Source organism: Ornithorhynchus anatinus, chromosome 6, assembly GCF_004115215.2.
Source record: "Ornithorhynchus anatinus isolate Pmale09 chromosome 6, mOrnAna1.pri.v4, whole genome shotgun sequence".
Lineage (NCBI taxonomy): Eukaryota > Metazoa > Chordata > Mammalia > Monotremata > Ornithorhynchidae > Ornithorhynchus > Ornithorhynchus anatinus.
The window spans coordinates 499,819-630,601 of NC_041733.1; the positions used below are offsets into that span (position 1 = coordinate 499,819).

General features: G+C 52.0%; 1 protein-coding gene across 1 annotated transcript; it reads right to left on the bottom strand.

Annotated features, from left to right (window-relative positions):
- Positions 1-12,319: 12,319 nt before the first annotated feature.
- Positions 12,320-89,687, bottom strand: HTR2C (5-hydroxytryptamine receptor 2C). The gene is made up of 7 exons (XM_039912436.1): positions 89,439-89,687; positions 38,262-38,379; positions 31,940-32,190; positions 29,193-29,801; positions 24,626-24,826; positions 13,234-14,051; positions 12,320-12,628 (listed from the first exon to the last, which is right to left on the bottom strand). Exons 4-7 carry the CDS (start codon positions 29,566-29,568, stop codon positions 12,320-12,322), a joined length of 1,704 nt encoding a protein of 567 aa, XP_039768370.1. The 5' UTR covers positions 29,569-29,801; positions 31,940-32,190; positions 38,262-38,379; positions 89,439-89,687.
- Positions 89,688-130,783: the final 41,096 nt, after the last annotated feature.

The window sequence follows — 130,783 nt, forward strand, 5'->3', positions numbered from 1 at the left end:
GGGGCCGGGGGCGGGGGTCCTGATGGAGGGGAGGTCCCAGCTGGAAGAGGTGATGGGGTGTCCAGGCTCGGGGCCGGTGGTAGGCTGCCTCCTCACCCGCAATCCATCGATACTAGCGATCGAGCGCCCACCCTCAACAACGGTAATCACAACGACGACCATGATGCCATCTGTTAAGCGCTTACTACGTGCCAGGCGCCGTACCGATCGCCGGGGTGGATACAAGCAAGTGGGGTTGGACACAGTCCCTGTCCCCATCTGGGGTCCCAGCCTCCATCCCAATTTTACAGATGAGGGAACTGAGGCCCAGAGAAGGGAGGTGAGTGAGGTAACTGAGGCCCAGAGAAGTGAAGTAACTTGCCCAAGGTCACAGCTGTACTTGTTTTGTTGTGCTCTGTTTTGCTTCGCTGTCTGCCTCCCCCGTTTAGACTGTGAGCCCGTTACTGGGCAGAGGTGGTCTCTATCTGTTGTCGAATTGTACATTCCAAGCTCTTAGTACGGTGCTCTGCAAATAGTAAGCGCTCAGTAAATACTTTTGAATCAATGAATGACAAGTGCAGGGCTGGGATTAGAACCCATGACCTTCATTCAATAGTATTTCATTCAATAGTATTTATTGAAATACTGACTCCCAGGACCGTGCTCTATCCACTACACCACGCTGCTTCTAAACGAGGGGCAAGAGCGTTAGAAGACCCCGGATCCCTACCCCTGAAAAGCCTACAGCCTAAGCAGGAGCCTGGCATGGGACAATGTCATTTTTCTTCCAGCCAGCTCCCACAGGACTGACCTCAGGGGACCATGCATCCCGATTTCGGCAGGACAGTCCGCCCCGTATCCCACTTGGTCCCAAGGGCACAGTTCTCCCTCTAAAGATGGACCAGATCCCCAAAGACCAGCACGACCTGTACCGACTCCCAGCCATAGCAGGGGAGAGGCCTTGGGGGACCTGGCCTCTATTTCAACCTAATCCCCCTCCACCTCTTCGCAGTCTTAGAACACCATAGACCACCACCTTCTCCTGTAAACGTTATCCATCCTCAGCTTCGCACACACTGTCCTCCCCTGGTTCTCCTCCTACTTTAGTGGGCTCCTCCTTTGCCTCCCACCCACTAACTGTTAGGGGTGCCCCAAGGCTCAGTTCTGGGTCACCTTCTATTCTCCATCTACAGTCACTCTCTTGGAGAACTTATTCACTCCCACGGCTTCAACTACCACCTATAAAAGTGGATGACTCCCAAATCTACATCTCCAGCCTGGTTCACTCTCCTTTTCTGCAGTCTTAGTTTCCCCTTGCGTACAGGACATTTCTATTTGGATGTCTCACAAACACCTCAAACTTAAAATGTCCAAAACAGAACTCTTTATCTTTCCACCCAAACCATGTCCTCCCAGTGACTTTTGAGTCACTATAGACAACACCACCACGAGCCCACAACCTTGACATTTTCCTCGACTCATTTCTCTCATTGAACGCACATATTCAATCTATCGTGAAATCCCATTGGTTCTACCTTCACATCTCTAGAATTGGCCCTTTCCACTCCATCCAAACTCCTACCATACTGATGCAAGCACTTATTTTCCACATAGACTTCTGCATCAGCCTTCTTCCCTGATTTCCCTGCCTCCCGTCTCTCCCCACTCTAATCTAATCCTTACTTCCCTTCCAGATCATTTTCCTAAAAAAAAATAAAAATCAGCTCATGACTCCCCACTTCTCAGAAACCTCCAGTGGTTGCCCATCCACCTCTGCATCAGACAGAAACTCCTTACCATCAGCTCTAAGGCACTCTATAAGCTGTCTCCCTCCAATCCTTGTGGTAGACTTTGTTGATCTACCACAATTCAATCTGACCACTCCACTCCTCTAACACGAACACACTTGCTGTACTTCTGCCTTAACTATCCCGTCAAGCTCTTGTCTACATCCTTCCCAGAGTCTGGAAGTCCCTCCCTCTTTTTACCCAACAGTTCACCATGCTCCCCATCTTCAAAACCATCCTAAAATCACATTCCCTTCAGGAGGCCTTCCCTGACTGTCATTATTTCCCCTATGTAACCTCCCCTTTGCATCAACTATGCATTTGGCTCTGTACCCCTTCAGCACTTTGATACCCAACTCAGCCGCCTAGCGTTTATGTACATATCTTCACATTCTACTATTTCTCCTGTTATTTTAGTGCCTGTCTGCTCCTGTAGGTTGCAAAGGTCCCTGTGGACAGGTACCAACAGGTACCACATCTATCAATTGTTCTCTACCGTGTTTTCCCAAGTGCTTAGTACAGTGTTCGGCACACAATAAGCACTCAGTAAATGCCACTGATTGGGGAGGTCAGGATTTGGCCAGCTGGGCAGAAGTGGCAGAGGAGCCAATCAATTAATTGATCAATCATATTTGAGTGCTTACCATGTGCAACGCATTGTACTAGGCACTTGAGAGAATACAATATTGCAGAGCTGGTAGACACATTCTCTATTACTGTATTGTACTTTCCCAGCGCTTAGTACAGTGCTCTGTGCACAGTAAGCGCTCAATAAATATGAGTGAATGAATGAATGTTCCCTGCCCACAGGTGCCTCCAGTCTTCGGGGTGATGATCCTGGCTCTGCTGTCCTACTCCTTTCATCCTATTTGCTCCTTAGACTGAGCGCTCTCTGAGGGCAGGGATCAGGTCTGTCCCTCCATTGCACGATGTCACAGCAGGCCAAGAGCCCTCCCATGCTGGATGTAGTAGAGAAGACATTCAATAAATAGTACTGATTGATTTTCCCTCTTCCTTTCTTTGCTGAGAAGCACTGTGGTCTAGTGGATAGAGCACAGGCCTGGGGTCAGAAGGACCTGGGTTCTAATCCCAACTCCACCACTTCTGTGTGACCTTGGGCAAGTCACTTTACTTATCTGTCCCTCAGTTACCTCATTGGTAAAATGGAGATTAAGACCATAAACCCCATGTGGGATAGGAACTGTGTCCATCTCAACTTGCTTGTATCCATCCCAGCACTTAGTACAGTGCCTGGCACATAGTAAGCACTTAAATACCTATTATTATTATCATTATTTTCTCTCTCCCTTAGTTTCTCCCTCTTGCTTCCTCTAGACTGTAAGCTCCTTATGGGCTGGAAAAGTGTCTACCACTCTATTATACTGAACTCTCCCAAGAACTTCACACAGTGCTCTGCACACACAGTCAGTGGTCAAAAAGTACCACTGACTGATTCTTTCTCTGACTCCACACCCTTTTGACCTTGAGCCTGTCCTATTTTCCAGAGGCAACAGTCATCATGGGTCCTGCACTGGGTATCTGATGGGAGGCAGCTGGCCTGAACTGGACTGGAGATCAGGAGACCTGGGATCTAGTCTCAGCTTGGCCTCTGGCCTGCTATAACCTTGGGCAAGTTATTGAACTTATCGAGGATTCAGTTTCCTCCTCTGTAAAATGGGAATAAGAGCCTTCCTCGCCCTCCCTTATGGACTGTGAGCTTCTTGTGGGACAGGGACTGTATCTGCTTGAATTTTTTATATCCACTCCAGTTTTTAGCCCAGGGTCTCATGATTATCATTCACTTCATGATTTATCTCTCCCTTACTATCTGCTCAGGGTGCCGGTGGAAGTCTTGTCATTCCAATGTCACCAGCTCCAGTGAAAATCCAGAGATAAAGACCTCATAAACCTCCCGCTAGGCTGTAAACTCGTGTGCAGGGAATGCGTGTTTTATGGCTATATTGTACTCTCCCGAGCGCTTAGTACAGTGCTCTGCACACAGTAAGTGCTCAATAAATACGATTGATTGACTGATCACTGACAGCGGCTGAAGACATTTCTATAGATTAGAGAAAAGCTGCCCCAGCCCGGGATTAATGTGATTGCGATAGGAGAAGGAGGCCTCAAGGGGGCGCTGTTGAATCAATCAATTGTATTACTTGAGAGCTCTGTGCAGAGCACTGTACTAAGCGCTTGGGAGAGTACAAAATAACAATAAACAGACACATTCCCTTCCCACAACGAGCTTTCTGCCCACAACAAGCTCACGGACCTGACGGGGAGACAGATATTAATATAAATGTCATTTATGGATGTGTACATAGGTTAAATTTGTGCAAACCCGGCACACTGTCTCTCTCAAACTTTCCTGCGTCTTTAACCAAACCACAGCCCTGCAGCTGTCCCGTCCCGTCCACTGCCGGTGGTGGGGTCAATGCCCCCATTACTCCAGCTGCAAGCACAATTCATTCCCCCCCCTCCCCCCGGGGGTTGGGGTCAATGCCCCCTTACTGCGGCTGCAGGCACAATTCATTCATTCTGCAGATCGTGTAGCACCTCATCTCTTGCCCTGTCCGGCACGACCAGTCCCTGAGGACAGTGGGATGCATGAAAGGTCAGCCTAAGGTCCAGGATGGCAACCTCTTCAACTCCCCCAGACAGGCTTGAGTTTTGAAGGCTCAAGAGACTTCCAACCCAGGAAGAACTCAAGCACGCACATCCACTGCCTGGTCTTCAAACAAGCTACACCTGAGAGACATCACAGATTAATGCTTTGTGAGGAGAGGGAGGCTTCCAGTCCTTTCTCTGCCCCAGGCTTCCTGTGTGACCTCGAACAAGTCACTTACTCTCTCTGAACTGCAGTTTCCCCATCTGCTAACAAGTGATATTAAATCCCTGCCTATCACTATTTTACATAGATATAAAGGGGATAAAATGAGACCACTGATGTGAAAATCCTTTGCAGATTCACAGTTTTAGGATGATTTTTGTCGTTATATTCCAGATTAATACCACTATCAAGAAGAATAAGTAACCAGCCTACACCACCAGTGGATATCCTAATGACTGTGATGGAAAGCAGTTGGAGGCGAAGGCACTGCCAGAAATATTCACTGCAGGCAAGATTGTAAATTTTTGAGGCCAACTGCTGACTCTGTAGCAATCATTCAATTGATCAATCATATTTATTGGTGCTTGCTGTGTGCAGAGTACTGTCCTAAGCAGTAACAGGGTTGGTAGATACCTTCCCTGCCCACAATGTGGCCTAGTGGATAGAGCACAAGCCTGGAGTCAGAAGGACCTGGATTCTAATCCTGACCCCTACCACTTGTCTGCTGTGTAACCTTAGGCAAGTCACTTAACTTCTCCGTGCCTCAGTTACCTCATCTGTACAATGGAAATTGAGACTGTGAGCCCCATGTGGGACAGGGCCTGTGTCCAACCCAATTTGCTTGTATCCAGCCCAGTGCTTAGTACAGTGCCTGGCACACAGTAAGCGCTTAACAAATACCACAATTATTAAGCGCTTAAATACCATAACCCTCCCCCCACCCCCAAAAAAGTACATTTCCAAGTTCTCAGCACAGTACTGCACCCAGTAGAGGATTAGGTATATACAACTGATTGGTCAGCCGATGGACTGATGGGAGGGAGGGAGGGATGGAGGCAGGTAGGCAATCGGGCAGACTCATTCCTAAGGTCAACACCAGCAGATCTGGGAAGCCCTGGGCAGCAGCTGGACGTTCTTCGCCAAGGTTGAGGTCAGGCCTGGTGAGAACAAGCTGGCAAAGCCTAGATGACCCCATCAAAAGCCAGTGCATGTGGGAATGGGCACTAACTTTGACTGTTCCTCAATCTCTCTCTCACCCACCAGCAACCCTTGCTCACTCCTTTCCTCCTGGTTGGAATTCCCTCACCATTCACAGCTGACAGACCACCACTCTCTGTACCTTCAAAGCCCTGCTAAAATCACATTTCCTCCAAGAGGTCTTCCCTGACTACCTCATCTTCCAACACTATTCTTCCTTCCTTCTGTGTCACTTATGTATTTGAGTCTATACCCTCTAAGCACCTTGGTATTCACCCCTCTCCTACCCCTATAGCACTTGTGTATATTTAAAAATTATGGTATTTGTTAAGCGCTTACTATGTGCAAAGCACTGTTCTAAGCGCTGGGGTTGTTACAAGGTAATCAGCTTGTCCTTTGTGGGGCTCACAGTCTTAAGCCCCCTTTTACAGATGAGGTAACTGAAGCACAGAGAAATAAAGTGACTTGCCCAAAGTCACACAGCTGCCAAGTGGCAGAGCTGGGATTACTCAGTTACTTCTCGAGATGTAATTTAGTGTACTATTGGTCATAATAATAAAACTGTGGTGTTTGGTTAACACTTATCAAGGGCCAGTCACCATACTAAGCGCTGTGGTAGATTCAAGATAATCAGGTCAGACACAGTCCCTGTCACAGTCTAAAAGGTTTGCAGTCTAAGGGGCAGGTAGAATAGGTATTTAATCTCCATTTTGCAGATGAGGAAAGAGGCACAGAGAGGTTAAGGAACTTGCCCAAAGTCACATAGCAGGCAAGTACCAGAGTCGAGATTGGGCATGGCATGGGCATGGGTTCTTTCCACAAGGCCATGTTGCTTCTCAATGTCTGTCTCCACTGCTAGATTGTAAAATCCTTGAAGGCACAGATCAATGGCATTTATTGAGTGCTTACTGTGTGCAGAGCACTGTACTAAGTGCTTGGACCCTAACTACTTACTCTATTGTACTGTTCTTCTAGACTGAAAGCCCTTCTAAACCATAAACTCCTTATGGGCAGGTAATGTGTCTATCAATTCTGTTGTATTGAACTCTCCCAAGTGCTTAGTACAATGTTCTGCATACAGTAAGCACTCCATAAGTACCAGTGATTGATTGATTAGTACAGTGTTCCTCAATTCATCAATGGACACGTTTGTGACCTTGTTTCCCAGACTTTGTGATCAGTCAATGTTGTTAGAGAGAAAACATCCAAATCCCAAGGCTGGCTACCAGGTGGAATGGAGAGGAGGGGTCAAGTGACTGTTCAGATATCTCCGCTGTAATCCTTGCTCCTGCCTGTATTGTACTCTCCCAAGCTCCTAGTACAGTGCTCTGCACACAGTAAGTGCTCAATATATTTGACTGATTGAGAGATGGAGAGAGGAGGCAAAGGCCCACCTGAACAATTCAGATGGAAGAGAGAAGAAGCGTGGCTGAGAAGCAGCAAGGCTTAGTGGCTAGAGTATGGGGCTAGAAGTCAGAAGGATCTGGGTTAATAATAATAATAATGTTGGTATTTGTTAAGCGCTTACTATGTGCCGAGCACTGTTCTAAGCGCTGGGGTAGACATAGGGGAATCAGGTTGTCCCATGTGGGGCTCACAGTCTTAATCCCCATTTTACAGATGAGGGAACTGAGGCACAGAGAAGTTAAGTGACTTGCCCACAGTCACACAGCTGACAAGCGGCAGAGCTGGGATTCGAACTCATGAGCCCTGACTCCAAAGCCCGTGCTCTTTCCACTGAGCCACGCTGCTTCTCCGCATGGCTCTGACTCTTGCCTGCTGTGTGACCTTGGACAGATCACTTAACTCAGGATGGCAATTTCCTCGACTTTAAAATGAAGATTCAGTGAGGATTCCTATTTAGACTGTGAGCCCCATGTGGGACAGGACTGCTCTGCACACAGTAAGTACTCAATAAATATGATTGAATGAATGAATCCAAAATGATTAACTTTTATCTAGCCCAGCACTTAGAAAAGTGCTTGACACATTGTAATTGCTTAACAAATACCATCATTACTCAACAGCAGGAAACACTTACCCACCTAGTAGCATGTAAGCAGAGGGAATCTGGTCCCACAGAGAGCCATGAAGCCAGAAACACTGGCAGGTCCGGAGGGGTTTCTACAGACCATGAATGTTTGTGCTGGGACACTGGGGGAAAGTCTGGGCTATTGGCTGTTTCACTGTGGGTGAATGGAGAGTGGAGAGTCAGGAGTGTTGGATGGTCCATGCTGGGTCACTGGGGGAGAGTCAGAGATCGAAGGGGGGGAGTCAGAGGTATTGCATAGTCTGTGCTGGGTCGCTGCTGGGTCACTGGAGAAAGAAAGGGATGGAGAGAGGACGGTCGGGGTGTGGAATGGTCTGTGCTGGGTCACTGGGGGAAGAGTCAGGGACAGCAGCGTGGCTCAGTGGAAAAGAGCCTGGGCTTCGGAGTCAGAGGTCATGAGTTTGACTCCCAGCTCTGCCACTTGTCAGCTGTGTGACTGTGGGCAAGTCACTTCACTGCTCTGGGCCTCAGTTACCTCATCTGTAAAATGGGGATTAACTGTGAGTCTCATGTGGGACAACCTGATTCCCCTGTATCTCCCCCAGCGCTTAGAACAGTGCCCGGCACGTAGTAAGTGCTTAACAAATACCAACATTATTAACATTATTATTATTAACACCAGGCTCAAGATTAAACCAAGCAGTAGATCTGAAAGCCATTTGCCAGCGGACCCCTGACCTGGGAGCCAGAATGAAGGAAATATTCTCCTGCCACTACCCAGCGTTTCCCCAAAGCGCTATCACATTGACATCCTCACTGTTTCTTCACTGCACACCCATTTTCCAGAGGAGGAAACAGAGGTCCAAAGAGAGCAAGTGACTCACCAGAGACCTCTCGGCGGGTCAGGGACAGAGCAGGGACTAGAACCTGGGTCCCCTGACTCCCCACCTGTGTTCCCTCCTCATGACCATGCTCAGTTTTAAGTCAGTGGTAGTCAGTTACCAAGACTTCAGGGCCAGGCCGGGGCTGATTCCAGGTGTTCTGGGTTACCTGGGCCATCTGGATAACAGGGTTTTCAGGCTTTATTCATTCAATCATATTTATTGAGTGCTTACTGCATGCAGAGCACTGCACTAAGCATGTGGAAGAGTACAATATAACAATAAATGGACACATTCCCTGCCCACAATGACCTTACAGTCTAGAGGGGGAGAGAGACATTAATATAAATAAATTGCAGGTATGTACATGAGTGCTGAGGGGATGGGGGCGGGGGACCAATAAAGGGAACAACTCAGGGTGATGTGCAAGGGAGGCGGGCCTCAGTCAGGGAAAGCCTCTTCGATAAGGCTTTGAAGGCAGGGAAAGTAATTGTTTGTTGGAATTGAGGAGGGAAAGCATTCCATGCCAGAGGTAGAACGTGGGCAAAGGGTCACCAGCCTGACTTGAGCAGGCAGTGGACACGTTATCTCGAGTAAAGGTCTCTGTCTCCCCCACTAGGCCAAGAGCTTATAGAGGGCAGGACACGTGTATCTTGCATCTGATGTAATGTCTCTAATGTTTAGTACAGTGCTCTGTGCTCCATAGGCGCTCAGGATATACCACCAATCGATTGATGCTTAATTGTCCAGTTCCCTGTGCTCACCCCCGCGCTGTCGGCTCTGATCCTGCCGCCGGCTTTGCTCAGAGGGGACCCTGGCTCATGGGGGACCCCAGCCCCGGGACTCGGGGGTGGGGGGTGGGGGTCCAGCGGTCTCCCGGGGGAATTTAGTTAGCGTGGCTCAGTGGAAAGAGCACGGGCTTGGGAGTCAGAGGTCGTAGGTTCAAATCCCAGCTCAGCTGCTTGTCATCTGTGTGACTTTGGGCAAGTCACTTAACTTCTCTGGGCCTCAGTTACCTCATCTGTAAAATGGGGATGAAGACTGTGAGCCCCACGTGGGACAACCTGATCACCTTGTACCCTCTCCAGCGGTTAGAACAGTGCTTTGCACATAGTAAGCGCTTAACAAATGCCATCATCATTATCATCATCACCATTTAGTTAACAGGAGCAAGGGCGATCCCCCGCTCCCAGCAGGGGGCAGCAGAGCTCCAGCTCACTGTCCAGTCATTCATTAAATCGTATTTATTGAGCGCTGTACTAAGCGCTTGGGAAAGTACAATACAATAAAAAGAGACGATCCCTGCCCACAACGAGCTCCCAGTTCAGAGGAGGGGAAGTCAGCAGCTTGAACTTCGTTCTGGCCGTGGAGGAGTTGGATGGATCCTCCTCCCCACAGCCCCTAAACCCCGACATCCTGGCACCAGGGCACCGCTGGACGACTGCCATCGCCTTTCGTCCCAACAGTCTCACCACTCCTCCTCCCAAAACTTCCTCTTCCTCCCCCTGGTCGGGTCCCAAACGACCCCCACACCCTCTGCCGACAGTCAGGGGCTGCAGCCCCTCCCTTCCACCTCCACCCCCTCGGGTCAGCGGTCACCCGCCCCGGCCCCGTCTGGCCACTCTGAGAGCACTGTCCCCTAGGCTGCAAGACCCGGCCCCCACCCGGCTCCTCCACCAGTTCACCAGCATCACCAACGGTCAGGATCAACTGGCGACAGAAGATCTCCAACGGGGACGTTCTGGATCCTCGCCGGCCTCCCAGCATCTTAGTGCTACTCACCTTCACACCTCCACGCTGCGTGGGACATGAGGAGAAAGATCTGCAGCAGGAGACCCAAACAGCTGCTGTATGGAGAGCTGGAATTGGGAAATCGAGAGCCAAGAGGGCAGAGGAAACATTTTAAGGAAAAGGTAAAACCAAGCCTCAGACAATGCTGAATCTCAGCTGAAAACTGGAAGTTGCTGATAGACCATCTCGAAGCACTATCAAGAAAGGAGCGTCTCTTTTCGAATAAAAGCTTTATAAAGAATGCTTGTCTGTTGTGTGACCTTGGGCAAGCCACTTCACTTCTCCGGGCCTCAGTTACCTCATCTGTAAAATGGGGCTTGAGACTGCGAGCCTCAAATTAACTTGTACGTACCCCAGCGCTCAGTACAGTATGTAGCACATAGTAAGCACTTAACAAATACCGTTAAATAAATAAATAAATAAATGAGGGACAAGGAGGCAAAAGAGAAAACAGCACGAGTACCACAAACTTTGTTTGTGTCCAATGTGGCCACAACAATGGGTCCTACATTGGCCTTGTCTGCCACATACACACCTACAGGTGACCATCACCATCCGGGCATAATAGCAATAAAATGGAAATTGTCAAGTGCTTACTAGATTGTCAAGCACCGTACTAAGCGCTGGGTTAGATACAAGATGATCAGGTCCCACGCAGGGCTCACAATTTAGAACAGGTTTTGAATCACCATTTTGTAGACGAGCGAACAGAGGCACAGAGAAGTGACTTGCCCAGGGTCATAAAGAAGGTCAGTGGCAGAATTGGTCTTAGAAGCGGGGTCCTCTGACTCCCAGGCCCTTGCTCTTTCCACTAAGCCACACCGGCATCGACTAATACAAAGGACAACTATATGTATGCATATATTGATGATCACAATGATGATGAAGAAGAAACTCAAATTCTTCCGAGTTTTTTTTTTTGGTAAGGGTTTAATTGGTAGAAAAAAAATGAGGTGAATGTTTTTGCTTTTTCTTTTCTTTTTTTGGTTTAAAGACAGTGAAAAAGGCATTAGAAACATTAAACCAACATTTTCCTTTAATAAATTAATAATAGTATCACAAAACCTGTAGGGGTGCGGGCCAGGGGGTGGCTCCCTCTTGTACCATTTCCAGACTGCTGCGCGCCCACGGCCGGCCAGGCGCGCCCACGGTCCTCCAGGCGCGCCCACGGCCGGTCGGGCGCGCCCACGGGGCCCGCGGAGCTGCGCGGCCCTGCTGCAAGGAAAGGAGCGCGCTCAGCCTGTCGGGGGCGCGGTGCGGGCCGGCTTGGGGTCACCCTTTCGGGGTCACCCTGGGTGGGCCCCGCGCGGGCTGCTGTAAGCTGGGGCCATAGGCGTTATTGCTAGTGATTCTGTAAAAAAAAACCCAAAAACCCAAAAAACAAACCTCGGGGTCCGGGGACGGTTTGTGAAACGTGTGCTGTGAGCCCACCCGGCCCTGAGCCGGACCCCCACCACCATCCCCGGTGCCCCCTGGCCCGAACCCTCCTGGTGCGCCCGGGGCGGTGGTCCGGTGTCCGGTGGGGTTGGGGGGCATGCGGGGCCGGAGCACTGGGCATGCTGGGGTCCTGCGGACGCCTCCTGGCCAGGCAGCCCCGTGCCCCTGGGCCAACAGGCCGTCCATCACACGGCCGCTCCTTGGTACAGGGGGAGGCAGGGAGAGGGGCGTGCTGAGAGGCGGGGAGGTGGGAGAGGCGCCTCGGGGGCACAGGGACCCTCGCTGGGCGTCAGAGTTCCGGGCCCTACCCGCGGCCTGGAGGCCAGGTTGGCACCCGCGGCACCACCGATGTCAGCTCCCGGTGGTTGCCCCTTGCCCCTTCCTCGCGAGGCCCGGGCAATTTCTGAGTGGCAAGAGCACGGGCTTGGGAGGCAGAGGACGTGGGTTCTAATCCCGGCTCTGCCCCTTGTCTGCCGGGTGACCTTGGGCAAACCGCTTCACTTCTCTGGCCCTCAGTCACCTCATCTGGAAAATGGGGATTGAGACTGAGCCCCACGAGGGACAACCTGATGACCTTGTATCTATCGCAGCGCTTAGAACAGTGCTTGGCACATAGTAAGGGCTTAACAAATACCGTCATTATTGTTTAAACGGAGCCGTTCCGCAGGAAATCGGCCAACAGCCACTGAGCCCTCGGGCGGAACCCCGTGTTCCCGGGGCCAGGAGTCCCGCAGACGCCCCCGAGGGCGAGTGCCCTGACTCCAGCGGGGGGATTTCGGTGGGCGGCAGCGGCGGCCAGGGCTCGGGGCGTGTCCACCGGTGGCTGCGGGTCCTTCAGGCGCCGACCCCTTTGGGCCTGGGCCCGGGGCCGGCAGGGCCTCTCTGGGGTCGTGGCTCCCGCTCCGTCCAGCTCTCTGAGGGGCAGAGCGAACCCCCGAGGCCCGGCGAGCAGGTCCTGGGGCCAGAGCAATGGAGGATAGGCCGGACTTCTCCGGGTCCGGCGCGGGAGGCCCAGACACGACCCCCGGCCGGCTGTGTGACCTCGGGCCAGTCACTTACCTTATTGGGGCCTCGGTTTCCTCGGCCGCCCCGCGGGGAGAACACTCCCCTCCCGACCCCCTTGCGGCTCCCCGACCCACCCTGTGCCCTGGGGCGGGGGCAAAAGGCGTCCACGGCGAAGCAACGTCCGGAGAGCTTCAAGGGCCGTGGCGCAGTCCAGGCGCTGGGGGACGGGGCCTCCCTTGGGGCCGGCTTGGGTCGGCGAGCCCTTTTCAGGGCGAGGGTCCCTTCCGTCCGGCACTGACCACGGGCCTCTGAGACGGGCTGTGCGGGCCAGCCCAGCGTCCGGTCCTGGCGTGGACCTCCAGCCCCAAAGGGCTCCCGCGGGGGATGCGTCGACGCGTGGCGGCAGGAGGGGGACTTGTCCACCTCCCAGTGCCGGGGCCGGTGCCGGATCAGGGTCCAGGGCCGAGTCCGGTGCCGATGGGGCCTGGGGCCTCCCTCCCTCCGTCCCTCCCACCCTCCGAGCCGAGGCCGCGGCGTCGGTCACACGCAGCTGACCCTCTCGCTGACCTCCCCGCGGCCGCGGTCAGCGGGCCTCTCCGGGCCTCCCGCCGGACCGACGCCGCTCAGCTCGTGGCCGTTGCGGCAGCCGTGCGGGACGAGGTCCTCCTTGGCCGGGGCGGGGCCGGGGCTGGGGACGGGGCCCGTCCCGGCCGGGCCGGGGCCCGGGGGTGGCCGCGGTCCGGCCTTGCGGGCGCCGTGGTAGCGGCAGCGGATGTAGCTGGCGAAGGCGCGGCGGTAGGTCTTGTTGAAGAGCGTGTAGACGAGGGGGTTGACGCCGGAGCACACGTAACCCACCCAGACGAAGACGTTGAGCAGCTCCTCGAGCAGCCGCTGGTCGCAGGCCCGGCGGCAGAGCACGGACATGACGTTGGTGATGAAGAAGGGGCACCACATGAGCAGAAACAAGAAGAAGACGACGCCCAGCACCTTGGAGGCACGGCGCTCGTTGGTGATGGACTGCATCGTGCCCTTGCGGAACAGGGCCTCCCGGTGCCCGGGTGAGCTGCCCCGCGACGACGCCCCGTCGTGGTTGGGGATCATGGCCACGGCCTCCGGGTGGGGGTCAGGCCGCAAGCAGCCGGCGCTGGCCCGCCTCGGCGCCCGGGACGCCTCCCCGTAGAGGAACACGGTGGCCTGGCGCTGCAGGACCTGCACCGTCAGGCAGTAGGTGAACACCATGATGACCAGCGGGATGAAGAAGGCCACGAAGGAGCCCACCAGGACGAAGTTGGGGTCGTTGAGCACGCAGCTGCCGTTGACGAACACGCGGCCGCGGTCCTGGAGCCCGATGGCGGGGATGGGCACCGACACGCCTGCCGTGGCGACAAACGGGGGGTGTCACCAATTGGGGGAGGGGGACCCATGCGGTAACGGGGGCGTGATGCCTGGGGTAGGGGGGTCAAGTGGGGGAACAAACGTGGGATTGGGACATGGGGGGGTCGGTGGGTCAGGGGCAGGTTCTGAGGAGGCAGAGGAAGTGGGCCTACTAAAAATGACCGGCCTTTCCACGCCCCTAGAATTCTACTGGCAATCGTTGTCCTTGAAGGATCAGTTACTGTAATAACAGCTTCTCTTAGTGGAAAGAGCATGGGCTTGGGAGTCAGAGGAAGTGGCTCTCTAATCCCGGCTCCGCCACTTATCTGCTGTGTGCCCTGGGACAAGGCACTTCACTTCTCCGGGCCTCAATTACCTCATCTGGTAAACGGGGATGAAGACTGTGAGCCCAACGTGGGACAACCTGTTGACCTTGTATCTACCCCAGTGCTTAGAACAGTACTTAGCACATAGTAAGCACTTAACACATTATTATTATTATTGTTATTAACAATAACTGTAAGGGTGCACGTGTATGCCTGTTTGCGTGTATGGGTGAGTGTGTGCATTGTGGGGGGTTAGCGTCGTGGGTGGGGAGGGCCACGTCTCCACCAAATCTCCCACCCAGGCTCCCACGCCTTCCTCACCTCTTTCATTCATTCGATCGTATTGATTGAGCGCTTACTGCATGCAGAGCACTGTACTAGCGCTTGGAAAGTACAATACAGCAATAAGGACTCTAGGCCTCTAGGCTGTTGTGGACAGAGTGTGTTTGTTTATAGTTATATTATACTCTTCCCAAGTGCTTAGTACAGTGCTCCACACACAGTAAGTGTTTAATAAATATTATTGACTGACTGGCTGAGCGCGGCCAGAGACCCTCGTTCCACTCCCCCCCTCCCCGACCCCCAGAGTCACGGGACATTGTGCTCCCCAGCACCCCCACCCCCCGGGCCGTGGGACATTACATCCCCAACACCCTTCCCCCCCTCCATCCAGAAACAGCCATCCTCTGGGGAGCACTCCCTCCTCCCCTGTGCTCTGACTAGAGGTGAATGATTCCCCCCAACCCCCACCCCGGGCATTGCCCTTGTTCTCACTGTGTCACTTTAGCTGCTACCTGCCCCCCTACCTACTCACCCCGCTCCTCTCCCATGAGTTTCCTCTCCTTTAACCCCCACAACAGCTCCACCCTTCTTCAAATCGGCCATCCACAGGGCTCCCTCCGCCGTCTCAGAGATATTTGGGCCATGAGCCGCAGGACTCTCCTTGCCTCTTGCCTTTTGATTTTGATCTGATAGACCCATAGACAAATCAACATTCGACCCTGGACATCACCCGCTTATTAATAGTATTTTATTATATCATATTACTATATCATCGCTCTCGCATGTTACTGTTAATTGTTCTCAGTGTTGCCACTTACCTCACTAACTTCATCATGACCTTCCACGCACCCTCCTCCCATCTGCCCCTCCCAATCCTCACCTTCCCCTTCCCCTCTCCCGCCCAGCTCTTTCCCGCACTTTCCTCAGCCTCCTCCCCTCCTCCCCACTCCCTCCCTAGAATCCCACTTTACCAGCGCCATCCCTCATCCCTCTCCCCTTGCACTCTTCCCCACCGAACCCTCTCCTCCCACACCCTTCCCTTCCCTCTTCCCCGCCCACGTCCCTTCCCAGTTCTCCTGTCCCATCGCCACCCCTCATCCTCCTCTCCCCACCCAGGTCCCCGCCACCTCATCCCCATCCAAACCCTCCCCTCCCCCTGCTCCCTTCCCCCTCCTTCCTCCTCTCCCACAGCTTCTGCCAAGTGTGGCCTATGGAATCCCTGCTCCTTGAGAGGTAAACTCCCTTTCATCCTTGACCTTTTCCTTTCCCGATCTCTCCTCTTCCTTGCCCTTACGAAGAGCTGGCTCACCCCTGAGGACACGGTCTCTTCTGCTGCTCTCTCCAGCGGAGGCTTCTCCTCCCACTCCACCAGACTCACGGGGAAAGGAGGAGGCGTCGGCTTCCTTCTCGCACCCCATTGCCGCTTCCGCACTATCCCTCCTCCCCCTTCCCTCTCCTTCCCCTCCTTTGAAGCCCATATAATTCACCTCTACCACCCCCTTCAGATTATTTTAGCTGTCATCTACCACCCCCCTGGTCCCACCTCTAACTTCTTTAACCACCTTGACCCCTTTCTCACCTTCCTTCTCTCCTTCTCGCTGCCTACTCTGATCCTCGGAGACTTCAACATTACCATGGATGTACCCGGTGACCCCTCTGCCGCCTGCCTACTATTGCTCCTTGACTCTGCCAACCTCCTGCTCCACCACACCTCGCCCACTCACCAACTTGGTCACACCCTCGATCTCATCATCTCTCACTGATGCACTATCTCCTCCTTCACCAACTCTGAAATCCCTCTCTCCAGACCATAACCTTCTCACCTGCATCTTCTCTCACACTTCCTCCCCCTGCAAATCTGTATTACTCCTCCACAGAGATCTCCGCTGTCTTGACCCCTTCCGTCTCACCCAAAGCATCACACCCCACCTTGCCTCCCTATCCTCTCTTCCCACTCTCTACGATCAGATTACTGCTCTCTACTCAACCCTCACTACTCAACTCAACTCGCCCGCTCCCCTTTCCCTCCACCGCTTTCGCTCCACTACCCCGCAACCCTGGATCTCCGCCTCTGTCCGCCTTCTTTGCTCCCGTGCTCGTGCTGCTGAGCGCTGCTGGAGAAAGTCTAAGCACCAAGCCAACCTTAATCACTTCAAATTTATCTTTTCCTGCCTTAACTCTACCCTCTCCTCTGCCAGGCAAAACGACTTTTCTTCCCTCATAGACGCCATGCCCATCACCCCCGCCCACTGTTCCGGACTTTTAACTCTCTCCTCAGGCCCCCTGTTCCTCCCCTTCCCCCATCCCTCACTCCCAACGATCTGGCCACCTACCTCATTACAAAAATTAACACTATCAGGTCTGAGCTCCCAAAAGTCACCCCTCTCCCTTCTCCATCCCTTCCGCTCCCAACCCTCTCCCCTACTTTCCCCCATCCTTCCCTGCAGTATCCTCAGAGGAGATCTACTCCCTCCTCGCAAGTGCCACCCCCTCCACCTGTCCTTCGGACCCCATTCCCGCTCACCTTGTAAAAACTATCGCCCCTGCCTTCCTCCCCTCCTTAACTTCTATCTTTAACCGCTCACTCGCCAATGGCTTCTTCCCCTCTGCCTTCAAACATGCCCACGTCTCCTCCATCCTAAAAAAAACCCTCTCTCGACCTCATTTCCCCTTCCAGTTATCGTTCTATCTCCCTCCTACCCTTCCTTTCCAAACTCCTAGAACGAGTAGTCTACACTCGCTGCCTTGAATTCCTAAACTCCTACTCTCTTGTGGACCCCCTCCAATCTGGCTTCCATCCCCTCCACTCCATAGAAACTGCCCTCTCGAGGGTCACCCATGACCTTCTTGCCAAATCCAATGACTCCTACTCTATCCTAATCCTCCTCAATCTTTCAGCTGCCTTTGACACTGTCGACCATCCCCTTCTCCTCCACACTTTATCTCACCTTGGCTTCACGGACTCCTTCCTCTCCTGGTTCTCCTCTTAGCTTTCTGGCCGTTCATTCTCGGTCTCCTTCGTGGGCTCCTCCTCCCTCTCCCATCCACTAACTGTAGGGGTTCCTCAAGGGTCAGTTCTTGGCCCTCTTCTGTTCTCCATCTATACTCACTCCCTTGGTGAAGTCATTTGCTCCCACGGCTTCAACTATCATCTCTACGCAGATGACACCCAAATCTCCATCTCCGCCCTTTCCTCTCCATCCAAACTGCTATCGCGCTGGTACAAGCTCTCATAATATCCCGACTGGATTATTGTGTCAGCCTACTCTCTGATCTCCCTTCCTCCTGTCTCTCCCGACTCCAGTCTATTCTTCATTCCGCTGCCCGGATCATCTTCTGCAGAAATGCTCTGGGCATGTCGCCCCCCTCCTCAAAACCCTCCAGTGGTTGCCTATCAACCTCCTCATGAAACAAAAACTCCTCACTCTTGGCTTCAAGGCTCTCCATTCCCTTGCCCCCTCCTACCTCACCTCCCTTCTCTCTTTCTACTGCCCACCCCATATACTCCGCTCCTCTGCCGCTCACCTCCTCACTGTGCCCCGTTCAAGCCTGTCCCGCCATCGACCCGTGGCCCACGACCTACTACTGTCCTGGATTGCCCTCCTGCCTCACATCGCCATCTAACTTTCTTCCCCTCTTCAAAGCCCTACTGAGAGCTCACCTCCTCCAGGAAGCCTTCCCAGACTGAGCTTGCTCCCCCTCCTCTCCCCATTCTGCTCTTCCCCCTTTCCCTCCCCTCAGCACTGTGCTCATTTGTATATATTATTTATTACCCTCTTTATTTTGTTAATGAGGTGTTTATCTCCTTGATCCTATTTATCTTGATGATGCTGTCTTGTTTTGTTTTGTTCTGTTTTGCTTTGCTGTCTGTCTCCCCCATTTAGACTGTGAGCCCATCACTGGGTAGAGATTGTCTCTATCTGTTGCCGAATTGTACAGTCTAAGCGCTTGGTACAGTGCTCTGCACATAGTAAGCACTCAATAAATACTATTGAATGATTATCATCTGGAATTTGTTGAGCACTTACTATGTGCTAAAATATGGGGACACACAATGCACCCGAATCAGACACAGTCTCTGTCCAACAGAGGGGTCTAAGTGGGAGGGGATCGTCGGCCACCTCCATCTCCTCCTCTGGTCACCCGTGTCCCACCCTGCTCTTGCTCCCACCTCCCTCCCTGCCCCATCATCACGTGACCCAAGCACGAGGTTCTCAGGCCCCCCTGGCACTTATGTTCGAAGCCTTACACTAAGGTTGCTTCTAACCCTGAGCTTTATTGTAGTTTCTGTTTCCTCTGCTAGACTGTAAGCTCCTTAAGGACAGGGTCGTGTCTCCTTACTCTAGAGTATGCTCCCAGCCTTGATTAGGTGTTCTGCACACAGAAAACGCTCTGTCAATACCATCATCATCATCATCATAGGTATTTGAGCACTTGCTGTAGTAAGTGCTTGAGAGAATACTAGTGGAGCGACTGATTGTCCAGACTGTGTCCTCCACCTGTAGGGAGTCAGAGGTCAAGGGTTCAAATCCCGGATCTGCCACTTGTCAGCTGTGTGACTGTGGGCAAGTCACAACTTCTCTGTGCCTCAGGTACCTCATCTGTAAAACGGGAATTAAGACTGTGAGCCTCATGTGGGACAACCTGATTACCCTGTATCTACCTTAGCGCTTAGAACAGTGCTCTGCACATAGTAAGCAATTAACAAATACCAACATTATTATTCACTGCAGACTTGCTCTGCCCTCCTGAGAATGCTCAGCATATACTCCTTCCATCTTCCAAGCACGCTGGAAGATGCTGAGACATAGATCCCCTCCACCTTTGAGAATGTTGGACCTAGATTCACTTCTCCCTCCGAGCAGGTTCAGCATAGACTCACTCCGCCCTGCGAGCTCAGTCAACATTGACCCTCTCCATCCTCCGAATGGACCCACTCCATCCTCTGAGCACACGCAGCATAGACCGGCTCCACCCTCTGAGCATGCTGGGCATAGTTTATGCTGGGCATAGTTTAGCCCTCCAACCATGCTCAGCATAGACCCACTCCGCCCTCCAAACACACTAGGCATAGACTTGTTCTGCCTTCTGAGCACGCTCTGGGCATAGACTCGCTCTGTTCTCTGAAAATACTCATTGTAGCCTCGCTAACCGCCGACCTTCTATCTCAGGAGGTAAATCCTCACACCGGCAGTTAGACTTTTCACAGTTTCCTGGATCTTGAGTCGACAGTTTGCAATCTCATCCTGATTTGGCAGCATCCAATTTTCCCAGGAGAGTCGCGGAAAAAGAGCCAGAAGTTTGTGACCCAGTTATTTCAGAGACCTCCCTCTTCCATGGAACCAGGGACCACTCCTCCAATTTCAAGTGATCTCCCCTAAGCCTGGTGACCGTACTAGGGAAGACGAAACCACTGCGGCAGACTCCAAGCCAACTCTCCTTTTAGCAGGCAGGGAGGGAGGGAGGAAGGGAGGGAGGGAGGGAGGGAGCACTTGCAGGACTGGTGAAACAAGTGTTACTAATGAAGTGAGCTGTTTTTCTATTTACCCTGCAAGGTCGGGATAATGAAGAGACACTTCCAGCAGGCGGAACACGGATATATATGATCGGAATTTGAGTCCAAATTCCATGATTTTTACCTGCTAGGAGGCAGGTTCTGGGGTGGCAGTGGAGGTGGGCCTAGTAAAAATGCTTTAGGATGTCTAGCCTTTCCACACACCTAGAATTGCATTGGCAGTTGTCCTTGAAGGATCACTTAGTGTAATGACTGTAAGTGTGCACGTATATACCTTTCATTCATTCATTCATTCAATAGTATTTATTGAGCGCTTACTATGTGCAGAGCACTGTACTAAGCGCTTGGGATGAACAGGTCGGCAACAGATAGAGACAGTCCCTGCCGTTTGACGGGCTTACAGTCTAATCGGGGGAGACGGACAGACAAGAACAATGGCACTAAACAGCGTCAAGGAGAAGAACATCTCGTAAAAACAATGGCAACTAAATAGAATCAAGGCGATGTACAATTCATTAACAAAATAAATAGGGTAACGAAAATATATACAGTTGAGCGGACGAGTACAGTGCTGTGGGGATGGGAAGGGAGAGGTGGAGGAGCAGAGGGAAAAGGGGAAAATGAGGCTTTAGCTGCAGAGAGGTAAAGGGGGGATGGCAGAGGGAGTAGAGGGGGAAGAGGAGCTCAGTCTGGGAACGCCTCTTGGAGGAGGTGATTTTTAAGTAAGGTTTTGAAGAGGGAAAGAGAATCAGTTTGTGTATGTGGGTGAGTGTGCATTGTGGGGGGTGAGCGTGTTGCATGCGTGTTGGTGCCTATGTGTGTGCATATCTGTGTATGTGTGCATGTGGGTGAATGTGCCTGTACATGCACATATGTATATGTGGATGAGTGCATGCACGAATATGTGTGTGTTTGTGAGTGTGTGCAGGCTTGCTCATGAGTGGGTGAATGCATACATGTGTACACAGACACTGAGTTTTTTCCTAGAGGGAGGCCCTGAAGATATCTCAGCTTCCATATGAGGGGGTAGGGGCTCAGCACAACACGGCACTTCTATGAATGGTTACCCGTGGAGGGGGAGGAGCGGAGAGCACCCCGCAACCTATGGAAATATATGGGAGCAGGGGGCCGGGATTTAAAAAGTCATCCTGCCCCATCCCCTTCCACCCAGCTGTTTAGAGTCCTCTGGCTTCCTGGTCCATGACCAACACTACTTCCTTTTACCCCTTCCCCTCCCCCCATCTCATCCTTGGGGTCTAATAGTGAAGAGACTGTGGTAGGGCTGGTGATGGTGGTGAAGATTGGCGGTCATGCTGGTGGTGAAGACTGGTGGTAGTGATGATGCTGGTGGTGGTGAAGACGGATGGTGGTGATGATGGTACCTTGATGAGATTATGAAATGGTCACCGCCTGTGGGCCATCTTCCATCCTCCAGGCGACACCCCCGCATTCCTGCCATCAGCCCCCACCCCCCCAGCCCCAACCTGTCCCAGCCCCACTCCACAGCTGTTTTCAGTTGCCAAAGCCAAGCGCATTTGCTTTTATCCTTTCGCTCATTAAAATGGGCGGGTGTACTAAAACGCAGGAGAAAACGACTCCACAGAAATAAACCAGTCCATGACGATGACTAACAGCTTCCCTACATCTTCATTAGCTCCCGCGTGTGCCAAAACTCCTCCCCGAGGGTCCGTGCTGTTCTGTGTGCTTGCTCACGGCTGCCCCGAGTGCCCATGCTATTCCACCCATGAACCAAACTCCTCCCCGTGTGCTTGTGCTGGGTTTTTTATGGTATTTCTTCAGCATTTACTATGTGCCAGGCACTGTACTAAAAGCTGGGGTAGATACAAGATAATCGGGTCGGACACAGTCCATGTCCCACATCGGGCTCACAGTCTTAATCCCCATTTTACAGATGAGGAGATTGAGAGACAGAGAAGTGAAACGACTTGCCCAAGGTCACAAAGACTAGTGGCAGAGCCGGGATTAGAACCCAGAATCTCTGAGGACGGGGATCAGGTCCATTAACTCCATTATCCCTCCCCAAGCGCTTAGCACAGTGCAGAACACTGTATGGGAGACTGTGGTGTAGAGAATTCTGTGCTGGGCACCGACTGCAGACAGGGAGAGCTCCGTGCTGGGCATCAGCTGTGGGCAAAGCCCTGTCCTGGGTGCTGACTGGGGACTCCCCTGGCAATTATTATGGTGCTTGTTCAACTCTTACTATGGCCAAGCACTGTTCTAAGCACTAGAGTAGATACAAGTTAATCAGATTGGACACAGTCCCTGCCCACATGGGGCTCACACTCTTAATCCCCATTTTACAGATGAGGTAACCGAGGCCCAGAGAAGTTAAGTGATTTGTCCAAGGTCACACAGTCGTAACCCTTGAATGCTCCTCCAGAATTTGGGGTACCTAGTGTCCTGGCTCTCCTGCTGCTGCCCGCTGCTCTTTGCCCCTTTCACCCTGGGCCTGGGCCCCTCTATCCACTAATGGTGTTTATTGAGCACTTACCATATTTTTCCTTTGATTGTACTTTACCAAGCACCCAGCATCAATAAATGGTATTTATTGAGTGTTTACTATGTGTACAGCACTGTACTAAGTGCTTGGGAGAGTACAACAGAATTAGTGGACAGGTTCCCTGCCCTTAATGAGTTCACAGTCTAGAGAGGGAGGCAGACAATAATATAAATAAATAGGTATAACCTTCTACAAGCAGCAGGTGCCGAGACCAGCACTTCACACTCAATAGACACCCAGCACGGCAAACAGTCCACCCACAGCAGGAGCCCCAAACAGCCCTCTGAACCCAACTGGTGCCTCAAACAGCCCTCTGCACATAGTAATAATAATTATGGCACTTGCTAAGCATTTACTGTGTACCAAACACTGTTCTAAGCACTGGGGTAAATACAAGTTAACCAGGTTGGACACAGTCCCTGCTCGACAGGGGTGTGGCACTCTAAATCCCCATTTTACAGATGAGGGAACTGAGACATAAAGAAGTGAAGTGACTTGCCCAAGGTCACACAGCAGATATGTGGCAGAATGAGGATTAGAACCCAAGTCCTTCTTAACCCCAGGCCCATGCTCTGGCCATTATACCACACTGCTTCTCGCAGGCAGACAAGAGACTACAATATAGTGTAGCATACTGCATACATCAGGTGCCCACTACAGCCTTCTGGATCCAGCAGGCACTCACTACAGTGTTCAGCACTCAGTAGATATTTCTTAAACTTACTGCGTGCACGGAACTGTACTAAGCATTGAGAGAATAAATAGCTGAGAATCAAACAGGGTCCCTGTTTCTCCTGGGGCTCACAATCAAAAAGTAGGCGTACAGTGCATCACTCTCCACATGGCAAGCGCCCAGTACAGCCCCCTGAACCTAGCCAGCACTCAGCATAGTGCTCGGCACTAAGTCAGTGTACAGTGGATCAATCTGCACTCAGCTGGTGCCCAGTACGACAGGCTGGGCCCAGCAGGCACTCAGTATAGTGTTCCGCACTCAGCCGATGCACAATGCAGGCTTCCCGAACTGCCCTCTGAGCCCAGCAGGTGCCCAGTACAGTGCTCTGCATCCTGTAGGTGCTGGATACAGCACTCTGAACACAGCGTTCTGCCTGCATTTGGCACTTAGTCCTCAGTCTAGCTCTCTGCTCATCCTGGGCTCCCACTATAATGCTCTACACCCAGCAGGGACCTGTACGGATGGATGAATGGTCATATGAATAAACTCAGTGCTTAGAGCAGCATTCTGCACACAGTAAGTGCCCAGGAAATACTATTGATTGATAGTATTGTGGGGCTCACAGTCTTCATCCCCATTTTCCAGACGAGGTAACTGAGGCCCAGATAAGTGAACTGGATTGCCCAAGGTCACACAGCAGACAAGTGGCGGAGCCAGGATGAAGAACCCCCGCCCTCTGACTCCTAAACCCGTGCTCTTGCCACTAAGCCATGCAGCTTCTCTAGACTGTCAACTCGTTATGGGCAGGGAATGTGTCTATTTTTATATTGCACTCTCCCAAGTGCTTAGTACAGGGCTCTGCACACACCAAGGGCTGAATAAATACAACTGAATTGAATTGAATGATCGCTATGGGCAGGGAATGTATCTGTTTATTGTTACACTGTACTCTACTAAGTGCTTAGTACAGGGCTCTGCACACAGCAAGCGCTGAATAAATGTAAGTGAACTGAATTGAACGCACACACGCCCCCGAAGGCCGCACCTAAAGGACGCAGCCGGAAGGTGGGCGGAGGCTGCATCCCTGCGGGATAATTCTAGGTGGCCATGGGCCCGGCGGCTGACCAGCTGTCCCCCTCCCCTCCCCCGGATTCCTAGCAGCCAAGACACCCCCCTCCCCATCATTCCCATCTCGGGTCACCCCTCCCCCTGCCCCCTGCAGCCTCTCCCCGCCCCCAGGGGTGGGGCACCCTCACCGATGGAGATGGTCCAGACGGCGGCGATCTTGATGACGGCCTTGGTGCGGGAGTTGAAGCGGCTGTGCTCGATGGGGTTGCGGATGGCCACGTAGCGGTCCAGGGAGATGGCGCACAGGTGCATGATGGACGCCGTGGAGAACAGCACGTCCAGCGCGATCCATACCGGGCACAGCCCCTGGGGCAGGGGCCACGTGTAGTCTGCCCCGTGGGGCAGGGGCGGGTCAGTGTGATGGCGGGGACGGGGTCCCCCCTGCCCTCGCTCCTCCCCCGCCCCGGGGGCCGCAGGGACTCCCACCCCCTCTCTTTCCCTCCCCCCGACTCAAACACCTGGCAGGGACCTGCTCCCCCTGGACATTGCTCCCCTGTTCAGGTGTTTGCCCCCCTACTCCCCCTGGACACTCTCCCCTGCTCCCTCAGGATACTGCCCACACGCTCCTCCTGGACATTGCTCCCTTGCTCCCCCTGACCACTGCACTCCTGCTCCCCCTGAACATTGCCCGTCTGATCCCAGCCTAAACCATAAAATGCTCCTCCTGGACACTGCTCCCTTGCTCCCCCTGACCACTCCGCCCCTGCTCCCCCTGAACATTGCCTGCCTGATCCCAGCCTAAACCATAAAATGCTCCCCCTGGACACTGCCCGCCTAATCTCCCCTCCCCCCAACCTCCCGTCGACCATAAAATCCTTATGAGCAGGGATCGCGTCCACCAATTATTTGGTATCTTACTTTCCCAAGCGCTTAGTACGGTCCTCTGCACGAAGAAAGGGCCCAATAAATACGATTGATTGATTGATTGCACCGGCCTCAGAGAGACCACTACGATCCGGATGAGAGAGCGGGACCACCGGCCTAGAATCATCTCCTCGGCGCGGCTTTCCTGTCACCGAGTCTCAGGACCACAGTCGACAGTTACTCTCCACAGGAAGACTCCATTTGCATTTCCATCACTATGTGCTAAGTGCTGGGGCCGATCCCGGGCCATCAGAGCGGACACAGTCCCTGTCCTTACGGGGCTCACAGTACAAAACCAATCAATCGATCAGTGGTATTTATTGAGCAGAGGGAGGGAAGGGGAGCTGACATTCTTAGCCTCATTTTACAGTACAGGAAACTGAAGCTGGGAGGGGTGAAGTGACTTCTCTGATGACATACAGGAGGGAAAGAGGTGGGGATTAGAACCCAGGTCTCTGGATGCCCAGCCCTGCCCTCTGTCCGCCAATCTACGAGATGAAGAGGCCTCTTGGGCCCGCTGGGAGAGGAGAGGGCTGGCTTCGGGGTGACGGGGGAACTGCGACAGGCCCTGGCAGGGGCGGAGTCACCTTTCCCGATGCCCCTTGTGGGGGTCAGGGGACCGGTCACATCAGACTGTCCAGCCCCTTGTCCGCACGGATGGGGGCCCGCTCTGGAGCAGCAGCCCCTCGGAGCCCGCAGTCAACAGGCTCATTCGTCTGCCCGCCTGCCTCCAGGGAACATCCAGACCCCGCGCTCGGCCCCGCAACCGGCCCCGCACCCAGACCCCGCGTCCTCAGCTGGTACAGGCCCCCAAGCCCAGGCCCCGCATTAGCCCTCCTGCATCCCTCCCCCGCAAACGGGCCCTGCGCCATCACACTTCCAATCTTTGGGCATTTCCTGCAGGAACAGCCCCAACTGTCAGGGCCTGATGGATTTTTGGCTGAAAGGACGCCGAGCCCCTTGGAAGCTGATGGCATTTCGTTTGTCGGCCAAGGGGAAAACTCAACAGATTCAATCATCGTCGTTAGGGGCTTCTCCTGGGGCGGGAGCTTCCCTGACAGGGAGGAGATAGGGAAGGGGAAGAAATGGGAGGAGAAAAGAGGAGAAGGAAGAGGAGAAGGAGGAGGAGAAGGAGGAAGAGGAGAGTGAGAAGGGGGAAGGAAAGGGGAGGAGGAGAGTGAGGAGGGAGAAGGAAGCAGGGAAGAGGGAGAGGAAAGAGATGGGGAAGAGGAAAGGGGTGAGAATAGAGAAAAGAAGGGAAGGAGGGGGAGGACAGGAGGGGAAGAGGGGAGGGGAAGGAGCAGGTGAGGGGGAGGAAAGGATGGATGGATGGATGGGGGAGGAGGGGAGTTTCCAGCTGTCCCTCACTCTCTGCTCTCCTGACACCCGCTTGCTGACTCACCTGGAATTCCCTCCACCCTCAAATCCTCCTCACCCAGTACAGTGCTCTAAACACTGCAGGTGCCCAGCACAGCACCCTGCACCCTGGCAGTACCCAATAAAAGCACCCTGCACACTGTAAATGTCCAGTATAGCACTCTGAACACTATAGGAGTCCAGTACAAAGTAGGCATTCAGCGAGTACTAATGATGATGATGATGGCGATGATGATTGCACAGGAAACAGACCCCCAACTGTAGTGGGCACCGGAGGAATGGAGGCCCAGTCTCTGCCCTCAAGGGGCTGCCAGTCTGATGGGGAGCTAGGACACAGGGGTTCCTTTATGGCGGTCCCATTCAACACTTAGCATGGGCCAAGCACTGTGCTCAGCACAGGGGTTGATATACATCTCTCTCACACTCAGGGCTCCCATGAGGGAGAGCAAGGATCTTATCTCTATTTTACAGAGGAGGAAATTGAGGCCTCCAGATGGCAAGAGACTTACCCCAGGCCACACAGCAGGCTGTTGTCTGAGTTTCCTGCTTCTGTTTATATATACATATACATATATACATATATGTATAGTATTTGTTATGTGCTTATGGTGTGCCAGGCACTGTACTAAGCCCTGGGGTAGATACAGGCTAATCAGTTTGGGCACAGTCCATGTCCCACATGGGGCTCACAGTATTAGTCTCCATTTTGCAGATGGGGGAACTGAGACACAGAGAAGTGAAGCGACTTTCCCCAGGTCACACAGCAGACAAGTGGTGGAGCTGGGATTAGAAGCCAGGTCCTCTGACTCTCAGGCTCATGCTCAATCCACTAGGCCATGCTACTTCCACTGACTGTAAGGTTGAGTCCTGCCTGAGTCGGGGAGCGGGGCTCCCAGCTCCTTGGCTCCCCCTGCATCTCAGAGAGCATCAGTTCTGCCAGGTTGGGTCCTCAGCTACACACCCCCAGGGCCACTGGGTGCTCTCTCCATCAAACGCCGCTGACTGGGGCAGGGGACCCCGCTCTGTCTGGCCTAGCAGGCGTGGCTCCTGAGGAGGCAAGCCAGGGTACCCGGTCCACCAAGGGATCACATCTCGACACCCGGACTCCCAACGGCCTCCAGGGAAGCAGCCTTCCCTTTGGCTTCCCAGTCTCTGGTACCACCTGCCCCATCCTCTCCACTGAGTGGTCATCGAGGCAGTGGTCAGAGCAGAGATGGCACTGCCCCGGGGCTGGATGAGTCGGTGCCCTGCCTGGGCTCCCTGCCCCACCTCATGCCCCTCTCTGGCCTGTGGGTGGGCCCAGGGAGGTGGGCAAACCTTGACCCCCTTGGTAACATCTGCAAAGGGCTTTCTGGACCTCTGGGCACTGGAATGGCCCTTGAGGTTCTTAAACATGGGCAAATTTCACTCCCTGCAGCTGGGCATTTTCCTTAGAGAGCTGTGGAACTTGAGCAGCATGGCCTAATGGATAGAGGCCAGAAAGACCTGGGTTCTAACCCTGGCTCCACCACTTGGCTGCTGTGTGACCTTACCTTATCTGTGCTTCAGTTAACTCATCTGTATAATGGGTAATGAGACTGTGACCCCTAGTGGAACAGGGACTGTGTCCAACCTGATTAACTTGTACCTACCCCAGTGTTTAGTATAAGTGTCTGGCATATTCATTCATTCATTGATTCATTCAATCGTATTTATTGAGCGCTTACTCTGTGCATAGCACTGTACTAAACACTTGGAAAGCACAATTCACAACAGACAGAGCCAATCCCTATAATGGGCTCACAGACTAGAAGGGGCACATAGCATGTAAGAAATACCATTTAAAAAGCAGGCCAATATTCCTGTGATTGTATGAAAGTGCAGAGAACTGTGCTGAGCACCTACTGGGTGCAGAGCACCTACTGAGTGCAGAGTGCAGTACTGAGCATCTACTGTGGGCAGAGCACTGTCCTGAATGCCTGCTCTGGGGACAGTGCACTGTTCTGGAACAGTGCACTGTCTTTTTTCTGGATGCCTGTTGAGTGCAGAACACTGTACTGGATGCTTGCTGTGTGCAGAGCACTCAGCTAGGTATCTGCTGTGTGCAGAACATGGTAATGAGCCCTTGCGAGCACACTTGGACATAAGAAGTACCCCTTCCCTTGAGGAGCTTTCTCCAAGCCATCCATCAGCTTCAGATCCACCCTGTGGAAGACCCAGCTCATCTGGTCATCTGGTCACCGAAGGATCCCGGGGGGTGCAAACAGGGTGATGGGTGGGGACACTGGTCCAGGACACCACGCCTTCTCTCTCTCCCTCCCAGAAGCTGTTCACCATGGTGCAGGCCAGGGCCAAAGATAGCTCTCGGACCCTCAGACCCTCTCAGTGGCCCCTCTGGCACTGACCCCCCAGCTCCTGGGGCTGTGGCTCCTAGGGCAGGCGAGGTGGAATGAGGACGAGGAATGATCCACCTACCATAGAACACGGTGACCAGGGACACGGGCATGACCAGGACTCCCACCAGCATGTCGGCCACGGCCAGGGACATAAGGAAGTAGTTGGTGGCGTTCTGCAGCTTCTTCTCCAGTGACACAGCCATGATGACCAGGATGTTGCCGCCGACAGTCAGGGCTATGACGACGAGGATTAGCAGGGCCGGCCAGTTTTTGTCGGCCAGGGCCGGCCGCGGCGGCCCCCCGCCCTCCGAGGCATTCAGGGGCTGGGCCGAGGGCGTGCTCTGGTTCAGGGTCAGGTTATGGGGGCCAGGCCGGGCCATGGGGCCGGCACCGGCTGAGGCCCACACAGGAGTCGGCAGACTGGGACGTGGCTCCGGGCCTCCGCGGCCGCTCATTGCCAGCCACCACCTGCCGCTCCAAGGGCCCCAGCTAGACGCAGGGCCTCGAGGCGCCGCCGACGCTTCTCCGTCCACAGCCAGGACACGGCCGGGCTTCCCATAGGGGCCAGAGCCAATGGCGGGGGGCACAGGGTAGCTGCTCTTCTTCCTCTGAGACTGCCAGCAGCTGGCTCGCACACCCGACGGGAGAGACGTTGTGGGGCACCCACCTCATGGTAAGGGCCGGGATCCTGAGGGTGACACCAGAGAGAGAAGGTGAGCCCCACGGTCCGGCCGGCCGACTCGGGACGGCCTAAGGCATGGGAACCCGGAAGATGGGAAAGATCACGTGCTGGCTGCCCTCCTGGACACCAAACATAACGTCCCTGACTCTGCTCCTCCAGGGACCCAGCACAGATCATTCGATGCAGCTCCCCACTTCATCTCCAACTCGGATTTTCCCCCAGTGACCTAGCACAGACCATTCGACACCCCTAACTCTCCTCTCTCCATCCCTGACTCTGCCCCGTGACTCAGCATGGACCATCTGACACCCCTAACTCTGCTCCTCCAGGGATGCAGCACAGACCATCTAACACCCCTGATTCTCCCCTCACCACTCCTGACACCCCCAGTGAGCCAGCACAAAACATCCAAAACCCTGTTGCTCCTTGAGCCTTGTTGTATTCCTCAGGCAACTCACCAGCCACCCATGAGCCTGTTGCCCTGGACATGCTCCTTGCCCTCTTGAAACAGGACCGGCTGCAGAGGGGCACTTCCTGTGGCTGGCATTACTTCTCCTAAATCATACAGAATCCAGACTCCCTACACAGAGCACGATGACTGAGAGGCCCCAGCCCAAACCTCCCCTCTCTTGGGACCTGGAAATGTAATTATGAATTCTCTCACTTTATTATCTTCATTCAGCTGGGCTCCTGCAGTGTCACCTGGATTCCTCAGGGGCCGCGTGACATTTCTCTTCTTCTCTTCTCTGCTCACTCTCCCTCTCGCTCCTCCACCCCCACAGAACTCAAGTGCATGCCCTTATACTTCGTTCCTTCCTCTACCTGAAATTTATTTTGATGTCTGTCTCCTTCACTAGAGTTTAAGTTCCTTGAGGGCAAGGATTGGATCTACCAATCCATTGTATTGTACTCTCCGAAGCATTTAGTACATAATAATAATAATTGTGATGTTTAAGCGCAGTTACAAGATAATCAGGTCCCACACAAGGGTCACAGTCTAAGTAGGAGGGAGAACAAGTATTGAATCCCCATTTTGCAGATGAGGGAACTGAGCCACAGAAAAGTTAAAAGACTTGCCCAAAAACACACAGCTGACAGGTGGTGGAGCTAGGATTAGAACCCAGGCCCTCTGACTCCCAGTTCTGTGTTCTTTCCATTAGGGCATACTGCTTTTCAGATAATCAGGTTGGAAACAGTTCCTGTCCCACACAGGGCTCACAGTCTTAATTCCCATTTTACAGATGAGGGAATCAAGGCACAGAGGTAAAATAACTTGACCAAGGTCACACAGGGGATAAATGGTGAAGCTGGCATTAGAAACCAGGTCCTCTGACTCCCAGGCCTGGGCTCTCTCCACTCTAGGCCACGCTGCTTCTGCAGCCCAAGGACACTCTTCGAATATGCTGCTGATAGGTGGAGCCACCATTCTCAACTCAATAATAACAACAATAATAATAATAATAATGTTGAATACATGTTATTTAATCAATAAATCAGTCAATCCATGACATTTATTGAGCACTTACTATGTGCAGAGCACTATTCTAAGCACTTGGGAGAGCACAGTGCTCTGTACATAGTAAGTGCTCAATAAATACTATTGAATGAATACAACAGAATTAGCATTATTATCATTTATGTGCCTAACACTGTGCTAAGCCCTGGGGTAGACAAAGAACAGTCAGATTGGGCACAGCGCTTGAACCCAAGGGACCCACCTTCAGATACCTTGGAGAGGTGGTGATGGCAGATGGACCGAGGCAGACCTCATCCAGGGCAAGGGCACAGGGTGGGGAGGGGGGAGCTGCAGGTTCTGTCCCCAGCTTGCCCCTGCCACGCTATATGATCCAGGGTGAGGGAATTCACTGAAGTGGTGTGGCCTAATGGACAGAGAATGGGTCTGCGACTCAGAGGACCTGGGTTCTAATCCCACCGCCACCACTTGTCTGCTGTGTGACTTTGAGCAACTCACTTCACTGCTTTGTGCTTCATCCGTAAAATGGGGATTAAGACTGTGAGCCCCATGTGGAACATGGACTGTGTCCAATCTGATGATCTTGTATCTACTCCAGAGTTTACTAGGGTGGCTGGCACATAATAAGCACTTAATAAATAGTATTACAAAAACAAAGAAAAATCATCACCTCTCGGGGCCTCCGTTTCCTCCTCTGTAAAATGGTGAGAAGACCCCTGCTCCCCCTTCCTCACAGGGAGTTGAGAGAACAGAATTAGATGTGGCGGTGCTTTGGTAAAATTAAAGTATTCTACAAGTGCACAGTGGTGTCATCGTGGTGGTAGTGGTGGCGGTGATAAGCCGGGTTAAACGCTGGAGCCACAAAGTCCACAGTCACTTGCCTGCCAGGGTCAGCGACCTGGGCACTGGGCACAAAGAAGCCTGGGGAGAAACAGAAACATTTCATTGCAAAGAGACCACTTTCTGGAGGTGGGGGACTATTTTGTCTGTGTAGGAGCAAAGACCTGGGGCAGGTGGGGGGGTGCGCCTGTCTTCAGCCAAGGGAGGCAGGGGGCAGGACAGATCAAAGACCAAGGCAGGGGACAAAGGGGGGGAGGGGCATCGGGAAAGGGGTGCGAGGGAAAAGGAAGGGAGCAAGAGAAGGGGGGAGGGAGGGGGAGGGAAGGAAGGAAGAAAAGGGGGGAGGGAATTTTGACTTTGATGGAGAAAACGACTGTTGGGGGGGGTTAGGGCTTCCCTCCAGCCCCCCATCTCCCCCCACTCCCGGCATTGCTGGTCGTCAGCGTAGCCACTGATCGGCTGATTGATTAGTGACAAATTCTGTCTAAGCGCTGAGAGCTAGAGATGGCCAGAGTGACAGGAGTAAAGAGACAGAGATAGAAGGGGGGAGAAAGAGGCACAGGGAGAGGATGAGAAGTAGAGACATACAGAAGGAGAGAAAAGGAGAGAGAGGGAAACAGACACACATGGAAATACATGGAAAAAGAGACAGTTACAGAGGAAAAGACTCAGAGGGAGGAAAAGAGGGAAAGGGAGAGGTACAGAGAAAAAGACAGAGGGAGAAAAAGAGGGAAAGACAGAGAAACAGGGAAAGAAGAGACAGAGAGACAGAAACAAAGGGACAGAGATACAGAAACAAAATTCAGAGGAAGAAAGAGAGGGAAAGACAGAGAGACAGAATACAGGGAAGAGAAGAGCGACAGAGAGGCAGAGGCAGAGAGACAGAGACAAGGAAACAGACGTACAAAGCAAAAGATAGAGAAAGAGAGGGAAAGGCAGAGAGACAGACAGAGACAGGGAAAGAAGAGAAGCAGAGAGACAGAGATACAGAGCTAAAGGGACGGAGGCACAGAGAAAAAGATCCAGATGGAGAAAGTGAGGGAAAGGCAGAAAGAAAGATAGATGGAAAAGAAGGGAGCAAGAGAGATAGAGCCAAAGAGAGAGAGGTACAGAGAAAAAGATACAGAGGGAGAAAGAGAAAGGGAGAGATACAGAGAGAAAGAGAGAAGGAAAGACAGAAATATAGGGAGAGGGAGAAAGAAAGAGAGGCAGGAGGCAGCGTATTCTACTTCCCTCAGGGTGTGGAGGAGCCTCCTGGATTTTGGGGTCTGGACTCCCCCCAACACTGCACCCAGCGGGATTTGAGGCCGAGAGACACCTACCTCTCTGCCCCCACCGCCAATGTAGCCCTTCTCGAGAGTAATAACTTTCCAGACTAATTCCTGATTGATTTCTTAATTGAGCACTTCAGCAAAACGAATCACCCCAGCGATATTAAGTCACCCCCGCCAACCTGAACCCATTTAGAAAGCTGGAGCAAATTCTATAAATATTTAAAGCATTTTTAATCGGCATCTCCTGCGAGATCTCAACGGAGAATTAAAGTCCCGTTTTCAAGAAGGTGTCAGGAAGTGGAGCCGGTGTGGAACAGCGAGGCTGGGGATTGGGGGTTAGGGGGATGGGGTGCCCCCCATGGGGATGGGAAGAACCCGGGGCTGAGATGTGGTATTTGAAGTGGAATTCAACATCACCAGGAGCATCATCATTATTTATTGGGCACCTACTAGGTACAGAAAGCACTATACTGGGTGCCTACTGTGAGGACAGCATAAGTGCTTAATAAACACCACTGTACTGCGTGCCAATGGTGGGCAGAGTGCTGTACTGGATGCTTAATAATAAAGAATAATTACAATAATAATTATGGTATTTGTTAAGCACTTACTATATGCGAGGCACTGTGCTGGGGGTGGATACAAGCAAATTGGGTTGGATACAGTCCCTGTCCCACGTGGGGCTCACAGTCTCAATCCTCATTTTACAGATGTGGTAACTGAGGCACAGAGAAATGGAGTGACTTACCCACGGTCACAAAAAAGACAAGTGTGGAATTAGAACTCATCACCTTCTGACTCCCAGGCCCGTGCTCTAACCACTACACCATGCTGCTTCCCCAAGGAGGCTTACTGTGAGCAGAGACCTGTACTGAATGTATATTATGAGGAGGCCTCTGTACTGTTTATGGTTATGGTGTACTCCACAAGATGCTTAGTACAGTGCTCTGCACATAGTAAGCGCTCAATAAATATGAGTGAATGAATGAATGCTGTGGGCAGGTGACTGTACTGGCCACTTCTCTGTGGAGAGTGCTGTAGTAGGCACTTTTGCTGTGCAGAGAGCTCTACTGGACGCCCACTGGGAGCTGGTTTTCCTTCCTTTGCTCCAAGAACGCTGTTCAGAACTCCCTGTTTCCACCCAGGTTTCTTCGATTCGCCATGTACCCGGAGAAGCGGAAATAGCCCCTGCTCCAGCCAAGCTTTCACACTTGTTCTTGGCGAGTTCTTAAACAGCCGCTGAAAGTCTGGATGATCTGTCGGCTGCCTTGCCGGGGAAGCAAAACCCTTTCTTTCGTTCCCTCGAAATAGCCCACCCCGGGGGAAGGCGACGGAACAGACGGGGAAATAGAAATAACCGTTTTCCCTCATCTTTCCCAAGAGGGGTGGGTTGCGAAGACCTCAGCCCTCTCATTCCAGCTCCAGAGGAGGCGGGGCGTGTCACACGCTGAACGGCTTCTTTCGGACAAAGGAGCAGCCGGAAAACGTGACCTCCTGTCATCTCTCCCCCGCCTGCCTTGGATCAGGAGGGCACGAAGGGCCTGAAGCCGGGAGGAGGACCTGCCTGGGGTCAGGAGGGCACGAGGGGCTTGAAGCCGGGAGGAGGAACTAAATAACGAATGCCATTATTATTGAGAATATTATTCTTAATAATAAAGATAATAAAATCTTTGTGCAAGGAGGAGGTGGTTAAGAATGAATACCACTATTACTATATAATAGTATCTAATATAATTAAAATAATAATAATGAAATCTTTACTCTGTGCCAAGCACTTGCATTAAGTGCCAGGGGAAGAGACAAGATCATCATCAGCAAGGCCTGGTGGAAAGAGCGTGGGCTTGGGAGTCAAAGGCCCTGGGTTCTAACCCCTACTCTGCCATTTACCTGTTATGTGATCTTGGACAAGTCGCTTAACTTCTCGGTGGCTCAGTTTCCTCATCTGCAAACTGGGGATTCAGCACCTGTTTTCCCTTCTACTTACTCTCTGAGCCTGTGTGGGTTCTTGGTTATCATGTATCTACCCCAGAGTTTAATACAATGCCTGGCACATAGTAAGTGCTTAACAAACATGAAAAATAGGTGCCTACTGTGTGCGGAGGACTGTCCTGGGCACCTTCTGTATGCAGTTGCTATGCTGGGTGCCAACAGTAGACAGAACACAATCCTGGCACCAGTGAGGTCTGGCTTGGGATGGGACTGGAGGTGAGGTGGGACCAAGCACAGGTGGTGGGGCTTTTGTCAGAGTCTTGTAGCTTCTGTGGAAGCCTTGCTACTAAGCAGGAGGAAAAAGAGAGCACTACTAATCAGAGGTCTCTGGACTAGGGCTGACCGGGAGCCTTCACTGGGGCAGGGCTGACCAGAGATCACTGGATGTGGGCTGACTGGAGGTCTCTGAACCAAGACTGACCATGGATCGCTGGACCAGGGTTAACCAGGGGCCACTGGACATGGGCTGACCAGAGGTTGCTGGGCCACGGGTGACCAGAGGTTGCTAGGCCAGGGGTGATCAGAGTGACTTAGTAAAAAGAACATGGGCTTGGGAGTCAGAGGATGTAGGTTCTAATCCCAGCTCCGCCACTTGTCTGCTGTGTGACCTTGGGCAAGCCACTTAACTTCTCTGTGCCTCAGTTACCTCACCTGTAAAACTGGGATTAAAAGTGTGAGCCCCACATGGGACAGCCCGATTACCGAGTATCCACCCCAGTGCTTAGAACAGTGCTTGGCACATAGTAAATCCTTAACAAATGCCATCATTACTAGCCACTGGGTCAAGGGTGATCAGAAGCAGTTAAGCCAGGGCTGATGGGGGCGCCCTCTGACCCAGGACTGTTTGGGGCAGCAGCCCCAGCCCCAAGGAATGGTTTGGGAGCCTCGTATACCCCTCTATTCTTTGGGCCCTTCACCCTACCCTAAATCAATGGGAGACTCTAAAGCAGACGACAGAATGCACCAGTTCAGAGGCCAGGAGGTGGGAGGGGTGAGACAGAGCCACAGAAATAGTCGGACAGTGAGACACACTGAAACAGTTAGGAAAAGAGAGCGAGACAAGATGTCAATTCCTCTCGTTAAAAACACACGGGGGCTCCACCTCAAGGAGCACAAACACGGATTGCTAAGGACACAGGAGACCCCTCCCCCAACGTTCATTCATTTATTCAATCAGATTTATTGAGCCCTTACTCTTGCAGGGCACTTAACTAAGCGCTTGGGAGAGTACAATACAACAATGAACAGACACTTTACCAGCCCACAATGAGCTTACAGTGTAGAGGAAGGGATAAGGAGCTCTTCTTTCTTCACCTGACCATCTTTCCCAGGAGCATGGGTTCTGGGGGAGGCCATGGTTATCAGGGCACCCAGCCTTGGCGGCCTGGGCAGTGTGAGCAGGGTAAACCAAGGCAGAACACCTCCCAAGAATGGGGTGGACAGAAGACAGCCTCCTCGGCCGCCAGGACCCCATCCCCACATGGAGGTGGAGGAAGGCTGCCATGAAACTGCCCGGGCACCAGGGGCCAGACCCCCCCTAAATCTTTCCTGCCCCACCGGGTGGGTTCCCCCGACCATCGCGTCCCTGGTTCTCTCCCCCCGAACACCCCAGCTTGTGTCGTCCCCCCCACCGCCCCACTCCCCCAGGGAGGGCCTACCAGGCAGGGGATGATCCAGGGCACAGCTGGTCCCAGGGTCTGGCAACCGGTGGCCCCCTAGGAATCAGCCTCCTCGAGCACAGGTTGTCCGTGGAGCCCCCCACTGGGCAGATCATCTTGTATCCTGGGGACGAGGTGAGCGGGAAGCAACGAACGAGTACTTCTGGACCCTGACACGTGCTCCTGCCGCCCACCCCGACACCCACCCCACTCCCACCCCCCCATCACAGACCACGTTCCTGCAGCGCGGGGCTCTCTTTGTGGCCAGAGGGCTAATCACCCCCCGGCTCCCACCTCCGAGCTCACCGGGCTCCCCAGGAAGAGGTCGCTCTGCTCCATCTCAGCTTTGCCCCTCAGCAGCTCCTCCCAACCTTCCTGCTCTCACATGGTTTCACCAGCCCAGAACTCCTCCCCAGGCCGAGCAACTTGGCCACAACTTGCCCTCCACAGAGGGCCTTCCCTGATCAACCTCCACCTTCCTCATCTTGTCATCCCCTGCCACCTCTTCCAGAGGCCATTCTTGGTGGACTCCCACATTCCTCATTTTGTCATCAGCACTTAGAAGAGTTCTTGGTACATAGCAAGTGCTTAACCAATACCATCATCATTATTATTATTATGCCCAGGCACCTCCTCCAGGAGGCCTCACCTGATTGATCCCACCTTCCTCATCTTGTGATCCCCAGCTACTTTGTCCAAAAATTCCATGATTAACCCCTCACCTTCCTGGTCATTAACCACCCTTAACACGTGTGCATTAATGTTGAGAAATTCAACAAATACTAAGTATTATTGGCTCCTCTGCTCTTACAGTTGTAATTGTTGCAACTAAGTCCTTTTAGATTGTAAAACTCCTTGAGGGTGTTGCATTCTGCCATTTCTTCTCTGTGTTTCCAAGACACTTAGTAGAAGACAGTCCATAGAGTAGGCACCCAGTTTAGCGCTCTGCTCACAGTAAGCACCAATACAGTGTTCTGCACACAGTAGGCACCCAGTACAGCCCTCTGCTCACAGTAGGAGTTCAGTACAGTGCTCTGCTCATATGAAGTGCCCAGTACAGAGCTCTGCTAACAGTGAGCTCCCAGGAGAGCGGTTGACAGAGTCCTCAGTGTTGGAGGTGTAAAAATCTTAATACCTCAGGAAATACCTCTCTTCCTCAAGGCTTCGTGCCCACACGGCCCCTCCCTCACGGCCTCAGTCGTAACCTGAGCCGACGGAAGCATCAGCTCACCAGAAGCAGCAGCAGTAGGGTAGATTCCCAGCCCAGTCACTCCTCTGCCATCCTGGAGGCTCAAGCAGGCCTGCCTCCGGGCCCGGGGCGTCTCCAGACAAAGGCGGTGGCTTCCAATCTGGAAAAGGACACAGAGTTTTTGGTCTTCGTTCAAAAACATGAGTCACTCCGTGCCCAGGGGAATCTTCTCTTTGCCTGGCCTTTTCCCAAGGAGGTCAGTCTGGAGGTCCCGAGTCTGGGGAACAGAGGACTAGGGGGCCTGAGGGCCCTCTGATCAGAGGCAACGATGTTACCACCCTGCACTACTGGGTCACAGTGCCCCTCTTCTACCCATTCATTCATTCAATCTTATTTATTGAGCACTTACTGACTACAGAGCACCGTACTAAGTGCTTGGGTACTATAATACGGTAATAAAGACAGACAATCCCTACCCACAACAGGCTCACAATCTAGAGGGTCTGGAGATAGAGATCAATACAAGAAAACAGGCATCAATAGAAATAGAATTATAGATATATACATATACACATAAGTGCTGTGGGGCAGGGAGGGGGGGAAGAACAAAAGGAGAGAGTGGTGGTGATGTGGAAGGGAGGGGAAGCTGAGGAAAAGTGGGGCTTAGTCTGGGAAGGACTCTTGGAGGAGGTGCGCCTTCAATAGGGCTTTGAAATGGGGGAGAGTGATTGGTGGATTTGAGGAGGAAGGGCATTCCAGGCCAGAGGTAGGACGTGGGCCAGTGGTCAGCTGTGCGACAGGTGAGATCTAGGCACAGTGAGAAGTTTAGCACCCTCTGTCTTCCCACCTCCAGATACCCCAAGGCTCGGGAAACCCGTGCTGTTGGGTCGAAATGCCCCTCTCCCTCCCCTCTCTCCATCCCCGACACTGCACACACGCAGAGAACATGAGACCCAGCCTTGCAGACCTGGAGGACTGAGCTATGGTCCCAGCAAATACCCTGATCCCTGAGTCCCCCAGATCGGATCTCTCCCATTGGCACCGCTCCCGAAGCTACAGACGACTGGTGCTTGTTTCCAGGCCTAATGCAAGGCCAGAGTCCTGAGAGCCCTGGGCCGCACTCACTTCCCCACTGCAAATGAGCACGAGTGTCCACAGAGTCCCAGGAGAATGAGGTCAGAGTGGTTTGGAGGTTGTGATTCGCCTTGGCGGTGTACAGGGGGGCAAAATCCTTTGTTCTTGGGCATCCAGAAATTGACTGTGTCAGAAGGTCATGGGTTCTAATCCTGAATCTGCCACTTGTCTGCTGTGGGGCAAATCACTTCACTTCTCTGTGCCTCAGTTACCTCATCTGTAAAATGGGGATTGAGACTGTGAGGGATTGAGACTGTGAGCCCCACATGGAACAGGAACTGTATCCAACCTGATTTGCTTGTATCCATCCCAGTGCTTAGTACTACACTTGGTACATAATAAGCACTTAACAAATATCAATTTTTTTAAATTTCTGTTTTCTCTGGCTGAGAGCTGACTCCCCTCCTTCCCCATCCCCCCCATCACCACACTCACACACAAAACCAGGGATCAGAAGTGCAGGGCTGACGGGTGAGAAACACTCCCCAACACACACACACACACACACACACAGACACACACACTCCATGAGGGGACCATTCATTCATTTCCACTCCCACAGAGGTCTGTGCAATAAGTCAATCAGTTATATTTACTGAGCACTTACTATGTGCAGGGCACTGTACTAAGGGCCTTGGGAGAGTACAATATAACAGAATTAGCAGCACGCAACAGCCACCTAGTACAGCGCTCTGTACAAAACACCAACCCAGTACAATGCTCTGTACAAAGCAATCACCCAGGACAGGGCATTCGCACATCGTAGTCACCCATTACAGTGCTCTCCACACAATAGACACATGGAGCAGCACTCTGCACTTAGGTGCCCCATTTCCCCCTTACCACTCCTGTCTAAAGTCCATGTAGGATTTGTCCACACCCACTGCTTCCATCATAATCCTCCTCTCTCAGATGCTTTCAACATTGTCGACCACCCCCTTTTCTCGTGGACATGTTTTCCAACCTTGACTTCTCTGACACTATCCTTTCCAGGTTCTCCTCCTATGTCTCTAGCTGCTCCTTCTCAGTCCCCTTTAGCAGGCTCCTCAAGGCTCCATTCTTGGACTCCTTCTATTCTCCAACTACACCCACTCCTTAGAGAACTCATTCACTCCCACGGCTTCCATCTTTATGCAAATGATTTCCAAACCTATCTTTCCAGCCTTGACCTCTCTCCTCTGCAGTCTTGCATTTTCTCCTGCCTTTAGAACATCTCTATGTGAATGCCCTGGTGACACTTCAAACATGGTGACAACATTCCTCTTCTTCCCACCCAAGTCCTCTCTTCCCCACAACATTCCCATCACTGAGCCTGTTTTTAGACTGTGAGCCTGTTGTTGGGCAGGGATTGTCTCTATCTGTTGCCAAATTGTACATTCCAAGCACTCAGTACAGTGCTCCTTATAAGTAAGCACTCAATAAATGCAATTGAATGAATGAATGAATCCCTGTAGACAGCACCACCATTCTCTCTCGCTCATAAGCCCACCAACCTTGACATTATCCTTGATTCATCTCTCCTGCAACCTGCATAGTCAGTCACCAAATATTGCTAATTCTAGCTTCACAGAATCTCTACAATCCACTACTTCCTTCCATCCCTTCCTCTCCATCCAAATTGCTACCACATTGGTCCAAGTACTTGGTCCAATATCACTTCTTGGAACTTCCACTCCCTTTATTCTGACAGATCACCACTCTCTCCATCTTCAAAGCACTACTAATCCTATTTCCTCCAGGAAGTCTTCTCTGACTTGAGCTCTCAACTCCTCACTCTATTTCTATTCCCTTTATTCAACTCTCTTCCAGCCCCATACACCTATGTACATATATGTAATTTATATTAATGTCTTTCCCCCCTTCTAGACTGTAAGCTCACTGTGGGCAGGGAATGTATATTATATTGTTATATCATATTCTCCCAAACATTTAGTACAGTGCTCTGCACACAGAAAGTACTCAGTAAATACCATTGATTGAGTGGTGAGCTATCTTGTTTATTCCACCACAAATCTCTCACCCACAAGTTCTTCTGGGCTGGAACACTTTCCCTTTTCATAGCCTTCACCCCTTATAGTCTCTAGACTGTAAGCTCATCCCTAGACTATAAACTCAACTCTAGACTGTAAACTCATTATGGGCAGGGAACGTATCTGTTAATTCTGTTGTCTTGTACTCTCCCAAGCACTTAGTATAGTGCTCAGTAAATACCACCAGTTGATTGAATCTGACGGACAGTCATTCTCCCCTCCTTCAAAGCCTAATTGAAGGCACATCTCCTCCAAGAGGCCTTCCCTGACTAAGCCCTCATTTCCTCTTCTTCCACTTCCTTCTGCTTCATCCTTGCAGGTGGATTTGCAACCTGTATTTACCCCTCCCTCAGGGGGTGCTGAGGGGGGAAGGGGAAATGGAGAGGTGAAAGAGGAGAAAGGAAATGGGGGATGGGGAAAGAAAGGGGCAGGAGGGGAGGGAAAGAAGAAAGTGGAGAGGGTGAGGAAAGAGGAAAAAGGAGAGGAGAGGGAAAGAGATGGTGGGGGGGGGAGGGAAGGGGAGGAGGGAAGAGCCCTATGCTAGGAAGGGGGTCAGTTTATTTCTATTAATGTCTGACTCCCCCTCTAAGACTGCAAGATCGCTGTGGGTAGGTAACAAGTCGATCCACTCTGTAATACTGTACTCTCTCAAGCGCTTAGTACAGTGCTCGGCACTCAGAAAGGGCTCAGTTAAATAGGATTAACTGACTGAGCAGTTGGCTACAGTGGCATCAGGTGGACTCCCCGGGCCACTTGACCCTCCCCCTTCCCCATCTCCCCTCCCCAATTCCCCTCTCCATCTCTCCCCATCAGCCAGGTTGAGATGGGACCCGCCCACGACTCCCACTCTCCGTGGGGTCGGTTGTGTAGAGAAGCAGCGTGGCTCAGTGGAAAGAGCCCGGGATTAGGAGTCAGAGGTCATGGGTTCTAATCCCGGTTCTGCCGCCTGTCAGCTGTGTGACTTTGGGCAAGTCAACTTCTTGGTGCCTCAGTTCCCTCATCTGTAAAACGGGGATTCAGACTGTGAGCCTCACGTGGGACAACATGATGACCCTGTATCTACCCCAGCGCTTAGAACAGTACATAGTAAGTGCTTAACAAATACCAACATTATTTTTATTATTGTGCCGGGGAGGGAGAGGGGGGTCAAACCCAAATTCGGCCTTGAGAGGGAGGGAAGCTTTGCACTCCGACTTGGCAATCGATTCTCCACTTCCCGCAGGCAGTCTGAGTGATTTATCTGCCGGCAACGTAATCATGCCGGGGAAAACCCGGAGACAGACGAGGCGAGGCGGGAAGAGAGAGAGAGAACTAGAGAGTGGGAACTGCTGGGAAGGGGGGAAGTGGAGGAGGAGGAGGAGGAGAGGGAGGAGGAGGAGGAGTAGAGGGAGAAGGAAGAGGAGGAGAAACCGCCAAGGAAGGAGGTGGGAGAGGGAGAACTAGCAGGTGGGCAGGAGAGAGAGCTGCCGGGGGAGGACGAGGGGAGAGGGACAACAAGCGAGCTGAGGGAAGATAAAGGGGAGAACTGAGGTGGGGAGGGGGGAAGTTGGAGGGGGGAGGAGGAGGAAGAAAACGGAGAGGTGAAGGAGGAGAAAGAAAATGGGGATGGGGAAAGAGAGGGGCGGGAGGGGGAGAAAGAAAAAAGTGGAAAGGGAGAGGAGAGGGAAAAAGGAGAAGAGAGGGAGATGGGGGTGGAGAGCGAAGAGCCCTCTGATAGAAAGGGGGTCAATGTGCACCGAGGGGGAGGCTCTAGTTGGAGGTGGGGGACACAGGGAGAAGGGGAGGGGGCTCAGAGGGAGGAAGGGCAGCGCTCTGCTCCCCGTCCAGCTCAGGGCTCGGGCTCCCACAAGTGCGACGGAAAGACCCATGTGACCCGTGGTTCCCATGGGGACATAATGTTCCCTGGAGGTGACATTCCAGGAACGGGAAAGTTCTAGGAACCTCCCAAGACATTATCCGAATCCGCATACGATTCTTCAAGGACACTGTTCTCGCTTCGATGAGCCCCGGCCCCTCACAAGTTACAACACTGGGAGCCTGCTGGCCTCCCCATAGTCCAGGGCCGGGTAGGACGGGGGAAGGGGAGCAGGAGAGATAGGAAGGGTAAGAGGAGTTGGGGCAGACGGCAAGGAGAGCAGGGGTGAGGGTAGGGGGGTGGAGCAAAGGGGGAGGGGGGCAGGAAGCAGAGAGGGCAGAGGGATGGGGGTTGGGAGAGGAGGAGCAGGAGAGAGAGAACGGGGATGTGGGGGCAAGAGGAGGGGGGAGAGGGGAGTGGACACAGAGGAGGGAAAACAGGAAAGAGGAAGGACAGAGGGAGCAGAGAGAGGGGAAGCAGAGGAATGGGGGTCGGGGGAGAGTGGGGACGGGAACATGTGGGGCGGAAACATCGCCAAGCGATAACTGGAATCTTCCCCAGATCTCAGAAAGGAAGATGATTTGACACAGAAATACTGCTCAAGACCTGACCCCAAATACGCTTAAGAAACTGACCCCAAATCAGTTGACAGATGTGGGCGGCGGAGACCGCAGAGGCCACCGGAGCCATGGCCTGCCCAGTCACAGCTCGACCCCTGGCTGCCGGCCACAGGACCGGCTCAGAAAACACTCCCATGTAAAGTTGGCAATGTGCTGTGCCCCTGCCTCCTTACTCACTGCACCCCTGCCTTCTCTCTCGCTGTGCCCCCGCCTATTCACCCACTGTGCTGTGGACCCTAGTGGGAATACGGTGGGCACATGGAAGGTGGGGATGTGAGCGCCAGAGGCACCATGCCAACCACCGGCACCAGAATCAACTCCTCCTCCCAGGGATCTTTGTCTCTGACTGGGCCGAGGCTTGGTCCATCGCCGGCAGCCACCCAAGGGAGATCATGGACTGAAAAATGGTGAAGGCCCATTCTGCCTGGAGACAGAGGAATGGAGTAGATGACTTCTTTCTCGGACCCTTCCAGACCCACTTCCTCCTCCCAACTCTCCCTCATGATTCTCTTGACCCTCCCAAAGACCCAGCCCACCATTCAGGGGGAGCCAATCACTTAATCGAAACATGGTATTTGTTGAGCACTTTCTGTGTGCAGAGCACTGTATTGAATACTTGGGGGAGTACAGAAGAGGAGGAAGACACCATCCCTTCCTAGCTAATTGTTTTAGAAATGCTAGTGGAAAGGATCTAAGCAACCTTCGCCTGGGTCCAGCAGAGGGCCTGGGCTTGGACACTGTGTCCCCATAGGGTCCCCACACTTTCAATAAACAGAGGATGGGCAAGTCAGCATGGCTTAATGGAAATAGCAAGGGCCGGGGAGTCAGAAGGGCCTGGGTTCTAATTCCAGCTTTGCCACTCATCTGCTGCGTGACCTTGGGCAAATCATTTCACTTCTCTGGGCCTGTCACCTCATCTGTAAAATGGGCATGAAGACTATGAAAGTTGAAAGTTCCCAAGTGACCAGGACAGTGTCCTGCTCACAGTGGGTACTCAGAACATGGATCATCCAACTGTAGCCTACCCCAACTCTTCCTCTTTCCCTGTTGCAGGGGGTGAGCACAGGGAATCCATCCCCCAGAGGGTTATGCAGCCAGAAACACTAGTAGGTTCTAGGGGGGCAATTGGAAAGATCCTTGGATGAATGTCCACAGCGTGGCTCAGTGGAAAGAGTCCGGGCTTGGGAGTCAGAGTTCATGGGTTCGAATCCCGGCTCTGCCACTTGTCAGCTGTGTGACTGTGGGCAAGTCACTTAACTTCTCTGTGCCTCAGTTCCCTCATCTGTAAAATGGGGATTAACTCTGAGCCTCACGTGGGACAACCTGATTATCCTGTATCTACCCTAGTGCTTAGAACAGTGCTCTGCACATAGTAAGCGCTTAACAAATACCATCATTGGGAGACAGTTGGGAATGGACAGGGCTGAGTCAGGACCATTGGATGGTCTGTGCTGGTAGAAACAGGAAGGGAAGTGTTGAGGGGCGCTGTGTGGTCCGTGCTGGGGCGCAGGGAGAGTTGGGGACAGAGGGGAAAGTCAGAGGTGTTGGAAAGTCCATTCTGACTTTAATAACAATAATAATAATAATGTTGGTATTTGTTAAGCGCTTACTGTGTGCAGAGCAGTGTTCTAAGCACTGGGGGGATACAGGGTCATCAGATTGTCCCACGTGAGGCTCACAGTCTTCGTTCCCATTTTCCAGATGAGGGAACTGAGGCCCAGAGAAGTGAAGTGACTTGCCCACAGTCACATAGCTGACAAGTGGCTTGACTTTCAAGTCAAGGATTGAGAGGGGAGAATCAGCAGTGTTGGATGGTCCAGATTGGGTTACTGGGGGAGAGTCAGGGATGGAGAGGGGAAGTTCAGTGGTGGTGGATGATCCATCTCCTCTTGCCTTCAGGGCATCTCCACCTGAATGTCCGCCTGCCACCTAAAACTCAACATGTCTAAGATTGAGGTCCTTATCTTCCCTCCCAAGCCCTGTCCTCTCCCTGACTTCCCTGTCACTGTGGACAGCACTACCACCATTCGTGTTTTACAAGCCCACAACCTTGGAGTCATCCTTGACTCCACTCTTGCATTCACCCCACACATCCAATCTGTCATGAAAACCTGCTGGTGTCACCTTCACAACATCTCCAAGATCTGCCCTTCCCTCTCCATCCAAACCACTACCTTGTTAGTACAATCACTCATCATATCCTGACTGGATTACTGCATCAGCATCATTTCTGATTTTCCAAGCTCCAGTCTCTCCCCAATTCAGCCTTTATACTTCTCTCTGCTGCCCGGACTATCTTTCTACAGAAACGCTCTGGGCATGTCACTCCCCTCCTCAAAAATCTTCACTGGTTGCCTATCAACCTTCATGTGAAGCAAAACCTTCTCACTAGTGGCTTCAAAGTTCTCCATCACCTTGTCCCCTCCTTCCTCATCTCCCTTCTCTCCTCTACAGCCCAACTCGCACACTCCGCTCCTCTGTTGCTAATGTCCTTTCTGTGTCTCCTTCTCACTTGTCCCGCCAGTGACTCCTGGCCCAAGTCCTACCTCTGGCCTGGAATGCCCTCCCTCCCCACATCCGCCAAACTAGCTCACTTGCTAGCTCTACTAAAGCACTAGCTAGCACTAGCTCACTTCAAAGCTCTACTAAAAGTTCACCTTCTTCATGAAGCCTTCCCAGACTGAGCCCCCTTTTCCTCTGCTCATCTCCCCTCCCCATCGCCCCACTCCTCTGCTCTACTCCCTTCCCCACCCCGCCCCAAAGCACTTGTATATATATACATATTTATTTTATTAATGATGTTTATATATCTATAATTCTATTTATTTATATTGATGTATTGATGCCTGTCTACTTGTTTTGTTTTGTTGTCTGTCTCGCCCCTTCTAGACTGTGAGCCCATTGTTGGGTAGGGATTGTCTCTATCTGTTGCCAAATTGTACTTTCCAAGCACTTAGTACAGTGGTCTGCACACAGTAAGCGCTCAATAAATATGATTGAATGAATGAATGAGGGGTGTTGAATGGTCTATCATTCAACAATGAGTGGGTCACTGGGGGAGAGTCAGGGATGGAAAGGGGAGAGTCGGCTGTTAGATTGTCCAAGAAAGTGAACACAGTCAGTTCCTCCTGGGGTCCTGGTGCCACTGTCAGAGGCAGTGTCCGAGACGGGCAGACTATGGGGCTGAGCTGGTGGGGTGGGGAGGGGAGGCAGGAGTGGGGATTTTTTGCAGCCCCTGGTCCCTTGCTGGCTCCTCACAGTCAGAATCCTTCCATCTCTCCGACTGTCTGATTTCCCTAGGATTGGGCCCAGGATGCCCCCTCTGCCTCTCCACCATTCATTCATTCATTCATTCAATAGTATTTATTTAGCGCTTACTAAGTGCAGAGCACTGTACTAAGCGCTTGGAATGTACAAATCGGCAACAGATAGAGACAGTACCTGCCCTTTGATGGGCTTACAGTCTAATCAGGGGAGACAGGCAGACAAGAACGATGGCAATAAATAGAGTCAAGGGGAAGAACACCTCAAAGAAACAATGGCAAATAAATAGAATCAGGGTGATGTACATCTCATTAAACAAAATAAATAGGGTGATGAAGATATATACAGTTGAGCGGACGAGCACAGTGCTGAGGGGGTGGGACGGGAGGGGGGAGGAGGAGAGGGAAAGGGGGGAGAAGAGGGTTTAGCTGAGGAGAGGTGAAGGGGGGGTAGAGGGAGCAGAGGGAAAAAGGGGCACCCGCCTTGCCCACTCCTGCCCACTCCTGCCTACAACTGATCCTTCCAGCCACGCTTCCACAGGACTGTCCTCACCACCTCCCTGAGCCTCCCCCCTGGCCAGAGTGGGTCACGTAATAGCAGGCGTCTCCATGGAAACCACACATGCTCCTGGGTCTTTCAGGGCACGCTCGTCGCAGGCTCAAACTGTCCAAAACGTGAGCACGGGTCCTCCAATTCCAGCATATTTCCCATTGGTAACCTCTCTGCAGGCCAGCTCCCTCTGGGGACTGTCAGCTCCTTGCAGGCAGGGGGACCCTACTAACTTTGTTGAATTGTACTGTCCCAAGCGCTCTGCATACAGTGCCTTGCACATTCATTTATTCAATTGTATTTATTGAGCACTTACTGTGTGCAAAGCACTGCACTAAGCACTTGGGAGAATATAACATAATAACAGACACATTCCCTGCCCCAAACAAGCTCACAGTATAGAGGGGGAGATAGCGCTCTGAGAGCACATAGATAGTGCTCCACAAATACCAATAATGAGATGTGATGGGAACAACATCGATACACATCCCTCTGCCCCCCACCCAGTCCTAACTCTGTGTGATAATAATAATAATGCTGGACCTGATGTGTGATAATAATAATGATGATGATGGAATTTGTTAAGTGTTCACTATGTGTGGAACATTGATATAAGCACTGAGGTAGGTACAAGCTTATCAGGTTGGACACAGTCCTTGTCCTACATGGGGCTCACAGTCTTATTCCCCATTTTCCAGATGAGATAAATGAGGCCCAGAGAAGTGAGGTGACTTACCCAAGGTCACACAACAGACGGTGGTGGGGTCAGGATTAGAACTCAAGTCCTTCTGTACTCTATCCACAAGGTGGACCCTGTCTCCTGTTCCCCAAGTCCTCCCTCCCCACAAGGGGCCCAGCAGTCATGCTCCACAGCTCGGCTGCCCAAGGCCCGTTACCCAGCCAGGATTTTCCTGCACAGAGGTAGATAATGACAGCACGGAGCTGCATGCTGGGAAGGCTGGGAAATGGAACTGGAATGTGACAGAACTGTCACGGCAGATTCCCGCGCCACGGTGAAGTGTGAACATGGAATCCAAGGAGGCCTACAGAGTGGCTTGAGAAGTGGGTGGGGGGAGGGGGAGCGGCGGAGGCTGCTGGGGGGAGGGCGGGCACAGCCATCCCACCCCAAAGCCACAGACTGACTGCACCCCGGTAGGACGTGTGCATCGCTAGTCACGGAGGCTGAGGAAGAATGGGAATGGTCAGCACACACCTTCGCTGTTACTGCAGACACAACTCAGAAACACATATTTCTGCTTCTATTAAACTCTCCTTAAGCATTTGGCATTGTAGCCAGTAGGAGTTCAATAAATACCATTGACTAATTAATTGATGTCCACTCAGCAAGTGGCTCTTCTGAACACCTGTCACATACGCAGGAGAGTCTTACTTGAACCAACCATAGAAATATCTTTGAGAAGCAGCATGGCCTGCTGCTGGAAAGAGCACAGGCCTGGGAGTCAAAGGACCTGTGTTCTACTCCTGGCTCTACCAAATGCTTGCTGTGTGACCTTGGGCAAGTCATTTACCTTCTCTGTGCCTCCATTTCCTCAACTGTAAAATGGGGATTAAATCCCTGTTCTCTCTCCTACAATAGGACTGTGAGCCCTAGGCGGGACAGGGTCTGTGTCCAACCTAATTAACTTGTACCTTCCCCAGCACTTAAAACAATATTTGACACATAGTAAGCTCTTAACAAATATCATAAACATAACCCAAAAAATTAAGGCTTGCTTTGGGAAATTTCACTCGCAGTTTCTTCAGAAAGATTAAGCAAAGAAAAAAAATCAACCAATTATTTTGATTGCTTACTGTGTGCAGAGCACTGTACACAACAGACAAGTAGTGCAGCTGGGATTAGAACCCAGGAACTCTGCCTCCCAGGAAAAGTAGGGGAACAATTTACAAATATAATTTAGATCAAAGCTCCAAGGAACACCATTAGGTGCTAGTAGGACCAGGATCCAACTGAACCAGAAGTCCAAGTGGGGAAGATCGGGACAGTTAAGGCTGAGGTTTTGCCAGGCCTTGGGGCCCTGGGCATTGTCCCCCAAGATTGCCTGGCACAGGATGACGGTGGGGAACTAGATCGGCCCCAGGGGGAGGGTGAGATAAATCACAGTCACTCCCATTTACACTCCATCTATACCTACTCCCTTGGAGAACTCATTCGCTACCATGGCTTCAACTACCACCGCTATACGAATGATTCCCAAATCCCCATCTCCAGCCCTGATTTCACTCTCTCTGCAGTCTCGCATTTCATCCTGCCTCCAAGACATCTCTACTTGGATGTTCCCCTGTCACCTCAAGCTTAACGTGGCTAAAACAGAACTTCTCACCTTCCCACCCAAACCCTGCCCTTCCCTTGATTTTCCCAACACTGTAGACAGCACCACCACCCTTCCTGACTCACAAGCCTGTAACCTTGGCATTATCCTTGACTCCTCTCTTTCAACCCACATATTCAATCACTAAATCCTGTCAGGAAAGCCTTCACAACATTGCTAAAATCCATCCTTTCCTCTCCAACCAATCTGCTACCATGTTAATCCAAGCATTTATCCTATCCCACCTTGATTATTGTATCAGCCACCTTGCTAACCACCCCCGCCTACTGTCTTGTTCCACTCCAGTCTATATTTGACTCTGCTGCCCGGATCACTTAAACTTTTTCTACTTAAACGTTCAGGCCATATTTCCCCACTCTTCAAGAACCTCCAGTGGTGGCCCATCCAGACATGGCAATGCTGTGGGGTCTGGGCGTCCCGGCCATAAAGGGAGGGTTGGGCTGCATCCTAGCTCTGTAGATCTTCAATTTGGTAGAAGCTTGTTATTAAGTTAACTTGGTATGGGGTGGTAATGGACCATGATTAAGAGACAGGAGAATACACAAATTTTTAAAAATTGGGAAAAAGTATGAATACTAATAAAATAAATTGTGGTATTTGTTAAGAGTTTACTATGTGCGAAGCACTGTTAATAATAATGTTGGTATTTGTTAAGTGTTTACTATGTGCAGAGCACTGTTCTAAGCACTGGGGTAGACACAAGGGAATCAGGTTGTCCCACGTGGGGCTCACAGTCTTAATCCCCATTTTACAGATGGGGTAACTGGGGCACAGAGAAGTTAAGTGACTTGCCCACAGTCACACAGCTGACAAGTGGCAGAGCAGGGATTTGAACTCATGATCTCTGACTCCAAAGCCCATGCTCTTTCCACTGAGCCACGCTGCTTCACTGTTCTAAGTGCTGGAATAATATAACATGGCTGGAAGGACCAGGGGTGGTGGAGATCAATCAGAGGAGGCCTCCTGGAGGAGAGGGTTGGGGTTGGGAGTGGCATGACAATGAAGGTGGAGGTCAATCAGGGGAGGCCTCCTGGAGGAGAGAGCTTGGGGGGGTGCTAACGAGGAAAGTGGGGTTAATCAGAAAAGTTTTCCTCTAAGAAGGAGCTGGTTAGGGGGCCCCTGTTGGGATGGAGGCAGTCTGTGTTGCATGGGTCGGTGGCCACAGGGCCACGGTAGAGAGCGAAGGAGCCTCCTAGCCATGGTCCCGGGAGGAATGAACATGCTTCCCTGTGGGAAGAGTCCTTGCTAGCTGCAGCAGCATCACCCTGGTGGCCAGGCCTCAGTGACTCCAGGACCTTCTGCCCATCTTCCCCGACACATCAAGCACAGGTGCGGGGAAGAGAAGCTCCACGCTGGACTGGTCAGGAGCCAAACCGAGTGGATGGAACCCGGGAGGTTGGACCCTGGGAACTGCCCAGAGGTGACCCACAAGCCACTCATATGGCCTTTCCTAAGCCAGACAATGAGCCCCCTCCATCACCCAGCTTTCCTCCTGGGAGGCCCAGGACCCAAGCTTCCCCACGGCCTGCCTTTAGCTGGGAAGAGAGTCCTGTGACTGGACAGGAGCTGCTCTCTGCGGGAGAGAGAGAGTCCCACACCAGCCGTGCTGCCTTCACCAAAGCAGTAGGACACATGTGGATCTGTCCTTGGAGTTACCCATGCATCCACTGTTACATTTTTTTAAGGTATTAGTTAAGCGCTTACTATTTGCCAGACTCTGGAGTAGATACAAGCTAATCAGGTTGGACGCAGTTCATGTCCCACATGGGATTCAAAGTCTTCATCCCCATTTTGCAGGGGAAATAAGTGAGGCCCAGAGAAGTGAAGTGACTTGCCCCAAGGTCACTCAGCAGACAAGTGGCGGAGTTGGGATTAGAAACCAGGTACTTCTGACTTCCAGTCTTGGGCTCTATCCACTTGGCCACGCTGCTTTCCGTTAGACTGTTGGACCATTCGTCTTGTTTTCTGGCTCACCTTACTGGACAGGCTTTCTCATCACCTCAGGGGCCAGTGCAGCTCAGGGCCGGGGGGGGGGGAGAGGGGGAGGGCAGGCCAGTGGCTAGACCCAAGGCCAAGCAGCCCCTCGGACTCCAGGATGGACCTGGGGGCCGCAGAGCCTTACCCGGCCCTGGAGGGCAGGATGGCTACCTCCCCTCTAGTCATCCCTGCGTCGTCGGCTCCAGGGCGGGGGTTCGGGGTGCTGGGTGCTCTGAGGCCCTGTTGGATTTCAGGCTCTTTCGCAGGAGAAATGACGCTTGCTTTTGGAACGAGAATGCAAACAGGCTGACAAAGCCCATTAAGGACCTCAGGCACACTCAATTGGAAATTTCTTTCCAGTTGCTGTTTCGTCGATCCAATTGTCTGATGGCTGACACCGAGAGCTGGCCCTCCCCTTGGAGATAACTAAAAAATATTCAGCTGTGAAATGAAACCATCATCCAGATCCCAGGTTATTATTTTATTTGCCTGGATATGGTCTTTGCTGATTAAAAATAACCACAGATGAACTTTTATTGCTATTCTAACACCTGATGAGAAATTGGGAAGATTTTTGTTTTGCACTTGTGCCCTCCTCGTCATCATCATCATCATCATCATCCTCATCATCCTCATCACCATCATCATTAGCAGCAGCAGCTACTATGCCGGGAGCCCCCTTGTGTGCAGAGCACTGTGCTGGTGCCTGTTATGAGTAAAGAACTGTGCTGGTATCTACTGTGTGCAGGGCACTGTGCTGTCACCTGCTGTATGCAGCACACTATTCTGGATGTCGCCTGTGTGCAGCAGGAACTCCATACAGTACTGTACACAGTGGGCATCCAGTTTAGCTCTTTGCGCGCAGTGGACACTTCGTACAGCCCTCTGCACACAGCCGGTACACAAGGCAGCATCCTGCCCACAGTAAAAATCCAGGATGAAGTTCTGCAGATTAAGTGCCCAATACAGTACTGGGTTCTAATCCCAGTTCTGCCACTTGTCTGCTACGTGACCTTGGGAAAGTCACTTCACTTTCATTCATTCATTCAATAGTATTTATTGAGCGCTTACTATGTGCAGAGCACTGTACTAAGCGCTTGGGATGAACAGGTCGGCAACAGATAGAGACAGTCCCTGCCGTTTGACGGGCTTACAGTCTAATCGGGGGAGATGGACAGACAAGAACAATGGCAATAAATAGAGTCAAGGGGAAGAACATCTCGTAAAAACAATGGCACTTCTCTGGACCTCAGTTCCTTCATCTGGAAAATGGGGATTGAGACTGTGAGCTCACTTCTCTGGGCCTCATTTCCCTCATCTGGAAAATGGGGATTGAGACTGTGAGCTCCACATGGGACAGGAATTGGGTCCAACCTGATTTGCTTGCATCCATCCCAGTGCTTAGTACAGGGCCTGGCACAGAGTAAGCACTTAACAAATACCATAATAATAACTATTATTATTACATTATGCTGCTCCCAGTAGGTGCCAAGTACAGTGCTCTGCACACAGTAGACAGTCAGTGCAGCACTCTGCTTTCTCCTTGCACCCGGCCAGTGCCCCCTGGTACAGTAAGTACCAATCCAATACTCTGTACTCAGAAGCCACCCAGTCCAGCACCCTGCACACAGTAGGCACCTGGTACAGTGTCCAGCTCACCACGCACAGTCAATACTGGCAAAGACAGTGATCACTATGATTGAAGGGGGAAGAGACTGACCTGGTGAGCAGGACCCTGATGGGGATTTCTCCTCAGGAAGTAGGTAAGAAGAGGGGTAAGATGGTTCTGTCTGTTCCCTTCCCAGTGGGCCCGGGCAATGCCCTATTCTCCACCAGCCCCCAGTCCTGTGCTGCCTGAGCCTACCCATGGGTTTGAATCCCAGCTCTGCCACTTGTCAGCTGTGTGACTGTGGGCAAGTCACTTAACTTCTCTGGGCCTCAATTACATCATCTGTAAAATGGGGATTAACTTGAGCCTCACATGGGATAACCTGATTATCCTGTATCTCCCCCAGCGCTTAGAACAGTGCTCTGCACATAGTAAGCGCTTAACAAATACCAACATTATTATTATTATTACCCAAAAGAGGGGTCCATAGACCGAGTCCAAAGAGATACCCCCACCCCCTGACAGTGACAGAGTGTCCAGTGCACACCCTGCCCTGGGTTCCAGTCGTACTGGGGCCAGGCCACTGTGTCTCCCCTTACATTTCTCCACCTCTGCTGGGCACCACTGCTGTCCATCTGGGGGAGGGGACACAATTCCATGGCCTTCTGGCGCCCTCTAACCAAGCACATTTTGGCTGAAAGTTGAGGAGCGCAAATTGCATCAGAAAATAACCGGAATGGTGGGTGGGACCCATGCCAGAGACCCGTACCAGGTGTGCTAGTAAATGTGCCAAGGGTGTGCCAGTGTGTATGCCAGTGTGCGTGCTGATTGTGTCAGTGTGCATGCTGGATGTGTGCCGGGCATGTGCCAGTGTGCATGCTGGGTGAATGCCAGGCATGTGCCAGTATGCATGCTGGGTGTGTGCCAGGGGTCTGTGCCAGCCTGCACCAGTCATGTGCCAGGTGTCAAAGGCTCCTCTATTCCTCCATCCTTACTTGCTGCACACAGCGTCTCTAGCAGGTCCTGTCATATGGACGGTCGGTGTTTTTGCAGGGGGAGGGGACTGCCCGGGCCGCTATGTCCCTCTCCTTACACTCCTTGTGATTCCTCCACATCCAGCCAGTGGGTGGGTGTAGTTTCGACAGAGTGTGACCATCACATCATCACCTCGAGAACCTGGAGCTTTCTCACTGCTGCTATGGGCATCATGGGGGAGCCCCGGGGGAGCTCCGAAGGAGCCCTCAGGGGAGTTCTGGGCCAACCAGGGGAAGCCCTGAAGGAGCCCTGAAGGAGCACTGAAGGACCCCTGGATGAACCTAGGGGAAGTCCTTGGGGGAGCTCTTTGGGGCAACAGAAGGAGCTCTGTGGGGGGCAGGCCTGGGAAGGTCTGCGGGAAACTGGGGGAAGTCTTAGGGGAGCCTGGGACGATTGTTCTTCTGGAAACTTTTCACGTTCAGACCCTTGGACCTGCCTATCTGCCTGGGTTCTCTTTAGAACCCTGTCCTACCCCTCTCAATGGATCAGTTAATCCATCTATGGTATTTGTTGAGTTGCTCACTGTGGTCAGAACACTGTACTAGCTGCTTGGGAAAATACAACACAGTAATAATAATAATAATAACAATAGTGCTAAGGGTATTTGTTAAGTGCTTATTGTGTGTCAGGAACTGTTCTAAGTGCTGAGGTAGATACAAGATAATTGGGTTGGACACAGCCCTGTTCCACACAGGGCTCATAGTCTTAATCCTCATTTTACAGATGAGGTAACTGAAGCCCAGAAAAGTGAAGTGACTTGCCCAGTGTCACACAGCAGACAAGTGGCAGAGCCCTAGGATTAGAATCCATGATTTTCTGACTCCCAGGCCCATGCTCTATCCACTAGGCTGCACAGCTTCTTACAGCCATTCATATCCAGGACCTCAGGGCCAGAAACAACTGTGCTCCTTGCCCAATTCCCACACACTCCCTGCTCCGTGTGCCCTCAACTCCCTAGTGCACACTCCAGGGTGGGTCTGGGAGTTTTGGGAGCAGGAAGTTTCACCCTCATTCCTGCAGCATTGAGTGGTGAGGTCTGGGATGAGGCTGCCAACCTAGGACCCCAATGCTGAAGTGCAGAGTGGGAGCCGCCTGGGAGTGTCTGCTCCCATCCCTGCTCGGCCTGACTGCAGAAACACGAAAGGCCGTGTTTCATGCCCACACCTGAACCCTGCCAAATCTTCAATTACTTCCCGACCAAAGTAACGGAAACAGATACACGAGGTTCGTAAGGTGAGGGAGTTGGCAAGACCACCCTGATCCTGACAGATTCCTGGGGAAGAGTCAGGGATGGAGAGGGATGAGTCAGGAAAGTTGGATGATCCGTGCTGGGTTGCTGGGGAAAGAGTCAGGGTTGGAGAAGGGAGAGTCAGGGTTGTTGGATGGTCGTTGTGGGGGTCACTGGGGAAAAGCCAAGGACAGAGATGGGAGAGTGAGGGGTGTTGGATGATCCATGCTGGGTCACTTGGGGGGGGGGTCAGGAATGGAGAGTGGAGAGTCAGAGATGTTACAGTCCATGTTGGGTAGCTGAGGGAGAGTCAGGGATGAAGATGGGATGATGATGATGATGATGATGATGGTATTTTTAAGTGCTTACTATGTGCAAAGCAGTGTTCTAAGCGCTGGGGGGATACAAGGTGATCAGGTTGTCCCACGTGGGGCTCCCAGTCTTAATCCCCATTTTTACAGATGAGGGAACTGAGGTCCAGAGAAGTGAAGTGACTTGCCCAAAGTCACACAGCTGACAAGCAGCAGAGTCGGGATTAGAACCCATGACCTATGACTCCCAAGCCCAGGCTCCTTCCACTGAGCCACGCTGCTTCTCATGGGAGAGTCAGGGGTGCTGGATGGTCCGTGCAGGGTTGCTAGAAGAGAGTCAGGGATAGAGAGAAATAGTTTAGGGGTATAGAACTGGACAGATATCTGTCCTATGGACAGGGGACAGATTGGCTGGACACTGGATTGTCCCTCTATTCTAAAGCTGACCAAATGTCCACACTAGGAGAAACTCAAACACACACAGATGTGGCTGTGGGCACTGTGGACTAGAAACTTCTAGTGGACCAGAATCTTGTCTCTGTTGTACTCCCTCCAGTGCTCAGCACAGTGTTCAGTTCACAGTAGGCCCTCAGTAGGCACTGAGCTGATAGATGGACTGGCACAGCACCATCCAGGCCCCAAGGAAAGAGCGGGCAGGGACCTACATCTTGGTGCACCCTCGCCTACCCCCAGAGGGAAGAGATCGGGCATCGTGTTCTGTTCTGGGCTCTCATTTGCCATGGGGGGATTCAGGCTGGGGATAGCGCCATGGTAACATGCCCCTGCCTCCCCTCCCCATGACAAGGAGAGTGAACTATGGCATCAGGGAGGAGAAGCCAGTGGTTGCAGGAGCAAGGACATCTTCTCCCCAAGTGATGCCCTTCCCTAATGGACGGGGGGCAGGCAGTGTGGGCTAGTGGACAGAGCATGGGGCAGAGACCCGGGAGATGCGGGTTCCAGTCCCGCTAGGGTCCTGGCTTGCTCTGTGGCCTCAAGCAAGTCTCTTAGCCTTTCTGGACCTCCGTCTCCCCATCTGTAAAATGGGGATACAATTTTTTGTTTTAACGGTATTTAAGCACTTACTATGTGCCAGGCACTGGATTAAGCGCTGGAGTGGATAAAAGCTAATTAGGTTGGACACAGTCCCTGTCTCACATGGGGCTCACAATTAATCTCCATTTCACAGATGAGGTAACTGAGGCCCAGAGGAGTGAAGCGACTTGCCCAAGGTCACAGAGTAGACAAGTGGCAGAGCTGGGATTAGAACCTAGGTCCTTCTGATTCCCAGACCTGTACTCTGTCCATAGGTCACGCCGCATCTCTTCCTGCTTACCCTCCTGTTTAGACTGCGAGGCGGGCAGGGGCTAAATTTGATCTGATGATCTCATATTCAGCACCCAGCACAGCGCTTGACATACAGTGTGACGATGATGGTGATGATGATGTTGAGATTCTCCTGTCGAAAACGATACATGAGGCTTGTCACTGAGTTAAGGCTTAATTAATTGTGGTGTTGGTAAATTATGGTGTTAATAAATCGTGTTCTTAATAAATACCATAGCTAACAAACTCCATAATTCACCAACACCACAATTAATTAACAGGGTGAGCTCCCAGCCCTGGCCCCCTGCCCGCCTGGGCCTGCAGAGCAGAAAACGAGAGAGGGTTGGAGGGGGGGAGGAAGGAGGGAAGAGAAGAAAGAGGGAGGGGTTAGGGAAGAAGGAGGGAGAGAGGCTCTGTGGCCCTCGGGCTCACAGATAATCAGGCCATTAGGAGTCCATTTAAGTTGACAGGAGAAGAGTAGGCGAGGAATGAGGCAGCTGGATTCGCTGCGGGAGAGGGAGAGCTGGGAACGTCCCTAGGAGCAGCGTCTGCCCGGAGCGGTGCCAGGAGCGGTGCCAGGAACGGGCTCTGCGGCAGGCTGCAACCTGCAAGACCCTGTCCGGGCCCGTGCCCGCCCTTCCAAACCCCGCAGGGCTAGGCGAGCAGCGCATCCATCCTCATCTGGAAAATGGGGATTAAATCCTCTTCCCTCCACTTTGGGCTGTAAATCCCATGTGGGACGGGGACTGCGTCTAATCTGATTATTTTGTATAATAATAATGTTGGTATTTGTTAAGCGCTTACTATGTGCAGAGCACTGTTCTAAGCGCTGGGGTAGACACAGGGAAATCAGGTTGTCCCACATGGGGCTCACAGTCTTCATCCCCATTTTACAGATGAGGGAACTGAGGCACAGAGAAGTTAAGTGACTTGCCCACAGTCACACAGCTGACAAGTGGCAGAGCTGGGATTCGAACTCATGACCTCTGACTCCAAAGCCCATGCTCTTTCCACTGAGCCACACTGCTTAGTACAGTGCTTGGCACACAGTAAGAGCTTAACAAGTACCATGAAAAAAAGTCAGAGCTTTGATTTCATTCCTCTCCGTTCACCTCCAGACTTCCATCATCAGTCATTGTGCACTGGTTTATGCACAGCCATCATGACATATGAGGGTTGCTGCAAGAACGGTGAAACAGTGACCGTACTAACACACCTTGAGCCGTGCTCCTTGTCAACCTATCTGGTCCAAGCTTGTCTCAGAGAATGGCACTAGGACACTTTGTGGGTCATGGGTAGGTCATGGGTTCTAATCCCGCCTCCGCCACTTGTCAGCTGTGTGACCTTGGGAAAGTCACTTCACTTCTCGGTGCCTCAGTTACCTCATCTGTAAAATGGGAATGAAGACTGTGAGCCCTACGTGGGGCAACCTGATTACCTTGTATCTACCCCACTGCTTAGAACAATGCTTGGCACACAGTAGGTGCTTAAATACCAACATTATTATTATTATTATTCTTGGCCCTGAGTCCTGGTCACCTTCCAAGTCACCCACTATCATGGTTAGAGATGGACCGTCCAACACCCCTGATTCTCCTCTCTCCGTCCCTGACTCTCCTCCAGTGACCCAGCACAGACCATCCAACACCTCTGACTTTCCTTTCACCATCCCTAACTCTCCCCAGTGACCCAACACAGACCATCCAACACTCCAGACTCTCCCTTTTCCATCCTTACTGTATCAGAGTGCTGTGGTGGGTGCTTTGGTGCTTACAGTAAAAGCAGAAGACACTGTCTGCGCAGTGAAGAACCTCTCTCAATACACTGGGGCAATCCAGTGCCACCCACCCCAGGACTAATGCCATGGCAACAATACCCCCACCCCTGCCTGGGAGAAACGTCACAGTGACGGCACCCAGCACCCTGTAGGGAGAGACATCAAGTTGGTGCTTTCTCACCCACCCACATGGACTTCCAAGACAAGGGCAGAGAATCCGTTTATTTTAAGGGTCTGATTGCTTAAAGAAGAGTCTCTTTAAAGGTCATCCTTGGGGAGAAGCAGCGTGGCTCAGTGGAAAGAGCCCGGGCTTGGGAGTCAGAGGTCATGGATTTGAATCCCAGCTCTGCCACTTGTCAGCTGTGTGACTGTGGGCAAGTCACTTAACTTCTCTGTGCCTCAGTTACCTCATCTGTAAAATGGGGATTAAGACTGTGAGCCCCATGTGGGACAACCTAATTACCCCGTATCTACCCCAGCGCTTTGAACAGTGCTCTGCACATAGTAAGCGCTTAACAAATACCAACACTGTTATTATTACTAAGACTTGCAGTGAGATTTCTCAGTGTTGGGTTTAGGGGAGTGTGTGTGTGGTGTGTGTGTGTGCACATGCGTGTGTGTGTATGTTTGTGTGTGTCTTTGTGGATAAAGTCACTAAACCAAGGGATCACCAGTAGTCATCATCTTCATCCTCATCATCAACGACATTTAGTACTGTACCAAGCCCTTACTGTGTGCAGTGCACTTTACTGAACACTTACTCTGTGGGGAGCACTTTACTGAACACCAAATGTGGGCTGAGAGCTGTACTGGATGCCTATTGTATGTAGAGTGCTGGTGAGAATTCTTATTGTATGCAGAGCACTATACTGGGCACTACTATGTGCAGAGCTCTGTATTTGGCACCTATTGTGTGCAGAGCACTGACTAGGTTCTTGCAAACTCACAGGCGACACAGTCCCTGCCTTCAAGTAGCTTACAAGCTAAGGCAGAGACAGGGAGGATATATATAGTGGAAATAGAAGGAAAACAGATCTAACTAGTTAGTGTAAAGTAAGCTAAAATGAATAAATTAATAGAATAAGACAATCACCAGAAACCAGCTATGTGAGTAGTTTAATGTATATGTAAGTGATGAATGTCTAGGTTGTTTTGAACTCAGTAGGGAGGAGGGGATTAATAAGGGAAGACCTACTGGAGGAGGTGGGATTTCAGGAGGGCTTTGAAAGTGGGGAAAGCAGTAGTTTGGTACATTTGGTGGGGAAGAAAATTCCAGGCAAGAGGGAGGACATGCACAAGAGGTCAGTGGCAGAAGAGAGGAGGATGAAAACTCCCGGGCTAGGTTTGCCCGAGACGAACTAAGAATGCGAGCTGGGGTGTGGTAGGAGAAGATGGGAGATAGATGGGAGATTTTTCTGCTGCTGAGGAGCAGGAGGGAGTGGTGAAAGGGTTCTGAGGCACAGAGTATGGGTACACAACCAGAGTATGGGTGCACATCCATGTTTCTGCTCCAAATAGTCTTCTCTCTCTCCACTCACCACACTGTACACCTGCCCACATCCTGGGCCCAGCCTGAGCACCCAGTGAGAAATTCTGCCCACTCTCCAAACTCTCTCCATCTTGCCCATGTCCCGGGGTTTTCCTAAGTGCAGGGAGAGTGATTCTGCCCTCTCTCCTTCTCTATCTGCCCACCACCTGGGGCTGGTCTGAGTCCCTGGAGAGTGATTTTGCCCTTTTCCCTGCTCTCCTTGCATGCTTCACCTGCCCACAACCCGTGGCTTGTCTGAGCATCCAGTGAGCAATTCTGACCTCTCTCCCTTCTCTCCCTGCACTCTCCATTGGCCCATGTCCCGGGACTGATCTGACCACCCAGCGAATGAGTCTGCCCTCTCTCCCACTCTTTCTGCGCTCTCCATCTGTCCACAATCCAGAGCCAGTCTGAGTGCCCAGCAAGTAAGCCTGCCCTCTCTCCCCACTCTCTCCATCTGCCCACATCCCAGGACTGGTCTGAGGGCCCAGAGGGCGATTGTGCCCTCACTCCCTGCCCTCTCCATCTGCTCACATCCTGGGGAAGGTCTGAGTGCGCGTTGAGTGATTCTGCCTTCTCTCCCCACTCTCTCCATCTGCCCACGTCCTGGGGCCGGTCTGAACACCTGGTGAGTGATTCTGCCCATTCTCCCTGCATGCTCCATCTACCCACATCCTGGGGCCAGTCTGAGCACCCAGCGCTCTCCCACTCTCTCTGCACTCTCCAACTGCCCACATCCTGGAGCCAGTCTGAGTGCCCAGTGAGCAATTCTGCCCTCTCTCCCCACTCTCTCCATCTGCCACGTCCCAGAGCTGGCCTCAGGGCCCATTGAGAGATTCTTCCTGCTCTCCCCATACGATTCATCTACCTAGATCCTGGGGCTGGTGTAAGCACCCAGCGAGCTGTCCACTAAGAGCTGGTCTTGGCTGGGCCGGGCCCTGGAGCAAACAGGGAGTCTGTACTGCCACAGAAAGCGAGCAGCCACTGAAAGAATCTCACAGCCTTCTGCCTTGTGTTTCCCTCCCAAGCAGGGCCCGAGGAGCTTCGATTTAATAAAACATCACCAAGAGATGTTGTGAAGAGAAAAAAGCCACGTTTCATCATTATAATTAGTCATTAGTGGTTTGTCTTGTTGCACTCAGTTCTATTGCTGGCTTGTGCCAGGATCCTCGTGATTCTCCCACCCTGCTAGGAGCTGCAATGTTCACTCATTTGCTTGTTCTCTCTCTATTTCTCTCTGCCTCTCTGTCTCTCAGCACAGCCCAAGAAGCTTCCTGCTCTGTTCATACACACTTGTCATCGCTCTTTTTTATGGTATTTGTTAAGCACTTACTATGTTCCAGGCATTGTACTTAGCGCTGGGGTAGATACAAGCTAATCAGTTTGGACACAGTCCGTGTTCCAGAGGGGATTCACAGACTCAATCTCCAGATGAGATCCATGAGGCACAGAGACGGTAAGTGGCTTGCACAAAGTCACACAGCAGACAAGTGGTGGAGCCAGAACTAGAACGCAGGTCCTTCTAACTTTCAGGCATTTCCATGGGCACAAGGTGCCAGCATATGAGGGATTCTCTCTCAGCATCACTCACACTCACAGATTTGGGTTCATCAGTATTGTCTACAACATGAAAACACACTCCTCAGAAGACTTGAGCCTTTAGAGATAACCACACAAGTGTACTCAGAACGGGGCTATCTAGTAGTGGTAGATGGCGAGCTCCTTCACAAGACTGTCAGCAGGGAACACGTCTACCTCCTCTAATGGATTCTCCCACACAGTCCAGTGCTTGGCACATAGTAGACTGTCTGCTCTTTGAGGGCAGGGATTGAGTCTACCAACTCTATTGTAGTAAATAATAATTATAGTTGTGATATTTATTAGGTGCCTAATGTGTGTCTAGCACAGGAGTAGATTCAGGACAAGCAATCAATCATATTTATAATAATAATAATAATAATAATGGCATTTGTTAAGCACTTACTATGTGCCAGACACTGTACTAAGAGCTGGGATGAATGCAGCAAATCAGATTGTACAAAATCCCTGTCCCATATGGGGCTCACATTCTCAATTCCCATTTTACAGATGAGGTAACTGAAGCACAGAGAAGTTAAGTGACTGTGCTTACTACTGTGAGCAAAGCACAGTACTAAGCACTTGGGAGAGCACAATATAACAGAGATCCCTGTTATGAAGCAGCAGCATGTCCTGGTGAAAAGAGCATGGTCCTGGAAGTGAGAGGACCTGGATTCTAATCCTGGTTTTTCCAATTGCTTGCTGCATGTCCTTAAGCAAATCTTTTAACTTCTCTGTGCCTCAGCAACCTCATCTGTAAAACGGGGATTAAATCCTCCTCCCTCCAACTTAGACTGTGAATCCCAATTGAGACAGGGACTGTGTCCAACCTGATGAACTTGTATTTATACCAGTTGTTTAGAACAGTGTTTGGTCCTCCACATAGCAAGCCTGTGGGCAGGGAATGGGTCTGTTTATTATTATATTTTACTTTCCCAAGTGCTTAGTAGAGTGCTCTGCACAAAGTAAGCCCTCAACAAATAGGATTCACTGACTGACCCATAGTAAGTGCTTAACAAATGCCATTAAAAAAAAATCAGGTCAGACACAGTCCCTACCTCACCAGGGGCTCAGCCAAATGCTTAGCACAGTGCTTTGGACACACAGTAAATGCTTAAATACAATCATTACTATCCATCAGTGATATGCATTGATGGCTTACTTAATCAGTGGTATTTGTTAAGTGCCTACTGTGTGCAGAACAATGTACTAAGTGCTTGGGAGGGTCCAGAACAACAATAAAACAGACACACTCCCTGTCCACAAGGACCTTAAAGCTAGAGGGGGAGAAAGCCATTAAAAGAAATAAATAAATTACTGATTTGTACATAAGTGCTGTGGGGCTGGGAGGGGGAATGTGCAAAGCTATGCACCAAGCTTTGGGAAAGTTTACAGAGGTGACCCCTTATTTCCAGTAATAGCTCCTCCAAGCAAACACCAGCCCTGGTCCTCAGGAGGAGACCCCCGGGGTCGGCTTGGCTCCCCAACGCCGGCCCGAGGATCTCGCCACCAGCCTCGATCCCAACCTGCAAAAGCCAGAGGATCATTCCTGGGCCCTGGCAGCGGAGCTGCCCGGAACAGGGGTGGGAAGAAGATAAATGTCTTGATGCCATTTCATCAGCTTCATTAAATTGTCAAGTGTAGCGCGCGGAGCTCCTCCGACGGCTCAGCCCGTTTATAAAGGACTCCTGATATACGAGGAACTTGGAAAAGTAATAATTTGCTAAATTACAGCAAAGGGAGGCTCCATCTCCCCACGGCGAGGTTTGTACTTGACAGGTTCTTAGCGGAAAGGGGCTGGTGGAAGCACAGAGTCAAGAGGAGGCTGGAGGCATGGATGAGGCTACTAGGTCTGACCTCCTTTTGAACCCGCAACCTCTGATCTCCCCATGAACCCATAATCTCCGACTGACTTCCCCCATGAACCTGTAACCTCCAACTTCCTCCAGGAAACTATAACGTCCAACCTCCCTGTGCACCTATAACTTCTGACCTCTCCCGTGAACCTGCAAGCTCCTCTACTTACCTTAAATTGCTTTTGGCTTTCCTATTCCTCACTATCTGTAATTGACAACCCCCTAACTGGTTAGGTTAGTGAGCAAATCATCCAATTTCTCTGTGCCTCAGTTTCATCTGTACAGTGGGGATTAAGTAATTGTTCTCCTTCCCATTTAGACTGTTAGGCCCAAAGGGAAATGGACTGTGTCTGACCTGATTATCTTGTGTCCGCCCCAGTGCTTAATTCAGTGCTTGGTGTATGGGAGGCATTTAATAAATGGCTACTCCATCCAGACACATGGACCCTTACCACCTCTTTGACCTTAGTCCCATAATTTGTCAAAAATCCGCCCAGCTCCTTGTCCCCCCATGCCAGGGGAGGGACTTGGAACAACAGGAATGGGATGTACCGAGCACCCCGGGACACTGAGCGCTGTCCTGAGCACTTGGGAGATACAACAGAAGCAACACACATGTTCACTGTCTGCAATGAGCTTCTCTTGAACAGGTTGGAAGGGCATGAAAGCATTTAATAAATAGATATTTATTTACCTGCTTTCTCAGCACTTATGTTTCTATGTATTACCAATAGCTCCTGCAATTATAATAATAGTACTAATTATGGTATTTGTTAAGCACTTACTAAGTGCCAAGAACTGTTCTAAGTGCTGGAGTAGATACGAGGTAATCCGATTATCCCATGTGGGGCTCACAGTCTTAATCCCCATTTTACATATGAGATAACTGAGGCACAGAGAGGTTAAGTGACTTATCCAAAACTGACAAGTGGCTGAGTCGGCATTAGAGCTCATGACCTCTGACTCCAAAGCCCGTGCTCTTTCCAGTAAGCCACAGTGCTTCTCAGTACGATTCGGACGCAGGGATTAAGCTCTGTTGGGAACCCTAAACCCCACTAGAGGAGATTCCAGTTCCTGTGTTCACCCCAGAATGGTGTCTGCCTCCTGGATAGAGGCCCTTCAGTCTGGGGCTGACCTGAGGCTGCCCCGGAGGTGAATTATTTGTTCTGATTACCAGAGGTGACTGTTGAATTTATGTGACTCGGAGTGTTGGGAGTTAATCAGGGAAGGCTTGTTGGAGAAGGCAGGCTTTTAGGAGGTTTTGAAGACCCACAGGCAGAGTTTCTCATTCGACCCACATATTCAGTCTGTCATCAATTTCTGTCTGTTCAACCTTCGCAGCATCTCTAGTATCCATCCTTCCCACTCCATCCAAACTGCTACTCTGTTGATTCAGGCACTTTTCCTATCCCACCTTGATTATTACATCGGCCTTCTCACTGACCTCCCTGCCGCCAGCCTTCCAGTCAATACTTCACTCTGCTGCCCTGATCTTTTCTATAAAATAATTCTGTCAATTTCTCCCCACACCTCAAGAACCTCCAGTGCCTGCCCATCCATCTCCATCCACATCAAACAGAAACTCCTTACCATCTGCTTTAAAGAACTCAATCAGCTTGCCCCTCCTACCTTATCTCACTGATTTCTGCCTTCAACAGCCAAAAGTTTGCTTTCTTACACCAATCTATTCACTGTACTTTGATCTTGTCTATCTCGCCACTGATGCTTTGCCCAAGTCCTCCCTCAGGCCTGGAACTCCCTCCCCATTTATATCTCAGAGACCTCCACTCTCCTCACCTTCAAAGACCTCCTAAAATCCCATCTCCTCCAAAGTGCTTTCCCTAACTTAACCCTCCTTTCCCCAACAAATTACGATCCCTTCTGCATCACCTATGCACTTAGGTTTGTATCCCTTTAGTCCCTTGACTCCCTCCCTACCCCCAGCCCCGCAGCACTTACATCCACAGCCGTGTACCCTGCCTTTCCCCCACTGTACTGTGCAGTCAGGAGCACTGGGGAAGGAGTGGAGCCAGGGATGAATTGAGCCAACCTACCTCAATCTCTTTTGTCTCGCTGCTGACCCCTCACCCGCTTGTTCCCACTGGCCTGAAAGTCCCTCCCCCTTTGCATCCAATAGACCACCACTTTCCCCACCTGAAATACCCTCCTAAAATTACATCTCCTCCAAGCGGCCGTCTCCGACTAAGACCTCATTTTCCTCTACTAGCTCTCCCTAAGTACTTGGATCTATACTCTTTCAGCACTTAATATTCACCCCATCCACAACTTCACAGCACTTGTGTATATAGCCTTATATTCTGCCATTTCCCCTATCTGTAATATATACCAGTGTCTGTCTCTCCCTGTAGACTGTAATCTCTCTGTGGGCCGGGGGCATGTCTACCAATTTTGTTGTATTGTACTCTTTCAAGTGTTTAGTATAGTGATCTGCACAAGATTGATCAATCAATTGTATTTATTGAGCGTTTACTATGTGATGATGGTATTTGTTATGCGCTATGTGCCAAGCACTGTTCTAAGCACCGGGGTAGATACATGGTAATTAGGTTGTCCCACGTAGAGCTCACAGAACACTGTACTGTGCACTTGGAAGAGTACAATGTAACAATATAACAGAGTTGGTGGACATATTCCCTATCCACAACAAGCTTCCAGTCCAGAGGGGGAGACAGCAATATAAATAAATTACCAATAAATGCATTAGTGTAGTGGGGATAAGGGAGGGTTGATTAAAGGGAGGAAATCATGGCAACACAGAAGGGAATGGGAGAAGAGGAAAGGAGTGCTTAGTAGGGAAGGGCTTTTGGAGGAGATGTCTCTTCAATAAGGCTTTAAAGGTGGGGAAAGTAATTGTCTGTCAGATATGAAGAGGGAGGGTTTTCCAGACAAGAGGCAGGACGTGGGTGAGAGGTCGGTGAAGAGATAGATGTGATCGAGGTACAATTAGTACTTTGGCATTAGAGGAATGAAGTGTGAAGGCTGGGTTGCAGAAGGAGAGCAGTGAGGTGAGGTAGAAGGGGGCAAGGTGATTGAGTGCTTTAAAAGCGATGGTAAGGAGTCTCTGATGCGGGGGTGGATGGATAACCACTGGAGGTTCTTCAAGAGTGAGGAAGCATGAACTGAACATTTTTGTAGAAAAATGATCTGGGCAACAGAGTGCAATATGGAATGGAGTGGGGAGAGTCAGAAGGACTGGAAGTCAGGAAGGAGGCAGATGCAGTATTCAAGGTAGGCCAGGATAAGTGCTTGGATCAGCATGGTAGCAGTTTGGATCGAAAGGAAAGAGCAGATTTTACTGAAGTTGTGAAGGATGAACCGACAGGAATTTAGTGATGGATTGAGTATGTGGGTTGAATAAGAGAGATGAGTCAAGGATAATGCCAAGATTATGGGCTTCATTTATACATTCATTCATACTTATTGAGGGCTAACTGTGTGCAAAGCAATGTACTAAGCACTTGGGAGAGTACAATATAACAATGAACAGATACCTCCCACAGGGAGCTTCTGGGCTAGTGAAACAGGAAGGATGGTGATGCTCTCTACAGTGAAGGAAAATAAGGGTGAGGACAAGTTTGGGATAAGGAGTTCTGGTTTGAACATGTTAAGTTTGAGGGGTCAGAGGGACATCCAAGTAGAGATGTCTTCAGGGCAGAAGAAAATGTGAGACTGCGGAGAGGGGGAGAGATAGGGGCTGGTGATGTAAATTTGGGAATCATCTGCATAGAGGCGATAGTTGAAGGCATTGGAGCAAATGAGTTCTCCGAAGGAGTGGGTGTAGTTGGAGAATAGAAAGGGACCTAGAACTGAACCTTGAAGGAGTCCCACAGTTAGGGGATGGGAGACAGAGGAGGAGCCTGAGAAAGAGAGATAAACACTCAGTAAATACCATCAATAAATTGTACATATTGAGTGCTTACTGTGTGCAGAGCACTGAAATAAGTATTTGAGGGAGTACAATATAACATGGTAGACATGTTTCTGCCCACATTGAGTTTTCAGTCAAGGGGGGAGACAGATATTAACATAAATTAACTATAGATATGTATATAAATGCTGTGGGACTGAGGGATGGGTAAATAAAGTATGCAAATCCAAGTGCGAAGGTGATGCAGAAGGGAGTGGGAGAAGAGGAAAGAGTGAGAGAAGAGGAAATTGATTGATTAGGTCCAGGGCAGTTCAGGCCTGGAACTAATCCCATTAGAGGGTGGTTCCAGGCCATTGGAGAATTGGAGCTGTGGGCGGATGGGGCCCAGGAGCAGATGGAAGTCAGGGGTGGATCAGGTCCAGGGCAGGATTGGGGCCAGGGGCAGCTGAAGCTATAGAATGGCTGACCTACCTACCTGGGTGGGAATATCCTGTTGATGTCAGCACCAGACTGTTTTGTTTTGTTCTGTTTTGCTTTGCTGTCTGTCTCCCCCATTTAGACTGTGAGCCCATTACTGGGCAGGAATTGTCTCTATCTGTTGCTGAATTGCACATTCCAAACGCTTAGTACAGTACTCTGCACATAGTAAGCGCTCAATAAATACAATTGAACGAATGAATGAATGAATGAATGAATGAATATGGAAATCCAATGCCAGAAGGCGCTGCCACCTCCTTCTAACTCCTCAAATCGAAGGGGGCAGGTGGGAGGGTTGTTGGGAAAGAAGGGTTGAGTGCCCTGGAGTGTTCGAGGGGCCCGAGGGGCCTGGGCTGAACCTCCCCCGACCCCACCGGATACCAAACAAGAAGAAAAGTGTCCAGTCCCTCTAGGCTAACCACCTCAAGGCACTAATGGCAGAAGCACTTGCCAGGGCGCTGCTTGAGGAGCCTGTTGACTGGTTCCTCTTGCCACTCTGTAAAAAACCGTGAGGAGCAACGTAGTCTAGTGGATACAGCCTGGGGCCTGGGAGTCAGAGGACCTGGGCTTTAATCCCGGCTCTGTCACTTGTCTGCTATGTGATCTTGGGCAAGTCAATTCATTTTTCTGGGCCTCAGTTCCCTCATCTGTAAAATGTGGATTAAGACTCTAAGCCCCATATGGGACATGGACTGCATCCAACCTAATTAGGTAGTATCTATCCAAGTGCTTAGTATGGTGCCTGGCACATAGTAAGAGTGGAACAAATAACATAAAAAATATTTAGATTGTTTAAACATATTAAGCAGGTAACTGCTCTCACCTTTCATGGAAGCTGAATTTGAATGGCAGACAGCAGGAGGGATGGTGGATAGACCCTAACCACTGCCCTCACTAAAGCCAATTCTACATGCTCCGTGCTGGGGGGAGATAGAGGTTAATCGGGTATGACATAGTCCCTGTCCATGCATACGACTCCTAGCCCATGAGACAGAGAGAGCAGGGCAAAGGAGTACACCCCCACTTTAAAATGGGGGAAACTGAAGGGCCCAGAGAAATACTATTGTTTTTATTTATGATTATTCTTGTGAAGCACTTACTATGTACCAAGCACTGTTCTAAGCAATGGAGTAGATTCAAGTTAATCCGGATGGACACAGTCCCTGTCTCCCATGGAGCTCACATTCTTAATCCCCATTTTACCGATGAGCTGAGGCAGAGAGAAGTTAAGTGACTTGCCCTAGGCCACACAGCAGACAAATGGCGGAGCTGGGATTAGAACCCAGGTCCTTCTGACTCCCGGGCCCATGCTCAGCCAGCTAAGCCATGTTCCTTTCTACCTAGCAAGCCAACGGAGGAGCTGAGACTAGAACTTGGGTCTCTTGACTTCCAACTTTCTACCAGGCCACCCTGTCTCCAAGTCAAGCTTCCAGTGCTGAAGACAGGGGCAGGGCAGAAGAGGGGGTGAAGGGTGTGGTGGGGGAGGGAGAGGAAGCGCCATCTATGCTGGTGATTGGAGAGAGCCACTTGACTGTGGTGGGCTGGTCAGGCAATGCCCTGTTTGGAGCCCAGAGTGAGGCTGCTTGGTTAACTAACCCCTGCCAGCCCTGAGAACCCCAGCTCAGGTGTCCCCCACTGTGGGAAACACTGAGCTACAGTTGGCCAGTCCTGCCTGTCCAGCGATTGTCTGGCTCCTGCCGGGAGAGGGGCCGAGGGAGGGAAGGATGGAGAGAAGGTGGGAGGAAGGGAACAGGAGAAGGAGGGAAGGATGTGGGGGAGGGAGAGAAGGAGGGCAGGAGGTGAGAATTCGTTTCTCTTTGCTCACTGAAACGCCCACCCACGGACCGCAGACCGTGATCAGTGCTACAGCCACTCTTCACTCTGGGCCAAGTCAAAATGCCAACCCTTCGCTAAGACAGTCTGGCAAACTCCCAGGCTCTTCTGCTCTCTATCTGTACTTGCCAAGAGCACGGCGGAGTGGCCGATGGGAAATGCACCACCTCTTCCCTCCGAGGTGACAGGAGAAAACGTTTGCCTATGGATGGTTACCTTAATTACAGCCACTGGGTCTGCCCCATCTGTCACCAACTGTGACATCCTCAACAGAAACTATAAGGGCTGTTGGTAACATTTAAGTCAACAATCTGTCAAATTCCAGACATAAATCTTTATAGCAACATCAGACCTGAGCTCCACCAGGCCTAGTCAGCCCCACGGGTCATCCAGTCCAGAATTCTTCTCTGACAGGGGCAGTGGGAGGAACTCAGTGCTGGTCACCCTCTTGGACACCTCCCTCATGGACAGGGATGGATCCAACACCCCTGACTTTCCCCTCTCCCTCCATGACTCTCCCCCACACTGTGACCCAGCCCAGGCCATCCTACACCACTGATTCTCCCCTCTCCTTTCATGAATATCCTCCAGTGACCCAGCACCAACCATCTGTAACCCCTGACTCTCGTGACCCTGGGGAACTTGGGGGGATGAGGAGGATGGATTTGGGGACAGTAACGCCTTCCCTGGTCTGTAAACTTTAGTCCCGCCTCCTCTCAACCCATATCTGGCCAGATACCAGAGTCCTGACTTCCCCAGTGAGTCCTTGTCTGCAAGCTGCTCCAACCCTGCACCTCTCCATCCATCCTGATGCCCTGCTGTGTTCCTGCTCCTGCCCAAACTTTCTGGAGCCTCACCCTGCCCCGACCCTCTCTGTTCTGAAGTCCTGCTCTACCCCCACTGTCCAACCATCCTGATGCCCTGCTCTGCCCCTGCCCCCATCCACCCTGGGGGGGGGGGGGGTCTATTCTTTCCCTGCTCTATCTGTCCATCCTGGTGCCCTGCTCTGTCTCTCCTCCTGTGCATTCGTCTGTCCCCGGCAGCAGCGGGTAGAGATCTGCCATGGGGTCTTTGATGTTGATCTGGGTTCCCTGACTGTTTAGGCCATTCTATTTAACCTTGGCCTGTACTGTCCTACCCTCTACCAACGCCTTTGGGCAGAGCACTGTATGGACTCCTACCTGAATACAGAATACTGGACTGGCCATGTATTATTGGCAGAGCATTGTGAGCAGAACACTGAACTGAGTACCAAGTGGGTGCTTTATTATGTGCTGAAGAAGAGAAAAAGGTGCAACCTTGCCTTTGGGGAATTTATAGTCTAAGGGAAGGACAAACAGACACAAATGACCAAATATCTTGTAGATATAAAGTTGAGCGAATCCATTTAGATATAAATGAGTAAATAAATTAACAATAATACTGTGGCCAGATGGACACTGGATTTCTGGGGTCATTCCAATAACTAGTCTATTATAGTATTTACCGAGTACCTATTTTGTGCAAAGCACTATATTCATACCTTGGGAGACTACAATGGCTGCAGTTACCCCATCTGTAAAATGGGGATTAAGACTATGAACCCCATGTGGGACATGGATTGTTTCCAACCCAATTATCTTGTCTCCACCCTAGTGCTTAGTAGAGTGCCTGGCACATAGTAATTGCATAACAAATACCATTAAAAAAACAAAAAACGAAAAAGCTTAAAAATCTAACTGGGACTTATAGACAGACTCAGAAAGACAGAGAAAAACAATAATAGCAGAAGTAGGGCAAGACGAATAAGTGAATAATAGACTTCATTAATAATAATCATCATCATAATTGTGGCAATTATTAAATGCTTACTATGTACCAAACACTGCATTAGGCACTTGGTAGATATGCAATAATTACCCAGGGCTGTCCCACATGGGGGTGTCAGTTTATTAATAGGGAGAACGGATATTTAATTCCCATTTATCAGATGAGGAAACTGAGGCATAGAGAAGTTAAGTGAGTTGTCCGAGGTCCCACAGCAGAGAAGTGGTGGAGCTGAGATTAGAACTCTGGTCCTCGACTACCAGTCCTGCGCTCTTTCCACTAGGCCTTGGTGCTTCTCCAGATTCATAGAGAAGCAGCATGGCTCAGTGGAAAGAGCACGGGCTTTGGAGTCAGAGGTCATGAGTTCAAATCCCGGCTCTGCCACTTGTCAGCTGTGTGACTGTGGGCAAGTCACTTAACTTCTCTGGGCCTCAGTTACCTCATCTGTAAAATGGGGATTAAGACTGTGAGCCCCATGTGGGACAACCTGATTCTCCTATGTCTACCCCAGCGCTTAGAACAGTGCTCGGCACATAGTAAGCGCTTAACAAATACCAACATTATTATTATTATTATCATAGAGAAGTGCTTAGTGGTGGCTGATGAGGTGGCATGAGAGATCAGTCAGCAAGGCCTTCTGGAGGAGGTGGCCATGGGATGACATGATTAGGAAAGTGCAGGAAGGCCTCCTGGAGGAGGTGGCCAAGGAACGACATGACTAGGAAGGTGGGGACAAAACAGGGAAGGTCTCCTGGGAGAACAGGTATTTATCCCCATATTACAGGTGAGAAAACTGAGGCAACAGAGAAGGTAAGTGACATGTGCAAGGTCACATGGTAGGTGTGGGACAGAGCCGGGATTTGAGAGCAGGTTCTGTGACTCCCAGAAAGTGCTCTTTTGACTCATCTGCTCTGCTCCTCTGCCCAGAATTGGGAGGACTCCACACACCTGGCTGGGGTTCCCCCATGCTGTGTTCTGTCTGGGGACCCGTCCTTGGGGAGCAGCAATCCTACGGGGCAGGGAAGGAAGGATATGACCAGTGGGTTCTCCCCAGGACCGTCTGCCACTCTCCCACCTCTCTGTCTCTGTGCTGCCAGAGAGAGAGAGAGAAAGAGACAACGCACAGTCACCAAGTGTCCATCTTCCCCACATCCATTGATGCCCGCCCCCTGCCTGCTGCTGATCGCCCCCTGCCCACCAATGCCTTCCCCCCTGCCCGTTGGTGCACGTCTGCCTGGCGCAGAGGTGGTTAGCATTTTTATTGGATCTATTTTTGGCCGGTTCTAATTTAGGGGGGCTTGAAGCGCGGCCTACGTCCTCTGTCGCCAGCCTGGTTCCGGAAGCATCGGCAACAACTTGCCGGACTTTGGTGGGAGGGAACAGAGGGATCCTCCCAGAAGGGCGGGTTCTTCCCACGGGGCTCATTTTGGGGTCTCCTCCACCTGGGCCGCCTGGGGACCCTCATGATCAGGACCCAGCACCCCTGGGGCGGAGCAGGCAGGAGCTAGTTTCAGACCCTGGGCCATGGTTCCACAGAGTCAGGGCAACAGCTCAGCTCCTAGGACCATAAACCCTTCCCCTTCTGCTGCTCACAACCTGCCACTGGCAGGGAGAAACCCAATCCCGAAGGAGCAGGGGGCCGAGATCCTCGGGAATGATTGCTGGAACCGGGGGGAGAGGGGCAGAATCAATCCCCTATACCAAGTCGGAATTTGGAGAATGGGGCCAGAATCTCCTCTAATGCCTATTAGAACCATGGAAAAAGGGACAGAACCCCCTTAACTGTGGTATTTGTTAAGCGTTTATTATGTGCCAAACAATACTTAAGTGTTGGGATAGATACAAGTTGATCAGGGTGGACACAATCCCTGCCTCATATCGGGCTGACAGTCAGTGTAGGAGGAAGAAGCAGCATGGTCTAGGGGACAGAGCATGGGCCAGAAAGTCAGAAGGACTTGGGTTATAATCTCAGCTCTGCCACTTGTCTGCTGTATGACGTTGGGCAAGTCACTTTACTTTTTTGTGTCTCAAGTTACCTCATCTGAAAAATGGGGATTAAGAATGTGAACCCCATGTGTTACAGGGACTCTGTCCAATCTGATTAGCTTGGATCTACCCCAGCACTTAGTAGAGTGCCTGGCACATAGCAAGTGCTTAACCCTAATTTTTTAAAAAGGGAGAACAGGTAGTGAATCCCCATTTTATAGTTGAGGAAACTGAGGTACAGAGAAGCGAAGTGACCCAAGCTCACACAGCAGCAGATGAGTGGTAGAGCTGGGATTAGAACCCAGGTTCTCTGACTCCCAGGGCTGTGATCCTTCCACTAGACCACACTGCTTCACGATAGTCAGAACTGTGGTAATGGGAGTGGAATCCTTGGCAGAAATCTGCAGACCCTCCAGAGCCACTGCATCCCCTAAGTACGCGCACCACATCTGAGCCACAGCACTCACGAGCCGAGGGCGGCTGGATGCTGACAACAGAAACACCAGATGTAAAGACGTCTGGTGTTGTAGCCAGACCTGTCAGGGGATGGGTGGACCGGCTGAGCAACGGCCTTGTCATGTCATCATCAGTAGCTTTACTGGGTGCCTACTGAGCATGGCTCACTGAACTGAGCATTTGAGAAAGTTACTTTTGTCCTAAAGACACGGCCCTCACCTTCCAGGAGCTTAGAGTCTCATCAAGAATGACAGCCCAAAAGGCAACAGAGAAAACAACAGCAGGCACTGCAAACATCAAGCATGAAAACACAAGGGGAATATTGCAGGTTCCACATTGGCCTTTTGAGCCACACCCACCCACACAAGTGAACTCACCACCAGTGATTGTGTTTGAACATGAAGGACAACTCGATGTGTGTATGAACGTATGCCCGTGCACACATACACACGTATAACACTCAGCCTGATGGCAGCAGGGCCTGGACTTGCCCCAGATACCTTTCCTGCCTTCAGAGCACTTCCTCCAGCATCTGGGGAGACCCAACCTAATGACACAACACCGGGTGGCCAGCCAGGACCGCTACCATTACAAGGGCCTGGAACCTGGTCACACTGACACTGAGACACGTTCATCACATCTCACGTGCGCGGAGCCTGGATGGCAGCAGATTTTCCAGGCAGCCACCTGGTGGGAGGTAGGAGGTGCTGGAATGGGGCACCGTGCCCGTGGGCCACTGGGAGACACTGCAGAGACCCAGGAGAGCCAAGCCACAGACCCTGCCGCAAGAGTTGAGGTGGCTGGGAGACGCTGCTGCGGGCGGACCAGCCCTGAGTATGGCAAGCAGAAATCATAATAATAATAAAGATGGCATTTGTTCATCGCTTACTATGTGCCAGGCAATGTACTAAGTGCTGGGGTGGATACAAGCAAATCAGAATGGACACAGTCCCTGTCCCACATGGGGCTCAGTCTTAATCCCCATCTAACAGATGAGGTAACTGAGGCACAGAGAAGTGAAGAGATTTGTCCAAAGTCATGCAACAGACAAGTGGTGGAGCCAGAATTGAACCCATGACCTACTGACTCCCAGACCCGTCCTCTATACATGGCTGCAGCTATGATTTGTGACTGCTGGTCTAAGACCATGATCTTTTAGCCCCGCTGCTCTGTCGCTCCTGTCCGGTTTATAGTCATCCTTGTCCTTGTGCTTTATCTTTGCATCTTCCCTCTCCGTTTGTGGCCGCTGGCCCCGCTGCCGCCTCGTTTTTGGCCTGGAGCCCCTTGGGGGCCAGGGACCGTGCCCATTTCTTCCCCATGTGAGCTCGTTGTGGGCAGGGAATGCGTCCACTAATTCTGTTGCAGTGTAATCAATCAAAGGTATTTATTGAGTGCTTACTATTAGCAGAGCACTGTTCTAAGGGCTTGGAAGAGTATAATACAATTAGCAGCTACGTTCCCTGACTATAATAAGTTTACAGTCAGTCTAGTGTACTCTCCCAAGTGCTCAGTACAGTGCTCTGCACATAGTAAGCAGTCAGTAAATACCAGTGATCAAATGATTGATTCCCCATGGATGCTCCTTCCAGCATTTGGCCTAACGCTTTGCCCCCCGAAGGAGCTCAGTCAATTCTGAGGTTGCTCCTGGCTTTGGAAGGAAAGCCCACGGCTGTTATGGTGCTGCTATCCCCACTACCCTCGCTGCCTCGGAGAAGGGAAGAAGGATACTTGGTAAGTGGTCAATAAATATGAATGAATGAACGAATGAATGAGGGGATGGGTGGATGCTTTAGGCTGAGCCCTGACTCCCTGCTGCCCCAAGTCTTCCTGCACGATGCCAAGTACATCACAAGAAGCAGCATATGTAGCCTAGTGGATAGAACACGGGCGAGGGAATCCGAAGAACCTGGGTTCCGATCCCACTCCACCAAATGTCCGCTGTGGGCCCTTAGGCAAGTCTCTTAACTTCTCTGTACATCGGTTACCTCATCTGTAAAATGGGAACTAAAACTGTGAGCCCCATGTGGGACATGGACGGTGTGGACACCTGATTAACTTGTACCTTCCCCAGGTCTTGGTAGAGTGCCTGATACATAGTAAGGGCTTAGCAAATACCACCCCCTACCCCCATCCCCGGCAAAAAAATAAAAAATAAAGATTGGAACCAGCGTGGTCTGAGGGGGAGAGCCGGGAGACCCCGATTCTAGTCCCTGCTCTGTCTCTGGCTTGCTGTGTGCCTTAGAGCGGGTGAGTAAACCTCTCTGGATCTCGGCTTCCCCAACTGTAAAACGGGGAGAGAGCTAGCCCGGCCCCCTCTCCCTTTTTCAACCGTGAATCCCGGGTTGGGACAAAGACCTGGTCCGATCTGAGAATCCTCGAACCCGTCCAGCCCATCGTTTAGCCCAGTGCCGGGCAAACCGTGAGCCTCTAACTACCCTGTGACATTCGATGAAGGAATTCTCCTTCCAGGGCCGACAAGTCCCCCTCCCCCGCCCCCTTCTCCTTCATCGAGATGAAACTCGCGTCTCACGCTTGGCTGCTGCGGACCGAAGCCGGCTCTGCTGCCGGAGGCGCCTGGCCAGGGTCCGCCTGGGGGAGGGGGCGACCCCCGCCCCCCGTTTGAAGCGGCCCCGTGGGGAAGCCGCCTCGGGTAGGTCTTTCGAGGGAGGAAGGAGCCAGGTAATCCGGGGATTAGTCCCTGCCCTGCCTCTTTTCAAAGGCGGAGAGAAAAAAGTCGGGATGGTGGAGGCCTCGTCAGAAATAATAATAACGGTATTTGTTAAGCGCTTACTATGTGCCAAGCACTGCTCTAAGCACTAGGGGAGATCCAAGGTAATCAGATTGTCCCACGTGGTGCTCACAGTCTCAATTCTCATTTGAGAGATGAGGTAACCGAGGCACAGAGAAATGAGCTGGTTGGCCCAGGGTCACACAGCAGACAAGTGGCGGAGTCTGCATTAGAACCCGCGTCCTCTGAGTCCCAGACCGGTGCTCTTTCCATTGAGCCACGCTGCTTCTCTAGAAAAGGGGCAGGGGAGGAAAAGAGGAGCATGGGCGGGAGGGGGCAAGGGTGAAGGGGGAGGTGAGAGAGGAAGAACGGGGGTGAGGGAGAAGAAGAGGGAGTGGGGGAGCAGGAGGAAGGTTGAAGATCCGGGGAAAGTCGTTTGCTGTCTCTGGGCCTCATCTGTAGAATAGGGATAAGGCCTCCTCTCCCTCCATTCATTCAGTAGCATTTATTGAGCGCTTACTATGTGCAGAGCACTGTACTAAGCGCTTAGTGTGTACAATTCGGCAACAGATAGAGATAATCACAGTCTAATCGGGGGAGACAGATGGCGGAGTAAAACAGAACTGCCCCCCCCCTCCCCCGAACTGGTCATTGCGGGGTCCAGGGGGAGAGAAGTGTTCTGGCTCGGGGCAGACCGAACCCCACGGGTCCCCCTCCCCGCAGGGTCAGGAAGGAGGGAGGGAGGAGAGAGGGGGAGGAGAATGGAGGAGTGAGAGGGGGAAGAATGGAAGGGGAGGGAGAAGGGGAGATGGGGTAGAAGAAAGGAGGGGGAGGAAGAAGGGGGAGATGGGGAAGAGGAAAGGAGGGGAGGAGGAAGGGCGAGATGGGGAAGAGGAAGGGATGGGGAGGAGGAGAGTCGGTGAAACAATGGGAGGGCCAGGTAGGTGAGCAGCGCTAAAGGCGGGGGTCTGGGGAGCACGACGGGCCTTTGAGGAGCGCGAAGGGGAGTGGAAGACCCCGGAAGCACGTTCCGAGCTCCAAGCTGATTCATTGTCTCACATTGGAGCCGAGAGGCGGCTGAGGGGTGAAGTTTGTCCTGGAAAATGTTTCCCCGGCTTCCTCTGGCAGGAACACGACAATCAACACACACACGTACATCCAAATACATCCAGCCGTTAGAACAGTGCTTGGCACGTAGTAACTGCTTAACAAATACCATCATCATTATTATTCACGCACAAAGACACGTACATTCATGCACACACGCATTCACATATCCACTCACACACAGACATGTACGCCCGAACACATGCATACATAGGCACACAACCCCCCTCAGACAGGCTCTCCCCCCCAACCCCCTACACACACACAACCCACACGTAGCACTCTCAAAGACACACCCACAGGCAGCTGACCACCCTGTAAAGATTTGAATTCTAAAATGGACTGACTTCTTCAGCCTATCCCCTGTCCAGCTTTAGTGCCAGAGAAACAGGGGGAAGCAACTACCACCAATATCATCATCATCACGATTTATTGAGCGCTTACTACGTGCAGAGCACTGTACTAAGCGCTTGGGAGAGTTCAATACAACAGATCTGGCAGACACGTTCCCATCCCACGCGGAGCCATTATGGCCAGGAAGGTGGGGGTAGGGAGTGGGGTCAATCGGTGAAAGCCTCCTGAAGAAGGTGGCTGAGGGAATGACAGGACCAGGAAGGAGAAGTCGATCGGGGAAGATTTCCTGGGGGAGGAACTAATTCATTCATTCATTCAATCGTCTTTATTGAGCGCTTACTGTGTGCAGAGCACTGTACTAAGCGCTTGGAAAGTACAATAGAGCAATAAAGAGAGACGATCCCAGACATCCCACAGTGCTCTGCACACAGTAAGCGCTCAATAAAGACCATTGAGCGCTTACTGTGTGCAGAGCACTGTACTAAGCGCTTGGAAAGTACAATAGAGCAATAAAGAGAGACGATCCCAGACATCCCGTGTGAGACGCCTCAGCCTCTTTCTCTCCCCGCCCCTCCCTGGCTTCTCTGCCCGCCTCATTGGCCCCTCTTTGCCCCGCCGTCCGGCCGGAGGCTGCCCTGTCCGGGCCCCGCAAGCCGGGCCGAATCAGGTCCGAGCAGCGGCCGCTCCCATTTACCTCCGGCCGCCCGCAATCCCTGTCGCAGGGTCCGCACCCGTCCACCGCCACGCCTGCTCGGCCAGCCCTAAACTGGCCGCGCTTCGAGGGGTCGGGGGTCGGGGACGTGGGGTGGGGGGACAGGAGGCCAGGGGCAGGGTCGAGGGGCCGGAGGACAGGAGACCAAGGGACGGGGGCGAAGGGGCAGGGGGCAAAAGCGGGGAGCCAGGCCTAGGGGCAGGGGGCTAAGGGGCAGGGGGCAAAGACGGGGAGCCAGGCCGAGGGACCGAGGGACAGGAAACCAAAGGGCAGGGGGCGAAGGGGCAGGGGACAAAGGCGGGGGGCCAAGGGACGGGGGCGAAGGGACAAGGGGCAAAGGCGGGGAGCCAGGCCGAGGAGCAGGGGATGGAGGAAGAGGGGGCAGAGGGGCAGGGGGAGAAGGGACGGGGGGCAAAATCGGGGAGCCACGCCGAGGGGCAGGGGGCAAAGGCTGGGAGCCGGGTCGAGGGGCCGAAGGGCAGGAGACCGAAGGACAGGGGACAAAGGCGGGGGGCCGAGAGACGGGGGCGAAGGGGCAGGGGGCTAAGTGGCAGGGAGCAAAGGCGGGAGAGCGAGGGCTGGGGGTCTGGGGAGTAAAGGGGAGGGGGCTGGGGCTGGGGCTGCCCTCGCTATGAAAAAAAACTCGGGCAGAAAGAACAACTTTCGCCTGGTCTTGACAGCCTACCCAGACGCAGTCTGGCCTGAGCCTCCTCCTTCTAGGCTAGTCCCGCCCCCTCAACGAGATCCTCCCCCAGCTGGTCCCGCCCCCTGCCCGAAAGAGCGGAGGCGGGGGGAGCTTTTTTTAAAAATGGTATTTAATAATAACGGTATTTGGTTAGTGCTTACTATGTGCCAGACACTGTAGTAAGCTCTGGGGTCGATACAAGCTAATCGGGGGGGAGGAACTGTCCATGTCCCATTTGGGCCTCACAACCTTAACCCCATTTTACAGATGACATAACTGAGGCACAGAGAAGTGAAGTGACTTGCCCACGGTCACACAGCAGACAAGTGACAGAGCCGGAATTAGAACCCAGGTCCTTCTGACTCCCAGGCCCGGTCTTTCTGCACTAGGTCATGGGGCTTATTTTTCCACTGGCCTAGCCACTCCCCTCTCCCATCACAAGGACTCCTGTTTCAGGCACGTTTTCCTCTTCCTCCACAAAATATTACACACGTGACACCCTCAGATAGCTTTGGTGAAATGGTAGCTAGCACGGATCACCTCTAGATTGAAAACTCATAGAGGGAAGGTCACATGTCTACCAAATCTGTAATACTGTACTCTCCAAAGTGCTTAGTACAGTGCTCTGTACACAGTAAGTACTCAATAAATATAATCGATTGATTGATCACCACCAAGCCCTGTGCTCAGGTGCTAATCAGCTCAGACACTTATCCTGCCTCTGGATGATAAGATCGCAGATGCCCCTCTCTCTTAGACTGTGAGCCAGTAAAATCTTATTTTACAGAGCCACAGAGAGGGTAATAATAATAATGTTGGTATTTGTTAAGCACTTACTATGTGCAGAGCACTGTTCTAAGCGCTGGGGTAGATACAGGGTAATCAGGTTGTCCCACATGAGGCTCACAGTCTTCATCCCAATTTTAGAGATGAGGTAACTGAGGCCCAGAGAAGTGAAGTGACTTGCTCAAAGTCACACAGCTGAGAAGTGGCAGAACCAGGATTCGAACCTATGACCTCTGTCTCCCAAGCCCAGACGCTTTCCACTGAGCCACGCTGCAGTGAATAAGTATAAGGGTAAGTGAATAAGGGTAGGTGACTGACTGAGGTCCCAGCAGTCAAGGGACAGAGCTAGGAATAACAATAATAATAAATAATCTTGGTATTTGTTAAGCAACTACTATGTGCAGAGCACTGTACTAAGTGCTGGGGTAGATACAGGGTAATCAGGTTGTCCCACGTGAGGCTCACAGTTAATCCCTATTTTAAAGATGAGGTAACTGAGGCATAAAGAAGTTAAGTGACTTGCCCACAGTCACACAGCTGACAAGTGGCAGATCCACTCTCCTGGCTCCCTGCCTGTTCTCTTTGCATTGGGCTACACTAACTTTCAAAAGAAATCATTTTCTTAGGAAAATCCCAACAGCACCTGAAGCAGCTGCAGGGAAGCCTAGCAAATGGGCCTCATGTTGAGGATGAATCAATTGTGTTTACTGAGCACTTACTGTGTATAGAGAATTGAGACCTGTTCTAGGGGAGAGAGGGTAGTTAGGCCCAACACACCAAGGCGAGTGTGTGCGTCTACATTAGGGGAAGCAGCGTGGCTCAGTGGAAAGAGCCTGGGCTTCGGAGTCAGAGGTCATGGGTTCGACTCCCGGCTCTGCCATGTGTCAGCTGTGTGACTGTGGGCGAGTCACTTAACTTCTCTGTGCCTCAGTTACCTCATCTGTAAAATGGGGATTAACTGTGAGCCTCACGTGGGACGACCTGATTACCCTGTATCTCCCCCACCGCTTAGAACAGTGCTCTGCACATAGTAAGCGCTTAACAAATGCCAACATTATTATTATTATTATTATTATTATTAATAAATGGTTGTGTGTGTGCTTGTGTGCATCTGTATCTGCATGTATCTTTGTGTCTATGTCTGAGGATGTGTGTGTCTTTGAGTGTGCTTGAGGGCGCGTGTCTGTTTGCATCCATTACAGCAGCCAGTACAACACATTAGGTGTCTGGTTCAACACTACACAGCAGGCAGCCAGTACAGTCCAATGGACAAAGCAGGCCTCCATTCCAGTGCTCTGCCACCACCAGGTCTCCATTGCAGCACTTTGCTACCTGTAGGCACCGAGGCCCAGTGCTCTCTGCCCCCATCAGGCTCCCAGTCCAGTGCTCTGCCCCCAGCAGCCACCCAGCCCAGTGCTCTCTACCCCCAGCAGGCTCCCAGCCCAGTGCTCTCTGCCCGCAGCAGGCTCCCAGCACACACTGATGATGTTTGACGATGATGGGCAGAGAAAGGGAGCCGAGCAAGAGCAGACACTCAGACCAGAGCCCTCAGGACAAGCTGGCGGATAAGCAGATGGAACCTGTCTGCCCAATTACCTCTCTGAACCGTCGTCCCTGAGAGGCAGGGAGGGTTCGGACCGGCACTCACGTTCAACATGACCAAGCATCTCCAGGACCCAAATCCAAGAGCGTCCCAGGCCGCCCGGGGCCGATCAAAGGTCAGAAAGGGTCGCTCGCTCCTGCTCCGGTGTCCATACCCTCCCTCGCCCTGGGTTGGCATCGGAGGCTGCAGCTCCGGGTTTGAGTTCTGTGGGGAAGTGCTCTGCAGGACAGAGAGAGGCAGGAAGGATCCCTGGCCTCAAGAAACCACAGCTGTTGTGGTCTGGGGATAGTGGGAAAAGCAAGGTGGCTCATTAGCAAGGAGAGCATGCTAGGAGGCAGAGGGCCTGGGTTCTAATCTTGACTGTCCCTCTTACCTGCTGTGTGACTTTGGGAAAGTCATTTAACTTGTCTATGCCTCAGTTTCCTCACCTGTAAAATGGGGGTTCAATACACGTTCTCCCTCCCATTTTGACATGTGGAACAGAGGCTGTCTCGCCTGGTGATCTTGATTCTGCTCCAGGACTCATCACAGTGCTTGACATAGTAAGTATTTAATAAATAACATTGATTATTATTATCATGTCAGTCTACCCTGGAAGGACATAATCCCCACATGGATGGGGTGGGAGGAAGCTGTCGCGTGCACACGTGTGATATCGGTCAGGGTGGAAAGATGAGACGCTCTCCGCCCCTGTCACACTTAACCATGTTGCACTAGGCAGCGAGGTGTGTTTCTGGGTGTATATGCAACTTTGGTTTCATATAGTAATGATAATAATGATAATTGTGGTACTTGTTAAGCACTTACCATATGCCAAGCACTGTACTAAGCACAGGGGCAGATACAAGATAATCGGGTCTCACATTGGGCTCACAGTCGAAGGAAGAGGGAGACAAGCTATTGAATCCCCATTTTGCAAATGAGGGAACTGAGGCAAAGAGAACTTAATTGACTTGCCCAAGATCCCACAACAGGTAGGTGGCAGAGCTGGGATTAGAACCCAGGTTCTCTGACTCCCAAGCCCGGGCTCTTTCACTAGGTCATGTTGCTTCTCTAAAACAGTAACGAGAGGCCATGATGTACAATAGTACTGGGTGGCAATGACATAAAGTGTTCTGCCTGTGGAAGACAAAACAGTGCTATAAGAATTTGTAAAAAAAAAAAAAGTCACAGTGTCAATTTTCAACCATTCATGCCACTGATCCCCACTGGATCAGTGGTTGCTGTCCCATGGTTTTCCTATAACATGAACTTTTTCAAGAACATAACTCCTGAATTCTAGGAGAATTCTGTACTCTATGCTGAGCACTGTGTTCAGCACTGGATACCAGATAACCAAATCGGACACAGTCCCTGTCCCACAAAGGACTTACAGTCTAAGAAGGAGGGAGAACAGAGCTCTTACCCACAATTGATAGAGGAGAAAACAGAGGCCCAAAGTAGGTTAGGTGACTTGTCCAAGGTCACACAATAGGCCGGGGCAGAGCTGAGACTAAAATTGGGGTATCCTGATTCCCAGTTCCCTGCTCTCTTCCCTGCCCTCTTAGCCTTCCATAAGGGTGGTAAATGGTCTGTGCTGGGTCACTGCGGGAGAGTTAAAGATGGAGAGGGTAGAATCAGGGTTTCAGACTATCCATATTGAGTCACTGGGGGAGAGTCAGGGATGGAGAGGGAGAGATCCCCATCCATAAAAACCATCCCTTGACCCCATGACTCCATCCATTTATTGTCCCATCTCCCTCCTACCATTCCTTTCTGAACACCTTGAGTGAGTTGTCTATTCCTGCAGCCTTCACCTTCTTTCCTCCAATTATCTCTTTGACCCCCTGCATTAATAATAATAATAATGTTGGTATTTGTTAAGCGCTTACTGTGTGCAGAGCATAGTTCTAAGTGCTGGGGTAGATACAGGGTCATCAGGTTGTCCCACATGAGGCTCATAGTCTTCATTCCAATTTTACAGATGAGGTAACTGTGGCCCAGAGAAGTGAAATGACTTACCCACAGTCACACAGCTGACAAGTGGCAGAGTCGGCATTCAAACCCATGACCTCTGACTCCCAAGCCCGTGCTCTTTTCACTGAGCCATGCTGCTTCTGGCTTCTACCCGTGGAAAATGCCTCTTTAAGCTCACCAGTGACTTTCTTCTTGCCAAATCCAACTCCATCCTAATTCTCCTCAACCTTTCAGCTGCTATCGGCACTGTAAACCACCCCTTTCTCTTAGAAACAACTAACCTTCACTTTCCCCCTCTAGATGATAAGCGCCTTATGGCCAGGGAGCATGTCTACCAACTCAGTTATATTGTATTCTCCCAAACGCTTAGTACAATGCTCTGCACAAGGTGAATGTTCAATAAATATGATTGATTGCTTGCTTCACTGACTCTGTCCTCTCCTGGTTCTCTTCTGTATTTCTGACTGCTCCTTCTAAGCCTTTAGCACAGGCTCCTCCTCTGCTTCCCACCCTTTAACTATAGGAGTCCCTCAAGACCCTGTGCTGTTTCTCCTTCTATCCTTCATCTACACCCACTCCCTTGGAGAACTCATCTGCTCCTACTGCTTCAACTACCATCTCTCTGCAGATGATTCCCAAATCTATTTCTCCAGCCCTGAATGTCTCTCCTTCTCTCTGCAGGCTTGCATTTCCTCCTGCCTTCAGGACATCTTTACTTAGCTGTCCTGCCATCACCTCAAATTTTACATGTCCAAAATAAAAACTCCCATCTTCCCATCCAAAGTCTCGTCATCCCTGTGACTTTCCCATCGCTGAAGACACCACCACCATCCTCACTGATGCAGAAGCCCGTAACCTTGGCATTACACGCTTTACTCATCTCTCTTATTCAACCTGCGTATTCAGTGTCATGAAATACTTCACTCTTCTGCCTGGATCATTTTTCTAAAAAATAAAATGAAACAAATCCATGCTCCTCAAAAATCTCCAGTGGTCATCCATCCCCACATCAAACAGAAACTCCTTACCATCAGCATTAAGGCCCTGTCAGCTCTCACCTTCCTACCTTACCTTACTGATATCCTACTACAACTCAGCCCATATACCTCACTCCTCTAACTCCAACCTGTACCTCGATCTCGTCTATTTCGCTGCCAACTCCTAGCCCGTATCCTCACTCTAGTCTGGAACTTCCTCCCCCATCGTATCTAACAGACCATCATCACCGCCATCACCATCATCATCATCAACAATGTTATTTATGGACCGTTTGCTGTGTGCAGAGCACTCTACTGAACTCTTGAAAAACTCCCCAAGTTCAAAATGCTTCTAAAAAAAATCACATTCCTCCAGGTGGCCTTCCCTGACAAAGCCCTACTTTCCCTTACTTCCCTTTCCTTCTGTGTCGTTTATGCACTTGGATCTGTACTCTTTAAGCACGTGATAGTCGTCCTCAGTCCCACAGTACTTATGTACATATCCCTATACTCTTCCATTTTCTCTACCTGTAATTTATTTTAATGACTCTCTTCCTCTCTAAACAGTAAGCTTCTTGTGAGTAGTGATCATGTCTACCAACTCTATTGTCTTCATTCCTTCCCAAGTGCTTAGTACAGTGCTCTTCATGCAGTAAGTGCTTAATAAATACCATTACTTATGAAGGACAGGGGTGTCAAGGTCCAGGGTCAAGGGATGGTCCATGCTGGGTGACTGGGTGAGAGTCAGGGGTGTTGGATGTCCATCTCTGACCATGAGGATGAATGTCTAGAGTGGTGACCAGCACCAGGTTCTCTCTGGGCTGTTTTTCATGTTTGAGGAAGTTGGCCAAGCTCATGTGGCTGCCAGAATTGTGGCAACGGTCGACACTCCAAACACACAGCTTTCTCTGCCTCGACCATTCATTCAATTCATTCGGTAGCATTTATTGAGCGCTTACTATGTGCGGACCACTGTACTAAGCGCTTGGAATGTACAATTTGGCAACAGAGACAATCCCTACCCGTTGACGGGCATGCCCTCCACAGACCCAAACTCTGCCTCCGAGATGCCCCAGTCCATCTCGGGCCCCTCCGTCTCCCCAGTCTTAGCATCCCCAGTTCAGCTCTCTGGCCAGCCCCACCTTTCCCACCGCCATCAGTCCCGGTCCACCCCTGACCCTGCTACGGCTAATTCTCTTCTACTGCCCCAAACGCTTAGTATAGTGTTCTGTACATAGTAAGTGCTCATTAAATACCATCGACTGATTGATGGAGGACTGTCTCGTAACTTTCACCTCCTGGTTCCACTATTCATCCATTCAATCGTATCTATTGAGCGTTTACTGTGTGCAGAGCACTGTACTAAGCGCTTGGAATGTATAATTCAGGGTCCGTCCCCACTATCCGTTCCAGCACTTACAACCACTGGGCCCTAGTATCTGTTCCAGCGACCCCCCCCATTCCTGGCTCCACTATCCCTATCCACCGCCCTCCCCCCAGCCTTACTATGGGTCCCAGTACCTCCCCCGTCTATCCAACCTCCATCCCCAACCCCCTATCCTTCTCAGCGCCCACGCTAGCCGGGCCACTTCGGACCAACCCCTGGGGCGAGCCACAGGCACGTTCTCCGGGCACCTTGGACCAGATGGAACCGAGGCCGCCCCCCGTCGTCCCCTCCCCGGCTCCGTCCACTGCTTTTCCGCCGGAGAGAACGTGCAGTGATTCATCATGGAGTCATCTGGAGGCAGCGCCTCTTTGCTGGGGAGCCTTTCGGGGGAAACGCCCCCAATCTCCCCACTCCCCACTCCCGGGGCCCTTCCGCCAATCTGGCCGCGGTGGGAAGGAGGAAGGGAGGGAGGGAGGGACAGAAGGAGGCAGGGAGGGAGAAAAGGAGAAGGGAAGGGAGGGAGGAAGGAGGGAGAGAACGAAGGCGGGAACGATCGGACAGTCCCTCTCCTCACCAACGTGACTTTCAGCGACCCTGGGCCTGACCGGGTGACCGGCCTCGCGTCGTCTGGGCCCCCAACGGGCTGCTCCGGCCAGCCGGACAGGTCAACGACCGGTCGACTCCCCGATTGCCCGTCAACCGCGTTTGCTTGGCCGAGCTCAACCGGCCAGTGCGGACCGAGGCGGTCCGTCTGTGCGGACACCCGCAGGCCGGCGGGGGGCCGGGAGCCGGCCCCTCGGGACGTGGTGGCGGGGAAGGGGGTCCCGGCGGGGCCGGGGTCGTGGAGCGGGTGGCGATGCCGGGTGGGTGATCCGGGGCGAGCGCAGACTCTGCGCCCCACGCGAGGCGGCCCGAAAGAGGGGCCGGGAGCCGGTCCGTCCGGCGGCGGGGAGGCGGGAGCCGGTTTATCCGGGGGGGCGTGGAGAGGTGTCTGCTAGTTTATAGTAATGTTGGTACTTGTTAAGCGCTTACTATATGCCAAACCCTGTCCTAAACTCTGGGGTAGATACAAACTAATCAGGTTGTCCCACATGAGGCTCACAGTCTTAATCCCCGTTTTACAGAGGGGGTAACTGAGGCACAGAGAAGTTAAGTGACTTGCCCAAGGTCACACAGCCGAATAGCGGTGGAGCCGGGATTAGAACCCATGACCTCGGACTCCCAAGCCAGGGTTCTTTCCACTGAGCCACACTATCGGGGGGGGGGGGGGGTCTGCAGTGATCCCTCCCCTGATACGATTTTTCGCGGCTGGGGGTGGGGGACGGGGGTCTCCGAGAGTAGACAAGCTTGCTGGGCCCTCGGGCAGGCGTAGGAAGGGTGGGTGAGGATGGTCCACCCCGGGCTCGGCCGGGCTGACCCTTCCCGGATAAGAGAAGCCCGCGGTCGCTCCCCGATCGGGCCGCGGGAAACTTGTTGGCGAAGTCGGCCGAAACCGCGGCCCGCCTCGTCCCCCTCCCCGAGAGTGTCCTCGATAAAGACACGGACTCCCCCGTAACAGGACAGAGCCCCTCCCCGCCCCTTCCTCGCCCCGGCATCTTTCAGAGAGAGGCGGCCACCGCGAGAGCCCCGTTCCTTTCCGTGCGCTAACTTTGCGTGCGCCCACAGAGCCCGCCGCATTCGCACCTTCACCGTCACTGGGTAGGGGCCCTGGACCCTTCCCTAGCGGATTGGGCGGGGTGACGGTCAAAACCGCCCCCTCACCCCCCGGCCAGACGCCTCAACTCGCAGTCGAGACCCCTCCCCACGCCGGTCCTGCCAGATAACCCCAGCCCGCGGTCAGAAACCCCCAGCCTGCAGTCAGACACCTCGAGCCCGCGGTCAGACATCCCCAACCTGCGGTCAGACACCCCCAGCCCGCGGTCAGAAGCCCCCAGCCTGCGGTCAGACACCTCCAGCCCGCGGTCAGACCACCCCAACCTGCGGTCAGACACCCCAGCGCGCGGTCAGAAGCCCCCCAGCCTGCAGTCAGACACCTCCAACCCGCGGTCAGACACCCCCAGCTTCCAGTCACACACCCCCAGCCCGCGGTCAGACACCCCCAGCTTCCAGTCAGACACCCCCAACCTGCTGTCAGACACCCCCAGAAAGCAGTCAGACACCTTCCCCCCGCCCCCCGGATTCGGCCCGAACCCCATCCCGCGGTCAGACTCCCCCCCCCACCCCCGGGACCGGCCAGCTGTCCCATCCCGCGGTCCCCCGCCCCGCCCAACCCGGGACCGGCCAGCCCCCCTCTCTCCCTGAGGCCGCGGTCAGACACCCCCTCCCCGGTGGAGAGGGCGACGGTGGGGAGATGGGGCGCCCGGCTGAGGGCTGGGGGGTCCCTCGGCCTCGCACAAAGGAGCCGAGGCTCCGCGGGCCGAACGGCCGCCTCCGTCCTTGGCCCGACACCTACCTGGGCCGGAGCCTGGGAATGCGGCGCAGGGTCTCCTCGGCTGCTCCGGCTGCTCCGGCTGCTCCGGCTGCTCCGGCTGCTCCGGCTCCTCACCCCCCAGCCGGGACCGCAGCGGTGCCGGTGGCCGATCCGATCCCCGAGAGCTCAGGAAGCATCTTCGGCCGCCTGCTCCGACCGCTCCGGCTGCAGGGTCCGCACCGAGCGCACCGGCTGCAGCGGCGGCGGAGAGGAGGAGGAGGAGGAGGAGAAGGAGGGGAGGGAGAGGGGGAGGAGGAGGAGGAGAGGAAGAGGAAGAGAGGAAGAGAAGGAGGAGGAGAGGAAGAGGGGGACGAGAAGGGGAGGAGGAGAGGAAAAGGAGGAGAGGGAGGAGCAGGAGGACGAGGACGAGAAGGACGAGGAGGAGACGTTGGCGGGGGTCGCTGCACGAAATCTCCCTGCAGACTATTTCTCAGCCGGAGCTGGAAAGCGAAGGGGTCGGGCCGCGGCCGGCGGGCGGGGGCGTTAACCCTCTGGCCGCCAGCAGCCAGAGAGGTGGTCGGACCGAGGCCCGCCTCGACGCTGGGATGGAGCCGCGGCTGAAAAGGGAGGGGGCTGGGGTCGGGAGCGAGCGGCTGGGTTCTCTGATGGGCAGATCTGGAAACCGGGGGAGGAGAAAGGGGGGCGAGGAGCTGGGGATGGAAGGGAAGGGGCACGGACGAGAGGTAGGGGCTGGGGTCTGGAGGTGGGCAGATCTGGGAGGTGGGCAGCTCACAGATCTGGGGCCGAGGAGTTTGGGGGCCGGGGAGAACGGAGGCGAGGGGCTGAGGGGGTTCAGCTGGAGGTTGGGGGAAAGGAGTTGGGAGGCGGGGGCGGGGGAATGGGAATGGGGGTTGGGAGTTGGGGTCGAGGATTTGGGGGTTGAGAAGGGACTGGGGTCGAAGGGCTGGAGATTGGAGGGGGGTAGAACTGGAGTTGGGGGGGAGTGAAAAGTTGGGGAAGGGTCTAGGAGTCGTGGAGTGGTGGGTGTCAAGGACAATCTGGCAAGGTCACCAGAGCAGGGAGATCGCCCAACCCACCCAACCCACAGCTGGCCCCCTTGACCCTCTTGACCTGCCCCCGGCCACCATTCATTTTATGTCTTACTGGTCTTCTCAAGTGAACGGTGAGCTTCTTAGAGGCTCCGGCCGGGTCCTTTACGTAGGTGCCCGGCACAGTGTTCTGCATGCCGTTTTTCCAAAGTAATCGCTTAATAAATGCCATGAATTAAGAATGAAAAAAAAACTCTAGGGCAATTAACTAGCTTAATGAAAGAGTGGTCTCCCATCCTCCCCCACCCTCTCTTAACTTTCCTTCTAGCATTCCACCATTAGCTTCTCAGCCATGAATCTATCGGACTCCTTCCGAGCAGTTAAATAGATTGCGATGCCTGCTGGGTCACTGCGGAAGTCAGGGATGGAGAGTGGAGAGTCGGGGCACCTGATGGGTCCATCCTGGGTCACTGGGGGAAAGTCAGGGATGAAGAGGGGAGAGTCAGGGGTGTTGGCTGGGGTCAGGGGTGTTGACTGGGCCATCCCTAACCTTGGAGGTAGGTGTCCAGGAGGGCAGCCAGCCCATAGTTTCTCCCAGTGTCCCTGGGCCCGTGGAGGCAGTCGAGACTGCCTTGTCTCGACTGCCTTGTCCTGATCATCCACCATGTTTCTCATGATCTCGGGATCATATGTGGATGGGGTTGGGTCTTAGTCAATGAATTCAAAGGCTAGTCTTCTCTCTGGCGGGACCACTGTCTTGCTATATGATTCCAGGTCAGTAGGTGCCTCAGTTTCTTCATCTGTAAAATGAGAATGCTATTCCTTGATGTAGAGCTATTTCATGGACCCGTTGTCACAGATAATGGGGAATTGACATAAGAAATATTTCACATCTCCTGGGAGACACCAGCTGTCTAGACTCCGCGGGCTTGTGGCCTGAAGCTTGTTTGGGAAAGCCCCGTGATCCCACTTAGAAATGTCGGCAGGATAATGGGATGTTTTTATGCTCCTGCAGGTGAACACGTATTTTCAGCTTTGGGAAAATTGAAGGGAGGAAGCGGGCTCCAAAGCGATGTTTGAGTTCCGCTGCCTCCAGAGTCAGCAGAGGTCTCGAGCATCCAGCGTGGCTTCCCTGTGCCCGGAGGGCGGATGGGAATAAGAGGCAGAGAAGACCGACCACTCCCCCGGTCCGGCAGACATCAGAGGAGGTGACCCGGGCTCCCTGACCCATCTGCCAAAACGGCCAGCTTTGAAACCGAATCTCAGAAAAGGGTCAGGCCGTTGGGCCGGCTGGAGAGAAGCTCCCAGGCTTCTCTGGAATACCTACGTGCCTCCAGGAAATCATTATGCAATGACAGTGTCTGTTTCTCAGCTATCATCTCTTAATGGAAGAGAAAAGCCTACCCTACATAGAAACTTTTCTCTCTGATCCGTGATGGTCACTGGGGAAGAGTCAGTGATGGAGAGAAGAGAGTCAGGGGGGTAGGATGCTATGTGCTGAGTTACTGGGGAGAGTCAGGGATGGAGGGGGGAGAGTCAGGGGTGTTGGATGATCCGTGCTGGGTCACTGGGGGAAGAGTAAAAGAAGGAGAAGAGAAAGTCAGGGGTGTTGGATGGTTAATGAGGAGAGAGAGTAAGGGTTGGAAGGGAGAGCCAGAGATAGGGAGGGAAGAGCCAGGGGTGGTGAAGGGAGAGTGGGGAGGAAAAAGTGAGGGATGAAGAGGGAAGACTCAAGCATGGGGAGGGGAGAGTCAGGGGAAGGAAGAGTGAGGGATAGCGAGGGAAGGGTCAGGGACGGGGAGGGGAGAGTCGGGGACAGAAAGGTACATACCGACATCATCGCCATCTTTGCCTTCAACACTGTCATTATTACTAGTATTGGCACCACCACAACCTTCACCATCACCAACATCACCACCAGCGTCAGCCCCATCTTCGCCATCATCATGACCACCACCAGCCTCCCTCCCATCTTCACCGTTGCTATCACTACCAGCTTCCTCAACATGTTCACCATCATCCCCTTTCCCCTCACAGTCCTCCCCATGACCGTCGTGATGGTCACTCCCCACAGGGGCCGGCCACGACGAGGACTGCTCAGGATACGGGGTTGACGTGTCAGAACCACTCCGTTCCCTGGAGGAAGGTCCCCTTGAGACATTGCTGAATGTCTCCAATTGTCACCCTCGGCTGGTTGAAACTCCCAAATGCTGTCTGCTCCCAGGAAGGACAGTGAGGAGGTGCTAAATGGAACTTGGAGACAGGGGGAGCACTATAGTAGGCACCTACTATGTGCAGAACTCGGTACGAAGCGCCTAATGGACCCAGAGCTTTGTACGGGAGACCTCCTGAGTGCAGAGCTCTGTCCCGAGTGCCTACTCTGTGCAGAACTCTGTATTAGACACCTATGTGCAGACCTCTGTCCTGGGTGCCTACTGTGTACAGAGTTCGGTACAAGGTGCCTATTGGGTGCAGAGCTCTGTAATGGACACCTTACAGAGTGCAGAGCTCCGAACCTAGTGCTTACTGTGTTTAGAGCTCCGTATCAGTTATCTACAGAGTGCAGAGCTCTATACTGGGCACCTACTGTGTGCAGAGTTCTGGAATAAGCTCCTGGGTGTGCAGGCCACCACTTAGGATAATTAGATCCCATATGTCTATTGGGAACACTTTACTCTGCAGCAGGTTGGATGGGGAGGTTAATCACCCTCACTAGCTGGGCAGAGACCAAGCAGTCTTCCATCGGCACGGTCCATTGCACTGCCAGGCAGGAACCTAAGAGTCTTCCTTCAGCGCTGTCCAGTTCACTGGAGGGTGGGTGGGTGGTGGGGAGGGAACGGAGGAGTCTTCCATCAGTGCGGTCCAGCGCACTGCCAGGCGGGAACCAAGGAGTTTTCCATCAGTGTGGTCCAGTGCACTGCCAGGAGGGAACAAAGGAGTCTTCTGTCAGCACGGTCCAGTGTACTGCCGGGAGGAAAACAGGGAGTCTTTGGTCAGGGCTTTCCAGTGCAGTGCCGAAAAGGAACCAAGAGCCACGTCTGAGCGGCACCTCAACTGACTTGGAGCATGAGGTTTCCTGAAAGTGACTGATCATCTTGCAGGAAATGTGCCTGTTATATTTAGAATACTCTCCCAACCGCTTAGTACTGTGCTCTGCACACATTAAGCAGTCAATAAATACGATTGACTGACCGCCTGAGCACAGGTGGCTGAGGCTCCCCAGATGTCGATGTAGAAACAGCTTTCGTCTCAGAGAAGAAATCTCCCTTCTATTGCCCCTTGCAAACGCTCAGGAACCTGGGTGCCCCAGCCCTCATGGGCTGCCGGATGGGCAGGGGGTTCCAGAGACTGTGAGATGCGCTGGCATCTCCAGGCACTGCTGAATGGGTAGGCATCTCCACAGGCCACCGGGTGGGCAGGCATCTCCACAGACCCCTAGGCTGGTTGCCATCTCCATGGTCTGCTGGACAGGCTAGCATCTCCATGGATTGCTAGACAGGTTGGCATCTCCACGGTCTGTGGAACAGGCTGACGTCTCCATGGACTTAGGGGACAGACTGGCATCTTCAAGGACTGCTGGACAGTCTGGCATCTCCACAGACCACGGAGCAGGCTGGCGTCACCCTACGTAGGCAGGTCTCAGGGGGTCACGGGCAGGCATTTCCTCAGAGTCTCTCGTCCCCGGAGTAGCCAGGTAGAGATGGGGATGGAGACAGCTGCCCGGAATGGTTTGGAGGCTTCCCACTGGACCCCAGTTCTGGGAAGGGGCAAGGGGGGAGGGCACAGGCCCCTGGGGGTAGGAGCTGGATCTTTTGTGCTGGGTTGTTCTGCCTGAATAATAATAATAATAATAATAATAATAATTGTATCTGTTAAGCATTTACTTTGCGCCAGGCATTGTACTAAGCGCTGGGGTGGATACAAGCAAATCGGGTTGAACACAATCCCTGTCCCCCGTGGGGCTCATAGTCTCAATCCCCATTTTCCAGATGTGGGAACTGAGGCCCAGAGAAATGACTTGCCCAAGGTCACACAGCAGACACGTGGCAGATCCGAGACTAGAATCCAGGACCTTCTACCTCTCCATGTTATTCGTCCAAGTTCAAAAATTTAAGAGACCCGAGTTCTAATCCCTGATCTGCCACTCGGCGGCTGGGTGATTTTGGACAAGTTACTGAACTCTGCGTCTCAGTTTCTTCATCTTTAAAATAGGGCTTCAGTACCTGTTTCTCCCTCTCCTGTAGATTATGAGCCCCAGAGTGTGCATCTGATCTGATTATCCTGTATCTACTCCAGCGTTTAGTATAGTGCTTGACAAATAGAGTAATCACTATAGTAATCACTTAAATACTTGACACATCACTATGTCACTTGATATAGTGATCACTTAAATCCATAATTATTGCTGTTGGGAGGGAGGGAGAGGAGGACAGGCATATCTTCCCTGGCTCTGGGACATAGGGTTACTCTTTTTTATTTATTTTGGTAAGCGCTTATTATCTGCCAGCCACACTGTGGCCGGTACAACCATCCTTCCCGTCGCACAAGCGCGCAACCTTGGTGTCATCCTTGACTCCGCTCTCTCATTCAACTCACATACCCAATCCGTCACCAAAACCTGCCGGTCCCACCTTCACAACATCGCCAAGATCCGCCCTTTCCTCTCCATCCAAACTGCAACCACGTTAGTACAATCACTCATCCTATCCCGACTGGATGACCGCATCGGCCTCCCTTCTGACCTCCCAACCCCCTGTCTCTCCCCACTTCAGTCCATACCTCACTCTGCTGCCTGGATTATCTTTCCACAGAAACGTTCTGTAGAAAGGGCATGTCACCCCCGCCCTTCAAAAATCTCCAGTGGCTGCCTATCAACTGCCGTATCAAGCAAAAACTCCTCACTATTGACTTCAAAGTCGTCCATCACTTTGCTCCCTCATATCTCACCTCCCTTCCCTCCTTCTCCATCCCAGTCCGCACACTCGGCTCCTCTGGTGACGCTAACCTTCTCACTGTACCTCGTCCTCGCCTGTCCCGCCATCGACCCCTGACCCAAGTCCTACCCCTGGCCCGAAAAGCCTTCCCTCCTCAAATCCGCCAATCACACTTCTCCCCTTTAAAGCCCTACTGAAGGCTCACCTCCTCCAAGAGGCCTTCCCAGATTAAGCCCCCTTTTCTTCAGCTCCCCTCCGCATCGCCCCGACTCGTTCCCTTTGCTCTACACCCTCTCCCCCCACAGCACTTGTGTATATATGTACATATCTATAATTCTATTTATTTATATTAATACCTGTTTACTTTTTTGACGGGTATGTATCGATAATTCTATTTATTTATATTGATGCCTCTTTACTTGTTTTGCAATCTGTCTCCTCCCTTCTAGACCAAAAACCCGGTGAGGGCGGGGATTGTCTTTACTGTTGAATTGAACTTTCCAAGCTCTTAGTACAGTGCTCTGTGTGCAGAGTAAGCACTCAATAAATACGATTGAATGCATGAATGAATAAGTGACGGTAGATACAAGGTTGGATAGAGTCCATGTCCCACGTGGGCCTCACAGTCTTAATCCCCATTTTACAGATGGGGTAACTGAGGCATAGAGAAGTGAAGTGACTTGCTCCAAGTTGCACAGCAGGCACGTGGCGAGGTCGGGATTAGAACCCAGGCCCTTCTGACTCCCAGGCCGGTGCTCTATCCGTTAGGCCACACCTCAGGGTCCAGGAAATGCTGCTTCCAATTCTGTCCCTCTCCCCCTCCCCCGGCCCCCTACCGATTCCTGCGAACGCACATTTCCCTGGAGGGGGAGGTGCCCGGCCGCCTTCGCTTTCCTTCTTTCCTTTAATCCAGAAAACGAACCTTGTGAGAGCGTGAGATGCGAAAGCATTCCGTTCGTTTGCAGTCAAAACAGCGGGGAGTCCCAGAAGAATCCCCATACACAGGGTAGGGCTGTCCCCCGAGGCGTTTCATTGAAGAAAACGCGTTCCGTGACATTGCCCGTTGCTTCTCTTCTGCTCTTTGCGCTGGTGTGGAAGCGCCCCCAACCAACCAGCTCGCTCCGCCCCCTCCTCTCATCTTCTCCTTCCCTTCCTTCTCCTCCGTCTCACCTTCTCCTCTCACCGACCTCCCTTGTTTACACTTTGCCACAGCGTGAACACTGGACTTCAGGGACGGGTGAACTGTCACGGGGTCCCGGGCCGTTAAATTTGGTGGGGCTTCTTGTCTTTTTCCTAACTTCAAATAATCACGACCCTGGCATACAAGCTATTGATGCCACGCTAAACCCACCTTTTCATTAATATACTGCCAGTTGGGGCTACGCCTCAGTCCAAAGACGTGTAGATAAAAAATTTTTAATTCAAAATAGACTATTTCTTACCTTATAAGAGTGGTTATGTAGAGTCTCCCAAACCATCTATCAGACATTATAGATTGTTTATATGATTATGAAATTATTTGTTTTGCGGGGGGCATTATCTCGAGGTCCTAGGCTACAACCCTTAAAGCCCCAGGATTGTGATCATTTTGCCCACAGAACGCCATGTCTGGTCATGGGGTTCGAAACCCGGATCTGCCGCTCGTCGGCTGTGTGACTTTGGGCAAGTCACTTAACTTCTCTGTGCCTCAGTTACCTCAACTGTAAAATGGGGATTAAAACTGTGAGCCCCACATGGGACAACCTGATCACCTTGTATCCTCCCCCCACCGCCCAGCGCTTAGAACAGTGCTCTGCACATCGTAAGCACTTAACAAATGCCATCATCATTATTATTATGGCAGTGCTGCATCCCGACCTGAAGCTTTAGAACTGAAACTTGTCCTCCTTCGTCCCCGCTGGGAGGCCCATCCTCAGAGGCACAGGGAGGCCTTGTCTGCGGTGGCAGAGGGGAGGAGTAGGAGAATGGAGCAGCAAAGAGGGTCGGGGAGGCATGGGGAAGGGAAAGAGCCTTGTGCTTGGGAGGATTTGAAATCGCGGAACACTCCCACCTTCGTTCAGAAACGGTCTGTAGCCTGCTGGTCGACCCCCCCGTCCCCCCCTCCCGCCCCCCAACAGACTGCTCTGCAACCTGGCACATGCCTCTCCTCCGGAGGAGATGCTGGCTTTAGGCTTGATTGACAGCTGGGCCAGGGGTGACCTGGGTCACCCAGGGCAATTCCCACCACAGGCTCCCCTCCCCAGCCTCTCCCATATGCTCCCGTCTGCAAAGAACAGCTTTCCACCCTCTCCTAGGGAGAAGCTGTTTCCTTAAATTCAATCAATCGTATTTGTTGAGAGTTTACTGTGTGCAGAGCACTGTACTAAGTGCTTGGGAATATACAACACAAAAGAGTGACATTCCCTGCCCACAACGAACTTACAGTCTTAAATCGGTAAGCTCCTTGTGGGCAGGGATTCTGCGTACCTACTCAGTTGTACTCTTCCAAGAGCTTATAGCACAGTGCTCTGCACACATTAAGTGCTCAATAAATGGCATGCATTGATTTATTAAACTAAGAACCAGTTGTCATTCAAGTTAGGACTGCTGATGCCTGCTCTTTGAGGAAGAGTCGATCACCGGACCTCCCACCCAACCACCCGGTCAACACGCACCTCATGGATTCGTGGTATCCTTCCTGCTTGGAAAAGATGCCTCCGGCAGAGATGCTGCCCTGCAGGGTCGTGTGTGTCCAGATAGGAGGGTGTGGGACCCACAACCCTGGCCATACATTTGACTCACTCACTCCGTCACTCTCACACACACACACTCCCTCCTGTGCTGCCATGGTCGCCGTCTGCACTCAGTGCCTGACACTCTCTTAGCTTTTCCTCCTCGTCTCTTGCTTCGGCTCAAGAGAGCGGCTCCGGTCCGGACACCTCGTGCCGTCCATCTGCTGCCACAGTCTCCCATGCAGCATATGAGAGCTATCTATAGGTGACAGGAGAGAATCAGGGATGGAGAGGGGAGAGTCGGGGGTGTTGGATGGTCTGTGCTGGATAAGGGGGAAAAAGTCAAGGATGGAGAGGGAAGAGTCAGGGCTGTTAGGTGGTCTATGCTGGGACACTGGGGGGATTAGATTGTGAACGCGTCACTGGGCAGGGATTGTCTCTATCTGTTACTGAATCGTACATTCCAAGCGCTTAGTACAGTGCTCTGCACATAGAGCTCAATAAATACTATTGATTGAATGAATGAGAGTCGGGAATAGAGAGAGGCCTCACTGGTCTCCCTGCATCCAGTTTCTCCCCTCTCCAGTCCATACTTCACTTTACTACTTGGATTACCTTTCTAAACTATCATTCTGCACACGTCTCCCCACTCCTCAAAAACCTCCGACGCTAAACACCCTCTTCACTTCAAGCAGAAACTCCTCACCATCAGCTTTGCGACACTCTGTCGGCTCTCTACCCGCTACTTCTCTTCGCTCCCCTCCCATTGCCCTCCAATTCGCAGGCTTGGCTCCCCTCCACTAACATGGGCTGCTGGGTGAACTGTGGGGCTGGCTGAGCGGGCTGTCACTCAAAGCCTCGCCTCAACCGCCTGAATGTGGTTTCGTTGCTTGTGCCAACGGGCTCCAGGAGACAGGCAGGAGCACAAACGAGTATCAGAATGTGCAACTGCTCACATTTATTCCACGGGGCTGAATGTGGGAATAAATACGAAATCCTCGGCTCAGCAGTTGGGTTGATATAACTTAAGGATGGTGAGTTCATCGGGGAAGTCTTCCAGGAGGAGCGAGGATTTTAGAAAGCTCTAAAGGTAGGGAGAGCTGCGGCCTGGCAGATCTGGGGTGGGAGAGTTCCTGACCAGTGGCCTGGTGACAGCCAGGGGACAGGGCCTGGCAGCTGAACAATGAGAAGGTGAGCTTGGGACTAGTAGGTGAAGAGAATCGCTGATGCAAAATAAGGAGAAGCCGAGGTGGGGGAAGGCTGGAGTTGGGGAGAGCCAAGGGTTCGGGAAGATCTGGGTGGAGAGCAAGGTTGATGGTCAGTAGCTTGGTAGGGAACATTTTGACAAACTCTGCTCTTTAGTACTCCCCAAGTACTCAGTACAGTGCTCTGCACATAGAAAGCACTCAAACACTATTGATTGATTTTGAGGAGCGGAGAGATGAGTGCTGAGAGACATTTCCAGAAGATAAGCAGTGCAGCGGAGTGGAATAGAGATGGGAGAGGGGAGAGGCTGGAAGAAGGGAGGCCGATACAAAGGCCCAATCGCCATCTGACAGAACTCAGACCAGGGCGGAGGCTCAATGGGCGGAGAGGAAGAGGTGGATGAGGGAGATGCTGTGGACAGGAGGTGAACTGCCAGAGCCGGAAGCTGAGAGAGATCGAGGGTGACACAAGATGGCCAGCTTCGATGAGAACACAGTTCACTGAAACAAATTATTTTATCTCCATCCTCTTCTCTCCCCTTTTTCCTCCCAACCCACTCTCTTCCTATTCTTCTCCCCCCTCCCCTCCCTTCTCTTTCCACTCCTTCTCCTTTTCCAACCTCCTCCCCCCTCGTTTCTCCCTTCTCCACTCCTGCTAACTCTAACCTTCTTCCTTCCCCCAACCCTCTCTCTTCCCCTCCCCCTCCTGCTTCCCCTCCTCCCCGTTTTTAAAGGTATTTGTTAAACACTTGCTATTTGCCATGCACTGTACTAAGCACTGTTCCAAGAGCTGGGGTAGTTACAAGCTAATCAGCTTGGACCCAGTTTCTGAGTCCCACATGGGGCTCACAGCCTTAATTCCCATTTTCCAGATGAGGCAACTGAGTCACAGAGAAATGAAGTGACTTGCCCAAAGTCTCACAGTAGACCAGTGGCGGAGCGGGATTAGAACCCAGGTCCTCTGACTCCCAGGCCTGTGCTCTACCCACTAGGTCACGCTGCTTCTCCCTCCTGCCTCAGGCTCTCTTCCTCCCACCTCCGCTCCCTGTCCTATCTCCCCTCCCCTTGCTCGGGACCCCCCGGGAGAAGGCTCGTGCCGAGATTCGAGAAGAACCTGGATTATCTGGGGCAGGAATGTCATAGGGAAGCAACATGGTTTAGCGGATGGAGCATGCGCCTGGTAGTCAGAGGTTTGCGGGTTCTAATCCCAGCTCCACCACTTGTCTGCTGGGTGACTTTGGCTCAGTGGGGGGGCTTGGGAGTCAGAGGTCGTGGGTTCGAATGCCGACTCTGCCACCTGTCAGCTGTGTGACTGTGGGCAAGTCACTTCCCGTCTCGGTGCCTCAGTTATCTCATCTGTAAAATGGGGATTAACTGTGAGCCTCACGTGGGACAACCTGATTCCCCTGTATCTACCCCAGTGCTTGGAACAGTGCCCTGCACATAGTAAGCGCTTAACAAATACCAACATTATTATTCACTTCTCTGGGCCTCAGTTTCCTCATCTGGGGGTTAAGACTGTGAGCCCCATGTGGGACGGAGACCGTGTCCAGCCCGATTTGCTTCCAACTACCCCAGAGTTTAGTACAGTGCGTGGCACACCGTGAGCGCTTAACAAATACCAGAATGATTGTTATTATAAGCTGAGTGGACGTTCGCCTTTTGTTCGGTGGCTCGGGGGGGGCCGAGAAGCCAGGGGTCCTCCTTCCCTTCCCCTTAGCCTTGCAGTAAGGAAAACGCTGTGTCAAGTGACCTACCCGAGCTGAGGCTGAGGGTTGTCGTCCCTGAGTTGGGGGGCTCCCCCTGGCCCTCCCGTCTGCCCCCCAGCTCCCCTAGGTACCCCAACTTTCCCGCCTCGCCAGGACGATGGACGAGGCCTGAGCCCCCCATTCCCCTGCGCGACACCCACTGTGTGCAGGACGCTGCGCCGGGGGCTCAGTGTGTACTAATAATCATAACGATAATAATAAGGATGGTTTTTCTTAAGCTTTTACTGTGGGTGCTAATCCCCGCTCCGCCACTTAGGGAGGTATTTGTTAAGCGCTTACTAAGCACCGTTCTAAGCGCTGGGAGGGATACAAGGTAATCAGGTTGTCCCACGTGGGGCTCACGGTCTTCATCCCCATTTTACAGATAAGGTAACTGAGGCACAGAGAATAATAATAATTGTGGCATCTGTAAAGGGCTTATTATGTGCCAAGCACTGTTCTAAGCGCTGGGGAAGATCCAAACTAATCAAGTTGTCCCATATAGGGCTCACAGTCTTCATCCCCATTTTACAGAGGCGGTAACTGAGGTACAGAGAAGTTAAGTGACTCGTCTGAGGTCATACAACAGACAAGTGGGCGGAACCGGAATTAGAACCCACAACCTCTGACTCTCAAACCCGGGCTCTTTCTACTGAGCCACGCTGCTTCTCTCTTGTCTTGTATTGTCACTTGTCTGCTGGGTGATCTTGGGCAAGCTGTTTCACTTCTCTGGGCCTCAGTGACCTCATCTGTAAAATGGGGAATTAAGACCCACCACCACGTAGGACCACCTGATTACTTTGTATCTATCCCAGCGTTTAGAATAGTGCTTGGCACGTAATAAGCACTTAACAAATACCATAATAAAAATAGTAATATGTACCAAACATTGCTCTGAGCTCTGAGGTAGATACAAGGTAATCAGGTTGTCCCAAGGGGGGCTGACAGTCTTAATTCCAATTTACAGATGAGGGAACTGAGGCACAGAGAATAATAATAATGATAATATTTGTTAAGCTTCCTATGTGCCAAGCACTGTTCTAAGCGCTGGGGGAGGTACCAGGTAATCAGGTTGTCCCATGCGGGGCTCACAGTCTTAATCCCCATTTTGCAGATGAAATAACTGAGGCACAGAGAAGTTAAGTAACTTTCCCAAAGTCACACAGCTGACAAGTGGCGGAGGCGGAATTAGAACCCACGTCCTCTGACTCCCAAACCTATGTTCTTACCACTCGGCCATGTTGCTAGAGTGCTAAGCCGGGCGCCTACCATGTGCAGAACGCTGTCTTGGGTGCATGGGATAAAGAAGTTTAAGATGTGATCTCCATTTTTAAAGACCTTAAACGCTAATGGTGCAAGCAGCAGACGCACATTGACAAATCGGGCATCGATCTAAGTGCACGAGAACAATTAACTATAACCAGGGGAGGATCTATAAATCATTAAGAAAGAGACAGCCCAACGACTACAGCCGAAGAGACTGAGGGAGTGCGACGTGTAGGAGCAGGGGAGGGCTCGGTAGAGGGTGGCAGGGGAGAGGGAGGTGATTGGGGAAGGCCTCCTGGAGGAGGTGACTTTTTAATCTCTTTCTTGGGGTATCAAATTCCTCTCCGTCTTTTTATCAACATATGTCTCCCCCACCAGACTGTTTTGGGCAGGGAACGCATGTTACATTGTTGTACTGTGCTCTCCCAAGCGCTGTGTAGAGTGCTCAGCACACAGTAAGCACTCGATTGACTGCCTTATTCTCTGCATTTGCCCCCCGTGGATTGGTACGCGGAGTCCCGGGCCGCAAAGCGTTAACAAAATGACCGTATTACTGTTCTGTTCGCGCTGAGCTTACTGGGGGTCGGGCTCAGGAAAGGATAGCGCGAGTGGACACCACGCCGTCCCATCTGGGGCACACGCGCTAAAGGCAGGTATTGTTATGGCCCCAGTGCACAGAGGGGAAAGTTGAGGCCTAGAGAGGCTCAGTGACCGCCCGAGGTTACCACGGGCCAGTGGCAAGTCTCTAGGCAGACCGTGTCCCACCCCAGCAGCGTCCAGGCCCCAGGCTGCCCAGCAGGTCGCCCCCTGGGCTGTCTGGGGCAGCAGGCTACCAGGCACACCGGTCGGGCTTCTGCCGGCCATCAGCAGAATTCCTCGGCTTTCCCCGGTGTTCCCTGGCGATTCCCAACATTTCCTGGAATTCCCCCGCGTCCTCCGACACCAGGGAGTGGCCGTGCAGGGCCCCGTTCGAGTGGAGGGAGGGAAGAAGGAGCCCTCTGGTTTTCCAAGCTGATTTAAGGGCAGAAATCGAGTTATTCATCAAAGCGATCGATGAAGTCGTTGTTTCCCAAGCAGGGGTTGGCGGGGGAGGATGGCGGGGGAGAGGACGGCGGGGGTGCAGAAGGGGGCCTGGGGGGGATGGGATAACGGTGGGAGGGGGGAGGTGGAGGAAGGCGGGAGGAGGATGGTGGGGGATGGCGGTGATGGAGGGAGGATGGCAGATGGGAGGGGATGACGATGGGGGAGGGAGGATGGCAGATGGAGGGATGACCGTGGTGGGGGAGGATGGAAGATGATGGTGGGAGGATGGTAGTGATGGGGGGGATGACGGCGAGGAGTAGGTGGGCAGGGATGGGGCAGTCACATTATATCTAGGAAGTAGCATGGCATAGTGGGGATAGAGCACAGGCCTGAGAATTAGAAAGACGTGAGTTCTAATCCCAGCTCCACCACTTGTCTGCTGTGTGACCTTGGGTGTGTCGCTTCACGTCTCTGGGCCTAAATTCCCTCATCTCTAAAATGAAGACTGAGACTGTGAGCCCCACGTGGCTCACAGTCAACCCGGTTGACTTGTAATAATAATAATAATAATGTTGGTATATGTTAAGCGCTTACTATGTGCAGAGCACTGTTCTAAGCGCTGGGGGAGACACGGGGGAATCAGGTTGTCCCACATGGGGCTCACAGTCTTAATCCCCATTTTACAGATGGGGTGACTGAGGCCCAGAGAAGTTAAGTGACTTGCCCACAGTCACACAGCTGACAAGTGGCAGAGCTGGGATTCGAACTCATGACCTCTGACTCCAAAGCCCATGCTCTTTCCACTGAGCCACGCCACTCCAGTGCTTAGTACAGTGTCTGGCACCTAGTAAAGCACTTAACAGATGCCACAATTATTATATGATTCATGAGGCTATTCGCCACCAGCATTTCTCCCGCCCCCCCCCCCCGATCGGAGCCCGCACAACGGATGCCCCCAGGGCACCGCGGACCTGGACGAGTCGGTGGGTGGGCCAGGCTGGACCCGGTTGGATTCTGCAATGGGAGTCCACAATGGGAGCCGACAGCACCCCCCGACCCCCAAAAGCGGGTTGGAGGCTGGAGGTGCACCGTCAGTGGTGATTTCACTGTCAACACCGTCTATGGGGGCGGGTTCGGGGGGAATTAAAGGGGTGGGATGTGCCTGGCCCCATCCACCCAATCCCAGCCCTGCCCATCCTCAAAGTCTTCCTCAAAGTCCACCTCCACCGGGAAGTCCACCCTGATGATTCACTCCCGACACCCATTCGTTCCCCACCCAACACAGCCCTTACCGGTGTGTAAATGTGATTCGTTCCCAACACCCATCCAAGTCCACCCAGCTCCCCACTTACACGTAGATAATGTGATTTACTCCTGACATTATGTTCATCCGACGCTGCCCTTACACTCCCAATATTCACTAATAAATTTGTGGTATTTGTTAAGCGCTTACTATGTGCAAAGCACTGTTCTAAGCGCTGGGGGATACAAGGTGAGGAGGTTGGCCCACGTGAGGCTCACAGTTTTAATCTCCATTTGACAGATGAGGTAACTGAGGCACAGAGAAGTTAAGTGACTTGCCCAAGGTCACACAGCTGACTAGCGGTGGAGGTGGGATTAGAACCCGTGACCTCTGACTCCCAAGCCCGCGCTCTTTCCACTTAGCCATAATAATGTTGGTATTTGTTAAGCGCTTACTATGTGCAGAACACTGTTCTAAGCGCCGGGGTAGACACAGGGGAATCAGGTTGTCCCACGTGGGGCTCACAGTCTTAATCCCCATTTTACAGATGAGGGAACTGAGGCCCAGAGAAGTTAAGTGACTTGCCCACAGTCACCCAGCTGACAAGTGGCAGAGCCGGGATTCGAACCCATGACCTCTGACTCCAAAGCCCGGGCTCTTTCCACTGAGCCATGCTGCTTCTCTCTCTAATATTCACTCCCAATACCCAGTTATATCCATCGGACACCACCCTTACACATATGCAATCTCATTCATTCCCAAAACCCAGTCACGCCCACCTAACACTGCCCTTACACATGTGTACTGTGATTCACTCCCAATATCCAGTGACGTCCATCCAACTGCACCCTTAAACATACCTATAGCGATTCACTCCCACCACCCAGTAATGCCCTCCTGACAAGGCCCTTCCACATATGTAGGAAGAGTTCATGTCCAATAATAATAATAATAATGTTGGTATTTGTTAAGCGCTTACTATGTGCAGAGCACTGTTCTAAGCGCTGGGGGAGATACAGGGTCATCAGGTTGTCCCACGTGAGGCTCACGGTTAATCCCCATTTTCCAGATGAGATAACTGAGGCTCAGAGAAGTGAAGTGACTTGCCCACAGTCACACAGCTGACGAGTGGCAGAGCTGGGATTCGAATCCATGACCTCTGACTCCCAAACCCGGGTTCTTTCCACTGAGCCACGCCGCTTCTCTGTTCTACCAATTCTGTTCTATTTTACTCTCCCAAGCGGCAAGTTCAGTGCTCCGCACACAGTAAACAGTAAATACCACTGATTGATTTGGTCATTTACCTCATATTTTTATATCCCCCCAACTGCCACTTGGTGACTGAGCCCCTCCCTCGTCCCTCTCCCGTAGACCAGCTACCCAACCTCACAGGCCCTGTGGTTTGAACATTAATTTATCCATTTAGCCTCTTTTCCCTCTTCCTCCTCCTGCGGCCTACTATTTATTTTAAAATCTGCCTTCCCCGCCCCCACCCAAGACTGTAAACTCCTTGAGAAAAGGATCATGTCTACTAACCCTATCGTGCTCTCCCAGATGCTTAGAACAGTGCTCCACACCCTGTAGGTAGCCAATGTAGTGCTGTACACACAGCCAACATCCAAGAGAGAACTCTGCATCCACCTGGGGCTCTGTACAGAGATTTGTAATCAATAAACACTCATTCATTCATTCATTCAATAGTATTTATTGAGCGCTTACTATGTGCAGAGCACGGTACTAAGCGCTTGGAATGGGCAAATCGGTAACAGATAGAGACAGTCCCTGCCCTCCGACGGGCTTACGGTCTAATCGGGGGAGACGGACGGACAAGAACAATGGTAATAAATAGAATCAAAGGGAAGAACATCTCATTAAAACAGTAGCAAATAAATAGAATCAGGAATAAACAGAATCAGGGCACTCTTAGAATAGAGCAGACGACATAGTGCTCTCTACATAGTAGACCCCCAGGACAGTGCTCTGGACACAACCGGTGCACCGTACAGTGCTCTGCATCCAGTTTAGCATTCCGCAAGCAGTTGGTGACTGGTACGGTGTTCAGCACACATTAGGCACTTGGTAGAGTGCTCTGCACCCCCTGGGTGCCCAGTATAGCACTTTGCAAATAGTAGGCGTCCAGTACAGAAGTCCGCACTCCACGAAACCCCGGGGAAAACCAGGAGCTGCCGTGGTGGCGGCTGTGGCTGTGGCGGGTGATGCTCTTGGACTGTGAGCTTGAAATGCCGCTCCTCTAAGCACAGACCCCCTACTGATTCTGTCCTCATTTTGTATATTTCTCTATGTCGCCTTCTAACGTTTCATCATTCCTGATGTGTCTGTCCCCGGTCCCTTCTCCTCGTCCGTACCGTTGAGACTGTGAAGCCCTCAAGAAGTTCCCATCCCCAGAGAGAGACAGGCCCAGAGGAGTTTACAGACAGTGGAAGACGTATGCAGAGCGGCGACACGTGGGGTGGGAAATTCTCAGCCGCCACGGCTTCGCCCGCTGCAGTGGAGAGAATTAAAGACGAACGGCGCAGTGGAGAGAAATCGACTTGATGAATTAAATGCTGGAGCGGGTGACACTGAGATCATTTCTCTGGCTGCAGCAGGAGGGCTGCGGTCTGGACGCGCAAAGCCGGGGCCGCGGAGCGGGGTGGGCCAAGGATGCCAGGCCTCGGTGGCCCCAGAGGAGCCCCCGCCTCCCGGTTCGGCTCCCGGCTCCTGCTGGGCCGCACTCTCCACGGAGAACGACGGCTCCCAGTCGGCCGAATCCCTGCAGCCCTGGGAGCGGGAAGCCGTTTCCAGCTCCGGCTTGCAGATTTCCAAACTGGTGTGCTGGGCCCAGGCTGGGGACTTCCCAATGCGGGCGGGGAATGCAGCAGCTGGAAGGGGGCATCCCCTTCGCTCCACTCCCTCCCCACATACACGCGCACCTCCTCCCCCACTCCAATCTTTAATTCCCACCGGCTCCTTCGGCATCTCTCCAAGCCAGGGCCACAGTTGACACTGGAATGGAGCATCTGTCTATATAATAGTTATGGTATTTGTTAAGCGCTTACTATGTGCCGAGCACTGTTACAATAATGTTGGTATTTGTTAAGCGCTTACTATGTGCCGAGCACTATTCTGAGCGCTGGGGTAGATACGGAGTAATCAGGTTGTCCCACGGGAGGCTCACAGTCTTCATCCCCATTTTAAAGATGAGGGAACTGAGGCCAAGAGAAGTGAAGTGACTTGCCCACAGTCATCCAGCTGACGAGGGGCAGAGCTGGGATTCGAACCCCTGACCTCTGACTCCCAAGCCCGGGCTTTAAGCGCTGGGATGGATACAAGGTAATCAGGTTGTCCCACGTGGGGCTCACAGTTTTAATCCCCATTTTACAGATGAGGTGAGGCACAGAGAAGTTATGTGGCTTGCCCAAGGTCACACAGCAGACAAGTAGCAGAGCCGGGATTAGAGCCCATGTCCTCTGACTCCCAAGCCCGAGCTCTTTCCACTAAGCCACGCTCCTTCCCATATCTGTATATGTCTGTAATTTATTTATTCATTTATTTATATAAATGTCTGTCTCGCCCTCTAGACTGTGAGTTCGTTGTGCGCAGGAATGTGTTTGTTAATAATAGTAATAATTGTGGTATTTGTTAAGCGCTTACTATGTGCCACGCACTGTATTAAGCACTGGGGTGTATACAAGCAAATCGGGTTGGACACAATGCCTGTCCCACGTGGCTCTCACAGTCTCAATCCCCATTTTCCAGATGAGGGAACTGAGGCCCGGAGAAGTGAAGTGACTTGCTCAAGGTCACCCAGCAGAAGAGTGGCGAAGCCAGGATTTGAACCCAGGATATATTGTACTCTTCCAAGCACTTAGTGCAGTGCTTTGCACACACTTAGCAATCAATAAATATGATTGAATGAATGAATTACGGAAGCGATAGGATCCGCCCACAGTTCCTCCTGCAGCTCTGCCCATGGCCCTGCCCCTGCTGCCTCTACTGCTCCACCCACAGCTCTTTCCATGGCTCTACCCATGACTCCTCCAGTGTGACCTAATGGAAAGAGCTCGGGCCTGGGAATCAGAGGACCTGGGTTCTAATCCCAACTCTGCCATTTACCTGCTGTGTGACCTCGGCCAAGTCGCTTCACTTTTCTAAGCCTCGAGTCCCTCATCTGCAAAATGGGGGGTCAGTACCTGTGCTCCCTCCTACTTACAATGTGAGCCCCATATGGGACCTGATTATCTTGTATCTACCCAGCGCTTAGTACAGTGTTTGGCACATAATAAGTGCTTAACAAATACCAAAATTATTATTATTAGCCCTGTCCCCGGCTCCAGCCACAGCTCCATCAACATGAGTCAGCTTAGGCTAGGGCCGCTTTCCAGAGCATCAGGTTTTTCATTTTAAGGTGGGAAAAGGAGAAACATCCTCCCTGAAGGCGGCTGCTTATTGCTTCATTGATGAGAGAGAGTGAATGGCCCCGCTGAGGGAGCAGAAAAAGCATGAAGTCATCACCCCAAGCTGAGCGCATGAAAAATAACATGACAATATCTGGTGTATTGTACTTTCCCAAGCGCTCAATATAGTGCTCTGCACACAGTACACATTCAATAAATGCCACTGATTGATGTCAAATGGAGCATTTTGCAGAGTTTCACCCCTCTCCCTGGATCCCCAAGAAGATGGGATCTTACGCCAGCTTACACAAATCGGAGGCCATTTGGGGAAAGCCCTGAAATGGTGGGCTTCTTTGCGCGGAATAAAAACAATGATCCTCTTTGGGAGAACCCAAGGCGGTAGCCATCTTTGGAAAGTCCGGCAATGGTTTCCATATTCAGGAGAATTGTCCATTCCAAGCGCTTAGTACAGTGCTCTGCACATAGTATGTGCTCAATAAATACTATTGAATGAGAAAACAAGGCAGTGGTCATCTTTGGAAGGCCTGTAAGTGAAGGGCATAATGGGGAGGACTCAAAGGGGCACCATCATCTTTGAGAGGAGCCCACCTGACCACCCTCATCACAGAGTGCCGTGAGGTGATGACTTCTCTCCATTATAGTCCAAAGCCTGCCTATCCCACTCCCACCTGAAATATTCCCATACAAGCACAGGCACATCTGCCTACTGAAGGGATTACTCATAATCCTGAGCTGTCAAGGTGGACCAGAGTCGATAAAACTAAAGGGAGACACAGTTACTCGATCCCCTTATGTCTGGACAGCCTCGCTCTGGTGCTTCGTTGCGGCAGAGAAGGCAGAGAAAGGGAGTCACTTCCCTCTAATAATGATAATAATAATAATAATAATTATGTTATTTGTAAAGTGCTTACTATGTGCCAAACAGTGTACTGAATTCTAGAGTAGATATAAGATAAATAGATCCCCTAGGGAACGCACAGTCTAAATAGGAGGGAGAACAGGTATTCGCACATGAGGGAACTGAGGTGCAGAGAAGTGAAGTGTCTTGCCCAAGATCACAACAGCAGACAAGTGGCGAAGTTGGGATTAGAACCCAAGCCCACTGACTGCCAGGCCCAAGATCTTTCCACTAGACCACGCTGCTTCCCGTGTGGCTCTAAAGACAACATAGAAGTAGGGCAGACTCCCTGAAGATAAAGGAACTTCAGGGTGTCATCACTGAGAGGGAGCGGCAGAGAAGATTGGGGAATGTTGGTATTTGTTAAGCGCTTACTATGTGCCGAGCACTGTTCTAAGCGCTGGGGTAGACATAGGGGAATCAGGTTGTCCCACGTGGGGCTCACAGTCTTAATCCCCATTTTACAGATGAGGTAACTGAGGCACAGAGAAGTTAAGTGACTTGCCCACAGTCACACAGCCGACAAGTGGCAGAGCTGGGATTCGAACTCATGAGCCCTGACTCCAAAGTCCGTGCTCTTTCCACTGAGCCACGCTGCTTCTCCAAGGTCCTTCTGGCTGGCAGGCCCCTGCTCCCTCATTTCTTACCATAAAGGTCTACCATGAGGCCAGTTGGCAGGAAAATTGATGGCAACAGTGGGTTGTCTCTTTAAAAAAAATATGCCATTTGTTAAGCATTTACTATGTGCCAGGCACTGTACTAAGCGCCGGGGAAGATACAAGCTAATCAGGTTGGACAAAGCCCATGCCCCGGGTGGGGCTCACAGTCTTAATCCCCATTTTACAGATGAGGTAACTGAGGCACAGAGAAGGGTCACGCAGCAGACGAGTGGCAGAGTGAGGATTAGAACCTAAATCCTTCTGACTCCCAGGCCTGGGATCTATCCACTAGGCTATGCTGCCACCCTGCCAACACCTTGCCCACATCCTGCCTCTGTCCTGGATCTCCCTTCCCCTTCACATCCCACAGACTTCCACTCGGCCCACCTTCAAAGCCTATTAAAAGTACATCTTCTCTAAGAGGCCTTCCCCGACTAAGCGCTCATTTCCTCCTCTCCCCCTCCCTTCTATGTCACTTTTGCATTTTGATTTGCTCCCTTTATTCACCCCACCCTCAGCCTACAGCACTTATGTAAGTGTCCATAATTTATTTTAATGTCTGTCTCCCTCTCTAGACTGTCATCTCCTTGTAGGCAGGGAAAATGTCCTCCAACTTGGTTGTATTGTACTCTCAAGCACTTAGTATTCATTCATTCAATATATTTATTGAGCGCTTACTATGTGCAGAGCACTGTACTAAGCGCTTGGGATGTATAATTCGGCAACAGATAGAGACAATCCTTGCCCAGTGACGGGCTCACAGTCTAATCAGGGGAGACAGACAGCAAAGCAAAACAGAACAAAACAAGATAACATTATCACGAGAGATAGAATCAAGGGGATATAGACCTCATTAACAAAATAAATAGGGTAATAAATAATATATACAAATGAGCATAGTGCTGAGGGGAGGGGAAAGGGGAAGGGGGAGGAGCAGAGGGTGGAGGGGGAGCAGAGGGAAAAGGTACAGTGCTCCGCATAACCTAAGTGATCAATAAATAGCACACTCAAGCCACAACAGAGTTCCAGATCTGGCCCAGTTCATTCATTCATTCAATCGTATTTATTGAGTACTTACTGTGTGCAGAGCACTGTACTAAGAAGCAGCGTGGCTCAGTGGAAAGAGCACGGGTTTAGGAGTCAGAGGTCATGGGGTCTAATCCCGACTCCCCCACCTGTCTGCTGGGTGACTTTGGGCAAGTCACGTAACTTCTCGGTGGCTCAGTTACCTCATCTGTAAAATGAGGATTAAGACCGTGGCCATCATGTGGGACAACCTGATTACCCTGTATCTACTCCAGCGCTTAGAACAGTGCTCGGCATATAATAAGCGCTTAACAGATACCAACATTATTATTATTATTACTAAGTTTTTGGGATACTACAATACAGCAATATACAGTCACATTACCTGCCTAGAACGGGCTGACATTCTAGAGTGGGGTAGGCAGACATCAATACAAATAAATAAAATAACATATGTACATAAGTACCATGAGGCTGGGAGGGGGGAAAAACAGCATCTAAGGTGCCATTCACAGCACTCGGCTCACAGTACAGTACAGCACTCTACTCACGGTTGGGGCCCTACAGTGTGGTCTGTTCTCAATAGGCATTCAGTACAGCCATCTGGTCACAGTCAACAATCAGTTGAGTGTTGTGCTCACAGGAGGCGCCCAGAGCAGTGCTGGCCGAGGTCTCCATCCTCTGTCCAAAGTGCTCTCTCAGTTCACAGACGGCACCCAGTACAGTGCTCGACACACAACTGGCACATAAAACTGCCTGCTGTGTGCACAACTATGGACTGGGATAATGGAGAGGGAGGAAAAAAAAAAGCATGAACCAAAATGTCTGAAGTAATTAGGGAATTATCTATTGTAACATTTAATTACCCAGGTAATCACTGCAGTTGTGTCACACAGCTAAATAAATATGGAAAAAGTCCCTATCCTCGCTGAATTTTTAATGAATGGAAAGTTATGCAATAGCTCACATTGCTAATGGGGAGTCAGCAGAACACAGGCAGTGAATAATTGCAGATAAATATTTTAGGCCTTTGAAAAATCATTTTGACAAGGGTAAAAGATGTAATCCAGTTAAAAAGGAGCGAAGTGTTAACGTCCGATATTGATGAAGCCAGAGGCCGGTCGAACCTGACGGTCAAACCCGAATCTGTGTAGACCCGGTTTCTTGGCAACTTCTTCAGAGCCTTTTACATGGCTTCCCTCAGCAGGGGGTGAACACGGGGAATCCGTTCCCACGGGGAATCCATTCCCACGGGGAATCCATTCCCACGGGGAGTTGCGCAGTCCGGAATGCTGGCCGGTCCAGAGGGGTTGGAGCAGACCTGTGGATGAGTGTCCGTGCTAGATCACGGCTGGGGGGGGGGTAAGGCGTGTTGGATGGTCTGTTCTGGGTCCCTGGGGAGAGTCAGGGATAGAGAGTGAGCTCATTGTGGGCAGGAATGTATCTGTTGTTATATTGTAATAATAATAATAATGTTGGTATTTGTTAAGCGCTTACTATGTGCAGAGCACTGTTCTAAGCGCTGGGGGAGATACAGGATAATCAGGTTGTCCCACGTGAGGCTCACAGTCTTCAATCCCATTTTACAGATTAGGTAACTGAGGCCCAGAGAAGTGAAGTGACTTGCCCACGGTCACACAGCTGACAAGTGGCAGAGCCAGGATTCGAACCCATGATCTCTGACTCCCAAGCCCGGGCTCTTTCCCCTGAGCCACGCGGCTTCTCTAGATACTCTCCCAAGCACTTAGTGCGGTGCTTTGCACAAAGTAAGCGCTCCATAAATATGATTGAATGAATAAATGGGGGGGAGGGTCGGGGTGCTGGATGTTCTGTGCTGGATTAGTGGACGGAGTCTGGGGTGGTGTATGATCTGTACTAGATTGCGGGGGAGAGTCGGGGACAGATGGGAGGAATATTCCCAGCAAACAGTCCAAGTCACATCACGGGGACCGGCTGCTCGGAAAATGGTCCAGACTGTGCCGGTTCCGGTTCAGGAAGGGAGGAGACCAAACAGAGCGTCGACTCTATCTTCCTCATGTGCCCACCTCGGCGTCAGTCAGTCATATTTACTGAGCGCTTACTGGGTGCAGGTTACTGTACTAATGCAGAGCACGGTACTAAGCGCTTGGGAGAGTACAATATAACAATGTAACAGATTCTTTGCTCACCCCATCCCCCCGGCTGGGGTGGAAGTTCTCCCTTCTGATTAGTCACGCTCTCTCCTGCTGCAACCCAAGCTGTTTCGCGTGTGCCCCCTGGAGCTGTGGGCACAGGGCAGGCTGCCATCCCCCTCAGCTTTCTCTTCTCCAGGAGAAACGCTCCAGTCCTTCCATCCTACTCACACTGCACAATTTATGAACATTTACTAAGTTCTCAGTAATAGCATTACTGCAGTATAATGGCGTCTATTAACGGCCTATATGCTTCGCTGCGTGTTAAGGCACAAGGTTACGAGGTCAGGCACATTCCCCATCTCTGCCAGGACTCCCAATCTAAGAGGGAGGGAGAGCGGAGATCTTCTCCCCATTGCGCAGAGCAGGAAGCTGAAATCCAGAGAGGTTCAGTGCACTTGACTGAGCTCACACAGCAGGACGGGGGCAGAGCTAGGACTCCTCACCCCCAGCCCCTGCTCCATCCACTGGATCACGTGGCAAAAGGTGTGTGTGTGTAATAATAACGATTGCGGTATCTGTTAAGCACTATGTGCCAAACACTGCTCTCAGCACTGGGGTAGATATACAGTGATCAGGTTGGACACAGTTCCCGTCCCACATGGGGCTCGCAGTCTAAGTAGGAGGGAGGACAGAAGAACTGAGGTACAGAGAAGTTAAGTGACTTCTCCAAAGTCACACAGAAGACGTGTAGGAGCTGATATTAGAACCCACGTCTTCACGCTAGGCCATGCTGTTTCTCGTGTGTGTTGGGGGATGGGGCTGGGGGGGGAGGCCTCCAACCTTTATCAGTCACAGCCAGGGAGGGCAGGCAGTCAGTGGGCTGCATGTGAAGCTCTCACTCTTGACCGTGCAGGGGGATCAGAGGTTACGGGGGTGAAGTGAAGGAAAGAAGTAGATGCTTTAACCAGACACTGAACCCGGGGCCAAGAGGAGGCTCCGGGGAGCAAACCAGGGTATACACTGCACACTGCAGGCACCCAGCTTAGTGATCTGCACACAGCAGGTGTCCAGTACAATGCTTTATACACAGCAGGCACTCAATGTAGCATTCTGCACACAGTAGGCACCCAACACAGCACTCTCCCCTCCTCCGCCACTAACCTCCTCACTTTGCCTCCTTTTCGCCTGTCCTGCCGTCAACCCCTGGCCCACGTCCTACCACTGTGATGGGGATTAAGACCGTGAGCCTCACGAGGGATAAACCTGATTTCCCTGTATCTACCCTAGCACTTACAACAGTGCTCTGCACATAGCAAGCGCTTAACAGATACCAACATTATGGAATGGCCTCCCTCCTCACCTCCGCCAAACTAACTCTCTTCCCCTCTTCCAAGCCCTACTGAGAGCTCACCTCCTCCAGGAGGCTTTCCCACACTGAACCCTCCCTTTCCCTCTGCTCCTCCTCCCCTCCCCCTTCCCCCACTCCCTCCCTCTGCTCTACCCCTTTCCTTTCTCCAAAGCACTTGTGCATATTTGCATATATAATTTATTACTCTATTTATTTTATTAATGATGTGTACACATCTATGATTCTATTTATCTATTTTCATGGTATTAATGCCTGTCTACTTGTTTTGCTTTGCTCTCTGTCTCTCCCTTCTAGACTGCGAGTCCGTCGTTGGGCAGGGATTGTCCCTATCTGTTGCCAAATTGTACATTCCAAGCATTTAGTACAGTGCTCTGCACACAGTAAGCACTCATTAGAGAAGCAACATGGTTCAGCGGAAAGAGCCCGGGCTTGGGAGTCAGAGGTCACGGGTTCGAATCCCAGTTCCGCCACTTGTCAGCTGTGTGACTGTGGGCAAGTCACGTACCTTCTCTGTGCCCTAGTTACCTCATCTGTAAAGTGGGGATGAAGACTGTGAGCCTCACGAGGGACAACCTGATTACCCTGTATCTACCCCAGTGCTTAGAACAGCGCTCTGCACATAGTAAGCGCTTAACAAATACCAACATTATTATTATTATTGTTATTAAATACGATTGATTGAATGAACGAGGCACCCGGCACAGTGTTTTGTACAGAGTAGGCACCAGCTCAGCTCTCTGCACACACTCGGCACCCAGCTCAGCAGGTTGCACAGAGAAGGAACCCAGTAGGCACCCAATGAAAGCTCCTGATCGACAGAGTGAAAGACTCCATTCGAAGCTACATCGTGGGAAGTAGCCCCTCGATCTCTGAAAAACGAGGAAGGGAACGGATGCTGCCCATCATTGAGGCCCAGCGACATCCAGATGGCCAGTCGCCCCCTCCCCCCCCCCACACACACATACACCCGGTTCCCCTCCCCAGCCTCGCGCCACCCCCGGCTGCAAACGCAGACTGGCAGAGCGAACAGACAGGGAACAGACGACGTTCTATTCTGGGAACGAGGCGACGGCCGGGAGGCTGAGCGCCGCTGCGTGGAAGCTCTCCTCCCTAGAAAGCTGGGGTCCCCTCGGGGGCCGGGCCAGGGAAGGGGACCCCCAGTGCCCCAGGGTCGAGGGGCCTGCAGGAGGAAGTAGGTGAGCCGGGCGGACGGTGCCCACGGCAAGGTTCTTGCTCACCGCCCCCGGGGCCAAGTCAACGTAGCGGATTGTACCGACAACCCCAGTGCACTGACCGCCGGCCTCAAGGGGACACCACGGCCAGGGCCCTCGCCTTGGAGCTGCCCGTGGAGACACCTGCAGCCCCTGGTCCAGTCTCCCCAGAAGCACCTCAAACTCCAGGAGGACTGGCTACCACCCCCACGGGCCGGGGCCACAGCCAGCTGACCAGCAGGGAGGCAACTATACAGTTACACCACTTGGCTGGAAAGCTCACTGTGGGGAGGGAATGTGTCCCTTATACCGTTATATTGTATTCTCCCAAGCCCGTATTACAGCACTTGGCACACAGCTAGCACTCAATAAATACGATCGACTCACGCGTGCAGAAAATGGACGACCCAAGGATATCCGAGCAGCCACACAGCTCCGCTGAGCACGACGTGTGGAAAAGATTGACTATCCAAGGACCCGAACGGCACTGCTCCCCTGGGCCCGAAATTTGCTTAGAGCGGATGAGCAGAGGATATCCAAGCTGCTACCCTGTTCCCTGGGCAGGATGTGTGTGCAGAGGGTGGACGACCCAAGGACACCTGAGCCCATACTGTGCAAGGAAGTGAAAGGGGCATCCCAAGCCCAGAGGCAACAGAGCGATGGGTTTCCAGTAGGCCTGGCAGCAAACCGACTATCACAATCCCACATCAAGAAGCAGCATGGCCTAATGGATAGAGCACAGGCCAGGAAATCAGGAGGACCTGGCTTCGAATCCTGACTCGGCCACTTGTCGACTGTGTGATCTTGGACAAATCACTTCACTTTTCGGTGCCTCAGTTACTTCATCTGTAAAATGGGAATTGACTATGAGCCCCACGTGGACTGTGTCCAACCTGATTACCTTGTATCTACCCCGGTGCTTAGTACAGTGGAGAAACAGCGTGGCTTAGTGGAAAGAGCACGGGCTTGGGAGTCAGAGGTTGTGGGTTCTAATCCCCGCTCTAACACTTGTCAGCTGTGTGACCTCGGGTAAGTTACTTAACTTCTCTGTGCCTCAGTTACCTCATCTGTAAAATGGGGATTAAGGCTGTGAGCCCCGCATGGGACAACCTCATTAACCTGTATCTACCCCAGTGCTTAGAACAGTGCTTGGCACAAAGTAAGCACTTAACAAATACCATTATCATTATTATTACAGTGCCTGGCACATAGTAAGCACTTAAATACCATTTTTTCAAAAAATCAGTGGAGCAGAGAGTTCACAATCCCTTGGGCTAGTGAAACGCTAGCAAGGTCCCAGCCCAGCCTCTGTGGCTCCAGGCCCAGTGATGGGAGAGGGGAAGTAGTCCAGATAAGGAAGGGACTAGGGGCTTTTCCTGAATTACAAAGACCAGTAGTTGTTGTAGTTCGACTATTTAGTAAGCTCTTACTGGGTGCAAAGCACCATACTAAGGAAAGAACACACAGGTGAATTTAGACAGGGTCCCTGGCTCCCCAGGAACCTCCAGTCTTAGAAGAGATGGGGGAGAAGATTGCTTTATCACCTTGTCTCTCTCATCATCAGACCCTGGCTCCCCCCTGAAACCCCCTCCCCCTTCATATCCAACAGATCGCCACTCCACTTACCTTCAAAGCCTTCCTAAAATCACATCTCCTCCGAGAGGCCTTCCCTGACTAACCTCTCATCTCCCTACCCTCTTATCCTTTCCTTCTGTCTCCTCCAAATCATGCTGATATTCCCCCCACCCCGGCTGCCCTGACATAACCTTACACTCAGTCTCTTCCTGTCGGTGTAATTTATTTTAGTGTGTTTCCCTACTGTACTGTAAACTCCTTAAGGACAGCGATTGTGTCTTCCAGTTCTACTCTTTTGCACTTTTCCAAGTGCTTAATAAGATGACCTGCACACAGTAAGTGTTCAATAAATATCATCAATCAGTTGACAAATTAAAAAATCCCCACAAAGATGAGTGTGACCTGTTGAAACCTGGTGAAGTTGAGTGAGGATTGGGGGTGTGGGGCTGGAGTCACATTTGGGAGCAAACGAAATGTCTACAAAGCGGTGCTGGGCCCCAAATATTCAGACGTCTGGGATCTTCCCTCAAGGGGCTGACCCACGGCTGGTCCAGCAGTCTCTCTCCTCAACGTTTCGTGGCAGCGCAAGAGGGTGGGTCAGCTCTGAGGCCACGGACAATATTTTCCTTATTTAAGTTTCTTTCCTGTCTGTCCGAGATGGGCAAGGCGCTCACCTGTCCAGAGCCAGGAGTGGGATGGGGGGAGGGCTGGATAAGGTGACCTTCAGAATGGTGGCTTCTAGTCTAGAGAAGCAGTATGGCACAGTGGATAGAGCACGGGCCTGTGAGACCGAAGGACCTGGGTTCTAATTCCAGCTCCACAAGTCACTTCAGTTCTCTGGGCTTCGCTTACCTCATCTGTAAAATGGTGATTAAGACTGAGAGCCCCAAGTGCGACAGGGACCGTGTCCAATCCAATTTGCTTGTATCCACTCCAGTGCTTGGTAGAGTGCCTGGCATATAGTAAGTGCTTAAATACCGCCATAATCATCATCATTATTACTTTTAGGAGCCAGTTCTTGCCCTTTGTAACAGAAAGTCGCCAGAGAGCAGCACCTCCCCAGAGCACTGTATCAGGCAGGTGCTGCCTACGAGAACCACGCTAGGATTAAGACTGTGAATCCTATGCGGGATAGAGACTGTGTCCAACCCAATTTGCTTGTAAGCAACCCAGCACTTAGTACAGCGCCTAGTGCATAATAAGTGTTTAACAAATACCACAATTATTAAGTACAGAGCACCGTGAGGTCAGAGGAGGGGTTCAGTCCTGTCCAGAGGACGAGACCTGGCCGGGCCAAGGCTCGGGAGGTGGGGCCAGGTCTATTGGTCAATGTAAGCTCCCTCGCCGGTCCCCTGACTCAATCAATCAATGGCATTTATTGAGCACTTACGGTTTGCAAAGCACTGTACTAAGGACCGGGGAGGGCGTAATAGAGAAACAGTTATAACCTAGTGGAAAGAGCACACATGGGTCTGGCAGTCAGATGACCTGCGTTCTAATCCCAGCTCTGCCACTTTGCTGTGTGACAAGTCACAACTTCTCTGGGCCTCAGTTTCATCATTGCAAAATGAGGATTTATTCATTCATTCATTCATTCATTCACTCATTCACATTTACTGAGCGCTTACTTTGGGCACAGCACTGTACTAAGCACTTGGAAAGAAAAATGCAACAATAAAGAGAGACAATCCCTGCCCACAATGGGCTCACAGTCTAGAGGTGAGGAGACGGACATCAGTACGAGTAAGCAGGCATCAATATAAATAGAATTATAGTTATATACATAAATACACAGCGTGGAGAGGGTGGAAGAGCAAAGGGAGCAAATCGTGATGAAGCGAAAGGGAGTGAGTTCAAAATCCGTTCTCCCTCCTCCTTAAACCTTGAGCCCCATGTGGAACCTCATTACCTTGTATCTAGCACAGCGCTTTGTAAAGTGCTTGGTACATACTAAGCACTTAAACACCACAACTATTATCATTCTTACAATACCACAGTGGCAGAAGACACGATCCCTGCCCACCAGGAGCTTACAGTTTAGAAGGAGAGACAGATATTAAAAGAAATTACGGGTGTGTACCTAAGTACTGTGGGCTGGGTGGGCGTGGTGAATAGCAAGAAATATCAAGTGCTTAAAGGGTACAGATCCACGTGCAAGGGTAATGCTGAAGAGAGAGGGAGTAGGAGAAACAAAGGCTTAATTAGGGACTCAATTAGGGAGGTCTTAGAGGAGGTGTGATTTTAGGAAGACTCTGAGGGTGGGGAGAGTTGTGCTCTGTTGGATATGGAGAAGGAGGGAGCTCCGGGCCAGAGGGAGGAGGTGGGCAAGGGGTTGGCAGGCAGAATATTCTTGCTACAGTGTTCTGCACCCACTGAGTGCCTGGTACAGTGTTCCGTACTGGCCTAGTATAGTAATAAAAATTAACAATTATGGTATTTGTTAAGCACTTACTATGCGTTAGGCGCTGTACTAAGTGCTGGGTTGCAAATTGGGTTGGACACAGTCTCTATCCCGCATAGGATTCACAGTCTTAATCTCCTAGAGTGGTTCTCTGTTGGCAGCACCTGCCTGATACAGTGCTCTGAATGCAGTGTAATAATAATGTTGGTATTTGTTAAGCGCTTACTATGTGCCGAGCACTGTTCTAAGCGCTGGGGTAGACATAGGGGAATCAGGTTGTCCCACATGGGGCTCACAGTCTTAATCCCCATTTTACAGATGAGGTAACTGAGGCACAGAGAAGTTAAGTGACTTGCCCACAGTCACCCAGCTGACAAGCGGCAGAGCTGGGATTCGAACTCATGACCTCTGACTCCAAAGCCCGTGCTCTTTCCACTGAGCCGCGCTGCTTCTCTGTATGGACAATATAGTGCTCTGCGGGTCATAGGTGCCCAGTACGGTATTTTATATATGCTTGGAACAGTGCTCTGTAAGAAGCATGTGCCTGGTACAGGTCTCTGCTTGTAGCACATGCCCCGTACGGTGCTCTGCACTCAGTTTGTGTCTAGCACAGTGCCCTGCAAATAGCAGGGGCCAGAGCAGCACTCACTGTGATGTTCTGTACGCCGCAGGTGCCAAATAATGCTACTAATATTCTGCAGGCGAGCAGGGGCAGGGGAAAGACTGGTTTCGGTCACATCCAGAAATGTGAGAAAATATTTTTCTTGCTCAATTCATGGAGACTTTTAAAACAACTCGATTTTGTTCACAAGGGGTGCGAGAAATTGATTTCTCACCCAAACCCTGGGTCAACAGTAGAAAGAATGAATTGCAAACAAATCTATGAAGCCTTCGCTGCTACCTGAGCTACTGGGAGATGGAAAAGTCAAGGATGAAGAGGAGAGAGTCAAAGGTAAAGAGGGAAAAATCAGGAAGGAAAAGTCAGGAATGTCAGAGTCCATGTTGGGTCCCTGGGGGGAGAGTCAAGGATGGAGAAGGGAGAGTTGGGGTGTTGCATAATCCATGCTGGATCATTACAGGAAGGGTTAAGGATGGAGAGGAGAGAGTCAGGGACAGAGAGGGGGGAAATGACGGACGGAGAGAAGAGAGTCAGGGATGTTAGATGGTTCCAGGCTGGGTCACTGGGGAAGAGCTTGGGACGGAGAGGCGAGACAGGGAGGGTTGGTTGGTCCACGCTGGGGGAGAGTCTGGGATGGAAAGGGAAGAGTCAGGTTGCCGTCTATATACGGAGTGCTGTTCTTGGAGAGTACGATAAAAATGAAAGGCCCTCCTGCTCTTCACTATATTTTATATACAGTGATCATATTATGAGTAATATATAGTGACGACACACATATTCATCTTTCACATATTTCATTAAAACTCCTGACTGTGAAACTAGGAAGGTGGGGTCAATCAGGGAAGACCTTCTGGAGGAGATGGCTGGGGGGGGTGGAGGGTGCCATAAGCAGGAAGTGACCCTGAGGAGGCCATTGAAGATGTCAGGTGTTTCCCTTCCCACAGGTCCCTGTCCTTGGCAGACAGCCTCCCCGGCTCCCCCTCACCAGCACTTCCTGGCCTGGACCGTCCCCTTCCTCGGCAACCTGAGCAGCATCTGGCCCCATGTGCCCCTGGGCTCCATCGCCCCTCCCGGTCCTGTTTGCCGGGCGACGGGGGGGCCCTGCCCAGGCCCGGGGGTGGACAGGGAGGGGGTGACCGACTCCACTGCTGTGACGGAGCTCTGACCCCCAGTGAAACACAACCTCAGTAACCCTCATTGCTAGCGAGGCGTGGCATCACCAAGGATCGAGAGATCTGGGTTCTGCTCCCGGCCCTGCCTCCGGCCTCTGGGTGACCTCGGGCATGGAATTTATCCCTATGTGACAGAGCAGGACACTGAGGCCCAGGTCCCTGCTCTCTCCCAACTTAGGCTGGGAAGCCCAGGCAGGATGGGGACCAAATGGGACCCGCTCACTTTCTATTGACCCCAGAGCGGGCCACCAAGTAGGTGCCAACACTATGCCCCACTGGTGTCCCTCTGGCTGCGTGGTCCGGTGGCAGGATCCCGGACCTCACAGTTTTGGGGGGAGGGCGGCCACAGCACATTACACAAGTAACGTTTCAGGCCCTCGGCTCTACGCATCTCCAGCCTAGGACCCAGGCCTCGGGCCAAAAAGTGGGTCCACGACTAGAGACGGAGATCGCGTCTCTTCCTCCTGCTACTGTACCATACAGAAAGGCCAGCTCACTTTTAATTCAGTTTGTTTATTTTTAGGTCTTGGTGTTGAGTCAAACCCCAAAATAAAAGGACCTATCATCTTTCTCCTCTTCCCCTCCTCTCCTGTCTCTTCTCAGCCTCCTCTTCTTCTCTCTTTCCCTCCCTCTCTCTCTCTAAAAACCAGGGAAGATGAATTGCCTTTGGCTATTATTATTTTTATTAGATTTATTTAGCACTAAAGATTGTGGAAAATATAGATTAATCCAATGAGATGGAGGCCCTGTACACTTGCAAAAGGTGGAAGAGCAGGGATTTTATTCCCATTTTACGAGCGGGGAAATGGAAGTCCGGAGAGGTGAAGTGACTCGTCCAAGGTCCGGGGGCAGATCTGGGACCAGAGTCTAGGACTCCTGGCTCCCGGCCCTATGCTCTCCCCACTAGACCACAGTACCCAATGTGAGTGTTTGGCCCAGCCGAGCTCAGGCTGGGGAATGGGTGGGTGGTGAAGGGGAAGGGCAGGAGGAAGCAGAAAAAAGTGGCATCTTCTCAAGGTACCGAAAGGCTCCCCAGACTCAGACACATTGGAGATTTAAGCTTTGCAGCCATCTGCCTTGAGTTCATGCCACCTCAGCCCCGCCTGTGCCCGACCCCAAGCTCCAGTCAGTGACTGATACGTGGCCACTTGACTGCCCAGCATCTCCCTCTTGCAAATAATAATAATAGTGGCATATGTTAAGTGCTTCCTATGTGCCAGGCACTGTATTAAGTGGTGGAGTAGATACAAGCAAAATCAGCTTGGACACAGTCCCTGTCCCACTTGGGGCTCACAGTCTTAAACCACATTGTTTATGGCCCGGAACACTTAAGTCACTTGCCCAAGGTCACGCAACAGACAAGAGGCAGAGCCAGGATTAGAAACCCGGTCCTTCTGACTCCCAGGCCTGTGCTCTATCCACTAGGCCACACTGCTTCTCTGCTCACTGGGACAGGGAAGGAGCATCCACCTGGCCATTTGTCTGTCTGTTCGTCCGTCTATGGGAGGGACCAAGAAACTACTGGGCATGAGTTACTGAGAGCATTGGCGGGGCACACCAGAGGTGTGGCATCTGTGCTCCTGCCCTCCGGCAGCTGGCCATCTTACCAGTGGGTGAGAGCGGGACGCTAGGGAGACCCAGTATCTGCTCTCACCAAGCGGCCCAGCCCAGACCCTGGGAGAGGAGCCTCCTCGAGGGGGCCGGGGAAGGCACAACACAGGGATTCTAAGAGACACGCCTCATCTTCTCCCTGCTCACTCCTACTGGGGCAGGGGTCTGCCTCTCATCAGATGAGGGGCTCTGAAACATCCCCACGGAGCATAATATTCCTGCCAAAAATGAGTAGATTTAACCCGCTGGACCTTGGACGCCTCAGCCTGGTTTCCACCCTGTGCACACGACAGGCATCCAACCAAGAGCCGTGCACACAACGGTCAACCAGCCCAGCATCCTGCACACAGCAGTCATCCATTCCAGCACCCCGCACACAGCGGTCAACCAGCCCAACGCCCTGCACACAGTGGACAGTCCAGCGTCCTACACGAAATGAGCATCTAGCCCAAGACCCTGCACAGAGCTGTTGTTCAGCCCAGCACCCTACACAAAGCTTACGGTAAAGCTCTGCACACAGTGGGCATCCAGTCCAGCGCCCTGCAAAAAACGAGCATCTGGGCCAGCGCTCTGCACACAGAAGGCTTCCAGTACAGTGGCCGACACACATCAGGTCTCCGGTACAAGCGTTCTGCACCTAAGCTGGCCACTAGAGCCTCTTTCCACCCTCTGGCGATTCTTTACGCATGGTGACAAACGGATTTGAAGACACTGAAATGTATGTTGCACAACTGTCCCCATTTAGATCGCAGAGGAGCAATAGGGTTTATACAAACAGTAAAACAATGAAATGATATTTATAAGCCAATTTAGGATTGTCTTCCCGGGTTCCCATGGCAATATCCTTCTTGCCCTTCGTGCAGTCGCTACATGATGCAATTTTCTGTGCGGCAGAAGCGACTGACGGCTGACCGGACCCCAGCCCACCACCCTACGCCCAGCACTCTGCACCCGGCAGGGGCCGGGTCCAGCATCCTGCACCCAGCACTTTGAACTCAGCAGGGGCCGGGCCCAGCACCGGCTGGTGAGCACCTGCCAGGGGGTGTTTCTCAGCGGCCGGCAACGAGAGAGACTGAAGGGGGGGGGACCAGAGATTGTGAGGGAAGAGGGAGAGGGAGTAACAGGACCCAGAAGGCAGGGATCAGTCAGTCAAGTCAATCATATTTGAGCGCTTACAGAGAAGCAGGGTGGCTCAGTGGAAAGAGCACGGGCTTGGGAGTCAGAGGTCATGGGTTCAAATCCCCGCTCAGCCGCTTGTCAGCTGTGTGACTTTAGGCAAGTCACTTAACTTCTCTGTGCCTCAGTTACCTCATCTGTAAAATGGGGATTAAGACCGGGAGCCCCATGTAGGACAATCTGATCACCTTGTATCCTCTCCAGCGCTTAGAACAGTGTTTTGCACATAGTAAGCGCTTAACAAATGCCATCTTTTTAAATTTTATTTTACTGTGGGCGGATACTGTACTAAGCGCTTGGGGGAGTACAATATAACACTAAACAGACGCATTCCCTGCCCACAGCGAGTTTACAGTAAAGGGTCCTCTGGGACTGAGGACTGACATAATTAGGAAAGGGGAGGTCAATCAGGGAAGGCCTTCTGGAGGAGGTGCCTGGGTCACTCTGACTTGTTCCCTTGGTTCTTCCCTCCTCCCAGCCCCACAGCCCTCATGTAGATATCTGTGATTCATTTGTACTGTCGTCTTCTCCCCCCGTCTAATAGTAATAATAATTATGATATATGTTAAGTGCTTTCTGTGTGAGAAGCACTGTTCTGGGGCAGATACCAGGTGATCAGGTAGGACACAGTCCCTGTCCCACACGGAGCTCACGGGCTCAATCCCCCTTTTATAGATGAGGGAACTGAGGCACTGAGAAGTGAAGTGACTTGCCCAAGGTCACATCACACAGCAGACACGTGGCAGAGCCAGGATTAGAACCCATGACCTTCTAACTCCCAGACCCATGCTCTATCTACTACACCAGGCTGTTTCTAAACTGCTCTAGACTGCAAGCTCTTTGGGGGAAGGGAATGCGTCCGCTTATCGTTGTTTTGGACTCTCCCAAGTGTTTAGTACAGAGCAGAGCATACAGTAAACTCGCAATAAATGAGATTGGATGAACGAATGCCTTAACTAGGAAGGTAGAGGGGTCAATCAGGGAAGGCCTCTGGAGGAGGTGGCTGGTTGGATATAATTAGGAAGGAGGAGTCAATCAGGAAATGCCTCCTGGAGGAGGTGGCCGTGGGAGACGTGGCCAGAAAGATGGGAGTCGATCAGGGAAGACCTCCTAGAGGAGGTGTCCTTCCAGGCTGAGAGCACAGCGATCGGCAAAGCAGAAGAACGGTAACATCCAATCCGCGGTTCCATCTGCCGTGGCCGAGCCGACTGATCACTTTCTAGTTTTCGGCCTCGTCAGCATGAACGTTCCCTGCGGCGTCCCCGCGGCGGAGTGTTTAGCGCGTCTGGTTCTCGTCATCTGTCTCCCCGAGTTCGGCCGGGAAACGACGTTTAACCTGCCGGTTTCCAACGGCTCTCAGCAGGTGCTTTATTGGCCCTGGCAGCTGGAGCCCCAAACAAACAGTCGGGAAACAACCATTTCCCGAATCCGTGTTTTTGTGATCTGCTTTAGTGTCTCATTATCATCAATGGCATTGATTGACACCTGCTGGGGGCAGGGCATCGGGCTGGGCTCCCACTGGGTGCTGGGTGCAGGGCCCGGCCCCTGCTGGGTGCAGAGGGCTGGGCGTAGGGTGCTGGGCCTGACTCCGACTTGCGTGGTGGACGATGGGTGTAGGGAGGCGGGCTGGGCTCCGACTGTGTGCCGGGTGTAGGGTGCTGGGTCGGGCTCCTACTAGCACCAGGCTGGGCCCCCCCCGGCTCCAGGGCAGTGGGTGGTGGGCAGGGTCCCTGCTGAGGGTAGACGGCTAGGCCGGATCTCCCCTGGGCAAACAGGGACAGCGAAAGAGAGGAGGGGCTTCCGCCATCTCTGGAGTGGGGTGGGGGGGTCGTAAGGCTGACAGCGCAGGCAGGCGGGGAGGCTTCCAGGCGGCGTCTGCAGTTGATGACTAGATCCCGCTCCACCGAAAGCAGGCGCACGCAGACTTCTGGAGTGGAGCCAACCCTTCCCCCCCACTCCATCCCCTCCTTCCCCCCTCACTGCGCATGCATGGCCTCCTCAACCTAACACACACACACACACACACACACACCCCAACACCCCACCCCACCCCCTCATCCTTCCTCCGTGTACGCAGGCCATCCCTACTAACGAGGTCAACTGCTCCAGACCGGGGGCACTGTCCTAAGCTGCTTTCTGCTTCGCGGCAGTCGGAGTCTGCGAGGGGTTCGGGGTCTGTACTTCTTCTCTAAGGGCCAAGTGAAAGGAATCCTAGGGAGGCTTAAATACTGAGCTTTTAACACATCACTATTATTATTGCTATTATTCACTGTAGATGGAGAATGTGTCTACCAACTCCACTGTATTGGACTCCCCCTGCCATGTAGTACAGTGACCCACACACCGTTAGCACTCAGTAAATACCCTGATTGATGATCTGCCAAGTGCCATGCTCAGCCCTGGGGCACACACAATATAGAGAAACAGCATGGCCTAGTGGATAGAGCAGGAGCCTGGAAGTCGGAAGGAAGTACGTTCTAATCCTGGCTCCACCACTCGCCCGCTTAACTTCTCTGTGCCTCAGTTGCCTCATCTGTAGAATGGGGGGGTTAAGACTACGAACTCTATGTGGGACGGGGACTGGGTCCAAACTCATTAACTTGTATCTACCCCAGCGCTTAGTACAGTGCCCGGCACATAGTGAGCACTTAAATACCATAAAAATAGAGAGAGAGTGGACAGTCTCTGTCCTATTTGAGGCACACAGTCTAAGGAAAGAACAGGTCTTAATGCCCATTTTACAGAGGAGAAAACAGGCCAAAAGAGTTCAGGAACTGTCCCGAGATGACACAAAAAGCAAGTGGTGGGCTGGGGTGGGGACTAGAGCCCAGGTTCTCTGCTCCCCAGGCCAGTGCTCTATCCTCTAGGCCACACAGTGGATCAAGAAGATGATTCGGTCTTTTCCACTGTGACCCCGCACAAGGGGAACTGTGGAGCTACAGTGAGCCAGGCAGAGTGGAGGCACATTGCAGGAGAGAGCCCACACGCACCAGTTGGGTAAGCAAGCAGAAACCTCTCACCATCAGCTTGAAGGAACTCCATCAGCTCTCTCCCTGCACCTTTCCTTGCTCCTCTCCCACAACAGCGCAACTTGCCCTCTTTGATCCTCACACCCCCCCCACCCCTCATTCTCTGAGCCAGGATCTTATCTCTTGCTCTTGATTCCTAACTCTCCCACCGCCCACCTTCCTATGTGACAGACTTACAACGGACTTCCGCTCTCCCCCTCTTTAAAGCCCTAGTAAAAGAGCCTTCCCTGACTCATCTCATCACCCCCGCCCTACCTTCCTCTCAAAACCACTTCCACATCGTCTGAGCATCTTAGGTTCATTCATTCAATCGTAGTTATTGAGCACTTACCGTGTGCGGAGCTTGGGAGAATACAGTAGAACAATAAGCAGACACATTCCCTGCCTACAACGAGCTTACGGTCTAAACGGGGAGAGAGACATTAATATAAATTACAGGGATGTACCGAAGTGCTGTAGGGTTGGGGTTGGCGGGGGGTGGGGTGAATAAAACGAACAAGTCAGGGTGGCGCAGGAGGGAGTGGGAGAAGAGGAAGGGAGGGCATAGACAGGGAAGCCCCTTGGACGGAGATGTATCCTCACCCCCAGGGGTTCCAGTCCTGGAATCTCTAACCCACACCCCATTTAGAAAAGCAGCGTGGCTAGAGAAGTAGCGTGGCTCAGTGGAAAGAGCCTGGGCTTGGGAGTCAGAAGTCATGGGTTCAAATCCCGGCTCCGCCGCTTGTCAGCTGTGTGACTTTGGGCAAGTCACTTCACTTCTCTGGGCCTCGGTCACCCCGTCGGTAAAATGGGGATTAAGACTGTGAGCCCCACAAACTGATCACCTTGTATCCCCCCCAGCGCTTAGAACAGTGCTTTGCAAATAGTAAGCGCTTAACAAATGCCATCTTTATCATTCGTTCCAGAGGAAGTACTAAAGACCGCATGTGCCTCAGTCCCTTCCCGGGGCAGGACCCAATCCTGAGCACGTGGAAGACCCCAGGAAGCAGGCGACAGGTTCCCTGCCCTCCAGCAAGCAGTAGTTTGAGGAGCTTCTCCTCAAGTGGAGGAGAAGAAGAAGCAGGGTGGAGATCACGGAGGGTTGGGGGCGGCAGGAGGAGAGTCTGGAAGTGCCATGGAAGAGGGAACAGGGCTTCCCTGAGTTAGGCCAGCAGCTGAGAGCTGGCAGAGCCTGGGGAGTGAGGCTGCCAAGGCCGTCAAGGAGCTTCTCGCTGAGGCATCTGGGAAGGAGACCGTTCCAGGCACCAGAGTGGGGGGCTGACCAGGACTCGCCTTCTCCCAACACTTGGGGTCTTCACTGGGGTGGCAGTTCTGGAGTGGACAAACTGGAGGTACTGATGGACCGGGCGCTGACCAGAAATGCGGAGCCAGGACGTCACTCTGGACCCCAAATTCAGGCTTTTTTTTTTTTTTAACTGAGATACGGCGGGAAGCAGCAAATCAGAAATGAGGGGAAATACACACATTTTAGGCTGAACTGTTTCACCATCACTAATGAGATGCATTTATTAAAAATGAGCATGTAATCATGCCCTCCTCGACCCAACGAAGCAGGCCGGGAAACTGATGGAACGGTCCCGTTCTAAATATGAGATGTCATTTTCTCTCAAATGTAACATGAAAAATACATCCAAAATACATCCTGAACCTAAAATGAAAATATCTGAATTGCAAGGTTATTCTGCAAACTGGTCACATAATTTTCAATCATTCTTTGATCCAGAATAGAAGGGAAATAGCATAGGAAAATCTGCGTATTATCAGCTTTTAATAAGCACAGTTGCTAGGATACTTCAGGGATGTGAAAGCTGACTTTGCCCAGATTTAAGCCCTTTCTTTGTGGGCTGATCGAAGGACCTCATCTTTCCCTCTTCCACCATTGTTTCATCATCGCCTTCGTCACCGTCATCGCCGGTTCCAACTGTGTGTTCCAACACCCGTTGCATGCAGGGCGCTGAGTACAGTGCTCTGCAAATAGTAAGCACTCAAATACCATTGACTGATTGATTGAACACTGGATGGGACTTCAGAGATACAGACGGAAGAAGAGACAAACATAATCCTTACCCTCAAGATGACCACAGTCTAATTAGGGTGACGGGGACATATACTGCTGAACGTACAATAGCCAGGAAGACAAGTTCAGCTACAATTGGAACCCAGCTCTGCTCCCTCCTGGCCCATACGCTTTCCACTAATAATAATAATAATGTTGGTATTTGTTAAGGGCTTACTATGTGCCAAGCACTATTCTAAGTCCTGGGGTAGATACAAGGTAATTAGGTTGTCCCACATGAGGCTCACAGTCTTAATCCCCATTTTACAGATGGGGTAACTGGGGCACTGAGAAGTAATAATAATAATGTTGGTATTTGTTAAGCACTTCCTATGTGCAGAGCACTGTTCTAAGCGCTGGGGTAGACACAGGGGAATCAGATTGTCCCACACGAGGCTCACAGTCTTAATCCCCATTTTACAGATGAGGGAATTGAGGCACAGAGAAGTTAAGTGACTTGCCCAAAGTCACACAGCTGGCAAGTGGCAGAGCCAGGATTAGAACCCATGACCTCGGGTCTTTCCACTGAGCCACGCTGAGCGCTTATCATATGCAGGGCATTGTATTAAGCGCTTGGGAGAGTACTGCACAACAATGCGACAGACACATTCCCTGCCCACAGTCTAGAAGGGGAGACAGACATTTGTATAAATAAATTATACTATTATACACACACACACACACACACACACACACACACACTGTGGGGCGGCAGAGATTGGGTGGTGAATAAAAGGAGTAAATCAGGGTGACACAGAAGAGGTGGGAAAGGAGGAAAGAATAATAATAATAGTAATAATAATGGTGGTATTTGTTAAGAAGCAGAGTGGCTTAGTGGAAAGAGCCTGGGCTTGGGAGTCAGAGGGTGTGGGTT

Bases quoted from the DNA above. Each gene is read 5' to 3' on its own strand.
- HTR2C (XM_039912436.1), bottom strand. From the start codon at position 29,568: ATGAGCGGCCGCGGAGGCCCGGAGCCACGTCCCAGTCTGCCGACTCCT. The intron at 14,052-24,625 runs GTGAGGGTGCCC...TCGCCACGGCAG, and splicing joins CGTCTGGACCATCTCCATCG to GCGTGTCGGTGCCCATCCCC. The intron at 12,629-13,233 runs GTCAGCTGCGTG...CTCTGGCCCCAG, and splicing joins GCGGGGAGGTCAGCGAGAGG to GACCTGCTCGCCGGGCCTCG.